General features: G+C 36.1%; 3 protein-coding genes across 6 annotated transcripts in view; 2 read left to right on the top strand and 1 right to left on the bottom strand.

The window, feature by feature from the left end:
• The first annotated feature begins 16,853 nt into the window (after positions 1-16,853).
• On the top strand, positions 16,854-42,535 carry FCHO2 (F-BAR domain only protein 2). Of its 2 annotated transcripts, XM_051208975.1 has the most exons (10): positions 16,854-17,461; positions 18,275-18,496; positions 22,628-22,958; positions 24,798-25,196; positions 26,785-26,981; positions 29,500-29,962; positions 35,091-35,458; positions 37,268-37,749; positions 38,902-39,336; positions 40,827-42,535. In XM_051208975.1, exons 1-10 carry the CDS (start codon positions 17,072-17,074, stop codon positions 41,425-41,427), a joined length of 3,888 nt encoding a protein of 1,295 aa, XP_051074388.1. In that variant the 5' UTR covers positions 16,854-17,071; the 3' UTR covers positions 41,428-42,535. The 2 variants fall into 2 exon arrangements, with proteins under 2 accessions (XP_051074388.1, XP_051074389.1); XM_051208976.1 differs by lacking the exons at positions 16,854-17,461; positions 18,275-18,496; positions 35,091-35,458; ... (1 more) ...; positions 38,902-39,336; positions 40,827-42,535 and adding an exon at positions 34,615-34,912 and having other exon boundaries at positions 22,241-25,196.
• Positions 42,536-44,510: 1,975 nt separating this feature from the next.
• Positions 44,511-89,907, bottom strand: OFD1 (oxidative DNA demethylase). Its single transcript, XM_051218515.1, has 22 exons — positions 89,743-89,907; positions 89,515-89,703; positions 89,406-89,474; positions 89,242-89,365; positions 86,197-86,339; positions 84,841-84,930; positions 83,615-83,805; positions 82,321-82,440; positions 78,744-78,817; positions 78,595-78,686; positions 77,782-77,849; positions 76,410-76,453; positions 74,684-74,823; positions 72,334-72,505; positions 68,474-68,835; positions 67,350-67,433; positions 61,090-61,181; positions 59,858-59,979; positions 54,548-54,979; positions 48,446-48,708; positions 47,421-47,527; positions 44,511-44,886 (listed from the first exon to the last, which is right to left on the bottom strand). Exons 1-22 carry the CDS (start codon positions 89,821-89,823, stop codon positions 44,850-44,852), a joined length of 3,096 nt encoding a protein of 1,031 aa, XP_051074387.1. The 5' UTR covers positions 89,824-89,907; the 3' UTR covers positions 44,511-44,849.
• Positions 89,908-123,047: 33,140 nt separating this feature from the next.
• Positions 123,048-133,158, top strand: part of MS3_00001502 (uncharacterized protein) — a 15,923-nt gene continuing 5,812 nt past the window's right edge. The window contains exons 1-7 of one of the 3 annotated variants that reach the window (XM_051208972.1): positions 123,048-123,362; positions 123,398-123,525; positions 123,556-123,699; positions 123,748-123,818; positions 123,872-124,008; positions 130,007-130,179; positions 130,517-130,585. In XM_051208972.1, the coding sequence (XP_051074384.1) occupies positions 123,257-123,362; positions 123,398-123,525; positions 123,556-123,699; positions 123,748-123,818; positions 123,872-124,008; positions 130,007-130,179; positions 130,517-130,585 (828 nt within the window). In that variant the 5' untranslated portion in view covers positions 123,048-123,256. Of the gene's footprint in view, positions 123,363-123,397; positions 123,700-123,747; positions 123,819-123,871; positions 124,009-130,006; positions 130,180-130,516; positions 130,586-133,158 lie in introns of all 3 variants that reach the window. The other 2 variants (XM_051208973.1, XM_051208974.1) reach the window with 2 other exon arrangements.

Here is a 133,158-nt window from a genome sequence, read left to right as displayed (position 1 = left end):
CTTGTTCATCGATGATGCTTTCCAGGTATGTGAAGGACTCTACCTCTTCCAGAGTTTCGCCATCAAGAGCGATTGGATTGCTGTTCTCCGCTTTGAATTTGAGGACCTTAGTTTTCCCTTTGTGTATGCTGAGGCCTACTGATGCAGAGACTGCTGCTACACTGGCTGTCTTCATCTGCATCTGTTCGTGTGTACGTGATAGGAGGGCTAGGTCATCTGCGAAGTCCAAATCGTCTAATTGATTTTGAGCTGTCCATTGTATTCCGTGTTTTCCTTCAGATGTTGAGGTCCTCATAATCCAGTCGACCACCAGAAGAAAGAGGAAGGGAGAGAGTAAACAGCCTTGTCTGACTCCGGTCCTTATTTGGAATGCATCTGTCAGCTGTCCTCCATGCACTACTTTGCACTGTAGTCCGTCATATGAGTTCCGGATAATATTGACAATCTTCTCAGGAACTCCGTAGTGTCGAAGAAGTTTCCATAACGTCCTCCTATCTACACTGTCGAATGCCTTTTCATAATCAATGAAGTTGATGTATAGTGACGAGTTCCACTCAACTGATTGTTCGACGATGATGCGTAGTGTTGCAATTTGGTCTGTGCACGACCGATCCTTACGGAATCCAGCTTGTTGATCTCGAAGTTGGGCGTCTACTGCATCCTTCATCCGGTTCAGCAACACTCTGTTGAAGACTTTCCCTGGTATCAAGGTAGCTTGTGTGGTATGGAGGGATTTTGGGGGCCGGTGTAAGATCCATTTTGAAGGTTTTGTGTGTTGGTGAAAATCCCTCCATGTATATACTTGTACTTTGTTCCTATTGATCCCCTTAGTTGTACATTGTTGTATTTTGATTACATTTGAATTGTTAATACTTGTATTTTTTATTATAGTTTTTGTTTTTCTTACGCATTCACTAAGCTTATGTTTCTTCCTGAACTGCATCTGTGTTGTTTTACTTGACACTTGTTCTTGGCGGTAGCCATATTGATTTGCTCCTCCTTTTGTGTGTGTTCTATCCAGTCAGGATAGAATAACGTTCATTTGTTGTGACTGGTAATTTTCCCTCATCTTCTATCAACTTCTTTATTTATTGTAATTTAGATTTGATTGATTGAACAATTATTGGTTGAATAGCCGGGTGGTAATATTTGTTTAGGTAACGATTTACATTTAAATTTATGATGAATTATAGAACCGCTATTTACCCGATTACTTGTTTTGATTTCGACGGAAAAGGGCGCGTGTCTAAAGTCCCCGGTCGGCTATTCTTCTATCCAAACTGTAGTTTGGATTCTACAATATTTAGGTAAATTTAACCGGTTAGAGAATGAAAAAAGATAGTTTACTAAATGATCAGATTTTGGAAAAATGTAAACAACAAAAATGTGATTATTAATCCCCCCTATTCACATCCCAAGCTAATGGAGTAAAGGGTCAGCTTTCTGCAAAGTGATTCTAGACGTCTGCTGCGTTCTGAAATTTTTACTGGTGCGTTTTGGAAGGATAGTGGAAGTTTCACTACCAAACTGTCCACCGTAGAGTGTAAGAAATGTCAACCATATTGTTCTACTTCCAGCTTAATAGTCTAGGAAATACTAAAAAATAGTTCGATGTCACTGTTTCAATGTGGCTTGCCCCTGACATATCAAAAAGAGCAATGTATAGTAAATGTCATTCTGCCAAGAATTTTATATTTTTATTTGATCTTAAAATATAGGCAATGAACTAAATAATACAGGGATGCAATAATAATCATCCTTAATGAAAGAAGTTTTGTCGGATAGAGTACTAATGATCAGCTGAAAAACTGACCACATGTGAACTTTATTAACAATGAAAAAATTGGGTGTAAAAATGGATGTTGACAGTATGGAACGAGACTGAAAATTCATACTGAAGTACCTGTAGCGGTAAATAAATCCACAATATAAATAGCTCTGTTAGTTTTTGAGATTGGATGCTGACCACATTAGATTTAATAGAATCACCCAGCTGAAGGCGCTCGGTCATGCATCCGCACCAGATCACGAGTGGGAACGCCGTGCTCAACATCTACCGCAATTAGATGGTGGTTGGAGGTAGTCAACAGGAAACCCTGGACCCGGGTTTCGTGCTACTTGGCACTCGTCAGCAAGGTGTACCTGTAATCTTGAGGGAACTGGTGCTCCCTGGCGGATTCGATCTCGTGTCACTCAGCCTCACAGTCAGAGACGTTACCACTGAGCTATCCGAGCCGTGACTAACCTCCTGTAGGACTGAGATGTAATCACAATTGATTGATCACTGGGTGGTGATCAATCACCACCCAGCCCTCGTTTCAACTGATGCCCTTCTGACAAGACAACATCGAAGCCTGGTTCTGCTACGCAGAAGCCGGCTTTTCCGAGCACGGCGTGATCGACACACGTGCACAATTCCTCACAGTAGTCAAGGCACTACCGCGCGAATTCAACGGGTACGTAACACCTAGTATTTTACTAGTGATGTTTCTGAACCTTACGAAACCTTAAAACGTTCGATTCTTAAACGAGGAGACCTAACCGATCGACAAAGGTTAGATCAACTCTTTAATAACGTAGACCTGCAACACGGTTCTGCGACGGACATGTTGCAAAGGATGAGAGAGGTTATAGGCCCAAGAACTTTCGACGAAGGTCTAAACTTCCCCAACAGGTGCAAGCGGTTCTGGTCTCGTTTCAGAACAACGCCTTAGACGAGCTGGCTACATCGGCCGACCGCACCTTAGAAATCACGAAATCTTCAGTCAAAGAAAAGCTTCAAACAACCCAGAATGGCATTGCAGAGTTAAGTCATACACTTACGCATTATCTTAATTTTCGTAACGACTATAAACGGCCACACAACCCACGTAGAAGCACTTCACGTAAGCGATCTGTCTCTAAACCACGAGAGATGGATAACCCCGACTGGTGCTGGTATCATAACCAGTATGGAAAGTCTTCCAGAAAATGCATAAAACCCTGCAATTTTCCCAAATCAAAATCGACTGGCTCGAAAAACAATTCGGGAAACTTCCAAGCCGCCACGCATTAATGGCAACCGTAGCCGGCGAACATAGCCGTCTGTTATACGTCACAGATGTGACAACGAGAGTTTGCTACCTACCTACCTATCGCTACGTATGACAAAAGGTACGTTTACCTTAACATGAGCTTACGCAAACCCATTCACTGGACCTTCGTTGTTGCAGATGTTTCTATGCTAATCATTGGTATGGACCTTGTACAACGCCATAACCTAGTCATCGATACTCACAAACGGAGGCTAGTAGACGGAGACACTAATTTATCCGTTTGCGTAACTTCTTTTACTGGTTGCAGATTATCCCCAGTCACCATTAGGCATACGATAGACCCAGTTTATCAACTACTACTCGATATGTATCCTTGGATATACCAAGGGCAACCGAGATTACCGTGTGTAACCAGCAACGTTACACATCATATCACGACTACAGGACCACCTGTATTCTCTTAAGCACGCTGACTGGCCGCCCAAAAGTCAAGGTTGACGAAAAACGAATTCGACCACATGATAGACTTAGGAATCATACGACTGTCAAATAGCCCATATGCGTCTCCGTTGCACATGGTAACTAAAAAGGACTGCAACGATTGGCGTCCAACTGGCGACTATCGGCGATTGAATGCAAAAACCATTCCCGATCGTTACCCGTTGCCTCACATTCACGATTTGAAAGCTACCTTGAAAGGTAAAACTGTCTTTTCGAAAATCGGCTTGGTTAAAGCGTATAACCAAATCCATATGGCTACAGACGATATACCGAAAACAGCTATCATAACTCCCTTCAGAATCTACGAATTTTCGCGAATGCCTTTCCGTCTAAGAAACGCTGCACAAACTTTCCAAAGGTTCATAGACGACGGTTTTCGGGTTTTCAACTTCGTACATGCGTATGTCGATGACTGCCTAATAGCAAGTTCGGACAGAGAAACACATCTCTAGCATCTGGATCTTGTTCCCGAATGACTACAAAAACATGGCATTACTGTAAACATTCAGAAATGCCAAATCGGACCGACTCACTAGACTCTCTAGGACGCACTATAGGTGCTCAAGGCATTCGACCCCTTAGGACCAAAGTGGCGGCAATTCTAGATTACCCAGAACGACTACGATCAAGCAACTTCGAACGTTTAACGGCCTTGTAAGTTTCTATAGACGATTCGTACCTAAATGCGCTTTACTCATGAAACCACTAACCGACCAACTTCGTGGAAATGCGAAATCCATTAATTTGGACGACAACGCACGAAAAGCATTCTCCACAATTAAGGAACTCATTGCTAAAGCAACAATGCTTGCACATCAGGACACTCAAGCACCCATTAGTATCTCAGTAAACGCATCCGACTCAGCAATCGGAGGAGTCTTACAACAATGGGTTAACAACTCCTGGAAACCTTTGGCATTTTTCTCTAGACGGTTGCTAGACACCGAATCGAGGCACAGCACATTCGGTAAAGAACTCCTAGCCATGTATTATGCTGCACGGCATTTTCAACACTATATATAAGGCCATGAATTCACCCTTTTTACTGGCCATAAACCTCTTACTTTCTCGTTAGGCTCCTCTTCAGACAAGTACTCACCTCGTGGGTCCCGACAACTGGACTACATTTCGTAGTTTACTTCAGACATCCAACACATTTCTGGAGCAAACGATGTAGTCGCAGACGCCTTGTCTCAAATAAATTCCTTGAACATTTTCCAAGGTATCGACCTTCTGAAACGCGCTCAGCTTCAAAAAGAAGATACTGATCTTCCTGGCCTGGTATGAATAAAGACGTGAGGGAGTGGGCACGCTTCTGTATAAGCTGTCAGAAATCTGAGGTTATCAGACACAATAAATGTCCTTTAGGCTCATTTAAAACTCCCGATGCTCGTTTCGACCATGTTCATCTGGATTTGGTAGGACCTTTACCAGATTCAAATGGATACTCTTATCTCTTAACCTGCGTAGACCGTTTCACTCGATGGCCAGAAGCAGTGCCTATCAAGGACATCACTGCTGAAACAGTGGCCCGCACATTCGTCGAACGATGGGTAGCAAACTTCGGCTGCCCTTCAACCATCACTACAGATCGCGGACGTCAGTTTGAATCTGATCTTTTCCGTCGTCTGACCACACTTTTAGGAATCACTCGATTCCGAACGACCGCCTACCATCCACAAGCAAACGGGTTGGTAGAACGTTTTCACCGACAACTGAAAGCTTCACTATCAGCTGCAAACGTTTCACAGTGGACCGACGCTCTTCCACTTGTCTTACTGGGTATTCGCAATGCAGTGAAAGCTGACAATGGATACACTGCGGCTCAACTCGTTTATGGAACGACACTTCGACTTCCAGGAGAATTCGTGGATCCTTCATCCTCTTCAATGAACATGGATCTAACCTCCTACACGAACAGCCTTACAAACGCAATGCGTTCAGTTAAACCTGTCTCCACTCGACCTCAATCAACTGAAGTTTTCGTTCAACCTGACATACGATATAGAACACATGTCTTCGTACGTCGAGACTCGCATTGACAGCCCTTCAAATCAGCATACGAAGGACCTTTCAAAGTTTTTCAACGCAAACCTAGGTACTATATAATCGATAAGAACAGAACCAACGATAGCATCAGCATCGATCGCCTCAAAGCAGCGTATTTAGAAGTAAATCCTATCTACGTCGATTTTCCTTCGGTACAATCAAACGACACGACTCCCACACTTATAATAACTCATCCGACAACCAACACGCACGATAATACTTCGACAGTATCTGAAAACAACGCGTTCTGGAAGAAGGGTAAGATTTTCGGAACATTTAAATGACTAATGCACGTAAGACACTAGTTAACATTTTGTTTCATCTCGATTTTCCATGGTATAATATAATATTAAAAAATCAATTTTTATATGCCTGCATTTATATATATTTATTACTTAGCTAATATGTATATTATAAAAACTTTTTTTAAAAAAACAAAACGAAAAAACATTTTGTAAAAATAGCTTTCACGTTATTAACCTTTTTTCGATAGAACAATGAGAAGACGGAGTTGATCTGAAAAATGTGATGTATTAGCGCTATACATTTCGAACAATGTTTTTTCGCCCGTTTTGTGTCTTAAAGCGCGTACGAGTTTATTTTGACATACACTTATATATTCTTTTTTTCTTTTCCAGAACGGCTGGAAAAGACGATGAAATGAACGATGAGGTTTACGAGGAATCAAAAATTTTCATTGTACATCATTCCTTTTTTACTATATTGTACTTCATAGTCCCTTGTAGTTAGGAAAGACGACCAGACGCTGCTAAACCTAGCAAGCTATCAGAAGAGTGTTTACCAACGACAAACTCGTTGGGTTTAAACTTCTGACTGGCCACGTCTTGGCGTCATCACTACCCCACTAGGGGGGAGTGATCTGTAGCGGTAAATAAATCCACAATATAAATAGCTCTGTTAGTTTTTGAGATTGGATGCTGACCACATTAGATTTAATAGAATCACCCAGCTGAAGGCGCTCGGTCATGCAACCGCACCAGATCACGAGTGGGAACGCCGTGCTCAACATCTACCGCAATCGCTAGCCAGATTAGATCAGACGACTCTCGATATATTGATAGTCATCAAATATATCTTCCAATCTCCTTGATTCTGTCTTTTGATTTCTCTTGGTGGGTACGAGTTATATTAGAAGGCGTTACTGGCTAAAGCGTTGTCAAATACTGAATACTTGTGGCACCTTAAATAAGATCTAGCTCTAAAGACTATTCATTCCGAATCATGAATAATCTGTTTGCTATTTATTAACACTGCGAATTCAAATGCTGGATTATGGGGACACGTCATATAAGTTATCGTCAGATGTTTTCGTGACTTTTTGATATTGTCGTGATATTTATAGAAATCGTCAATAATAAGCACTTTGTCTTATATGGACATCGAAACTTTTGTTTTTGCAACAGAGGTGGCTATTTAAAGCTTTCCAGTAGTAAACCGTAGCACCAAAACGGTAAAATGACGATACTATTGTATATATGATTTCTTGATGAATATTTGCGGGAATCGAATTCTTTCCAACTGTATGATCTTTGACATACCAGCTACCGTTGTGAAAGAACACATACGTCATGAAAAACTTTATTTCAATTCATGAAGCACTACCACTGGCCATAGTTAGGACAAAAAACGCAAGCATCTTAGTTGTATGCAGAATCTGAAACACTATATGACAATCAAAGTGATTCACAAATTAAAAGTGTTCTTCCAAAATATCCAGGACACTCAAATTCACACATACTAGAGGAGCCAGAGAGACCACAAACAGGCCAACCAACTCATACGATTCAAATGAAAGTTCTCGCCGTCACTTCGGCTGCTCAAGGCAGTTTCAACAAAAGAGAGGACTGGAGAACGTACACACGATAAGACATTTATAATATTTCACTCTTAATAGCAGATGCTACCTATCGATCTGGATTCTAAATTATTCATGTACGAGCTAACCCTTGGGTTAAGCGTACGAAAACTGATGTACCCTGGTTTTTAATTACTAATAGGAAAGCATGCACTGAAGTTTATCCAGATCTTTCTGTGTTATGCGACTGATATTCAGACCTGGACGTGAGTGGATTGCTTATATCGCTTCAAGGTGGGCAGCAAACAAAAAGATTTTGCCTCTTTGGAAATGAATCCATGTTGCCAAAATATAATAATTTAGTGCCCATTTAGATGATAGCCAATATTATTTTGGTGGCAGTTTTATCCGTAGTTCCAGATGAGATAGAAGCGTATTTAATTAGACGATAGTTATCTACGTCCAATCTGGATCCCTTTTTAGGGTAAGGGATAATGTACTTACTTTTCCATCGCTTAGTGAAAATGCCAGAATCGAAGGATAGATTAAAAATCCTATTGGGCAGGACGGAAATGTTAGAACCCACGTAATCAATTAAGTTTGCATGTACTCCATCATAACCACTTTTGAGAGAAGGTTTTAATGAGCTTATGGCACCTCTCACAATACTCTGCGTCAATTCTATATCTGTCTATATATATGCGTTGAAGCTGCAGGTTATGCGTTCATTATGACTATATCTAGTGAATCTCTGTGTAAATGTGTTGTTAAGCAGCTGACATAGTTCTGCTAGGTCTCTTATGAGTTTATTATAGACTTTTACAGAGGGAGGAAATATTAGATTGGATGGAATGTTTTTTCTTTAGATCAGCTTTTAAAAGTTCATACTTATTTTGTAAGCTGGAGAATTGTCGTTCAGCTTCTAATTCCTTTATTTTAATATTTTAATATTACTGATTGAATGTTGGGAATAAATGGGTAATCGTGTTGAAAAAAACTTCCTTAGTTAAGATTTGAATTTGTTAGGAATATAACCACAATAAGTAACGTATGAATTTTTTGTTATAATTAGAGCGACTAAGTTCAGACAGGACTTAAGTTTGAAATAAAATTTCAGTGTAGCATTACACTCACTAGAAGAAAAAGACACATCCCAAATAAGACCGCGTAGTAGAATTTGGGGGTTGGACCAGTTGATGCTTGCAAAGTTTCAGAATACGACGAGAGAGTAGTCCACGTTAGATCTGTTCAATCTAATCCATCATCATTTTCTATCATTTCATTTCGCATTCTGCATTTTGCATTTTTCAGCCACTCGTTACATTACATTCAGGGCCACTTTTTCATAGTCACTAACGGTATCAAGAAAGTAAGCGGAGACAAATAATAAATATTTCCAGTCTTGGCTTTGCTGGTAGACAACCATGAGAACAAATCCTTGATCGTATTCAAAGTCCCAGTATCGAAGGCACTTTAATTGGAAAGTAGGTCAGCGTTTGACAGATAATAATAGCAAAAATACTGTACAATCCTGGGATAAGGCATCACTTCATTTAGGCTATGCCACCTGTATAAGGGCCGAGACATGACAAAAGGAAACCCCCTACACTAAGGTTGATGGCACAAGGTCTAACTTAACACACCTTGGCGTCAGTTAGCCTTGATTTCCAACCCACCTTACAGAACACAAAGACCAAGGTCTCAATGTTGGAACACACTATGCAGACAAAAAGCCTTCAGTGGCGAGCTCGCTCGGAACTGGCCAGCCCACCATAAACAACAATCTGTTTAAAAGCCAGATTACAGACTGCTGTAGATGAGCGTCAGATATTGAGACAAGCAACTAAGTGCCTCTGCAGCAACGTAGGGGGACTGTAGGGAGCAATTTCCTACAGGTTTAATTCTGAGCTATTCTCTAGACCGTCGAATACAGAGTCTTGGTTTGGCCAAAGTCAGAACAAGCAAGCTATTTGGCTAGATAAACTTTATCTGTTTCTAAAACATAAATTAACATCGTTAGTGCACAAACAAACTGTACAGTCTATTAATACAGGAAAAAACAGACAAATAACATACCGAACAGTAACCAGAGAATGGGAAAAATGAGTCAACAAGCAAATATTGTTTTACAATGAACATCAAACTGTGATTGGTTAATAAAGAGATACACTAGTACAAGGTCAAAGGGAGTTAATGTGGTGATGGGCGTTTCCCTTTATTATTGGTGAGTTCGCCTATCGATTACACTTTACACTCCCCCCGAAACGCGTACCACGTCCATCGTCCAGGGTCGTCGTCGCCGTCAGATAACCGGCTTCTTCTAGCAGGCATCGGCTAGGCACATCTCTGACGATTTCTTCTTTTGAAGTTCTCAACTTTGCCGTGCGGACTCGTCCGTCCGGGCCATAGCTTACTTGCTCGACAATAGCCTTAGGCCATAGACCTCTATTCATTTCGACGTTACTAACAAGGACTAAGTCACCTGGTTGTAAGTTCCTGTGTACGTCCAACTATCTGTCTCTTGTTTGGAGAGTCGGTAAATATTCTTTTATCCATCTATTCCAGAATGCGGTGGTTAATTTTTGAGCTTCTTTCCATCTTTTGTTGTATAATAACGTCTTATCCACCGAAGCATCATCGAATGATAATTTTTTATAAATCAGTAACAACTTGTTCGGAGTAAGAACTTCTAGGGTACCAGGGTCATTTTAACCAGAGGTCTGTCATTCAGTATTCGTTCCGCCTCAGTTAAGAAGGTTTGCAGGGTTTCATCGGTCAACACGTTTTGGAATAAAAGCACTCTTAAGATTCTTCTAATAAATCTTATGATTCGTTCCCACACACCACCTCGATGACTTGCCCTATGTGGGTTGAAACACCACTCACATTCTCGTCCTTCAAGGTGGTTTTCTATTTTACTTGTATTCCAGGAACGTATAATCTGTCTCAAACTAGCGTCTGCACCTCGGAAGTTTGTGCCGTTATCACTAAAAATACGCTTTGGGAATCCTCTTCTGGCAATAAATCTTGATAATGCGCATAGAAATGAATCTGTACCTAAAGAGTAAGCCATTTCGATGTGAACAGCTCTAATAGATAAGCAGGTGAATAAACAGCCGTAACGTTTCTCGACAACTCTACCTCGTTTGGCATAGAACGGTCCCAAGTAATCCACACCTACTTGACTAAAGGGTGGTGAATGAATCTCTACTCGGTATTCCGGTAACGGTGCCATTAATTGGGAGCATGGCATAGAGTAAAGTCTTCTACATAGGTAGCATCGTTTTAGAACCTTCCGAACAGTAGAATATCCTCTAACAATCCAATACTCTTCACGAATACTACTCAGAGTTTGAGTAACTCCGACGTGTGCGTTAATCGAATGATGATGCATTATAATCATATCTGTAACAAAGTGATTATTAGTGAGAATAATCGGATATTTAGTTTCAAAGGGTAAACATGCTAGCTACAAACGTCCTCCCACGCGGATTTTGCCTTCTAACATAAAGGGGTTGAGTTTTCTTATAGAACTTTGACGGATTAAATTTTTCCTCCTGACCATCTCATTCATTGTTTCCTGACTTTCTTGTTGTCTCGAAGCGTTATCTCCGAGAATTAACGGTGAACTACTCAGGATTCTTTTCTCGTCCGGGAACGCGATACTTTGGACTAGTATAACTATGTCGCTCTTCGAATTTTCGATATCCTCAGCACTTAGTGCACCTAAGGGTAGATGACTTCCATTCATCTTGCTTAACATATTATTGACAAACCGTCTGCAGTATGAAAATACCCTTAGAAGCCTAGACCACGACTTACACGTACGAAATCGATCTAGAAACTATTGGAGGTTCGAAATTTTCTGTCAGTACATGGGCTACAGTGTTCTCAACCTTTTCTACGCTAGGCCATTTGCCTTCTTCCTCCCACAAGAATCCTGGCCCTTGTAACCACTCCCTTAACTTAGCCTTATCATTTAGTGACGATCCACGTGACGCTTGATCCGCAGGATTCAGTTTGCTTTTCACATATCTCCACTGGTTCGGCATAGATAACTCCTGTATAGTTTCTAACCTGTTACTCACAAACCTTTCAAACCTTTTAGTCGTATTTTTTATACAGTGAAGCACAACTGTCGAATCGGTCAAATAAATGACGGACGAAATGGGGATGCTCAACTGTCCACTTACGTGCCTTTCAATCTTGGCACACAGAACGTAGGCCGTTAATTCCATTCTGGGTTTGGTAACAAGTTTTAGAGGAGCAACCCTAGACTTAGCTAGCAGGAACGAACGATGTATCTGACCAGAAACACCTTCATAACGAATATAGGCAACAACACCATACGCAAGCTCTGAGGCGTCGGCTAAACAATGAATTTGCGCAGATGATGGTTCAAACCCCGGCTTCAAACACCTTGGTATTCTTAAGTAGTCTAACCCTTTTATATGTCTACACCAAATATTCCACTTTGCTTGACAATCTATGGGTAACTCGGCATCCCAGTCTAGTTTCTGACGACAAGTATCTTGTAAGACCACTTTAGCTGGTAATATTATTGGGGCTGCAAACCCAATTGTATCAAAGAAAGATGCTACGTACGATAAAATATTTCTTCTGGTTGGGTTTCCGTGAAATTCATGAACTCCGAAACATAACTCGTCTGTTCGGACGTTCCACTCTATTCCCAGAGTTCGTTTACTTGTCTCATTGGATTCGCAAACAATAATGTTTCCTTCAACACGGTCTTCTTCTGGAATGAACTCCAGCACTTCAGCGCTATTACTAGTCCATTTAGTTAAGTTAAATCCTCCCAAACTTAGGAGTCTTTTAAAGTGTGAATATGTCAGTTTGGCTTCTTCTATAGTATCCACACTTATCAACAAATCGTCCACACAGAATTACTCTTTAGCTGCTCGCGTGACTGCCTTGGAAAATTTATCTTGATTATCCGAAATCGTTTTCTGCAGGGCTAACATGGCGATGAAGTTGCCCCGAACAGATAAACTTTCATTCTATAGATCTCGGGTTCCTTTTCTAAGTCTCCACCTGGCCACCACAAATATCTAAGAACATCTCGATCATGCGGAGGAACTATTATTTGATGGAACATGGCTTCAATGTCGGCCGTAAGACCTACTGGTCGTTGCCGGAACCTGGTGAAAACATCTACTAGGTTATTGACTAAATCAGGCCCAGAATAAAGGTTCTTGTTTCAAGACGTTCCAGCATACTGAGCTGCGCAATCGAACACTATTCTTAACTTGTTAGGCTTCTTGGGGTGGAAGACTGGGTGATGAGGAAGATACCAAATTCGTCCATCAGAGTGGTTATCATTTACCTTTTCAGCGTAATCTTGTTCTATGTACCGAGTCATGGAGTCCACATAGTCTTTGAACAATTTCTTATCCCGAATAAGTCGGCGTTTTAAGCAGCTAAGTCTACGTTCTGCTAATTTCCAGTTACTAGGTAACTTGTGTTTGTGTTTCCAAGTCAAAGCTATTTGATAATGCCCGTTCAACCTTTGCACTGAATCTGATATAACACTGAGTGCTACACGATCTTCTTCAAACATCGATATCGGACGACTAAACGGATCTTTGAATTCAGTTGAGTACAACTGTTCAAACTTATCCTCTAATTCCTCTTCAGCTGAGAGGTGATTGACTACACGATTGTTTTTACAGGGTTCCCCATAGGAACCGAACAGCGTCCAACCTAACAGAGTCCTCACAGCGGATGGTTTATCCGACTTACCAGTTCTTATCTCTTTCGTCTCGTGTACACTCGGTGTGTTGCACCCGATCAACAGGCTGACGTTCTCATCTTCTACTCTCGGAAAGTTTATGTCCTTTAAGTGAGTACAGGATGCCAACTAGGATGCCGTTGGTACCGTCCTACGCAACACAGGTAATCTCTCTACTGTCCATACATTTGGGATTCTAAGTGATGACGACGAATCTAAGGGGGAAATTTCCACTTGAACCTCTTTACATTGAAATGTGGACTGGTTATCCAGTGTTTTCAATAAAATCGTCTCAGACTCTCCTTCTAAACCCAGTCTTCTGGCTAGATCTTCTGTAATAAGTGAAGCCTCCGACCCACTATCTAAGAAGGCACAAGTCTGTACTGACTTTTCTCCATTTTTTATCAATATAGGCACTATTGCAAATGCTACTTGCTTCTGTACACACTCAACGCTTTTCTCCGTACATAGTTGGGTATTAATGTGTGCACTATTATTATTATCTCTTTGCTCTTCCCACTTCTTATGTAACAACGTATGATGTCTCCAACCCACCCTTCGACGGCACATGATCTCGGCACTCGACAGTTTCTTGCTATATGGTTCGCCTTTAGACAGACATTACACAATTTCTTCTTTGATACAAATTCTATCCTTTCATTAACACTCTTGTCTCTAAACCCTCCACATTGATCTAATGGGTGATTTCCCGTACATAATAAACATGACAATCCAAGGGTCTTTCGTCTTACGGGTGGTGTAACATCAAACTCATTCGTGTTAGCGAATGACACTCTCGCTTTATATGCTGAATCAAGATGTCCTTTAGTATTAGTAACAGATTGCTTTTGGTTGCGATTAGAAGGATCGCCGGTGACAAGTAACCCGTATCTAGTATTAACAACGTCTGACTGCTCTTTCACAAATTCGCAAAGGTCCTTGAATGAAGGTTCTCCACCTGTCTTAAGAATTCTACATGCAACGTTAACCCATTCTCTTTGCAGGTGTAACGAGAGTTTTAAAAACATGAATTCGATAGTCTTTGTAGAATTAAGATCAGATACATAGTTCATCTGCGTGAATGTTAGCTCACAAATATGCATCTCACGAGACAATCTTCTTAAATTATATGGATTGGTCCCTTTAATGGCAGGGATGTTCAGCATGTTATCAATAAATGCATGGGCTACTTTATGCTTCTGATCAAATGCTTCCTCGAGAAGTTCTAGTGCTTTACGATTTCCTTCTTCTGGCTCGAGCAATGCGCATTGAACAATAGTGTTTTTAGCTTCACCATCACAGTACTGGATCAAATAGTTTAACCTAGATCGGAACCCAATGCTCTCGTCAAAACAGTCCTCAAAATTCCGTATGAAGCTCCAATAGTTCATAGTTCATAGCTCCAGACATCATTGTTACCCAGTCTTTTCTGGGAGAAACATTAACGACATGTGAGACAGATGTAGACTCATACGCCATCGTCTTGTCAGCCATAACTTGATTATAATGTTCTCCTCGTTTTTGGCGTAACTGTTCTAGATCGATTTCTTTTGCTGTCTGAGCTAAACGTACTTTAGCTAATTCTAACTCTAACAAGGGATCCATTCGGTAGGTATTTCCTCCGAGCTGGCCATCACTATGGGTTTCTGAATAATGAGGAGACAATTCAGGAATATGATCAGTTTTATGACTCTCCATAGACATCTAAAGGTACCCAATGTACGAAACTTTGGTGAGATAATGTTCGAAACTTTGTAGGGAGCGATTTCCTACAGGTTTAATTCTGAGCTATTCTCTAGACCGTCGAATACAGAGTCTTGGTTTGGCCAAAGTCAGAACAAGCAAGCTATTTGGCTAGATAAACTTTATCTGTTTCTAAAACATAAATTAACATCGTTAGTGCACAAACAAACTGTACAGTCTATTAATACAGGAAAAAACAGACAAATAACATACCGAACAGTAACCAGAGAATGGGAAAAATGAGTCAACAAGCAAATATTGTTTTACAATGAACATCAAACTGTGATTGGTTAATAAAGAGATACACTAGTACAAGGTCAAAGGGAGTTAATGTGGTGATGGGCGTTTCCCTTTATTATTGGTGAGTTCGTCTATCGATCACATTTTACAGGGACTATGGGGTAAACTAGCAAAAGTTAGAAACATGTACATCCATTTAGATCAGAAGATCATAGTCTTCACTGAAATATGGCTATCGCCCTGATGAAAAGTGTGCTTATAATACACGATCTTTTTCCAATGCAACAGAGTACACAAAATAGGAGGTGAGGTTAGAATATTTATCAATAGGCACTTCAAACCGAAACGCCACAGAGTACTGAGTTAATCGATGTGGCAGAATCATGCTGGTGTTGTTTCAATATTAACGGCATGAAGTACTTGAATAATGAAATACACAAACCACTTACTTTTTCAAGAACCCAAAAACATGAAATAATGCAGGATATAGTGAAATCACCACACCTCAGTTTTGACCAAATACAACTAGCCGAAAACTTCTGCACTCCATGTGATCGCAAACGAAATACTTCGCCAGGACGAGAATGTTCCCTGCCTTAATTACACTAGAGTGAATCACACCACTATGTGGATTACCCCTTTGTCATATCCAGGTACTATGGCTGCTTTAATGACCGTACAACACAAAATATGTTGTTATGGAAATATTTTGGCAAGAGTTGGCACAAGGGACAGCGTGCGATCACCACAGTATGGGCTAGTCCATGGCATGCGATTAAACGATGCTGATTGGTTGTCATTAATCTTGGCAAGGACAAGTGAACTGTTTGACATTCAGTGGAACGACTGAGAACGATTTCGGAAGGGATTTGACAATTCAATGACCCTACAGAATTAATAACAATAGAAGACCAAGCAGTCGATTTTGGGTCAAAACTCAACCCGTCGAGATGCCATGAACATTCTGTTTAATTTATCACTAGGCGTTAATACTTCCCATGGAACGTCACTCCCGATTATAACAGACAGCGATCTCATGCTTCTAACTACGCAGAGGTTAGACACAGGCTAAACTACACGGAGAATCCGGTCAACGCAACGCTCCCACTTTCCCCATTTCGAATTGCACCCATTTGGAATACTTTCTTGGCCAAAGTAACTGTAGTCAACCCAGTGCATAGCTTTAGGAGGATACTTGACAAACACGTACTCACCCGTGAATTGCCTTCTCAGTCTTGGACCAGCTGCTTGACGAATGCCTCATAATTACCACGGTTATCACTACCACATGATTAGTGACTACTTCCTACCTCTAATATTACCATCTTCTTACTACTGATATTTTTTTCACTACCATCTTCTTACACATTTTCAATTACATAAATTATGTATATATTCTCGAATCAGTCATTTATTAGCACTGAAATTATCACTTTATTATTCTTCCATTGCAACCAACCAACATCCCGCCTAATAGTGCGATAGCTGCTGACATTCAGAAACGCTACTGCCCTGAGACAAACTCACTTATTCACCTACAGGATGTATAAATTCACAAAAGATTACTGCAGTTACTGAAATTACAGCAAACGAGTGGCTAGAATGTCACACATTGAACATAACTAAATACTTGGAACCGTAGAGAAACAATAAGAAACGAATGCAAATAAGTCAATTGGCTTATACACGCTCATGATGCAAATATTGGATATTGGATGAGGTTTTCTAGGGCCGTTTTGAAAGTGTTGTTACTAATCCCGTCTGCTGTTTCCTAGCTTCAGTTAGGTTCCCCAATAACTTGTAGATGGTTGCTGCACTGTGATTGAATCTAATTCAAATAAATTATGATGCGTCTTAACGATGAATATGTTAGACTCTGTCGCGGAATTTAAAATGATGTTCCAGCTACAACTACTCTAAGGAAATAGCTTTAACAGGATGAGTGCATGTTTATTTTCTCAGCACTTTTGGGGAGAAAAACATTCAGGGTTTGATGCTATGTATCAAAATTTCAAATTATGTTATCGCACTTCGTCTGAATTTGCCGAATTTCTCCGTGAAAGTTATACAGCAGAAGACAATTATTACAAAACACTAGTTAAACTATCTAAACAAGCAGGATCATACAACAACACTAGTAGTTTCAAACCATGTTGGTCTCTCCTCAAGCAGTTTATTGACCAAATCTCCCAGGTCCACTTAACTATTGCACAAGAACGACAGAATCTATCAAGAGATGTACAAAAGTATCTGGAGGAGCAACACAAGAGACAAAAGCTGATCAAAGATACAGAAGCTTCAACGCAGGAAGTTGTACATGCTTTTCAGGTAGTCCTTTCTTATCTTTTTATGTCTTATCACCGGTTGGTAGCGTTTATCCATTACAATATAAATTGCTTAATTCCCATGTATTATGTTCTCAATAATTGCTATTATCAATTACTTCATGGTTTATTATGTTATGTAATTAGATCGTTGCATTTTGCTGAGGCACTGAGTAGTTTTTAATTCTCTGAACTGCTGAAAGTCAGTAACATCATCCTGAGTATTGTGTTGTTGTTCATCAACATTTCCTTTCCCTCGTAAGGTTTACTTTAGTGTCCTTAGTTACGTTTTTTCTCTTTATTCGCTCCGTAGGGTGTGAAATCAGGATCCACACTATTGAAAAAATCTTCGTTGTATTTGTCTGTATGCCAAGCATCCAAGGGATTTAGGATGTCATCTTGTTATCCAAAAATTTCGTAAATCTCGTGATTCGACGGTCTAAAAGTTTTTGAGAAATAGGTTCGGGTTATGTTATTCTCAACAGCTCATCGGAAAAAACAACACTTCCAGTTTCTTAAAGAACATTATTCATCGCTATGCTTTCATTAGTCAGTATCCTATAAGTTCGGGTGGAAAAGCCTTAGTGCACCATTTATATATATGAAAGGGTAATCTTTAAGGTGATAGATTTTATTAGTTATTTTAGTTTATAATCTAATAAAACTTATTTCATGAGCTAAAACTCGAAAAACTATCTCTTCATAATTTTCGGTCGTTTTTTGGAGCTATGGAAGTAATGCATTTATGTTTCATAAATAGTATCCGGTTTTTATATAGAGCTACCTTCTTCCATTCAATTACTATTTCGCTGCTCAGGTAACTTCCGTTCAACTTCAGAAGGCGAAGGAGGCATATCATTCACGTTATAATGAATATGAGCGTGCTATGCGCTTGGAGTCTGGTTCTAATCGAGATCAAGAAAAACTGGAGGTCAAGCTTAAGAAAGCTCAGGATGAGTACAAATATTCGGTTGAAAAGTATAATAACCTACGCAACCAGTTCGTAAGCAAAATGCACATCTCTTGTGCCCAGTTTGAGGTAACCTAGACTCTCAGTATTATGCTATACTATTGAGTTTTTTTGGACTGTTTCCAGAAAATAGGCTCTAGTTTTGGATTTAACTATTATTACTCGTCAAAATATTTCAGGTGCTTTTGTTGATTGCGGTGAATGTGTCATGCGTCCAAGACTCCATAGCAATAGCAACCATGATATTGCATGGGATTGAACCAAGTTCTTTTAGGTTTTATAACAAGCAGTTTCCTTGGAAAAATAACATGCTCATTTCATTCTAAGGATAATTTACTGCTTTGTTTGACCTCAATAGTGCCGAAGACTTAAACACGAGTACGTTTAATCACAAAACACTCAGTTAAAATGAAACATGTGTTCTGAATTGTCTGATAGCTTACCACTTCCAATTGCTTACTATAAAGTTTCAATTAAATGTCTTTTCTCCGATATTGAGATTGATCTGTTGCTCTGCTAATTCAAACTACACTCATTCAAAAAAAAAATTCCAGTCGTATATTCAACTAGCGACATTTATATGACAGTGTCTAATCTGCAAAATGGTTTGACTTTTAGATATTTTGTCATTTTAGTCCTACAATATTTAACATATATCTATAATTGGTCTGATTTATTACAAAAATCTAGATCGTTTATCGGATACTGTTTATGTATATTAAGCTTACCAGTAAATCATTACAATCTAATAGTGAACTGATGTCATATATTTCCCGAGAATAATAAATGGACTACTACCAGTGTCAAAGCACGTACCAAGGAAAGTGCACGTGTAGCTTCTGAAAAAAAGGATCGTGATATATTTTCAGAAGTTTGAAACCAACATTTTACATGAAATCCAATAAGCGTGAGCATATTCGCAGGTTATATTGTATCAACTGCTATTAATCAATACCAATGATCATCCTAAATGCTGCAAGTCTGAAAACTTATTTTACGCTTAAAAGAAAATCGGTAAAACGAGTTGCATAAATAAGTATTTATGTGTTATTAACTTTGACTGAATAAAATCAGTTAGTGGTTCATGTGAATGCCCCTTATTTAACTCATTTCTTTAATATCCTTTTCTTTATTAATGATGCTATCTTAATTGAGAGGAATTGCCGGCTTGTGAAAAACGTGTCCTGGATATTTTAAGGACAACTTTTTAATCCGATTAAGTATTTTAAGTCAAGTAACTCTGATGTGCGCACAATGCAGACAACTAAGTTTATGGTGATAATAGCTTGTGGTATAGTTAGAGCCCGACCGTTGTTGCTACCTTGACGTGGTGATCGGGCTTGCCTATCGTGATGAAGCAACCGAGCTATACTGGCTGGAACAACCGTTCCTCAAGGTCCTACCATGTCAGACAGGTCGGTTGAAGAGCGGTAAGACTAAAAGCAACAAACCCAAGGTCCGAAGGCGAAGTCGTACTGCTGACTGTACAGAGGTGTGACAGCAGTAAGGTGTTTCCTTCAGACAACCAGCATGACAGCGATGCTGCCTTCCCATAAGGAGGGGTGGGGTTAGAAAAGGTCGACCCTAAAAATGCACACCTCACCTTACCTCACGGATTTCCGTCTCCGGCGGTAAGGCCCTTTGAAGAACGGAGCTAACACGTCAAAAACCTCCCACAAAAAGGCCGTGCGCGACCGGCCTCAAGCAGTTGTCCCTTGGGCACTGCGGTCACGCTCTCAGGTCACTGAGACCGCCTCTAATCCAATTTCCTTTTCAGGTACCTCCAGAAGAACCCTTCCACGGTGTGGGCAACCGGGAAGTGATAACCGCCCTCATACCCCTAACAGCACCCAAGACCACTGTATTCATGATCAACCTTCCTCTTCAATTCCTATTATTCCTCCTACATCGACTTTCAACCCTAAACTTCCTCCTTCGGCTTCCTCCTCAAATGTCACCATAGCCAACGATTCTAGTGCTCAAAACTCTGTCCCAGGTCTACTGAAACCTCGCTCCAAACTACACATTGGAGCTTTCAACGTACGCACTCTATGTCAAATCGGTCAGCAGGCTTCCTTGGCTAAAACCCTAGAGTCTCTTTCCATTGATGTATGCTGTGTCTCCGAAACACGCATACAGGATTCCAGTGTGGTCATTCACTTGACCTCACCTCGGCAAAACGGAGAGCCAACGAGATACACCCTACGTGTATCTGGTGACCCGATGGCCAGTTCTCGTGGACTGGCAGGTGTAGGCATAGCACTAAGCATGAGGGCTATAGTTAATCTGAAACGAGGAAGGGCAGCTGGTCCAGATGGATTGGCTCCAGAGGTCTTTAAGGATGGTGGTCCAATTTTAGCGATTAGGTTGACTAATATTTTAGCTAAGATCTGGGAGTTAGACGTTATTCCATCTAACTGGTCACAATCACTTATCGTCCCAATATATAAGAAAGGGTCAAAATCATCCTGTGACAACCACAGAGGGATTAGTTTAACTAATATAATATCTAAAATACTAGCCTCGATAATTATCAGACGCCTAACTAAGACTCGTGAACTGCAAACACGAGAGAACCAAGCTGGCTTTAGACCTGGTCGTGGCTGCATCGACCACATATTCACCATTCGTCAGATTCTAGAACACAGGCATACTTATCGGCGTCCGACAATGGTGGTCTTTCTCGACTTAAAAGCAGCATTTGACTCGGTAGACCGCGAGATTCTGTGGCAGTGTCTGTCATTGAAAGGCGTACCTCAGAAGTACATAAACCTTGTAAAGGCTCTTTACTCGAACACTACTAGTCGAGTCAGAGCTTATGGCGAACTGTCATCTACTTTTGCAACCTCAAGTGGTGTCCGTCAAGGCTGTCCACTTTCCCCATTTTTGTTTAACTTCATCATAGACTTATTGATGGAAATAACATTCTCGTCTACTGAATTTTCGGGCATTGATCTCCTACCAGAGGGTCCACTTATCGACTTAGAATACGCAAATGGCATAGTCCTACTTGTTGAAGACGCTGATAAAATGCAGAGTCTTTTGGTAGCACTGAGCAACAATGCCAGAATGTTTGGAATGCGCTTCTCTCCCTCTAAATGCAAGTTGTTGCTTCAGGACTGGTCTGCGTCAACACCTGAACTAAGGATAGGGAGTGAAGTAGTCGAACGCGTTGACAACTTCACTTATCTTGGAAGTCTGATCAGCCCTAATGGGTTGGTGTCTGATGAAATCTCAGCACGGGTTCAAATGCGCATTTGGCTTTTGCCAACTTATGTCACGTGTGGCGAAGGCGAGATATCCGTCTATCAATAAAGGGACGAGTATCCTGCCCGGCAGTCCGTTCTGTTTTAATTTACGGCAGCGAAACATGGCCATTAAGAGTAGAAGACACTCGTAAGCTATTAGTATTTGACCACAGATGCCTTAGAAATATTGCTGGCGTCTGCTGGGATCACCGGGTAAGTAATAGTGCGGTTAGACGCAGGGTATTAGGAAATGATGGTAAATCAGTTGATGAGGTTATGAATCTTCATCGACTGAGATGGTTAGGTCACGTGTTACGTATGCCTGAATACCGATTACCACGACGTGCAATGCTATCCGGTATTAGAGATGGTTGGAAGAAAGTTAGGGGCGGCCAAACCAAAACGTGGCATCAGTGCTTGAAGTCACTAACTTCTAGTCTGAGCCATGTTGGTAGATGCAGACTACTTGGTTGGGGTCCACGTGACTATCGTAACCAATGGTTGGAGACTCTTGGTGACATGGCTCAGAATCGATCACAATGGCGTCGGTGTATACACTCCCTGTCTTCCCTTAAACTAAGAGATTAAAATCGCTTCATATCTTTCTTTCTACGAACCAATTCTTTCTTCTTGTACTATATCTCTATATGCAATCTTTCTCTTACATATTACTACCTTTGACCTAACCACTGCTATGAATCCGGTGTTCACCTTGTTGTGCTGATGCGGTATGGCAACGTGGACCGATGCACATATGTGCCTGGTCCTACGTTGTAGCTGACTGACTGACTGACTGGTATAGTTAGAGAAGTGGCATTTTGACTAACGTTCTGTTTTGAATTTTAAAATGATATTTTATACTGTGTTCACTGTTTGGCCTGTTTATTTTCCAACCTTTGACTCAAATAACTCTAATTCCCATCATCGTTCCTTTACTTTTGTCTTATAAAAGGAAATCGAAGTTGCGCATCTGGAACAGATGAAAGAATTTCTACATCGGTATGCATCTGTCTGGTCCATCACGGGTGATGCTTTGGGCAAATTACACAGTCAGTTTGATCGTGATTTAACTGAGTTGACTACAGACAGATTATTGAATATTCTTGTAACCGAAAGAGGCACTGGGACTTTGGAACCACAAGGTGTGCAGTTTGAAGATGCAGAGGTTGCTGCCGCGTTTTCATCAAATGTAACTGAACGTGCCAACGGAATAACAACCAATGGTGTTCGTGTTCTAGAGGCATTTTTCGCTCGCGAAGCTAGAGCTGCCTCTGCACTTGCAAGTAATTTACAGCATGAAGCTTGTCTAAGAAATCAAAATATTCTGCTCAAAAAGTTTTAATGTTATGGTTAGATAAAAACTTATGTATATGCTTATTAGACACAATACTCATTTGTTTGCTTTGCAAATCAAAGCGTATGATAAATTAAAACGAATCCATTTTGTGAACGTTTGCGCTTCTAGTTTGAAATATTTCAGAAAATTACTTCCAAGGACTGAAATTGAAGGTATAGAAACCCGTCCTTAATGCTACCCACAATTAAAACTTGTGATCAACATAAATGTTCTGAATGATCTCTCCTGAAGTAAATAATTGTACATGTAACGGATCTGTATAAAGCAGTAAAATGTTTAAAATGAAAATGAAAATAAAAAATAATTAGCTATAAGTTATTAGTTAAATTTCAATTATTTAGATAAAACAGTGACTCAATGTGGTACAGATGCCTAAATAATTTTATCTTTCTTGTCATGAACAGTTTATTTGTTGATCATCCTCAATAATTGTGACTAACCAGGTTGTACGACGTCTATTTTTATTATTTGTTTAGTTCTCACCGTTTCACTTCACTAGTATAGAAGTTAATACTCCTTTTAAATCTGAACTTGTAAAATTTGTTAGCTCAATACAACATGATTTTTAGCCAATGTCTGTTGTTTGTGTTCATAATCAACTATTCGATTATTTATTTACTCTAAAGAAGTGGCTTACATTAAGTCACGAAAAGTTGAAAATACAACTTCTCTACCCCTTGGGATATAACAAAAATATATTTATTATTAGCTTTCTACCCCATGGACAGTTGACAGACGCATTCCTAGTTAAAAACGTGATCAGACAAGGCCGCTTATTCTCTCCCTAACTCTTTATTCTGATGATCGACTGGATTATGAAGATCTCCACATCTGAGGAGAAGCACGGAATACAATGGACGGCTTACATGCAACTAGACGATTTGGACTTCGCAGATGACCTGACCCTTCTATCCCACACACACGAACAAATTCAGGGGAGGACAACTAGTGTAGCAGCATCCTTAGCATCAGTAGGCCTCAACATACACAAGGGAAAAAACAAGGTCCTCAAATACAACAAGGAGAACACGAACCCAATCACACTTGATGGAGAAACTGTGAGAGGTGTGGAAAGTTTCACGTACCTGGACAGCATCATCGATGAACAAGGAGGATCAGATGCAGATGTAAAAGCGAGGTTTGGCAAAGCAAGGGCCTCATTCCTGCAATTGAAGAACATATGGAACTCAATACAACTTTCAACTAATATCAAAGTGAGAATCTTCAATACGGACGTCAAGACAGTTCTACTGTACGGAGCTGAAACTTGGAGAACTACTACAACCATCATCAAGAAGGTACGAGTATTTATAAATAGTGTTTTATACAAGATATTCAACATCCATTGGTCGGATACCATCAGCAACAGCCTTCTCTGGGAGGGAACAAACCAGCTTTCAGTTGAAGAGGAAATTGGGAAAAGACGCTGGAAGTGGATAGAACATGCATTACAGAAATCATTAGACTGTGTCACGAAGCAGACCCTAACTTGCAATGCTGAAGGGGAATGGAATAGAGGAAGGTCGAAAAAGGATTTTTCAGGAAAACGTTTGATGGAGGATGCTGGTGAGCGGCCTATGCTTCTGTACGGGGAGGGACAACAGGCGTAAGTAAGTTCTACTAAATGCTCAGTTTATATGAAACTATCAAGTCCAACCTTGGCATCGATACTTATATGATTGACTACGTTTTTGTGTTAGAGTGTATGGTGTTTTCACAATATGTGGTTTTGTGCTATCTTTAATTGAAACATTTTTCCGTGTAGTTGTAGGTTCTGGTACCAAAGATAATGGTGAATCAAGTCTCAACAGCTTAACAGATGTTAGATCAGATGCAATCTCTGTGACTAGCATTTCCGTAGGTGTTGTGCCGTCGGTAACAAATGTATCAATTTCTGGCAGTGGAACTGCAAGACGCCGAGAAGGATTTTTTCGTCGACGCCGTAATTCCTTGTCACAGGATCCCGCTCCTGCTGTCGGTGACAATGATGCATCAGGATCGTCCACCTCAGTCGGTGCGGCCATTGGGACAAACACCAATATTCATGCTAGTGGTAGTATTAGTCTCAGTGCTTTCACCGTCGTTGCCAAACGTGGGATTCGCCGACTAGGCACTCCTTATTCGAATGGTAAAGATAAACCAATAAAGCAAATGGACAAGTCAGGTAGATTTGCTTGGCAATACAGAATTTAAGTAGTTTCTATTGATGTTTAGCAAAGCTTCGCTTTTTAATAAATAGCTTATGTGTTAAGTGGAGTCTCTAAATTGAATTTTGTGTTGCAGTTAGCCTGTGAACGTAAAATTTCATTTTTAGTAAACATCTTAGTATTTGACAAATATCAGAGGTGTTTAAAGTATATGATCCTGATGATTGTACTCAAATCTAAATTGACTTATTCGCTAAGTGCTTGGGTACGAGACGCAGTCTAGGTATGGGGTTCAATTATACTACTCAGTTCTCCAAACCGAAGTAGGTGTAGCAGGATTTCAACCTGTGACCTAGTGGCTGAAAGTCAAACCCATTAGCCACAGGACAAATATACAGAAAATTGAGGCTTCCTTTGCTGTTTTTCGGACTATTATTATTTGTATCTTCATTGCATTTTGTAGATAACTTTATTGTTACATTTCTATACCTTCTTTATCGTAAGCTTCCATTGGACCTATTGATTATTGTTGTGCATTTTAATATTCCTTCATTATTGCTAATTGCTTATGTACTGTCTGCTCAGCACTCTACCACCTATGTTACTATCGCGCTTGATGTTTGCTTTCTTTTATGGCGTTTGCAGTACATTATTGCATCAGTTTTCTAGTCATTATCAAATTGAATACAATAAAGAACTAATTCGCCTCCTATCATCGTCTTCTGATCGACCATTGAGTCAGAAAGGGACTCGAGGACTAGTAGGCGTTAAGGCCGTGTTGGTCACTTATCGGTCAGTGTTTAAATTCGTGAAATTTCACGGGTCCGTTTGGGGATATGATACGCAATATCAATTCGGAATTCTCAAGTCTTCACAAATCTGTACCAATTTTTCCCGGGATACAACACCACTAAGGCACGATTACACGGCTAATGCATCCTTAAGTCTGAGTATACTGATTGGGTTACCTCCAACCAGTCAGCCCCTTAAGATGAATCACGATACTGATACCTTGAGTAAATTTTGCAAAAACATATGTTCCTATTACTTTACCTTCTGTTATTCGAGTTCATTAGGATTTATCTTGTGCCAACTCGTTCTCGTTTTAGTTGTTTTCGAGTAGAGTGAATAGTATTTGTCAAGATATATTAAACAAAAGAATGTAACGGTGTCAGATATTAGCACTCAGTAATCACTTGCATGTATATTTAGTGAAATATTGGCTACTCTGTAATTAATTTTTGATCTACCAGCACATGATATTCTATTCCCAATAAAACTTCACTTATTACCACTGGCTATTTATATTCTCTATCAAATACATTTACTCTTTATTTGGCTATTTTTTCTTAAATTAGACGAAAAAAAACTTTTTCGGACTCTTGTAGATATTGGCAAAGTTCTGATCATGGGTATGATAAATTGAGATTACTCATACAATAAAGTGTTTCTGATTGATGGTTAGTGAAATCGAAGAAACGATAAGTGAACCTAATTAAATCAGTGACACATAAAGTATCTCAGTTTGTCTTTATTTTAATCTTTACGATACTTTTGCTATATTCTTCGAATGATATCTTCAGTGTCAGTTACTTATTTTTGCAGATACCATTACTTCAAAAAGTGATGATTGGCGGACTACTACACCCGTAGAATTACCGAAAGACGAAGACGGTTATAACATTAGACCACCTGATCCATGGGGTGAAAACTCTTCAAATTTCAATCATTCTGAGGCTGATGACTCAGGTTCCGAAGAAGACCTAGAAAACAAAGCGAACAAAACATTTCATGGCCTAAAAGTAGGTATTTATCTTTCCTTAGAGTTGTATAATAGGGTGTCACGGTTTAAGTTCATTTCTTGTTGTACTGTATTTGAAAGTTTCGATATGATATATTGATTCACTGTGAAGATCAATCTAGATAACTAGAATCTCAGGTGAACAAATCATCTCTGTGCAACTTGGTTGACTTAGGATATTGCGAGTACACTAAAATGTTGTGTGGACTGAAACAATAGGATAGTGATCTTTTTAAACTGATATAAAATTCAATCCAGCAGTGAAGATTAATACTTCCGATTGAGACTCTTAATAATGTTGGACGCATTTAGTACTTCTGTATGATTTTGTTTGTTTGAATAATACTAACAGCTTATGACTCAAAATGTTTTTGTGTTTTCGAGTGCAGAAGTAGGATGGAAGAAAGTTAGGGGCGACGAAAACAATATATAGCGCCAGTCCATGAGGTCACTGACACTTAGACTTATCCATATAAATAGGTATAGACTATCTGGTTGGGGTTTGCGTGGTTATCACAACCAATGGTTAGGAACTTTTAATGACATGACTCATACTCGTTTTTAATGGCGGGTATGTATCCTCAAACTCTGAGATTCTAAATTCCCCGTAACTTTTGTTGTTTTTATTTCACTAGTTTATATTTTCTTCTCGAATCGTATCTTCAAGCCTAAGTTTTCCTACTATTACTGATACCGTTACTATCTCCTCCATTCTGGGATTTGGCTTAACAACTTCATTCTCTGTGCTAATCGGTACGGAAACTCTAACCGATGTACATACGTACCATGTTCCATGTTGTGACTGACTGACTGAAAACCTAACTTTACATACGACGGATTTGCGCGTTTGATCAACTTTTTATTGAAAAGTCTTTACTAAACCTTGTAATTGTTAAATTTTGAGTTTAGCAACAAAAGCTTGGTACAGGAAATCGTTTCCCTATATGTACATACCTCCAATTCAGCTTGATTACATTAAATATGAATTCTAGATATCAGATGAGATGATATAGATTTGTTGTTTGTTCTGACGTTTTCTATTTTATGAAACTACGTAAAGATGTGTTCCCGTTTATTTTAACACGTAGATGTGACAGTTACACAATAATTGATTATTTGGTAGTAACCTCTTGTAATAGCCTAAAACGTTATCACTAACATAATAGGACTTCGACTGATGCTTAGTCGGATTGTTCTGTTTACACCAACCGGTCTTTTAGTATTAATCAGTATCATGTTAGGTTTGAATGATAATCAAATTATGTAGGTTGTTACAATACGATCAGTATACCAAATAATTCAACGTTATGGCACACTTTGTTTCGACATTAGGTGGTCATAGGAATTTGACAGCAAATCCCTGATCAAGATTTTGCTCCAGTTATCATGCGTCAATAGGGTATACATGGTGTTTTGATGGAACTGATGCGCTTTGTGGGATTCGAACCCATGTCACTCAAACCACAGTCAGAGACTACTCCTAAGCCTCTCGAATTGACTAATTTTATTTTATTGGTCATCACGAGATATTGCACTTACCAGTGATGAAATACTGTGGCAATAGTTTTTGAGAATTAAAATAATTAGCTGTGTTGATTATTTTCTATCAAAATAATATTTAAATCTGTCGTGATAATAACGCCACTAGTTTAAACCCTTGCAAATGCATTATACTCCAGCGTCAGCATCATCCACATAGTTGGCATTGAAAAGATCCTCTTTTTAAAACTAAGTGTAAATTAAACTTTCTAACACAACCACTCAGTTTAGCCTTCATTGAAAACACAAAAAGTGCTAACAAATTTTGAAACCGTTAGTATGGTTTCATTGAAATGATCAATAGTAAATCTACAAATTGAAGAAGTTGCTAATGTCATTGTTCTTTGAGAACTTACGATACATGGGTTAGAAGAGTGTTTCATCTGGCGAATGTTTACATCATATACCACAACAACTCTAATGTGTTTCTGGAAGATAGATTGCTACAGTTGATCAGTTCTTTGTTCAAACAATATGTAACTTGCTCCTATAAGTTCAGATCCATGTTTTACCATTGATATCCCATCATTATCAATGCTCGTTCGAGGCCACTTTCTTCATAAATGGTATGTCCTGCGATTGAATGCTCTCGACCACTACTCCTTGTTCAACTTTTAAATTTGCTTCATGTCAAGGTAAATTTAGGTGCACAAACCAAAGATTATCTATTTGCTTAAAAAAACTATTTCATATTCCTAGAAATGTATTGAAAGCAAGTGCAAACATTGATAATGACTTGTCAATCCGACTAATCAGATCAGGAGTAAATATTGGTGCATAAATTTCTGTAATTCGCTACTGATGCTTATTGGCTGGAAAGTATTCTGGGAGTTTAATTCACTTTTGCGGCTATTTTCAAGGATAATTTTCGCCATCTAACAACTATAGGTCTTGAAAATGTTATTTAAAAAAACTCATTCATGTATTTATATATGCATTTAACAATGCGAAACGTCGATTATATCTTACCTTTCATCTAGGTTAATATCCGTCCAGTTGGAGAGTTTGCTCCAGGAGTAGCGCTTAAATATAATGGGGATAAATTGGAATCTCGTCCAAAGCCTTTAGAAACAATAAGAAGTCCTAAAAGCACTGGGAATTCACAAGTCCCTTTACTTATTGATCATCGTATCGGATCAACACTTCGATCACCACGTTCAAGCATATCTTCATATCAAAATATTCCTATCACTGCAGGATCGGATGGCGTATCAAATCATGATTTGATTAATGCGTTACCTCTCCCACCATTGTTACCGCCACCTCCTCAACCGCCATCGTCATCATTGTCATCATCTACCACTGAATCTTTTGCTGCTATCGGTGCTGGTGGTTCAATGCGTGCTCGGAATGTCGGTTTGTCATCGTTTAATACACTCAGTAAGGGTCATTCAATATCAGCGATACGTCCACGTGGATACAGTTGCAATACATGGACTAAAAGTAATTGCTTTTTTATTTCTAAATAAGTCGATTGTTGGCGATTTTTCTTAGATTCATGTTGACGATAGTGTTTACGCACACCTACCATGATAATATTGTTGTTACGAAGATAGAAAACAGGAAAATATGAAACTTAGGTAGCTATTACTTGGCGTATGTGTTTATGTATTTCTAATAAATATTCATTAAACAGTTGTTTTGTTTTATTTTTATGTAGTCCTAACTGTGTACAAAAATATGTTAATAAGCTTTGTATCAAAAATATTCTAGTTATGAGCACTTACTAGTGCTTTGTATATATATATATATATATATATATATATATATATATATATCCGGAGCAGTGGTAGCTAGGTGATATCACTACCTACCATGTACAATGAACTATAGCTCAATCTGCGTATATAAGCCTGTATTTGGTTAATAAGACATAAGGAATAAATATATCAGTAGAATAGGTACTAGCTGTTTACAAATGTCATTTTCAAATTCCAAAACCTATTAATAATAGTACACACTCATGATCCTTTTCAGGGGATGGGAATCAATCCAAACACTATTGAGTGTGTTTGTCTCAAAACCACTTTATTTGATTAACGATCTTCACTGTATATTATGAATAATGAAGTAAATTTTAATAAGATTTCCTGCACTATTTTGTTGACATTGTTTTTTCATCCTGACAGTGTAAACGATAAGGTTTTAAGATGATTATATTCTCAGTGAATTTTTCCAAGTGAGTGACTTGAAATTCATCTTTAGCACAGACTGACGGTTTCTACTGGTCACAGTTGTTTTGATTTCAAGTAGGATATTGGACTGGCATTAATACACATGCTACTAAAAGAATTTGCAACCAATGTCTTAGGAATCCCATTTGCTGGATGTAAATCGAATAGTTTTAAGGCTAATGGGATCACTGAAAAACGTTTCTCATGGCTTTTATCGCACGACAAGTAATGTCCACATATTGTTGATGCATCTTGGAGTAAAATATGAAACTTGATCATAACACCTTGATTAATCATAATTCGAATTCTTTTGGAATCATTCGTAATTTTTATCCTCAGTAATCTATTGTCTTACTGATTTAGAAGTCTCGTAATCACAACTAATATACTGCTTTATATCAATGTTCGGTTAAATTAAAAAACACCAGGCTGTCATGATTACTTACTTAAGTCTGTTACCACTCTTGGGGCATAGACTGGCGATCAGGGATCTCCAACTGATTCTTTGTTGGATTCCTTTCCAGTTGTTGCCTTAAATGCCTGTCTCTGATTCCCGACTGCATGTGTTTCTTTGTCTGCTTTTTTTCCTTTTGGCCTGAGCATTCCAAGTTAGGGCTTGCTTCGTGATGCAGTTTGATAATATCCGTTAAGTATGGTCTATTGAATTTCAGTATATTTTCCTAATTTCCTCGTTAGCTTGATGCTGGTTTGTTTAGTGCTATAGAAATTTGTTGTTGACGGCATTTGGTCAACAGATCTGGAATATCTTGCATAAACATTTGTTTACAGATACATGTACATTTTTGATGATGGTTGCTCCAGATCCATATAATAAAACCTTAACGTTTGTATTGAAAGTTCTATCTTGTGTTGGCTGACAGTTCTTTTGCGTTCAAGATATTCTCCAACTGTAGGGATATTACCCTTGCTTTCCCAATCCATCCCTTCACATATGCGTCAAATCCCCCTTGCTTATCAATGATTTAAGTGTGGTATATACACTCGTTTTGTTGCTCTTGGACCTCAGTGATTGTTTTCTCTTCTTTTTTGATTGATTGCTCTGGTTTATTATGTTTGCGTGCTAGCCTCTTTGTTGTCATATATTTCTCACATATTCCCTTCTCTTACAGTTTGTTTTACTGTTGTTCCCAGATCTTCGACACATTTCCGCTTGTCTGTCCTGACACTTTTCTCCACTCGTTTGTTTAATACTCTCTGTTCGGTATGTGCTCTGAATTTTTCTCCTCTCTTTCGACTTTTTTGTCTGCTGTCCTGTTGTTTTTCTCATCTTGAATCTTGCTTAAGGTTTCACTAGAGATCCACTCTTAATGTTAGTGCTTCTTGGAGCCCAGCACCACCTAGCATGTTGAAGCAATTGGTTCTTTAATTTCTTTCCACTTATCCTCCATAGTGGCTTCCTCTTCTCTGAGTAGGTCTTGTAAGGCTTAGAACTTATTGTTGAGAGCTACCGCACATTGACTAAGTTTGTCAACATCTCTGTGGGAAGCTGTATTAAGCCTTCATAGCGCTACTTGCTCAATTGTGTAATGCTTTCTTAAATTCAGTTTCAGCTTGACATCCACCAGGTGGTGAACTGAAGCTATATCGTCTTATCTCTTTGTTCTTACGTTTTCCATAGACCTCAATTAAGTCTTTTCTTAGGAAGTTCACTACGACGAACTACAGCCTCTCATAAAACTGATCTTTATCCTCTCTGCTGTTATCATTACTGAGCACGTAGCACTGGATGACAATTAATGTAAAACCTACCTAATATGTTTTGAAGGATCCTTTGATGATCCTGGAGGTGTGAATTTCCCACTCTATGACCGTTTTCCGGGCTTCTCTAGTGAGTATCTGTACAACTCCTTGTGTATGTATGTGGTGGGGGTCATTGTCTTCTTAATGACCAGAATGAAACAGAATCTTCACCGAATCTAGTCGTTTCTGTCCAGCTTTTGTCCAATGGGTTTTACTTATTCCAAGCAGAGCGAAGTTGTATCTTCTATCCTCCAGTATCTTATTTCGTCAGAACATTCCATGTACATATATTATTCGTTGCTCTGGTCGTCAGGAAGGGCTTCGCTTTCGTAACTCCCAAAGAACCTCAACTCACCATGAGGTATCACAACTCTTCTATATAAAGATCCTTCAACTCCCTGGATAGATTTTAGATGGTCTAAATCATTTTTTTTATTTGCATCTTTCCAAAAATGTTCTTTTTCACAGAATAGAGTTGCTAACCCTATATCCAACATGAGCTTGGGACTCTAAGCGAGTTATTTTGTGATCACTTTCAAAGAAGTAGTTTTGATTAATGTAGAACTTGTACTGAATAGTATGACATAAGGATATGACTTAAAGTATGTGAAGGAGTTAGAGCGGTTCTTAGATTACCCTGAGAATGTTGAATTATAATCTAGCCAACCAGAAGACAGGTTATAAAAATGATTGGTTTCTAATGAAAATAATGATAGAAAAAGAAAAATTAAAGTGTATTTGTACTTTAATATAACTTATGGATCGTTCAAAGCTATTATCAGTTTCTCAGATTCGAAGTCAAAGAAACCGCTACATAAATATGCTAGAATACAGTCTCCCACGGGTTTCTTTATGTTGGCGAGAGATGCGTTTCAATTGTTTTTATAGACTAACTCTAACTAGCTTCATTTCCTCACTGGAATCACGCAAAATTGTCTCACGATGTCTCTTTCCTATTAAGTACATTATTGTTACATTTTTATGAGAATTAACAAGTACACGAATTATGATCAGCTTGCTTATTCAGATTATGCGTTGTGACCTTAAAACATCATTTTGGTACCTGATTGTCTCTTTCTCATACTTTGACCGGACCACAAGAAGCTTCTGGTGGTGATATCAAAATAAATTTTTGGATTCAGATTATATAAACGAAATATTTGCCAGCACTTTCTGTTTCACTCATTCATATAAACAACTCCGTATACATTGAACTATGTAAATAGTGTCCAGAATATCTATTCTGTTGAGATCTAGACAATCAAATATTGTTGGTAAATTCCACATTGAAATATGTTGTAAATTTCACATGTTGTGAAGTAGGATATATATATATATGACTGCAAGACTCAAAGTCAGTAACTTACATTGTACATAGAGTTTGCAGCACTGTGTCGTATATTTATCACTCCGAACTCTTTAAGTTTAAATTTCTCTGTTTACTGTCACGCACATATATTTATATTCCATCACCATAATCATTTATTATGTTATCTAGGCAAATTATCCACTCTTCCACGAAGATATCGCAGTAAAGTTTACACAAATAAAAGTATTTTACACGGAGCTTTTGTCACTTCTCAAATTAGTATGTGTAAATTTTATCATCGATGAGTCTATTTGAAATGAGGTATCACAGAACTTCATGTCTTTGTAATCATCATTATAAATTGCACTATAAAATAATGATGATGATAATCATTCTTATATATGTTGCATTTCATATCAACACTAGGTTTCCGCACTGCTTCAGGCACATTTAGTATAAACTGTTTTCTTTGCTCATTTGCTGCTGGTATTAAATGTCATCTTATGTTTTATATGAATGTGTATAGTTTATGTGTGTGCGTACGTATGTATGTATGTGTGTACGTGTATAATGTGGTAGTATTATCATGATCTAATATAGCTTATATAATTCATCCAGTATCGTCATTATAAGCCTATATAATTCGAAATCGAGTTAGTCTGTATTTTTTTGATACTTGCATATTCTAATTACTGTTACAATAGGTAATTAAAATGTTTGCTTATTAAGTTTCCTTGTTTGTTGTTGTTAATCTCATGAATATGGACCTATGATAATTCATGGATTGAACTTATTTGAAATGAAAAAATTGTATACTAATAGTGTCATATTATGTTTCATAATATATATAGTGATGGGATCGAAATAATGATGAATTATGTAAAGGACAACTGAAGAAAGATATGCGAATGATGCATTTAATGCATGATTTTAACATTTTACAAATCTACTGTTTGATTTTGCGTAAAACAGTAAATGGTTTATTGTACCTGATTTTTCATTCACTACACTACTGATTATAAATATTTCAGTAAGTCCCCCGTATATATCTAATTATATACTTTGAAATGAAGTACATTTTCACTGAACTGATAAAAGTCGATTACTGTCGATAAAGAAGTCTTAGTTTGATAACCACTTACAACTCACATTCATCAAATTATTTTTGTATGTACATTTATTTAATAAAATTTATTTATCATTAAATGATTTAAATTTACGTTTGTACAGACTTTTAAATACTTTTTTGGAAAATAAATGTACCTACATATTATTAGAGATAATCTTTTTCATATTTTGGTTTATCTGTGGTTTATTTTAATTTTAGAAGGAAATTCAAGTCAAGTAAATTCTGCAAGATCATTGGAATCAAAAGATGAAACTAACAGTGCAACTTTCAATTTGTCGTCTTTTGATACCCTATTCACAGTACAAGAAACCAATACAAAAGATATTCCTTCAAATAATAGTAAAGATTCTGTTCAGAAGGACTACTCTTCAGATTTGAAATTTGGTTTTAAAGATTCTGTTAGTTGTAATAGTTTAGTAGATACTTTACAAAGAAGTTCATCATCTGTAATGGGTGTTAATCTATCACCTGTAAAGAACGATGATGGTGGTGGTAGCTTAGTTCGACGATGTTCTAGTACAGCACCTACTTCAACAGATAATGAATCATTTGATCAGTCTAATTGGGTATGTGTACATTACTTGCTTAGATTATTTACTTTATTGTTCATCATTTATAATCACTCAGCTGTTCTCATTTTAATTTAATCATTAGTTTTTCCTCGCTGTATGCCTAATTTCAAACTTATTAACTTTTTATGCTCTGTCCACTAAATACTCTAGCAGTAACTCAACAAATCCAAAGTTATGGGATGAGTTAAGAGAAATATCAAGGATTCATCGTGGAGATTATACATGAAAGGAAACAGCTCTTTTTGTGTGGAGCAAGCGCTTCAGTCAAAGGTATATGAAGTTTATCAAATCAACATTAGTAGTTCCAGTGTTTTAGGCTAGTTGGTTGTTCATAAGTTGGAGCTTCACTTACCCACTAATGTCTGAGTACTTAGATAGTTTTATCATCTGTAATTTGATATGTCTTATAATCTAGTAGTTATTGTAAATATCCATCCAATTGTGTATTACAATCAAACAACTTTCATTTGACCGGGATCCAGGTGTCAGTAGGTACATGATTTAACGTCCTTAGCAAACGTTCGCTCGACCTTTTCAGAATGTGAAATAGCCTTTTGATGTGAAGAAATTGTTTCGCATTGGTAGAATCGATCATACTTGGTGAATTTGTCCATCAGAATCTATTCACCTAATTAAGGTCGACTAAACGTGTGTTTAGCTCTAGTTAACAATATTCAAAAATGTGTGATATACATCTAAAAAGCACGTTTTCCAACAAGTAATTCTTTTTTGCCAAATTCGTGAGATGGAAAGTATTTACTAAATACAATCTGAGAATTCAAACTAATTTAGGATAACTTTACTTAGACTGTATACTTGTGTATTGAGAAATCTATCTGAAGTTTTAAAAATTCAACATCTTTGATGTGTGGGTGAGAATGAGAATGATTGGTTGTCTGCTTAGTCAGACATATAGACAGTCTGACAGGTGTCAGATGAATTATATATTCTCTTATCCTTATTATTATTAGGACGGACTTATTATTGATTGTTCATTGTTGTTGGATTGTGTCGGTTTTTGGTGTGGAAATATATTTACGTTGTGATCAGGCTAATCACGTGTTCTTGATCTGAGTTGTGTTGAAGTCCTGTAGAATAGACACTGGGAGGGAATCGAGTGTAGATATTCGTCTAAGGTAAATTAACGTCCCATACTTGTGAAAGTGGAAACCCAACGTTATAACATTAGACGAAGTAAAACCGAGCGTTATAACATTATGATTACATAAATATGTGTTCGATTAGTCACTGTGAATATATTTTATGTCATTTACTCAGTTAAACTTTCATTTAGAAATGCTAAATGAATTACTAATTATTGTCATGCTAATATAATGACCGTATTGTCTATGTGCAAACGTTCCGTTCAGAAGTCCACTGCAACAACCAATGGTTAGAGACCCTGAATGACATGGCTCAAAATCGTTTGCAATGGCGCAAGTGCATCCACTCTTTGTGTTCTCCCAAATTCTAATCTTCTGAATTCTTCATGTCCCTTGTTTTCTTTCCAAACTTATTTCACTGTATTATATTCCTTGAATAACATCTCCAAGCCCTAATGTTTCCGATTACTGCTTATACTCTTACTACCTTTACCACTACGGAATTTGAGTCGACAACTGCATCTCTGTGCTAATGTGGTGTGGCAACTCGAACTGATGTACGTACGTACGAAGTTCTACGTTGTTACTGACTGACTGACCACTGCAACAAATGTATTTTAATGAGTAAAGGTTGTACATTCGAAATCTAAAGATACACGTTAATAACCCTATAACCCACACTTGAATTTCACAATCGTAGATGGCGTTTGAAACAAATTCAACTGAAACAAGCAAATCCTTCAGTACTTGTGTACCTTGGCCATCTTTTAACGCTAATATACATGGTACTGTAGTTGGTAAAGAAGCTCGACCTATTCCTGAACCTCCAACACGCCTTCATAATCATCCGAATAATAGTTCTACTATTGAACCAAGTATTACACCTTCTCCTTCTACCCATTCAGTTAATTTGCCAAATAATTCAATTTGCTTAGCTGCTGCATTTACAGAGACTTGGCATGCCCGGTTTTTTAATGGTGGTGGCAGCTCTTTTTCAACCGCAGCCTCTACTGGTCAACCTCCTATTCAAGCAATCTATGGTAGTTTAACACTTGCATTTCCACGTGCGGATATGGAACAAAGACTATTCAATAAATCACTTATTCCCCCTCTTGTGTTTAGAATTACAAATGCCGAAAGATTAAAAGATCTACAACCTAAACTTTCTGGCTCATCAATCAGGTAAATCATATTACTCATTTATTTCAGATTATTTTGAAATATTACAATTATTATGTTTCTATTTTCCGAGCTCTTTATGAAGCTTAATTTTCTCAGGTAACTTGCAACTGATGAAGCATGTAAACTTGTTTATTAATGAATAGATTGTTGTGATAAAACAGTAAAATGCAATGTCTAATCTAACTACTTTTTGTCTTCGAAGCGTCTTTGAAGAGCTTCCTTAATTCCAGTTTTTCGTTTAATAGATTTACTAAGGTGGTTTGTGATCTGAAAATACTATTGCGGTGCATGCTACTTACACTGACAGATATCAGTAGTACTTAGCACCAATCGGAGGTGGAATGCCCGACAAAGGAAGATTGAATTGAAAGGAACGGGAAGAAGGACAGAGAGCAATCAGAGGAAGAACAGAATCGAAAGAATCATGAAGTATGTAAAGGAAAACTGATGGAAGACGTGCAAATGATGTATTTAATGTATAGTTTTCATACTTTACGAAGGCACTCTAATTGGTTTTCCCCATCTGTGTTCCGATTCACCACACTATTTTGAAAATAACTTTCATCACTAGCTACTCATATCAGCTGATGAATTAGCGAGAATCAAAATGTCATGGTTTTCAGTTTAATTCCGCGTCGGATTTTTTATTTACATTACCAAAGAGCTCTGAATTAGGATGAAAAAGCCTTTCTTGACTCTTAATGATTATTCGATTGATCCCACCATTTTATGATAATAATTACCTTCAATGTATTTACTGGATATTTGATAATAATGCTTCAATAACACGCATAATGTAGGAGATTTTACTAAGCTTTTTATTTCCCAATTTTTGTCTATAGTTACCTACAATCCAATTACTGTTAATATATTTCAATTAGTTAGTAGCTAATAGTTAAATTAATAAAATGTCTCAAGCAAATTGGTTATGGATTTGGATTTAATTACCATAAGACAAATGTTTATAGTCCAAGATTATTAGATTAATTAGTACAAATCATTTAAGAGATATCAAGTGTCATTAAGAATAATATTACTACCTATCAGTTAATTGATGTATTCATTTATTTCTCAAGTATCATATCAAGATCCTTTTTTGTATTTTTAATTCAGTTACATAATTTCATTGGTATGTTTTTGTTTTTCTGTTAGTTTATTTTCTGAAAGTACAACTCCTACTACTGATACACCTCAACCAATTTTACTCGAAGATTTGACAGATAACAATGCAACACAAATAATCAATAGTGGTAATAATATTAGTTCAGATTATATGCTTACTATTCCTGGTGATGTTCTTTCACGTTATCTTGCTCCATTGATAATTGCTTATTCAGATGAAAACTCATTTTCTTGTAGTGATACATCTGATAAATTAAATTCTTCTTTTACATCTTCTAATGCACCTACATATGTTAAATTAGATGTATTAACTTATACAGTTGATGCAAATGCCGATGTTAAAGGTTACTATTCTAGTCTTACACCTCCAATACATTTATGTACTTACTGGCGTTGTGAAGCATTAACCACAGATTTTCGTTTGGATTATACAGCACAATGGCCTACACCAACTGCTGCTAAGGAGTACGTTCTTTTTTATTGTTTTTGCGTAATTCAATGGTATTTTTGATGGTTTGTTTTACACATAATTGATCCCGCTAATTATACGTTGAGTTATTTCTGACTTTTGTTCCTTCAGTGATGAGGTGTGGCAACTTGGACCAATGCTTGTATGTGCCTGGTCCTACTTTGTAACTGGCTGACTGACCTTCATTGATGAAGACTGACCATTCTGCTTTCTGTTTTCAACTCAAGCTAATCCGAAAATCAAATCTTATTTGTAAGATTTATTGAAAACACTAAAGAAGATAAATATGTGTACAATGTCTTTGAATAAAGTCCAAAAGGTTATTATATTTAAAAAAGTGAAGATACTGGTTTCATGGCCACATCAAAAGTGAAAGAAGTCTTCTGTGAAAATTTGGCAGACCAAATCAAAAGTTCAATTTTTTTCAAAATGTCGAGCATCAAAATCGAATTTTATGCGCCTAATAACCCCTAACAATAAACAATCAAAGTACTAACCTCCAAAATAATCTGGATGCAGACTATCTCACAGAGAACATTTAAAATCCAACAACAATTAAGTTTTTTTTTCACGTCCAGAAAAAGCTCTTCCTATTCCTTAAGTTAGCCCGCAGATTATCTAAAATCATAACTTTGTCAGAGACTTATCGTTTTCGAAATTTTATTGATGGCAGGTCTTTTCATAAACATATATATTACAACTCGAAAATTCCAGAATTAGTAGTAATTCCTAACTGTAGACAGAACTAGGCCAGTGAGATAAAACTTAATTCCATATAGTTTTTGGTCAAATGTAATGTGTCATTCTACTGTCTAGTGTATCCTGACTTCGTTACTATACTAAACACTCTCCGGATTCGAAAAATAACTAGAGGCGAACACCACTTGTTCCAACAACTCGAGTATTGAACATACAGTAGTAAGAATATTGGAGTTTATATAAGATTTACATAAATTCTTAGCATCTCGGTCCGTTCACCAGAGCTGATTGATTGAAAATGAACTAATTAGGGTGTTCCAATTCTAGCCTAATCAGTTCATTCAATAGTCAGAACTTTATTCTACACCAACAGAAAGGATATCCAGTTGGAAAAAAATGTAACAAGGTACTTCCTTGTAAAATGTTTTACTTGCATACTCACCCACTTTACTTATTTTCAATAATAACTCATTAACTTGTTTCTACGATAAATTCAATTTGTTTGAATCATGCATTATATTATGAATGAACAGATTCATTGTGATTCTGTTTTCATGTTCATGGCTAAATTGCATTTCATTAAATCAAGTATAAACATTTATTGTTTTTATGGGAATATAATCATTTAATATAAAATTTATTAGATGTTGACTTATTGATGTTATCCGCCTGAAACACTAATACTGTTATTGCAGTACTATTCATTATAATCAAAAATTATATTCTGTCTACAGATATTTCACTTGATATAATCTTAATTAATTAATAATAATAATTTCCTTATTAGATCTGTGAAAAATACTGGAGATTTGCGAATAAATCTCATGATTGATGGAACTGTTAGTCATATGCAAAGTCTTCCAGTTGGTACGTGGCTCCCGGAAGTTAATCATGCTACATGGCGTATCCCACTTCACAATGCTAATATTGATCGTGACTTATCAAGGGATAATACTAGTAATAATGCACATCGATCCGAATTCACTTCGAAATTTGATGCAACTGGTACTGTTCGAGCGAAATTCACATTAACAAATGGTCCAGGAAAGCCACAACCTGTTAGTTTACAATTCTATCGTGAAGGCTCCTTAGCTAGTGGTGTACAATTATTTGTTATTTCATCTGATTATCATATGAATTTATGTAAATATCGTTTGATTGGTGATCGGTATATATGTGATCCACCAACAAATGTGAATCGTTTTCACTCAAATTCAACGATTCAATTAGAACAAAGTAACAATAATATAAAAGAAAAAATTGGTTCTCTAGTTGTTACTGAAAACAAGAGTGTTAAAAATAAGAATGATAGTATAAATGAGCATAAAATAAATTCAACTAATTTATCTGCAATATCTGATACGATTAAATTTAGTCATTTACAGTAAAAGTGATTTTTGATTTTTTGTGCCTTCAATGCGATTAAACAAATCATCTAGGTTTAGTATTATTGTTATTTTTTGAATCCATCAATTAAATATGCATAATTTCCTTTGAAAATTAGTTATAATTTGATTCAATGAACTCTTGTGCCAACTGATTCTCTTGTTATTATTGTCACATTAACTAACTGCTATTGCAAATACACCACATATATCATTTTACACCTGATTAACTAGTTATATATATATATATATATATATATATATATATATATATATATATATATATAAATTCTTCCTTCTCTTTCTGTTTGCATTCATTTACTTATTCTAAGTGATTATAATTATTTTGAGAATATTTAAAGCAAATATGTAAATTTCGGTAATTACTCGTCGAGTTTTACAATTACAAAATAAAAATATTTGATTTCGATTGTACTGAATCGAATTCTGTGTGAAACATGTACTTCTGTTTTATTCTCATTATTCTCAGCTGTGTTTTACACACACACATATATATACTTGTTCATATTATTAATAATTCATTCATTCTATTATTCTTTTACAAAAGTTTTACCAAACTAGATTTGAATAAAACTTACATGACTTTCTTATATTGGCTATCTGTTAGGTAGTCGGAAAAATAGACCAATAATTATGATGTTAAGTCCAATGGTGTCCTTGGACTTTAAATGGACATTTCCTATTGGTCGATATCTGTTCACTCGTTGAATATTGTACAAAATGTTGTTTTCTATTTTATGGTACGATGTGGTATGCTTGATTGGTATATAAACAAAGTATGTTTGAAATATAATGATTCATAACTCCGAGGCTGTGACTTGTGTTCTTGACTCAACTGGCTGGGACAGACAGCGAAGCAGGGCCAATCAGGGCACTAGGTCGTCCTTACGTGTTTTCCGTGTCACTGTCTCAGAAGCGATCGATAAATACGCTGCGTATCGAAAACCTGCAGTCACACCCGTTACAACACTATCACCACACTGTATCGAATACTTTGATGAATAAATATTTTTATTTTTGTAAATTGTTTAATGAGAAATCACTGAGATTTATATATCTGCTCAAATGATTTTGTCAATTTATAATGATGGGGATCGCTTAGCATTATTACGTCATTAATAAAAAAACTAATCAGTTGTCAATCTATCTATACTGACCACCTAATAATATGTATTGATTATTCCAGTGTATATTGAATCCCCCTAGTATGTTCTCGCTTAAATTTTCACTACAATAATTCTTTTAATCAGAATAATTATCTTTCTTAGGGGGAGCCAGAGAGGTGGAAATCGATACTTTTCGTCTTTTACTGCTTATGTCATCTTTCGTATGGAATGCTTTCTCTTGTATATGTCCAAATGATACCTAATACCTACCTGTTTATGAATAATTTCTTATGTCTGTCAGTATTAGTTAGTCATGTGTACTGATAATCGTTGAGATATTGATTGTTTATTTCGTTAACACCAACATACAGATAATTGGATTCTGCATTGTACCTTTTCATATACCTGTTTTTATCACCTACTATCCTTCCAACAAAATGTAAATTTAATACTGACTTCTCTTTCATTTCAATTATTATTATTATCATTATTAATAATCTTAACAATTTGTGCTGAGAAAGTATGGATTAGTAATTAAGTTCGGTTCATTTATTCTTTGCCCATTTTCATTGAATTTTTCTGCCTTTCCTCTTGCACTGAAATGAGTAGCCATATAGTCACTTAATTCGCATGTTAAAAAATTCTCTGTCTGTCTTTAAATATTTTACTTCGAATAATGTATATTATTGATTCTTAGTCGTGTTGTCAACTCTGGTAGTCAGATTTTAATGATGATGACTATCATTATCATCAAATTAATAAATTGTTAATTGATGAGTAGACTGTAATGTTATGCCTTTATTACTGCAAATAGTGATTACTTACTGTATGCGTGTCGATAACTTAGTATAAGCTTGTGTATATTTAGCTTTTCTGGCCATCAGCGACTATCTTGCTACGTACCCAAACCGAAATTTCCAGAGCTAGATTCATATTTGTGATCCAAGCATACTAAATGTCAAATTTTCTAACCAATTAACTATTGATATTTCTATAACTGGAACATACAGTCAACATTTTACTAAAAGTGGTCATCAGTTATTTAAAACGAATTTACCAACTTACTATCAAACATTATGAAAGCAAACATAAGATATAAATCTAACTCAAAGAGTAGAGATAACAGGTATAGTGATGATGGTCTAGTCCTTCTCAAAGTTTGATTGTCAGTCTTTAGCATTACAATCGGTATTTTTATCTTACAATTTATGCTTTCCAAGTAAGCATAACAGTGATACTATCACACTAGTTCACATTGTAACTTAATTTTATATTGATAATCCTACTTACCATACAAACGTTCATGTAATCAACTTTGAACCGCACTGTTTGAAGGTTAGTGATATTGCCCCGGCTTCCTAGACCAAAAAAGGTACAAAAACCTTCAACCACTAAAACACTGCTTAACATCTGTGTACGCATTCTGATGTTCACAAAATAATATTTGTTGGTCTTTTATTATTCAATACAAATATGCATTTAGTTATACCTACATGAATATAATTTGTTTTTCTAACTAAAGAAAAAAAGTTATTTGTTATAAAGAGACAACGGCATTTCAAACTGTTACGTATAACAAAAACCCACTTTACATGCGGCAATATTCTACTCTAATATGTTTTCTATCCATTTATATAATTCCAATCTACTTCTTGAATTTATTGAAGTCTATCTTCTTTTTTTATATCTATCTACCTTTTTATTATTTTCTCTATCAGTTGTGATTTATTTTCAATGTTTCTGCTATTTTATTCAAACCACAATTAATATGTTCATTTTAAAAAGTAGAACATCAATTGATTTGCTTTTTCAAATACATCGGGCGTTTTTAGCAACATAGTTCTGTCAATTATATTAGTAATTACCTTTTTTCTTTTTTTTCCATATTTTTAGTTTAAACAAAGTATGTGGTAAGATTCATTTAAATAAAAATGAATTACAGTAAGACAATCATTTTTTCATCTGAAATTTTGTATTTTCAAAATGATTATTATTTACTACATAAAATAACATAAACTGATAAGAACTAAGTATTCAACTTTAAAATTCCGTTCTGTTATTGTATAACTTTATAATTAGGCTTCATTACAAAATGATAATTTACAAAAGATTTTTGTTTGAATTTATTTCTCACAAATTAAAAATATCTCAATAAACTAAAATAACCGGCACATTTTATAAGATAAAATAATAACAAGGATTTAGTGTTTTAAGAGAATGATGCATACATAGATAAAGTAAAATTCAATCATTTGAATAAAATTATTAATAGAATGGAAAACAAAATCAAAGGCGTTCCTACCAAATGTAATCTGAACCACTGTCGATATCAACGCTACAAGATAAAAATGAAACGGATAAAAGTGTCTTGATTAAATGTTGGCATAAAGTTAATATTTATTAAAACTTAAGTGTCAGATTTCTATATTTTATGTGGTATATATATATATATAATAGTGAAACGCTAACTGATTTCACCTGTGGAGCGATAGATTATTTGACAAAACACTCGACCTTCAACTACTAGGTCACGAGTTCGAGCCCCGCTTAATGTAGTTCGAACCAGGCGGTTGAGTAGTATCACCGGTAGTTACACAAAGCATATTTCGAAGCTGAGTATACGAACCCGCGCTTGACAAAATAGGCACATAAACTAGATTTATGATATTCAACTTATGAAATTTTTATTATCTTTCCAGTAACTTGTACTAAATTTTCATTCTGCGCCTATTTAAATTCATGAGGAATTATATTTCAACTAAGTCTAGGATAGAGTGAAATGAGCCAAGTGAATAATTCTAATTGTTTGTTTAGTGGTAACTTATCATTGAGATAATTTTTAATGAAAGTCCAATTTAAGATTATGAATACAATGGTCTTGAATGCTGTTAGAGGTATGAGGGTGGTTATCACTTCCCGGTTGCCCACACCGTGGAAGGGTTGTTCTGAAAACATCAAGGGTCAGTGTAGAAATATGAATTGAGAAATTGTTAACGCAGACTACCCTATATATTTGAACTATCATTTATCAAAAATAAGAGAATGAGGTAATTTACGGCCATCGTAATACAATGTGAATCATTAGGATGTGATGCAGTAGTCTAACGATGATACACTTGCCTTTGAGATCTGGGTAAAGTCCTATTCACTATTAGACTGAAGTAAAATAACCGTCCGGTTATCCGAAATTATAATTTTTCTTAAACTGATGGGAAGTTCGTACGATACCTATTGTCAAATCAGTTTACAAAGGAAACCGAAAGACAATGGTACGTGCACATATAAAATATTTTCAAAAAATGGTAATCATGAAAAGCGATAGCTATCAGAGTAAACACACCATAAAATTAACTATTGAGTCAAGCAAAACAAAATGGTCTTATTAATAAAAAAGGTTAGTACACCAATTATGTCACTTGGCTTAAACAGAAATAAAGACTTACCTGGTATCTTGAAAGGACATGAATAGGATTTTTGTTTATCAATTAAATAACTATTCCTAGTACCTATTGATTTCCAGTATAATGCTTGCCAAATATATTTACTTTTCCCATAATAGTTTGTATATAAGGAAAACTAACAATATGTACTGTGTCATAGTTAAGAGTATGGGAAAATCAATACTGATGCCAAAAAGTAGTATGAAAAAAGAACAAAATGTTGTTTTCTTTCCAAATCCCAAATGTTTCAAATGTATATTTGTATATATATCAAAATCTTGTTTAGGAAAACAACTGTATAACAGGCCCTAGCATACTGTATTGTCAGTATGGGTGATACATGAAACAGTCATTATTACTACATCCATACCTTAAGTATCACATAATGTAGATTGTATAATAAATAATGTTTACAAGAAACCATTGTCAAATTATTACACAATCGAAATTCGTCAAAAAGATTAATTGTATTATATACAATATAACTGTTACTTATGTAGATGTTAAACGGGTTACCTATCAAGTGTTTTTTTCATAAAGTAGACGTGTTTTCAATATTCTAGGGAAATTTGGAGGTAAAAGCATTTAAAATACTGAGACGATTTTCTGCCCGATGAATGACACGATGTACGAAACATGTTCAAAACTCTTGTTTTATTGTTCTTTAGTATCTAAGACCAAGTATGGTGTACTTTGTTGAAATGTCATTATGATAAACCTCATAGGTTTAGTTAAGTAGGCATTGAGGATAAAATTATACACGTAAAAGTAACTTGCTACACAATGACTAACTAAAACTCCATTGTGTACAGAACACACATTAGTGTATCCAGAATGATACTCTTAGAAAGCAAACTCAAGTTTATTCTACATTAAAAATTGACATAAAAAGCATTGTAAGTGTATGGGAACTAGAGAATTCCTCCACTTTAGTTTGGAACTCTGCAATAAAGGGCACTCATGATACCGAACCGGTTCGAACTCAGGACCTTCAACTTTCCTGCAACCAGTACATTTTTGGATCACTTTTGAAAATAGACTGCGATCGTGCAGTGATAAATCTACTTAAATAAAAGATCCAAACGATCACCATAAGACCCACAAGTCTAGGATTTCATCCCAAAGTTTATCATAAGTTTGTATTGCTGGGAAATTACATACCAAGGTAAAGCTATTTTCCAGTACTGATGTCAGTTCAGGGTGAAAACAGTAATAGTTCAATAAATTGTAAATTGTTGTATGTCATAGAAATACACCAAATAAAACTGGAAACGTTTACATAATCATAGAAATGATCAAGTTGCTGAGGCTTAGATTATTGATTAGTTACTTTGATATTTTGATCTACAATCGTAATGGTAATAATCAAACGTTTTGAATTATGATTTATTATCATTTCACATGAAATATGATATATTTTTTCGCTTACTCATTTGGAATTAATTCATCTTTGTTGAAATTTCCTGGTGTAAAATGACACCTAGTTTTACCATTATTCAAACTGATAATCTCTGATTCACTAGAACTAAAATGATGCTTTAAAATGGAGAATAATAAAAAAAAGATAACAATTCAACATAATTGATAGATAATCACAGTTATTATGCAGTAATTAATCAATAAAACAAATATGATTTATTCAATTTGGTTACAATTAACAATGTACAGTTGAACTGTTTTCGAGACATAAAAATGGTTTATATTTCAAACAGACAAAATACACAATTATTGAATGAATTAAAATTATGGTGTCTGTACGAAAGTCAATAAAATTTTTGCCATAAAAACTAAAAAGGATTTAATGATGTGCAGATTAAAATGAATTGTCGACGATATCCAACTTAAAATCCTAAGTCACCTATTTTCCAACTATGCAAATATTTCAATATGTATTTATGCTTTCAACTTGTCTTAATTGACTAATCATATAGGTTAACTGTGTAATCAAGTGGAACAATCACAATATTTGGTATATTTTTCGCTTTACATATTCTATGGAGAAACGAGAGGTAATCATCATTAAATATAGAAATCAACAAATTATACTAAGATTTATGTTTAAAATGTATTTTTACTGATTTCCACCTTATTTAATAGTGTCTTAAAGCTATCCTAATTTGAAAGAAGTAATCCGATGAGGGTTGGGAAGCAGTGTCCTGAACTAACAACTTGGAACTTGAATAAATATCTTCATGAATTTTTCAGGTCTATTGAATATTTAAACACCAACACTGCACCCACTATGTGTTAGCTTTGTGATATATGCTCGTGAAAATTATGGCACGAAAACTATTTTGATTTGTCTCGATGCCCAATGCTAACTGGATATGTAAGTGTGAAGTTTTTACATCATTATCGTTCGTGCTTTACTTTTGATAAAGATATGTTATTAAAAGATCAATTGTCAAAACCAATATCTGGTAAAAATAAGAGAAAAGGACCATTTCCACTCACTCCATTCTCGAACCATAAGGGTTTTTCTTTTGAACTAGGTGAATGATATCCATTTGTTATCTTAGTTCCGTTCACTGCTTGATTACATGTATAAGACACCGGTGATTTAGAACTAGTATTTAAACTAAGCTTTAAATATTTTTCCATTAAACCATTACAATCAGTTTGTTTTGTTATTGTATGGCGTGATGTTGGTGAGGTATTCTCATTGGATATAGGTTTGTTCTGATCATCGTTACCCAGTGAACACTGTTTCGGTGAACCTATTGAAGTCAGAAAACAGAGAATATTTTTTTTCATTAAGCGTATAAAATCAAAGTGACATTCAAAAAACAATTGAGTATGATTTGTACGTTGCTATTTCAATAGATACACAAGATTGGTAATATTTTTGTAACATTAACAACTGAATAGTAACCCAAGTTATGTCTACCCAGCTGCTTAGTTTTGATTTGATTTTATCGGTCAGGTTCCACTGTTTTCAATAGCTCAAACATCATAGCATCCCGTGCACTATGTTCTGTTTGGTATTTCCTTCTTTGGCAAAATTTATGTAAATCTAGAACTGATGAGGCAATGAACTGTTCCGATGAAGTTACACTAAATGAAATTGAAAGCAACATCTGTATGTATACTGAAACAACGCTACACAATATTTTAATAATTAGGTCAAACAAGAATATGATTATAAATAAGTGTTTCAAAATTCAGTTTAGTATTCTGTGTTAAACTGATAAATTTGAAACCGATTGTCATTACAGAACTGATATCGTTCGAAGAAGAATAAAAATATAACTAAGATCGATTCATGAATTCAACTATTAAAATTGCTACAATCTTCAAAATCCCCGTTCTGATATTAATCATGTGCTCAGTAGTGACAAGATTCAAGATGGATTTCTTAGAGTTTCAATGAGAAGCTGGGATTAGTGCAGTCCAATCCGTCTCGTGTGGAGACAGTTATCCACCTCAGACGATGGATGAACGGTTGAGAAAGATCATGGACCGATTGAAGTTAGACACTAACACTGTTGGGTGCCGGCTCAGTAGTCTAGATGTTAAACGTTTGCGAGCAAGACCGAAGCTCCCGGGCTCGAATCCCGCGTGTGAAACCATAAGTGCACACTGTCGATTAATCCCATACTCCGGCGAAACGGTTGTCTAGTGCTCCCAGGTTTTCAATGGTGGTCTAGCTTAGATAATCTCACGAATTCAACTGTCGAAATATAGGTATCATTAACAAGGTTTGATTTTATAATTTCGAATAAATTGAGCATTGGGTAGATTGTTATAAATAAATAAATAATATATTATTTGTTTATTTATATTAAAATATAGTTTACTTGTATAATTACTCAAGTATTATTCAAAAGACAAGATTTGGATGTCTACTGATGACATATGAAGTATAATACAAATGAATTTAAATCAAAAGTAAGGAAATGTTGTATTCCAAGTAAGTGACCGAACGATAGTGATGACAAAACACGTTATCAGATCAATACTGTAAGTTTTTCGGTTTTTAAACAGATATATTACTATATACTTAACATTGTAAAGAAGATAATCATAAAATATATGATGTTCCTTTTTTCAATGAAAAATCTTATGATAATCAATTTTAAACCCGTGATATAATTTCCTAATAAATATTACAATAAATAGTATAAATAAATACACATTGAAATATTGAACAATTATTGGATGATAATTAAATAGTAAACTAGATTCCATTCAATTTAAAAACAACTTAATCAAAATGTACAAGTACAAGTACAATACTTTTGCGTTTTATTTAAAAAAGAAAACAAATAGAATTTTAGATTAATTTAGTTCTCCATCATAAGTACCTAATAATTAATTGATTGTAGAGTTTATGTCAATGATTGGTTTAAAAAGAAAAATAATTCCATCATTATGATGAACTTCTTTATTTGCTTTAGAATAAAGATGTAATTAAATGATAATGACAAACCAATCAGATTTAAGATAGAGTGTTTCACTGATGCCAATCAGTGATAAAACTCCGAACCGTAATTTCTTATCCTAACTTCTTATTCAAACTCCTAATCTTAATTCATAACACTATTTATTTCATTACCCTAGTTTGAGTCGAAGTGGTTGAGATTTTGTAAGGTCATTTCTAGAAGTGCTCAAGGTCGTCCCTATACTTTAGTTCCACCAAAATGAAAGAAAACACAGATGAAAGAATACCAAGAAAAACAAATATTGAACATGTGAATAGCCACAATACTTAAAATGGCCTGAATAGCTAATTTAAACTGTGTTGTAAAATAATTCACAGACAATTTGACTTATCGATCAATAAAATAATCGGATATGAATTTCTTTCTCTAAATCAATAAATACAAACAAGTCAACAAAAGTCAATCATGACATCGGTTATTTAATGTATATTAAACAAGTTTAACTTGTCATATTTTACAGTCTAATATGACGTTAAATGGAAAACAAAGCTACTGGGAATCACTGATATTTAAGAAATGTCTTAAAGAAGTGCTTATAACTATATTATTATTATTATTATTATTATTATTATTATTATTATTATTATTATTATTATTATTATTATTATTATTATTATTATGTCTCACAATTCTAACAATCCACATCATTCACCCTGATTAAGTCGTTTGCTTCTTTTGTTTGGAAGCTGCTATACATTATGTTATTTTACTAACCAATTCATGTCTCCTAATGTTTTCTTGCTTAGAATTAGTAAGTTATAGAATAATCAGTCAATGCTTTTTTCTACAGAATTCAAATAGAAATAAACATAAAGAAAATCTTAACAAAAATTCAGAAAAAAATTCAACAACAAAACTCTTCAAAAATGAAGACTTTTAGTCACAAGGGACACTGGCTACATCATTCCTACTGTATTTTAAAACTGACCTCACTCCATTACTAATACTGTGCCTACTTTCTTACTTACGCCTGTTATCCCCTTCCCGTGTAGGAGCATAGGCCGCTCACCAGTATTCTCCATTAAACTCTGTCCTGAGAATTCCTTTCCAGCTCTTTCCAGTTGATATTCATCCTTTTCATGTTTACTTTCAATTACCGACGCAACGTGTTACTTGATCTTCCACTTTTTCTTTTTCTTTCGGGATTCCAAGTTAGATCCTGTTTCGTGATGCAATTTGATGATGCCTACAATGTATGTCCCATCCACTTTCGGTATCGTTTCCTCATTTTTTCCCAGATGGAAGCTGGTTTGTTCTCTGCCTGAACAGGCTGTTGCTGACGGTATCCGGCTAACGGAAATTTGTTCATAAATAGTTGTACCTTTTTCATGATAATTGTGGTAGTTTTCTAAGTTTCTGCTCCGTACAGTAGAACTGTCTTGACTCTGAATTGGATGTTGCCTTGCATACAGTTGTTTTGAGTTCGAAATGTTCTTTAATTCCGCCTGCAGCTCTTTTATGGTTAACGTTGGTTTCAAGCACGTGTAAAAGAGGAGTGTTAGACATGGGGTTATCAACCCTATCCCACAGAAAACAACCTTGCTAAATAATCGTTAGCCAGGATAAACATATTAAACCATTTAAACCCAGCCTTCCGAGTTGAATGATCTTCATTGAGAAGAATTATGACGCCACATAGTGAGAGCCGAGATTCTTCGGAAGTCACGAGACAAATGCACTATCTAACAATCAGAGCAACCATCAATACAGAGAAATGGAATAATACTATGCTAAACAATAGAAAATCAACCGAAGTGTGTGCTTATTCATTTTTTCAAAAATAATTAAGTTTAAAAACCAATTCTTATAATTATTTGATATGTGAATAACTTTTGTTTATTAATTGACAGTAGTAGAACAACGTGTGTGTGTGACAAAGCACAATTTGTTTGCTGTTTTATTTTTGTGAGTAGACAACAACAACAAAAAGTTGAACAAAACCTTATTTCTTTTTCTTAATTAATTTGTCATCATAACTTGACATTATAATGCTTTACAACTCATAATAAGATCGTTACTATTTAGGTTAACATGAGTTGTGTGATGGGTTATTTTAAATTATTTAAAAAATAGACTGTTAGCTAACTGAACTTTATACTTGAATGCTATTGATTTTATGAATAAATTTTGAAAACAAAACCTGCACATTAATGTGGAGTTGATGATAGTGATTACGATAACTGCATAAAGGTCATTAACTGTTAGTTTGAGTTATATTGATAGTATGAGATATAGTGTTTAGGTTTCATGCAATAACCGGGATCAGTAGGTTTGAGATGTTGAATAACATAAGTCAGTTGCACTTACCCTTTATCTTACTCTAAATCTTGAATCCCGATGTCCATTCATACAAGCCTTCTCATTCTGTTCTTTTAAAACTATATGCTGAATATCTATTTAATTTTTCATTGTCGTTACTACTACGTTATTTCGACACCATTACTATTCATCTTGGTTAATTTCATCTCGTAATGTTAATATGATATGGTAACTTAAACTAATTGACATTTTTAATATCTCAACAATTGAAATTACTAAAATCTCCACAAAACCCCCATCTGATATCGATTATGTTGAACATAACTGACTGATGACAGAAGTAATGATGAACGTTAACTGAAATAAAATATCCGCTGGTTAACTGTTTGTTTGTTCGTTTTACATCAATGTTTCAATGGGAATTCTAAGTTGCTTATTATTTCAATAACAATGTCACTATTATTATGTAAATTACACATTCATTGGTAACCTATATAATCTATATTTTTCAAAGATAAATTTAAAGCACTAATGTACTTTGATGGTTTTGCATTGTTTATTTACTTTCGTAGTCATACATCTATACTAGATCATAGATATATTGTTGCAAAGAGACGACAAACGAAAATGTCAATATTTGTTCTCTAGTTGATTTGTTATAACTTGTCATTTGAATGCTGATTGTCTTGCCTCTTTTAATGCAACTTTATATCTGGTCGTCGGTGATTGTTATGTCGGAAACGCTTATCACTTATACTCAAAACGAGGGACCTCTGCAATTCCCACGATGCGAAAGTATGAACACGAAAACTGAAGATTTATTGACCCCCCAAAACACGACGACGACGCTAGTCAAAAATACACCCACTTATATATTGATTGTATACACACTTTGATTAATAATTAGGATGAAATCACACATATGAAAAATACTTAGATTTATAACAAATCATATGCTGAGCATAGGTCTTGTCAACAATGTCGTATGTTATGCAAAATAAAATATCACATTGGAAAACAAAACCGAATGCTACACTGAATAATGGTCACATTCAAACAAAAACCGAAGTAATGTTGAATAAAACTCATAATGAGTAAATCAATCTAATTTTGACTTCTCTTCGCATCATATCATGATTAATTTTAACATCGATGATTTAATGGATTATACCTGATTTGATTGTTTTCTTAGGTCACAGATAACGATCCGGTTATATCAAGAAGCAATTGAAGTTAGGGTTTGAAACTAATTGATTCAATGGTGTAAGTCTTTTTTTTGAAAAACCTAAAAATTTGGAAATTCAATTGCTCGATTTTTATCCGTTCGGAAACTAACATCAGAACACAATCATAACACGTCGATATTACTCATTTTGACTTGAGAACAAGGTGAAATTAAGTGCTGTTAGAGGTATATGGGTAGTTGTTAGTTCCCGACTGACTAAACTGGAAGCATGACCACTGAATAGAAGGAACATTTGTTTGTGTCCTGTCAAAACGGTCACGTTTTCGTTTTCAAATATTGAAAAAAAATGTTCTTTCACTTCATGCATTCATTAAACTGTTCAAAAACTCATTCAACAATAAACAATAATGATGATATCACTCATATTTTGGTGAAGTTTCATTCTCTGGAATTATGACTGTCTAGAAGCATAACAAAAATTTCACGATTAAACCATGCACCTCATATCACGAAACTTCACTAAAATCACACACTCAAATTGAATAGTTTCTCGATTTCATTTTTCAAATGAAACAAAACAACTTGTTATACGAGCAACATAAAAACAGTAACAAGTAGAAAATAAATTTCTTTTTAATAACAAACGTTTAATCAAATTTCTATGTTTACCTTCATAACGTGAGGTTTCCAGAAGTAACGGAAACCCATTTTCAATAGTATCATTATTATGATTATTATTTGCAATTTCATCATTGAGATTAGCCTGATTTGAATTAAGGAATTCTCTTTGTTCTTCGTTTTCATTATTATCTTGTTCACTACACACAGATTTATTTTCATTATCATTCTTGTTAAATTGACATGAAATAGTATGGTTCGACATTTCGTTGGCTAATGAATTAGTTTGAGAATTTCTTGAAGTTTTGGACTCAGCGGATTCTGCTTGAGATATTGATTCTGTAGAGAGTACACTTTTTGATCTATAACTTGAAAGGTGATCAATTGATGACTTCTTAAAACTATGATGAGTAACAGTTGAAGATGATTTTATAGGCTTATGAGAACTTATACTTAATGTTTCATTGGAGGATTTTTTTAACTCTATAAAATATAATAAAGTATTACGATTTTGTAAAACAAAAATAAATACTTTGAAAAAACTGACGACAATATAACAGTACAGAAAGAAACATTTAAACCATGGATTTTTTTAATCATAGTCTAATATATAAACAACACAGATTAAAGTGTCAGTAACACACATTAAGTCGTCTTAGTAAATGGGATTAGTTAATTTAAAAAGTGATTTAAAAACTGAAAGGATTCTTTAAACTGATACTCATATTCTAATGACATATATAATAATACTGAATTCCTCGTGCTTCACACTGACTGACTGGATTCGAAAATAAAAATCATCATAGCTCAACTCACTGGTTTTAAGTTTAATCGATCATCACATGTACTGAATCGCCTTAGTTCGATACCTGGCAAAATCATGTATGGATATTGTTGAAGACTCCCATAACAAAACAAAACACTAATTCAATTTCTTTCTAGTTTTTATTCGTTACCTAGCTAATATCAGCTTATGTTCCAACCAATCTTCAAATCAAACAACCCCCACAAATCACCTGTACCATGAGTTACCATATATTTATGCTTATAACTATCTTCGAGAAAAATTCCTAAACTTCTGGTGAGAAGCAATGGCTACTGAAATTCAATCATTTCAGGTACGAGATAGAATATAACGGATGATAGCAAGTAATGGTCGCTTAATATTGCTAATATTTTTCGATAAATAAAATAGTCTAATTTCAACGAAAATCAATACCAACATAGTTACTGATCATTAGTATGTAAATAAAGTCATTCATTAATAGAACAACCACATAAATAACAATGACGTTATTTATAGAACACCCATCATTATTATTACAGAAATAATTTTTAAAAATCTATTAGTCTGTATCTGTCAAAAACATCTTAGTGACTATATATAATTCACCACGAAATGTACACATAATTAGACATGATAAACTCATTCACTAAAAGTTTATAAATATGTTTTATGCTTTAGTCTTTGGGTTTTTAACTGAAACAAGAAAATAATTAATACTTTTATACTAATTTATTACAAGATTGACACATAATACACTCCAATTTCGTATAACTTAAGTACCGTACCGTGAAACTTTATTGATCAAGTACAATGATAATTTCAGAACAATTTTATCTACTATTGAACAACAACCAATTAGTATGATATTATATTTGATCACACAAAAATAGATTCATCACGAAATATGTATAATCCACAGGTTGTGATAATTAAAAAGAACGATTTCAACTATAATCCAGTACTTGATCATATAATGCAATGATCTTACCCTACTGTTTGACTAAACCAGCATGTTATCAGTTAAGAAAAACGACAAGATACTAAATTTTAAACGAGTTAAATGTTACTTTTTTCTATTCACCAGTATTATGACAGTTTTTTTCTAGTTCTGATGTAAATTCTAAATAAAAAACTGCACGTTTACTCATAACAATATAAACAGACTTTTGTTTTTATACAAGAACTAAAGTTGAAGTGGATCTTCTGTCGAGCTACTGTTAATTTATTTGTTTGACCTGATAGTAGCGACTTAGAATCTGTTTGGGATTTCATGGGCTCAGGGCTCAAACATAACAGATTCAATAAATATCATTGTGTAAAGTCAGTGTTCCTTTTAAAATTTCCTGCAACATTGTCTTTCATTTTAATCGGTAAATCTATTTCTCCTGTATTCATTGAATTGATGTGAAACATGTGGCGGACCACATATATTTATCAAACTAACAACATGTTCGTAGCCGTCTAGATCCAACATGTTATTGACCAAAAATAAAAAGAACAATAAAAGATGGATATATCTAATAGGCAGACCAGTTTGTGGAAAAATAACAGAAAAATAACCTTATGTTCTTTAATAGTTTTTGTCTGAAAATCGATGTATCAGCTTACATTAATCGATAACTGATTCTTATTCAGTGTCATATTTATGAATTCTATTGGTGAATTTTAAATTGAAGCCATCAGTTCACGTTATAGGAAGTCACAATGTTATTTGGTGTTAGGTATTTGAGAGTGATTGACAGGAAGACCTGTAACTAACTTTGCAACTCGACTACATGAACCAAAAAAGGTGTATCTCAAATCATAAAAAGTTCATTTTCCGAAAGAATATGTAAAATAATGTGATGCAGTTTCAGAATCAGAGACATTCTCACAGCTTCGTAAAACCACTGAAATATGACTTCAGTTGGAATGAAGTTTAGATCCATTTATATCTAGTTTTTACTTTGGTTATGATATATATATATTGAGAGAGAGAGATATTATTTGTTGATTATAAGTAAAGTTTTCATCCAGTTAATTTTCGTATATCATTTAGTATGAATTTGGTTAATTTGACTTCCAGTATATTTTATTGTATTAATTAAATATGGAATTCGCGTTCAATGAAGTTATTTGGTTTGATAATTCCTGTATCGAATAATCAGTGTCATCGGTCCACAATCGGACTGGAGTGTAATCTGAAGTTCTTCGTTTCAAGAATTGTTTGGAAGTAGTTAAGGTTGAGTTGGCGTATCCTCGTTGTCGTCAGAGTAAACACTTTTACAACGGACCTCAACAGCTAATACATACCTTAGTTTATTGTGAATAACTTTAGTCAGTTAGTCGTATAGAACGTAAAACCTGACACATATGCGTCGGTCCAACTTACTACATCAGATTAGGATAGCGAGTTAAAAAAATATCAAGATAAATCTCATGATAGAAGTTGTAGCAATATCTGTACTAGCATAAATGACTAGGTGTAGAAAGAAAAATATGAGTATATTTCAGAAATCAGGAACTAAGGTAAGATAAAGAGTGGATTCATTTTATCCAAAGTCTCCAACCATTGGTTACAATTATCATGCGCAACCCAACCATTTAATCTTCATACACCGACATGGTTCAGTACAACAGTCAATGACTTCATGTGTAGCGTGAACCACACATGGACTGATGTTGAGCCTTGGTTTGTCCTCTCATGGCTTTCTTCTGAAATACTCCTACACCAGACAACATCGCGCGCCGAGGTAGACAGTGATTAGTATATATAACACTTCTCAACCATCCCAGCCGACAAACAATTACTGCCTCTGTAGTGGAGGCTACTCACAAGGGTGTTTGTAAGTAGTGTGTAGTGGAACATGGCACTGAAGTTGCAACAATTGTTAAACGGAGTGAAGGGTCAGTGCATCGAAAGCATGGTGTTGAATGAACACTTGAAGACCAGACAAGAAGACAGTTCAGACAGCAGAACACACCGAAAGATGCAAATCGACGATTGATAGCTATGTATATGTATTATGTAAATACTTGTTACTTCTCTGAAAAAATATCCATTCCTTCTTCCCATTGTCGTATTTTACACCTCATCGATCGACTCTCCATCTTTACCTAGTACTCTGTCCCTAACTTGAAGACTGCCCACTCCATGGTCCATAAATGTACGAATGACCCTTCAAATACATTTATGATCGAATACTGGTAGCCCCAAAATGTCATCTATTCTTAATGCTCATCTTTCACACCTATAAAGTAAAACGTAGTGCACTGCTGTGCAATAAACTCGTCCTTTGGTTGGCAAACAGACATTTCTCCTACAGCACATGTGACACGAGTTGACCAAGACCAGCTGATCTTTGTGAATCCGTAACGAGATTTTGTCGGACACCAACCCATTAGGGCTGACGAGACCTACAAGTCAAGTGAAGTGGTCAAAACACTGAAATACTTCACTCCCTATCATTAGTTGAGGCATTGATACAGTCCTGAAGCAACATTTTAGGTTCGAAGGGAGAGAATCTCATCCAAAACATGTTTGTATTGTTATCAAATGCAATCAGAAGACTTTTGTTAGCCTCATCATCAGAATGGACTGTTATCTGTATATCCTAAGTCAACAAATGAATTCTCTAGTACGAAATCAATCCCTGAAAAATTAAACGATGAGAGAATGTCTCTAAAAGAATGTCTGTGATGAATGTAAATAAGGACAGTGGATTGATTTATATCAATAAATATAATGTTTTACAAGTTTAATTTTTGAGTATAACATCCATATAGCGATTTAGTCCATCAACAAAGAATGTTTGTCTTTAGTCTCAATATTCAGGCACATGGAGTATTTGCACGATAATTTTCAAGTGTTATACGAGCGATAAGTGGTTAATAAAACAAACCTAGTTTTGTTTATATCTGTATGCAGATTAAAATTACGTATATACGTGATTATCAGTTTAAATGTCGGTCATATGAAAACAAATTTGTTATTAACAGTTAACACGTAGTCCTTTTACAAATTCAAATAAATAAATAGTCCATAGTTTCGGATCAAGTTTACCTGCCAAAATCAATTTCAAAAGAATCCAGTTCAAATTTAGGTTAATAACATGCATTTAACCAGTTTGTAATGAGTTGGAAGTTCCATATAAAATGAAGTAATATCAGTACAGATTCTAATATATATAAACAAATAGTATCCAATGTTTTTTGCCTCCGTTATTTCGAGTGAAATTGAGTTATTTACATTTTTTTAATGAAAATTAATAACTGTAACTTAAAATCTAAGCAGAAGCTCAATATATGGCACTCATACTGAAAATTTCCTCCCTTTATACCAATATGTGTGTAAACCTGAGAAGACACACATTTATTCCAAATCCTCTACGGTTCACCATTAAGTTAAAGTAAGAAGTATAAGATATATCAGTCACAGTTATAAAATAAAAAAAGGTATTTTGGTTGAGATCTTCAAATAATGTGAAATTGCACAGTTAACCAACATTAAATTCATTTAATTGGTAATAATTATTTAATTATTGAAATAAATAATGAAATTTTATGAAAATTTCAATACAATCATTTCAATCTACCTAATTTCTTTGATTTTGGTGTGTCTATGCTGGATGAACTGGCTGAAAAATCAGGTATAATTCTTGCACTGGAATGAATTTGTGCATTTTGATTATTCTGTTCAAATCCTATCTTCACATTCCTTGAATACGTGGAACAGATACATTATAATAATAGTTTAAATAATAATAAGCCGAATACGTAACATTGTAGTTAATACGTAGATAAATATCAAAAAATTCTGAAACATAAGTGTTAGTTACAAATAACGAAGCTCAAAAGAACTTAATTTTCATTAGGAATAAGACTTAACTCCTCAAATGTTTTATCAATTATAAATATTCATTTCGAAAATCAGCCAGAACTGTGTGTGTAAAACATGTATACATAGATTGTGGTACATTTTTAAAGAAACTACATCGAAATGAAGTATTTCATTTTATCTGATCGTTCAAGTAATTGTCGACTACGTTTGATGTTTCTGTAGCTTAGCTACAAACCACGTTATTAGTGATACACCTTAACAGACTGGTGAATATAAAGAACTTTTAACTTTTTATAACAATCAAATGTCTATGAATAGCATTTGAATCTTCATGCAGCCTTATGGATTATTTGATGAACAATTAGATTCAAGACACTGACTCCTCACACATCACGGAGGTCAGATAGACAACCATAAATAACAAATAAGATGGTTAAAGGAAGACACAACTGTAGCTTATAGATGAACAGTGACCCCTTATTGTAAGGGACAGCATTAATCTAGAACCAATAACTCACTGTTGACTATATGAATGGTTCTCCTTTTTACACTGGCATCTATCTTGGTGATTGAGGTTCTCACTAAGTGGAGTAATGTATTTCGAGGAAACTAAATGAATTCGGTTATCCATTTAGGAGTAAACATTTAGTGCTGATTATATCATGCAGCGGTAGTTTATTAGAAAGATTGACAAAGGTAATCAGATCATTTTTATCAGGTGTCTGTTTGTTTAAAAGAATCATTTAACTTTATGTTATAAAACAGTTTATTAATGAAAATTTACATTTTTGATAATGCTGTACACACTCATGATGATATTTTCGCTTGAGTTATACTAACGGCTAGTAGGTTTACAAAATTGCGTGACAAATCAAAACATCTCTAGTAGAAATTATCTCAGCTAAAAATATACAAACAGATACTGAGTGATAAAAATTACCACAAGAAATCTTTACAAAGTCGATTCTTAAGAAAAAAAGTACCTACTTTGATTCTGAGTTAGCTTTAGTATATGAGGCTAGATATTCATTCTCATGACATGGATTCATTTCAACTTGTTGATCAAGAGGATTATGATGCTATATTTGCACAAAATGAGGAAAAAAACGTCATTACAATAACAAAACATTATAAAGGATATCTAACAAAAGTGAACATACGAATGTACATACAGTACATTTTATAAAGAATTCAATAATGTCGAAGGGAATATCATCGTATCTCAAAATGAATAATCTTATTCACTTATTAACAAAAACTCAAATCATTTATGCAATTTAAACAGATGATTAATGGAAATTTATTCATTTCAGAGGATTTTATCGTAGACTAACATAAGTTAGATAACTACTGTAAATCAAGAGGGGGTGATACTGATTTATTGTTTCATTTCATAATGAAATCTAACAGAAGTATACACTCACACATAAATCATCAAAGGCTATGGTGAATAAGATCTGTAATTTGCAATTCATTTTCATATATTTAGTTATATTTCAAATGATAAATAAATTCATTTGGTAATCAAATTTAAAGTTATTCACATTTGATTATTTTGACTTCGATCAACTTCCAAAACATTTAATTCCTTTCTTCATTATAAAAACGTGTTGAAATACAACAAACGTAATCGAATTGTTTACTAAATATGTTTTTATTAGGTTGATGTAAGATAGTTAAGATTATTTATTTCATTTGATAAATTTAAAGAAATTTTTTCAAACTTAGAACTCAATTTTTTATTGAACCTTACCGACATTTTCATAAAAAGCATATGCAACATCTAATACCATGTTATAGAACTCAGAATAACTAAATGTAAGTCAATATCAAAGTCGGAATCTTCAATACGAACGCCAAAACAGTCCTACTGTATGGAGCTGAAACGTGGAGAACTATTACAACCATCATCAAAAAGGTACAAGTATTTATAAATAGTTGTCTACGCATAATGCTCAGTATCCATTGTCCGGATATCGTCAGCAACAGCCTTCTGTCGGAGAGGACAAACCAGCCACCAATCGAAGAGGAGATTAGGAAAAGTCGTTGGAAGTGGATGGGATATATATTGCAGAAATCACTAAACTGCATCACGAGGCAAGCCCTAACTTGGGATCTTAAGGAAACATAAAAGAGGAAGGCCGAAGAACATACTACGTTGGGAAATGGAAGCAACTAGAAAGGATTGCCCAGGACAGGGTTGGATGGAGAGTGCTGGTGGGAGGCCTATACTTCTCCACGAGGGGTAACAGGAGTAAGCAAGTAAGTAATACTAGGTATATATGAAGAAAAATAAACAAAACGTACTGGTTAGAATTCATTCCTAACCAAATTTGTTATCGTTATCATTGTTTTTGCTAGAATTTCAAACTAATCGTGAGAATGGTTCATATGTGGAAACTTTAAATACTCTACTCATTCAATCTAGTTTGAGTGTTATTTAATGGAGTAATGAAAAATTCTGCCCTAAATGAAGTGTATCAACCTTTATTCCAAAAGTGCCTATGATTCAGATTACTATACAAATATAACTTAAAAATAATCTGCATAGTTTACATAAGCCATTTGGGTTCAAGTTATCAATCACTGTGAACAAGTTCAGAGTTTTTATTTAATATTTGTTATTATTTCACATTTTGTTCTTATTTATTAGGTGAATGTTTACCGTACACGATAACATGGTAATCATATCCAGTACATAAATCGAGTTGTTCTTGGTGTCAGTATTTGAATAAACTAATGAAACAAAAGCGCTTTTTTCCTTACTTTGAATTAAGATCTACTCAATGGAGAAGGAACTACTGTGGAGAGCAACTGGAAGGGGATCAAAGAGGCAATCACTTCAACATGTCATGAGGTTCTGGGCCACAAGAAGCACCACCACAAGGAATGGATCACTGTTGATACACTGGATAAGATATTCAAGAAGTGAAGAACAAGAAAGCAGCAATCAATACCAGTCAAACAAGAGCAGAAAAAGCCAAGGCACAAGCTGAATACACAGAAGTAAACAAACAAGTGAAGAGGAGCATCAGAACCGACAAACGTAAATATGTGGAAGATTTAGCAACGACGGCGGAAAAGGCTGCAAGAGAAGGAAACATGAGACAACTCTATGACACGACAAAGAAACTCTCTGGAAATCGCTGCAAACCAGAACGACCAGTGAAAAGCAAGGAAGGCGAGGTAATCACCAACACTGAAAAACAGCGAAACAGGTGGGTAGAACACTTCAAAGAACTCTTGAATCGACCAGCTCCACTGAACCCACCCAACATCGAAGCAGCACCCACGGACCTCCCAATCAATGTTGGCCCACCAACAATTGAAGAGATAAGCATGGCCATCAGACAAATCAAGAGAGGCAAAGCAGCAGGACCAGACAACATTCAAGCAGAGGCACTAAAAGCAGACGTAGCAGTAACTGCAAGGATACTCCACATTCTCTTCAATAAGATTTGGGATGAGGAAGAAGTACCAACAGACTGGAAAGAAGGACTCCTGATCAAAATACCGAAGAAAGGCGATCTCAGCAAGTGTGATAACTACAAAGGCATCACTCTTCTCTCAATACCGGGAAAAGTCTTCAACAGGGTATTGTTAAACAGGATGAAGGACTGCGTAGACGCCCAACTTCGTGACCAACAGGCAGGATTCCGTAAGGATAGATCGTGTACAGACCAAATCGCAACTCTACGGATCATTGTGGAACAATCAATTGAATGGAATTCATCACCCTACATCAACTTCATTGACTACGAAAAGGCATTTGATAGCGTGGACAGAACAACACTATGGAAACCTCTTCGACACTATGACGTGCCTCAGAAGATAGTCAATATCATACAGAGTTCATATGATGGATTACACTGCAAAATCGTGCATGGAGGACAGTTGACAAACTCGTTCCAAGTAAAGACCGGTGTCAGGCAAGGTTGCTTACTCTCACCCTTTCTCTTTCACCTGATGATCGACTGGATCATGAAGACGTCAACATCTGAATTGAAGCACGGGATACAATGGACATCTAGGATGCAGTTGGACGATCTAGACTTCGCAGGTGATCTGGCTCTTCTATCCCAAACGCAACAACAAATGCAGGAGAAGACGAACAGTGTAGCAGCAGCCTCAGCAGCAGTAGGTCTCATTATACACAAAGGGAAAAGCAAGATTCACCGACACAACACAGCATGCACCAATCCAATCAAAATTGACGGAGAAGATTTGGAAGATGTAAAAACCTTTACATATTTGGACAGCATCATTGATGAACGTGGTGGATCTGATGCAGATGTGAAGGCGCGGATCGGCAGAGCAAGAGCAGCATATTTACAATTGAAGAACATCTGGAACTCAAAGCAACTGTCAACCAACACCAAGGTCAGGATTTTCAATACAAATGTCAAGACAGTTCTACTGTATGGGGCAGAAACCTGGAGAACTACAAAAGCCATCATCCAGAAAATACAGGTGTTTATTAACAATTGTCTACGCAAAATACTTCAGATCCATTGGCCGGACACTATTAGCAACAACGTACTGTGGGAGAGAACAAACCAGATCCCAGTGGAGGAAGAAATCAGGAAGAAGCGCTGGAAGTGGATAGGACACACATTGAGGAAAGCACCCAACTGCGTCACAAGACAAGCCCTCACATGGAATCCTGAAGGTCAAAGGAAAAGAGGAAGACCAAAGAACACATTACGCCGAGAAATGGAGATAGACATGATAAAAATGAACAAGAATTGGATGAAACTAGAAAAGAAGGCCCAGGACAGAGTGGGTTGGAGAATGCTGGTCAGCGGCCTATGCTCCATTGGGAATAACAGGCGTAAATAAGTAAGTAACAAAGACGTATTTCTAATAGATCTCAAATGAATATTGCAGCCAAAGAACTTGAATGTTAACTGTATCTACCAATAAAATAAAAGCCAGAATAAGTACGCTCCATCGATAGACATACGGTGCATTCAGTGATTTTTACAGTCTTCACAAAAAGTACTTAGCAGTGAATATCTATAATTTACTTTAAATTACTTCAATTATCGCGCAAACAACCAGCAAACTTTATGATTGATTCAGCCGGTAATTAATCAAATCTTGTGCTGTCCTATAGTATCAATGGGATGTCAAACTTCTATTTAACGCACTTGAAATCATTATCTTTGATTTGGAAATTATATAAGTTGTTTAAATATTATATTCCGGACAATAGTGATAACATTTTAATGTCACATACAGTTTAATTAAATAAATGTTTGCTAGTATAATAATAAAAGTAGATGCATATAGCCTTTTTACATTAATTCAGAAATTCTCAAGGCTTATGATTGACATTTTCTTTTCAACAAGAGGATTTTAGGTAGAAAACTCACCCATATGATTTCTGAACAGTCATCATTCGGAACAATCTAGTAAGTTAAGAAGTCTAAGAAACACTTCACATAACCGCCATGAATTTTTTGTGCAACATGGATTAATTTTGATGTGGTTATTTATTTATTCTCTGAATAAGTGGCTTACACTAAGTCACGAGACGTCAGAAAATCTAATTTTTCTACTCATTAGGATATTACAAATATATTATTTATTTATTTGTAACTTGCTAGAATGTTTATCAAACGGCTCTAGATATGTGGGAATCCTGATCTGTTTTTAATGATACCATTAACGTGATTTGCTAAACAGTTTACATTAGACAAACCAAATGACAACGAATTCTCAATGATTTACGTTGTCTAACACAATTGCTGACATACAGAATAAATATTTAGTGTCATTTTGCATTGACAATCTTTTTTATTCCGGGAATGCACAAAAAACTTTTTCCTGACAATTTTAGAATCGTAAAGAACTAACTGGGAAGTGATTTTCAGCGTTGCCTCGTTCTATACCTAATTATATTGGAATTTCTTTGTGAATTTGCTGTAAAGTTTGCTGTCCTGATTCTGATTAACTCAATAACAACAACACGGTTTTACCTATCAGTTATTAAAGTTGACAAGTGTCAAATTATGTTACGTAAAATGGTTCTGAAACAAGATTAGTATTTTAAAAGTGCAAACCAATAATCGGAAATCAATTATACTTTTACAGATTCATAAACTTCTTCAGCTTTTCTTACATAAGCTCATTGCATAGTATTAATTCGTTTACTCTTAATCCAGATTTTCTATATATAAAGTGGTATTACCAACTGGTTGTGATTAATATGTTATTCTGAATTACATTATTCTTATCAGAAATTTCTACACCACTGTAAGTCTACTTAAGTATTTTATGATGTTGTGTAAGATAGAGTTAGCTTCCGTCTCAGGTTTATATCAACTGAACGACCATTGAAATTCAGAGAACCCTGAACCTCAGGTGGAAAGGTAAACCCTTATAAATGAATCCGGTATTCTTTGGATACGTAAATGGTTAAATTGAATAATTGGCTTGGTGCATAGCGCGTTGGTTTTTAAAATGATGGTTGGTAGGTCTCAGTATCAATGCGAAAATCAACAATTGGATGTAGGCATTCCCATCAGATGAATCCCAAACAGTACGAAACACATGTCCTGGATTTTACGACTAATCAAGAAACAGTTTTATTCAAAAAATGTTTGATTTTAATAGTAGGCTTTTCGGCAATCCACATGCACGACTTCACATACAGGATCGAACTTGGAGTCATCAGGTCTACTCTAAAGTTCTAGTACTTTTGGACAACTATGTTGAAACACTATGGTCTAAAAATCCAATTTCAGTCAATTTGTTATACACCACAATCGTTGTCCAACTTTATAAACTAGTAAATTTTGGAGTAATTTGAGGAACGAAAGCAAGCTTTCGGAAAATACAAAAAGAATTCAGACAAAAGAAGCGATATTTTGGAGGAATACGTGAGACGTTTGGGGAAACGTTGATGGACTTTGGGAAAGATAAAAATTTTACCCAATGGTGAGTAAAGGAGATAAAACATTGCGCTTTTGCCTGCTTTACCAAACATTACACAATACATTCTCCACACAGTTAGTCTATGTACCCCCAAAGTTGATTACTTGATAAACTTTGAATAACATGTCCTATTTTTCTAACCTAAATAAATCTATCACAAATGTTTTTTCTATTCTATCGACAGTTTTTCAAGGAGCAGATACAAACTTTCAAATTGTGGAACGTCGATGTTTTATTAAAACATAACACCATTCTTTAAAATATCAACAATAATTTGATCACATCACTTTATGTTGATGTTAACTTACGATTGGGGGTGTAGAAACTGGATTATAATTGTGGTCATTGTCAAGTTTCAGGGAGAAAGATGTGTTACAATTAACAGGTTGTTCCTTTGTAAAACAAAAGAAAATAGTTTTTATATTTGGTTAAAATGTACGAAAAATGAAAAATGTCATCGTACGAAACACTTCTTAACTGTTTGTCATTCGTCGTTAGTTTATGATAAGCGTAGACCAAGGGTTGCTCTTTAGAAAGAATTTTTCAAATTTAAGGGAATAATATTGTTGAGAATTGTTTAATCTAATTTCCATTGATTAGTTTGTCATAGGTTGTGACTGTTTTTTTTTAAAGTGTCTTTTACAAATTAGGTGTGAAATTACAGTGAGTAGAACAGTAGTTTATTGATTGAAATGAGTCGTTTTTAACCATTATGATCCAGATTTTGATTCTGCTCCACCTAATTCGGTTCAAGGAGCTGCTTAGTATTACTAGACTTCCCACATAAAGTTTGACTGGAAGTCATGTACATAAATCTAAACATGCTACTGACTTATATTGAAAATCAATAAAGTCGGACTAGGTTTTTCAATAATTAACTCAAATCCGTGCATTAAACTTATTCAGTGAGTTATATTTCTACTGAACTGGATGGTAAGTCAATTAACTCGACTATAGGTTTTCATTAAGTCAAAAGACTGTAGATTGTCGAGAAGCTCTTTAACACAATTATGCAAATTGATTAACAAATTTAATAACAACAAACGACTAAAATAATCATGTTTACTACATCACTAAAAATTAATGAAAATAATATAAACCTGTAAACGTTTATAACGATCCTAAATAATTATTTTGAAAGCTTTGGCATGTTGTGCAAGAAAATATCAGCTTTCAATCTAGGAGGAAATGGATATTTTGTGCGTATGCCTTGTAGTAGAATGTTTAAAAGTTGTTAAAGCGGAGATGTGAACCTCCAATCGGTTCTGTATAAAAATCTATTCGAAAAAATGTTTTCTTAATCATTACACTCACAACTGAAAGAAATTTCTGACGATTGATGATAGCGTGAGTACGTTTGGGTTGTAAATATTTCTGAACGTACATTTCAATCATTTTTTCAAATCTATAAAGCATCGAAAAATAAACTTACCTTCACGGGATCGGATTTAGTATCTTCATTTATCATGACTATTTGGTCAGATAAGTTGTCTTCTTTCAATTTAATTGGTTGATTTAATTCATGAGCATTTAGGAAACTCGGTAAATCACTATGAATTTTCGATAAAAATTCTTTTAAATCAACTGATTTCCATTCTTCATAAATTGAATCAAACTCCTCATTAACTAATTGTAATTGTGTCATACGCCGACGTGATAATTCTAAACGCTTTGACCAATGATCAAATTTGGAATCGGTTGACAACTGAATAGGTACAGTGAATGACTTTCCAGACTTCTTAGTATCAATCAAACTTTCATGACTTAGGTCACTCGAAATAGAAAGATTGCATTCTTCAACAGTATCATCGAAAAATAGAAAATATTGCAAGACACAATAGTTTATGCAGTCAGAAAGTGATTATATCTTCGAATTTATTCGATTTTACTTCAAAGCACATCAAGGCAATCAGAAAATACTTCAGTCAAATCATCTCATTACAATAATGTACGCTAAGCTAGGATTGCTAAAGCCAAATATTATACAAAGGGATTATATTTACTGATATATTTGCCGCCATTTATTTTCAAGTTTCAATGTACCTAATCTTATATTCGAGCGAATATTAAATCACGAGTAACTTCTGAGACATATTAATTGACTAATATTATCTATATATTCTTATGGTATAATTATTCAATAATTAAATTATGTATATTTATATTCCTCCTATTATAAGCTTCATTTTGACCTATAATTTATCATTGTACAACTTACTGTCCCTAAATTATGCTCAGTTTATTACCTACTGCCTCCCACGTTCACAGCCACTTTTTGGCTTTATTGTGTACAAATGTTATTTCCTATTTTATGGTGCGTTGCGATCTGTTTGGTTGATATATAAGCCCAATATGTCTGAAATAAATTATTCGATTCGCATATTGGAAGCTGGTATTGTTGTTCTGGACTCAAGTAGACGGGCTAAGCGGACATAGGACCAATAAGGACGCTAGATTGCCCATATCGGTCGAACGTCGATTGGTTTGGCACAGTGCTAAGATTGTATAAGTCATTGTCTAAAGTCAAAACACCTAATGACAAATTGTCTACATTGAATCTGTAGCATTAAGTAAATCCCCAAAATTAAATGTTCTATAAGTTTTGGACAGTGATGTTGATCTCATTAGTTTAACAAGAAAGATCCTAGCTGAAGGCCTGCGGTCACTCATCCGCACCAGATCAACATCGGGTACGTCATGTTACGTGCCCCTCAAAACAACTATCCAGCTTGGATCAAACACTTCTTAACATATTGAATACCTTCCAAATATATCTTCGAACCCGTTCATTCCTGAATTCTGGTTCGACTAGCTTGAGATCTTTGGATTATAAAATCGTTACGGACAAAAGCGCTGTCAAACCTTGAATATCCTTGATATCTTCAGATCTAATATTAACAATCACATTTTATAAATTAATTTGGTATTATATTATTGAAGGTAGTCGAAAAAAATCTCTGAAATAGTTCCCACTCTACTTAAGATTTTGTACATGTGAGACTTTTATGGTATTATTAATTATCGTGACAACAACTTTCCCCCATTTCATATTGAGAGAATAATAATAACTTTATCAAATTTGCGGGGTTATCATTTTAATACATTCTCTAAAACTACTCTTCACTGCAATAATATAATCTTTAAATATCCATTCTGAAATTCTGAATGAAAATGAGTATCAAACAGTAACTGGAATCCAGTGAATTAATCATATACTAAATCCATTTATTTGTCGTATATTTTGTGATCATTTCAATGGGTTGCATATGTATCATCTTACCATAATTTTCTATTCGTATTAAATGTTTCGAGGGTTTCATAATTTTTTGTACTTAATTTAAGTTGTTTTATCACAAGTGCAGTTATATGCAACTAACTGATCTTTTTTTTTCTAGCATGTACTTGCAAACATTTATGCACGAAAACATGGACTAAAGTGGATTTAGATGATGGATAACAGTGGAATCTAGGACGCGCGTTTCCCCAGAGTTGGGACTCATAAGCTGGACGTACCTGCATCCTATAGTTCATTCGACTCCTGTACTTTACGCTCCATCAGCCAAACTTTGATTCACTTAGCTACTGAGTTCAGACAGCCACTGCCTTGTGCAGTGGGGTGAATTTTAATGCATTTGCATTGATTGTTTGAATCTCTCCACTGATGTTCAAAATTATAATGGCAATACCGAGGTAAGCCGCACAGGATACACATATGCCAAAAGAGACTGATCAATTGTAGTCCCAAACAATGGGAAAATCCAAACAACCATTACAAAAGACTAAACCAGTTTGACTTAATCACGTGGAACGTCGAAAAGGGTTTGAGAGCATAACAATCTTTGAAACGTTATCAAGCAGCCATATATATAGTTTCTTCAGGGATTCTAGATTTTAACTAATTCGCCTTCATGTCATTCCATAAATTTCGTTCTCCGACTTCATCTATCTTTTTGTAATTACATATCTAAAATTGAGTTTAACACTACAGTTAATTTCTTTTTTGACGATTATCACTCGACATGCTTGAATCAATATACATTCATGTCGGGTCATACGTTGGCTATGAGTAACCGACTGATATTATTGTGCTCAAACATAAATTCATCTACGTTTACCTGAACAATTCATATCACTAAATAAAGATTTGTCAACAATCACTTGTTCAGATGACTTTGCTCGTTTATTTTACTACTTAAAAAGACAGAGGATTATTTATCAAATTAATTTTATTTTAATAGCATCCCTGGGCATGTTGCTTGTATAAACAGTTGAGGACTGTGCATTTATTGAATGCAGCTCGAAAAGAATAGTTTCTTGAGGCATAATTCTCAATATACTATGACATCTATTGATTGCAAAAAACGCATATCATTATCGAATGTTAATTAGGTGAACACCGATAAACAGCGAATTCGCTATTGACAACAGTCATTATGTCAACCCATGAAATTTATTTACTACTATGCGTGTGTGTGTGTGTGTGTGTGATCTTTATATATGTGAGGATCACTGTTTACTTGTTTCAGTTAATTTGACTTCATTTTATTATTGATTTATGCTTTGCAATCTATTTCTGATAGTAAAAGTGTTGATTTTCTATATAAATTTTGTGTCAGTTATGTTAGGAAGTGATAAGTGAAAAAATATGCAGTTAGAATAATTATTCTTTAAGTGAAGAGTATTTGTCAGAAGATTAATTATTGCAGAACACAATATAAATTCAGTAATCACCAGATGATAAAAAAGTGTTCAGTTGACATTTCGGATTATTGACAAAATTCTAAGTAGCACATTCCTATATTGTATCACTACCTATGCTTGAAACTGTTCTGAAAAACATTTTTCAGTATAGTTAACATCACAGATATCAACCAAAAGATTATTTAGAACCAGAGTGAACTGGAAACAAGTTTCATCCTATTTTGGGGCTTGCTAATGTAGCACAATTACCTTTTATAAAGGAGTTGAACTTATGATATTCACAGTGAAAACAGCTGTCCAGAGCTAACTAGTTATCAGCTGTCTTCTGGGACTACTGTCAATCAACATAGAAAACTATCTTGAATTCAACATGTCTCCATAATTCAGCTAAATAAATATTTCGGAGGTTCCGACAGAATATCTAGGCATCTAGAATGTGATCAGTGTCTTACTATAACAAATCCCAATAGATTTAAACACGAGTCGTTAAAAACTATGAACTAAGAAAACACCATGACAACTGAAAAAATTAAAATACCGCTGAAGATGAGTAAAAATTGAGCATTAAAATAAAACAAAATTTTAGATTACCTTCATAAATTGAACGACGTTCAGCTTCAGTTAGTATTTGCGGATTGTTTAGATTCTGATTTACTGTAGACCAATGACCCACAGAGGAAACTTCAGTAGTTTGTGCATGATTCTGTTTATTTCCACCTTCATATGAACTAAGACGTTCCATTAGTTCGTATATTTCATTTTTCTAATTTGTTTTTAGAAAAAAAAGTGCTTTTGAGAAATTAGTTGTTTACATTTTATAACTGATGGTAATTTATAAACTAATGATAACTGTAAAACCAAAATAAAGAAATAATCTCCAGAGGATTGCATAATTGATGTGCTCTTTTCACATGTTGTTCATTTGAAGTTTTCGATCATTCCCATTTGTATTTACTTAAAAAGAGGGGAATCAAATTCTAATCACAACTTATTATGTATTTCAATAAAGATGTAGTTTATTTAAAAGCTTACAATCCTATATACACATATACGTGCAACTGTATAGTTATGGAAATAAACTTGTTCCGTACGATTCTTATGTTGAATTAATCAGTTGATGAATAATAATAAAGCACATGTAGAATTATTGACTATGGTCGACGAGGTAATCCTCATCTACATTTGAAGAATTTCGGTAGCATGGCATAAAAATAATTCCAATAGAGCGGAATTATCCTTTTTTGTCTTCTTTTTGAAATTTTGAGCTTTTTTTAAATATTATTTTATACATTGAATTGTTTAATTCTATTTGTTTCTTTTGAAATAAATTCAATATTTCGAGTTCTACCACCGTGAATGATATTCATTATTATTACAGTTCTTTTTTAATTATAGTATTAGAGTAGCCTGATGAAATTTCTGGGCCGCTGTTTTCCCAAATATGGATCTATCATCAGAAACGTTTACTTGTTTTGAATTTGGTTTAACCAAATAATTATATTTGCTAAGCCCGTGTACTTTATGCCCCTGTATAAAAAACCTTACAACTTATCATACATCTGATTTTTAAGAGATTTAACAGTCACCACAATGACAGTTTGTTCTCCTTCATTTTTTGGAAAAACAAGATACAGTCACTGTTGAATTTATAGATTCAATACATTTAGTGATATCATTGGTGAAATGTCGATCGTAAAAATTTACGAATAAATATGAACTACGGCTGGTCGCTGCTTAAAAGCTACTCGTGTAGGTTTTTTGAATATTCACAAGTTGAATGCATACTAAACAAGAATTTTGTTGCATTTCTACATAATTCTTGCTGTGAACACTTAACCGAAATCAAATATATGACGTAAAATAAAGCTAATACTATCATTACTGTGACGATATGAAATATTACAACACATTTAGCTCGATTAACATTTATGCTGTTTGCCACGTTGTTTATGATTGTCCACCTGAACAACTTTACCATCCTCCAACTGAAACTAAATGAAACTGAAAACAGAATTCATATGAATATCCGTTGTGTGTTAGTCCAGACCAGGTCTGTACAATAAATGTTATACAAAACAAATTGACCTTCGACTATAATCCTGTCCTACAGCGGACAATATAAAACATAATTTTCATGGTAATATGTAATCTATTAAATGTCGTTAGTGAGATAAACATGATCTTAATGATTTATTCAATTGATCAATACATGAATCAGAAGGGGTTTTGTGGATATTATAGTAATTTTAATAGTTGAGATCATGAGTCAATTGAAGCTAGATCACCATGGAAAACCTCGAAGCACTGGACGGCCGTTTCTTCCTATTGTGGGACTCCTCAGCAGTGCCCATCCACGACCTCGACTCCCGAGATTCGAACCCAGGACCTATCAGTTTCGCGCGCGAGCGCTTAACCACTAAACCACTGAGCCGGCAACCAACGGTATTAATGTCTAACTTCAACCAATTCACGAAATTGAGCGACACATCCATCACTGTCATCAGTGAGTTACTATCTCACAATCGACCTGGTTGAGCTCCACTAGTCACTGCTTCTCACTAGAACTCCAGGAAATACCTCTTGGAGCCAGTCAATAGTGAGTATATGTTGATTGATATCAGAAAGGGTTTTGTGGATATTATAGTAATTTTAATAGTTGAGATCATGAGTCGATTGAATCCCTAATAATACACGATAACGGGAATTAAATTAGTATATGTGTGAACTCTTCTTTGATATTCATATGATGTTTCATTTTAAAATTGGAACGAACTTCAAATTAAGCAAAGACAATAATGATATTACGAGCTTCGTAACAGCTAACCTTTTCAAAATTTGTAATATTTAAATAAAATAATTATCCAACTAAATAATAACTTTTCATAACCGAAACTTTAACATGTTAAATATGTAATTAAATAATGAAATGAAATAAACAAACTTGTTCATTTAATTTCTTTTGTAATGTAAATTTTTCTTGAATGATTACAGTATGATCATTATTCAACGTGTTCATTAGTTTTTCAGTCTCTTGTTTAACAACTTTGAGTACACTTAATTCTGTTGTTGCCGACGCAGCAACTATGTAGGTAAAGTGTGGAAAAAAAGTTTAATTGAATTTTATTAATTCGTTTGGAAAATTTGAGTAGTTTCTAGAGTTAAATATATTATTAATTATTGTCAAAATAAATTTTCGCAATACAAAAATAAAGTAGTTTGATTCGCTTATTAAGTATAGGCCAGATATTCTGCCGTCTCACAGTTTTAGTCAAAAAGCTTATGATAGTGCTTACTGACCTTAAACAAAGTAGACAAAATGATGTTCTAAAAAGAGACCCAGGAACAAGAATTAAATTTAATCAAAAAGGAACCGGAGTCACATCAACTGATTTTAATAGTCAGGAAATTTTAGAATCTTACATTATAGTATGGAGCTCCAAGATGTAGTAATTAGCAAAAAGAGATAGGCATACTAAAAGTGAAACTTTCAAAAGTACCATAATATGACGTTCACAATGTAGAAGTTAGGTGATAAAGAATACACACTTGTCATCATTATTCATTTTATGCATTATTACTAATGATCTCGAACCACTTACTCCAATTGCTTCAAGCAACTCAACTGACAATCCTACATATTCCTAAACCAAAATAGTTAAATGCTTTAATAAAATGTCATATTTTCTTGTAATCACACCTTAGTTTATCAGAATCTCGTACTCTGATCTATTTAGCATATGCAATACAAGGTTCTGTTAGCCCACCCATTAGAGGTTCGCGATCTCACAGATTGTTTGTCCAGAACTCTAAACAAAACCTTGAAATCGTTTATTTAGTACCGCTAAAATAAGCAAACTATGCCTTGACAATACTTGCAGACGAAAAACGCTAATCATTGAAGGTAGTTAGCAGAGCACGTACGACTGATAAACAGTTTGCTTCACTTTTAACTAATCATTCAAACAGTTGTTGAACCCCAATAATAGAGTAGCTGTGTATGTCTTAGATTGACTTTGTGTATGCGCAGAGGTACTTTGTCAACTATCAACGTAACACGGATGATTCCACCCCCTAGACAAAATGTTGATGTACAAGAGTTTCAAAGCGATTTCTTCAGTTTAACAGGTGCAAAATATTTGCCAATCATTTATGAACAAAGCATTCAAAGTCCTAGGAATATTTAAAAGAAACATGATTTTCTCCATATTGTAGAGAAACTTTGTTGATCAGTATTAACAAAGAAAAATCTAAGCCAGACCACCATTGAAAACCTGAAAGCACTGGGCGGCAGTTCCGTCCTCAGCAGTGCGCGTTCACGATCCCACACGAAGGACCCCAACACAGGATCTTCGACATCGCTCGCGAACGATTAACTTTTACACCACCGAGCCAACATCTAACGGTGTTAATGTCCAACTTCGACCGACTTGTGAATTCAAATGTTGAAAATATTGCAATCTCCATAATATCCCTTGCTTGTAAAGAAAAATCTCTCCATATAAATTATTGATAATTGCCCTCAAATATTTTTTACATAGATACTCTTTACAATAGGTGAAAAAAACATACTTTTAACTTTCACAATTCGCACATCACTAAGTACAAGCACGATTTCGATCAATAGACATTATGAAAAAGTAATCATATTATAAGGATTTTTGACCTACTTTGTTTTTGTTCTTCTAGTTCAGTTAAAGAGTTTTTCAATTGTCTAAAACAATAAAATAAAATGAGTCAAAGGGTTTTCTATTTTATTCATATTGATTATGTGCCCATCAGACGCCTTAAAGTAACGAGTATTTTGTGAATAGTCTGTAGCATAACATATAGTGTAATACAATAGGTGGGGATGAAATATGATAATTTAATAGAAAAATTAACTTCATTTTTTGCCAGTGTAACCGAAAAAACAAACATATGATCCATACACGTTAATTGTTCAATTCTAGGAAATGTTGTTTAGATAATTGGATTACTTCACTATATGTGAGATTTATTTTGAAAAATGCCAAATTAACTAATACTATTCACATTCAACAGTTATTTCTCAAAGTATATGATTGAATATAATATATTATTGTAGAGTAGAATACATAATCTTTGATAGGCAAGTGTACATATGGCACAGGACTTATAGCAAAAGCATAAGTGAATAAAGCTAACTGGCTGTTAGCTTACCATCGAAGCAATAAACTACTAATTCAATTGTAATGAAGATAAAATCTATAAACTTAGTTAAGGTATGTTTGCTTACTTATAATGTCCTCATAATCAGTACCGAGTTTGGGATGAAAGTTTAGTAATTCCGGTGGTATTTTTCTACTTTTGTTCATTCTACGTGTCACAATTTTAGTTCAAGTCAAAATATAAAACAATTAGTCTTTAAGATAAATTTCAATAATGCAATGAGAAGACAAAGGTTATCAAAATTATGTGATATATTTGCGCAATACATTCTTGAAATACAGGTCATTTTAACCTGATACTTTAAAATTTCAAAGCTTTTCATGGAAATTTAGATTTTTCTCCATGAATTTCATATGCTTACCAACTAAGTCAAGCACAAGTTCACACTAAATGACTCCGTAAAACACATATTCATTTTAATATTCAAATAGTCTCGAGTTGAGTGGCTAAATGTATTATTCAATGTTATTTCTTTCATGGTTTGTACTTACTTTTTAGTAGCTGGGGCAAGGAGTTATATGTGTTAGTAAATGATTAACAAGAAAGTGCTGAAATAAGGCAGATAATTGGGTATTGAATGGTACAAGCGGTCATACAGCAGTAATATTTAGTTAACTACTATATTATGTATACAATTTCAATATGATCTAACTAAAAGTGAAACCATCCAAATCGAGGGAGCAACAACAGATGGATTAATTTTTAAATCAACATGATAGTACCATAAAAATAGATTGATTTTAGAATATTGCTTTTCTTTCTCTATTCATTCAAACAATTCAGTATTATCTTCCAATATAAAATACAGTTTTATAAGCATAGAATATTACATAAAACATCGTTATAAATTACTTTTGTAAATTCGAGATTTCAGCTTTGAACACTTCATTCTGTGTTTTAATAGTATCATAACCTACAATCTAAAATAGAACATTTCAGAAATAATAGTAATAATATTTTTGATTCTATCATGAAATTTAATAAGTTTTATACGTAATAAAATTGAAACGTTCCAAAAGATGGAAAAAAAGTAAGAGTAACAGATTTGAGATTTATTGTTAGACATCAAACACTTTTAATACTACAGTTACGTAATCCAAGCTGTGCACGTTAACTGGAAGTACAGTAGTGTCATCACTGTCATTTCTGATAAAAAATTTACTGACGGGAGAGTGTCATAACAATGTCTTTAACTGAAAACCTTCAGAAATTAATCGACGTCATACAATCAAGTTTTAACAGTTTTAAAGATACTTGATTTTTTCAGTCAGCCATACAATAATCGAATTTCATATTCGTATAGAATTATGTACAATTATAATTTCATTTGTCTCAAGATTAGTTGACAGACTGATCCGATGTTCATGTGACCTTTTTTGAAAACTACGATGGGTAACAAGTTCTAATCACTCTTTACTATTTATTCTCATACATATAGGAGATTTACAAATTGAAACTAACATAAAACTTATGAAATTCAATTACACATGATGTATCTTTTGAATTACAGGACTAAATTGGTTCATTGAATTAACTTGCTCGCTATTTTTCAGTTTTAATTCAACTGACAAATTATTATATCAGTGACAGATATCTATTTCTTACCAACTTCAAGGCAAATATCAATTAATTAGGAGAGAGAGAGAGTGAAGGGGCAATGCTTACCTCCATTTCTGTGAATTTGTTTTGCTGTTTTAACAATTCCTGTTTAAGTTGTTCAATTGTTTTCAATTTATCTTCAAGCATTTTCTGATTTTCTATTAACAAAACAGTTTGAATAAAATAATTTTTTCTTGTTTATTATTTTTATTTACCTGAGAGTTGAATAGACTGTAATTCTAATTCTTTACGTTGTTTCATTAGTTTAATTTCATCTTCCATACGAATTCTGTTAAAAAATATGGTTCAAAATTCATTGGTTATGTTAATAAAAACAAGTTTGACCTTGGAACCGATTATGAAATTATCTGTTGTTATACATGCTTAATATATTAACTTCAGATTATCTACAATTAAACACACGTATATGTTCTGAAAAAAGTGAGAAATATTGAAATTGGATAGTCAGATTTCTGATTTATGAAACTACCTCGACATAATTACAGACCTATAAGAAGTGAACAAAATAAATATTATCATTTAAGGCCATTAATCAGTAAGATTGGAGTTTTAACTACTACGAAATTTGATTCACATTGATTATTACATGACCAATAGACAATCTTATTGCATATTTTATTCTGAAAATATCAGAATAAATAGCTCAAATTCTTTCCCAGTATATTTTAATGCCGGTTACAAATGTATATAAAGGGACTTTTGCCGTTTTAAAATACGTAATTATTAAATGAGTTTATTGTGAAGATCATTCAAATGTTGAGATTACTATTAAGAGATGATTGTCAGCATAAACTAACAACAGATTCTAAGTCATTTTAAATTAGAGATCAGGACTCAGCTATATTGTCTTAGTTTCGAACTTTTTAATAATGTCTAACCAAAGGTCAATAACCATAGAGTCAATCAGGTCAGCAATGAAATATTAACTTACTGATAAATGGATGACGACAGCATAGTATCAAGGTTGACAATCTAAACCAGTAGATTTCCAATATAATAGCTCAAAGATATTTGAATCGTGATGAGACTTGAAACTGCTTAGCTTAATCCTGTTTAAAGTCATGTATTTACACCATCTCTAATATGGTATGGTAACTTCAGCTATTCCACATTTGTGCTAAGCACTACACTGATTACAACTGACTGAATCATAAAATATAGTACAAGAAATTGATAACTCTTCCTTGTACAACAGATTACTATCCAAAAGTTGAAGTTTCAGGTATTTTTGTCTGTTCAAATAAACTTCAATATGTTTTACATTGTGACTTGATACCAATTGGAAAACTAATGAAACTCGTTGACTAACAAAGAGATAATTAACTGTGCTCGTAGGCTTCCTAGCAGTATATTCCTTCGAACACTCTAGGAATCGAATAAATACATTATCACCCAGAAATCAGAGAGTATTACCCCAAACCATAAGACGACTTATGTTAATTTGCACTACAACCAAACCAATAATGATCATCTTATTGTGAAGCTCGTAGTTTAAGTGACCGATCTTGAAAACCAACACAACTGCGTGTAGCGAATAGGCCTCACTTTTAGACTGAGTCGTACGGACTTTTTTCTAGTGTTCCTGTTCTTATCATTTATTAGGAGCGAAAATCACCGATAGCCAGGGTGAAATCTTTTTGTATTATAGGTGAAACTATACCATATTGACACCTTAGCGCGACCAATCAGATTGAAGATACCGAATGTTAAATATTAACGCAAGCCTAAAACGCCATCGAGGATAGCTTTTTGTTGGAATTCGTGATTTTGACTAGATTTCGTATTTTGAATGGATCGAGCGATCATTTTCTTGTGAAATGAAATATTTGCGTTGGGAGTTAGGTTACAGGAACGTTAGAGTTGGGAGTTAAGGTTTAGGAGTGTTAATGTACCATAATTTTCACCTTTAATGACCTACATTTAGCCCTAATAAGTTTATTAATGGTGTCGAAATTCTAGATCCACTCCAGACCATTTTTTGTAATACCGTACCCCTCCACAAAAACTGCGTTCTTATTTGTTAACTTATGACCACCTAATCTCTCGGTCACTTTTAAAACGTCTTAAGGTCACCAGCATAGTTTTACCGTATTAAGATTGATCAATTATACCTGCAAATTGAAATATCACTTTTTTCACAACTGGGAAAACGAGGATTTTGATAACAATTCGCATGAGGAAAAAGGTGAGTAGGATTTAGTTGACGAGAGGACAAAGGACAACGTTTTCCAGAAGTAAAAATACATTTGTTTAATGCCTTATTCATAGTCAGAAATAAGATAAGGTGAATGGGTCAAACTGAGAGATTCGAGGTCATTCAAATAAATGAGACATGTTAGAAAAGGCAGGAGTAAAACATTATTGAGACCAAAAATAGTTTATGAAAAACGTAAAATTGAAAGTTTAAAAGAATGAAATAAGATTATTCATGAATAGATATAATTAAGATTAAGACATGAATATTTTGTATGAGACAAAAATTTAAACATAGGTTTTATGAATAGTGGTCATTATCAGCAAGACTAACTGGCTAATTTCAAAAGTTTCAGATATTAAAATCAATCTTTGTAACTCTCAGACGTAATGCTTGCAAGTTATCATTAATGATATGGCTTATAAATTTCCAATATTTATGGTATATAGCCTAAGCTTTAACTCAATTTACATTTAATAACGACGTGAAAACAGGTAACCATTTTAAGCATGTTTTAAAAAACCATAAATTTTTTTTCAAAATTTACTTGAAACCAAACCTTCGAATAGTTTCTGTTTATTTTATTAAATTCAAAGTAAATGCTACTAGGAACATGTCCACTTCATACTAAGTTATATTTACAGAGAACTAATTCGAAATTGTAATAATTATGGCAAATTCATAATAAGGATGTGTTTTCCTCAAAAAGAAACTATTTTAAAGTTGATTGTTTAATTCTATGAAATCATCAAAGTTTAATAAAATATTGTAGTTTCCTATAGAATGAATGAGAAACTAAATTAACTATGACAGTATGTCATTATTTGATCTCAGATCAATTTATCATCAAACACTCTATATTATGGGAAGCTAACGACATGGAGTAAAAGATTGTCGCGTCTAGTTCTAAATTTCCTACAGGTGGTAATTACTTCTTGTAAATAATATTCACAGTACTGAACAGTCAATCAACGAGGAATGTTTCTTAAATACCAAGTAAATTTTAAGCGGCTGGTAAATCAGTAGTAATATTGCTTAGAATTAATATCTATTACATAGAATCCGCATGAAACTGATATCCCTAGTACATAAAGTTATGATTGTTGACTTTTTCACAACTTTCCAATACATTACAAATCTTTTATACTTGAGACTCATATTGAAAATAAAAGACATAAAGTATAAAAAGTAGCTTTTCTTCCAAGATCAGCCTCAGTATCGCAAACAAAGATATTAATATGTTTATGTGAGACCTTGATATTCCAGAAGATTCAATGATAAAATCTTTGGTTATCCAATTTGGGCATAACAAATAATCCATCGTTTTTTTTCTAGAACTCTCTTAAAAGCTCCTACCGAACGTTGATTAGACGAAATTTTTCCAGCTTTCTCCTAGTTCACAAAAATTTTTCCAAGAAATTTTCAAGCTCACTTAAAAGAAACTAACAGAAAAAAATAATAATAAGTGAGTGATGTATCGTGTCGTTTAGCGTTATTAACCTAATCATTTTAGTTGGTCCAATCAAAAACGTTTTTTTTATTCACAACCGTTCATTGGAATGTACAATTCAACTTACTGGTTTACATGTTCATGAATTTCACTTTCTAATGTTTTTTCTCTTATTTCTAAAAGATTTTCACGCTTTTTAAATTCTAATTCATTTTTCTCATAATCTTTATGTAACTGTAATTTATCACTAATAATTAGAAATAAATAAATAAAATTCAATTATCAAATTAATGTACAATCACTAATTTGTTTTATTGAATTTATGAATAGAATGTATTTCTCAATGGTCAAATACAACTAATACCAAGATTCAGATTTACGACTTACTAATTACAGAACAAAGAAAACGAATGACAACTTATGTATATGCTAAGAGAAGTATTTTATTCCAGGATAACAAACGCTTTCTGAAAGTGAAGGGCATATGTTATTAGTCGACATAACGATGTGTAATCAAAAGTATATTGTGCAAGTTTTTAGTCACTTAAAAATCTAATCATGCATATTTCAATATTTGGATTTCAGAAATAGGAGTATGTCACTTTTCTTTTCAATTCTTGAAAAATATTAAAGAGCAAAACGTTAATTAATTTAATTTCAGTTCGAACTCTCAAAGAAAATTACTCAATGTAATATGCAGTATGGTTACAAACTCCCTGAATATCTAATAATCGTCAAATCGTATCAAAACTTCGTTGTGTAATCAGAAATGAAATGTTTGGTATACTGTAAATAAATTATGTCAAACTGATAGGAATATGTTGCAAAAACCTAATTTATAGTAATCGTGAATTTATGTATTATTTAATGTCTAGTAACATTAACCAAGATAGAGAAGCAATCATATCATTTGTCTAACTCGTTTACATTGCCACTAAACATCATAAAATTGTGAGTCCCAAGAAAATACTTTGATATGTTTATTGAAAAGCAGCTTTCTTAAATCACGATATCTTTAGAGAATTTAGAAATACAGCTCTACTTATGATTTTCTATTTTTTTTTTAGAAAAAATTTAGTCACATAGCTGGACATTAGTTATGAGGTTTGGTGTTTACCAGTTACTAATCCTACAAATAAATGCTAAACAAGAGTTCATGGAATACATCAATATCTTCTGTCTTGTCGTTACTCAAAAAGATTTATTAGTACACGTTTTTTGAATTCTTTTACTTTATACGAAATGACTATACTTCTTTCTCTTTTTGAGTTTCTTTTCAAATAACTTCAATCATTGTAAATTTTCTAAAAAAATACCTAACAATATAGAAGGACTATTGATTATAGTCAATAATTACAGCTGAAAAAATTCAGCTACAAAGTTACCGTTGCCATGTAAATTATTTTTTTTAATTAACTAACTTATCTATTTGGATTTTTTCTTGATCTAATTGTGTCTTCACCAACTGGATAGCGTCTAATTCAGCTTGCAAGGCTTGACGTCTAACAAATGCTTCACGCTCCTCTTTTTGTTGAAATAGACTGTACTTCTCTCTAAGCAGCACCTCTTGTTCATTGAGGGACTGACAGCGAAGTTCAAATTCTTCTTGCAACTGAAATAAAAAAACCAATTGCTTTTACAAAGTTTGTTCATATTTCTATCTATTTTATGGTTTACTACTCACGAGTAGGTAAACTGTGGTTTAAAATATTTTCGAATTTTTACTAGACTAAAGTCAAGTATATTGCAGAAGAGTGACCATATATGTTAGCTGAACATTCAGATAGCAGTTTACAATTTCTAGATATGTCTCTAAACGTCAGGATATTTTAGCTGATATGTAACTGATATTATGTTATCTGTTGATCGTGTTTGACAAAACTCGGTCAGTCAATAGTTGTAGTGCTCCTTATTGAATATTGTTTATTTAATGACACTCGAAAGGTAATCCTTGTCCGGTTATTTTTAACAATTTATCAGCAAGGAACCTTTGTACCCTTTAGAAAGTTAATAAATCTTCGTAAATCCCAGTTTAGGTTACTCAACACCACAACCATATACGCTACGACCGGTCTATCTAGTATAAATTATCCAGTGCCAAACCTAACAATGTGTTTTAGAATCCCACAGTATTTCACCATTCATTTAAATTAATCTGTCACAAATCTAGAATGACTATCATATCACTGGATCTCAGCTAAATGATGACCCAATCATAGTTTTTAAAAAATGCAACGAACTTATATGATTCAAACAGTTTTTTGTGGTTGCCCTGGATCTCTACAGGAATAGGTGGTGTTTTTAACCAACTTACTTCTCGACAGTAATTATGTTTGAAAAATAAAAATTTTAGGGGATTTTATACTATTCAGCCAAATAATTGGCACCATTATGCTTTAACCACAAAAATATGAGAACATATTTAGGTACAATGCATCACATTATTACACTTTTATTTGTAATTAAACATTTTTATTCTTCTCACTCAAAAAGCTCGCCAAGCTATGTAACATCTTATATCCAAGCTAATAATACACCTAATTTGAATACCTTAGTCAATTTATTCCCTAATAAAGTGGTCATAACGAATGTTCCTTTTATCATATAAATAGATATTCATTTTTACCACAGTAATAAGGTATCTTACTCGCTGTGTATTTTGAAGTAGACGTTTTTGAAATTCTTCTTCCAATTCCGATTTTAACGAGTTCAATTCATTTTGACGAAACTCTGATATCTAAATCAGTAAACATTTTTGGCAATTCATCGTATTAGGGCGAATCACATAGGTTGAAATCTAAAAAAGCTTTGTTGCCGTATACTATTAGCATGAAATTTCAAAGGTTCCTTGCAACTAAAAAACTTGATGTGTAAGGAACATTTAACTAACTAGACTATACACTGTGAAAAATTTATACTTCATGTTAATTTACTTCGCTTGAAACAGCTATAACATCTGACTGGCTACTTTCCAAGTAAAAGAATAATTCAAGTTCCATTCTTTGTCTAAAGTTCGCGTTAAGGGTTTCGTTGCGGACGATAATCAGTACTCGATAATAAAATTGTACAACTCAAAAATATATAAAATCGTACTTCCATGAATTCTAGTTTAACTATAATCCCTGTTTAACATAAATAACTAAATTAATAAATTAGAAAGACAGATACACAAAGGAATAGTTGACAACATTTGGCAATTGCTTGTGAAATAATTTATAGTAGTCTTTTTATTACTTTACCGACTAGTCTGTTATCGTTTAATTTGATTTAACACGTATTACATGTGAATTTTAAGGTGAAAAGTAAACAGCATATAATTATGTATTTCACTGCATACTATCAAATCTACTACATGGTTTATCAATTCGTCTTTTACACACTACCGAAGCTATCGTAATCCACAAACTGTAAACCAGAATATTTCTGTATTGATTGTTGAAATATATAAGTAAGACTAACTATATAAGGAGTATCAATATGATTAAAATCAGAGATGGATGGTTGCTAGTAGTAGAATCTACGATGCATGTTTCGTCCACTTGGGATTCGTCAGCTGGATTCACCTTTATCTCAGATCAACATAATTATTTTCACGACAGATGATCGCAAAGAAAACTCGAATACGTACTAAAACGAATTCCTATTTTCTTGAAGTTTTTTGATAAAGGGTGACCGCTGTTAAGATTAACATACTCGGTATACAGAGAGTTCAATTATCAGTCTACTTAGTAAAGTAATAATGTCATCCTATGTCAAATTACAAACTATCTGACCTCAAAAATGTGAGTCAACAGTCCCGAATTCAGCCTTGAAACGAGTTGTGAATGAGCACTGATAGCTATAAACTGTTCGAAAACCTCAGAGAGTATGGCCTGGTTTTCAACAAAGCTCTTAGTAACCGTAGTATATTACAAATACATTCTCTAAAAAAACTAACAAAAATACAACAAGGTTGTGAAAAAGCCGATGATTTACTCGAGCAAATGATAGAAATTAATCTTGCCTGTTTCTCTATTTCTACTTGACTTCGCTCATTTATTTCACTCTTATATTGTTCCAAACGATCATCAAATGACTGTTTTGCATACAAAATCTCTAATGACTTCATTGCTTCATATTCTTTATTAATATTGTTTAACCTGTGATCTTTGTGAACAAAATGAAAACAAAGCATATCTTTAGTTTGTGTGTACTTGCCCAATAATTATTATAAAACTATAGTTATGTTATGACTAAGCAAGAATGAAACCTGATAATTAAGCATTAGTTCCATACCAGAGTAAATGATTTACAGTCAGTATTTACTGAATGACTATTAGTCGTTTCTAATTGTGTTTATAATTTTTTTAACAAATGTTATTTCGTAAGAAAAAACAGTCTTTTGCCGGGTATCTGCCTTTTCTTCTGATATCTTTTCATTTCAGCTTACGTCAATAGTTTGATCTCCTGATTATTCATTATTTAATTATATTGCATGACTCGATAATACGATTTATAACCATAGTACTGATCATTCTGACAAATTACAGGTGCCTCTTTATAACAAATCATAAAATTCTACCATATATCAAATTAGTAACTTTTTACATATAATTCTATATACCTCCTAATATCAGTATGTCACTTGAGAATTTTCATCTTTCCTGTTACATAGAATAGAACTATCCTTGTTTGATATTCACAAACCTAACTGTATATTTGACATGCGCTCTTTACATCATGGTGACTATCCGTTTAAATGGCCTGTAATTTGTTTATTCAATGAAGTAACATGCACCCAAAAAAGAAAGATATTTTTCTCCTATTATTTGGAGTAGTGCTAAACTTTCATGATGGCAATCACAAAATCACTAACAATGATTTTGTCAAACGATTGGGATACATATACCTAAAAAGTGATAAGAATATGTCATAAGGGAGTGAGGGTCCTCGTATGCATTGCAAATATTCACATACATTCCTTTCTGTGCGAGTCTCGTGAAAATAGGACTTATGAATTTGCTAGCTGTCAACTTACTTTTGAACATTTTACATTTACGCTAGGTATAACTTTTCGTATTCCAATCTTCCAAGTTGATGATTTCATTTGAGAACACATTAAGCTCTTGAGTGAAGCTAAAAGGTTAATGGTACTAGACTTCGATGTACCTGATATATATTGTAAAGTACAGCATATATCCTAACCCATATGTTTTAGTTCAAACCAAGGATCTTCCTTGTTGGATTCAGTAATCACCGATGAAGCTGAAGATATTACCTGTCTAAACACTCTTCCACCCTTACAAAATGGTAATGATGTAGTTTTATCGTTCAAGTTTGGAGATTGTGGAATAATCTATGGTCAGGCTCTATCTTGTCCAAGTGTGTGGCAGACAAACATTTCAGCCACCAACGAGTTTACTGCAGCTACAGACTGGTCGGTTAATACTAGATTATCAATTAAGGAGGCATGGTCCATACGTAAGGGTTCAGTTACCCTAGTTACATCTGCTTTTATATCACGCTCATAACAAAGTAGGCCCAATAACTCTCTACTGTGTACAACAAAAGAGATAAAGAAACTCCTTAAACGCAGGAGAATACTAAATATGTTCACTTCTACAGACTTTGGACATTTCAGCTCTAATTACTTTAACGCTGAGAATCCATGTAAAGTGTTTGCAAATAAAACTAAATTATTCCGTGAGAAACGACTAGTCCTGAATCTCCAGAACAATAATACTAATAATTTCTGGCATTCCAGACCCAGAAATATCTTTTTTCATTGGGACATGAAAAAATCAATAAAGTTGAAACCTTGTCAAAATATTGCGATATTATTTTCTACTAATAGTAAAAAAACAGCCATTAGTTCTTAAAATCGCGCATTGTTGATTGGTTCGGTATTTATAGAGAAGAGAGTTGTTCTGTGACTACTCCAACATCTAAAATCATATAAGTCGAGTAACTCTGTTGGTATGCATCCTCAAAACGGGAGAGTTCTGACTGCTGTGCCTGCAGAACCACTAGTAATTCTGATTACTATACCTCTGAATCTATCGAAAACACCAACAGGCTACAACGATGCAATAATTAGCCTGGTCTTCAAAACAGATTGTAAATATTCAGTCAATAACTCACCCAATTGGTCAGCATAACTAGTACAAATGTTAAACTATTAAAAATAATTGTTTTGGCTACTATTCCACGCCACATGGAAAGGGGTATTCTTTTAGCACGAGAAAAACAGTTTTAGGGAATATCTTCCATGTTTAGCCAGTTTCCTTGTAGCAATAGAAGATTGGACTGTAACGAAGTACAGGAATATTCTGATCATTGTGCTCTTCATAAATCTAAGCAAAGCCTTTGACAAGGTCTTCCACCTAGGTCTCAGATAAGGAGAATTGTGAAACTCTAAAAGCCAAAATCAAAGCGTTTGCGTCTAAAGTTTTGTTTTCCCTATCGAGTGGTGAACTACTAGAGTTTTTCACCATAACATATAATACCTGACCTTCTTTCTTCACTACTGAAGACTAAACCCAATCAACTTCCCCATTATTTTAGTTTGACACTTTTAGTTTGAACTGAGTCTGAGCCAAAGGTTCAAGAAACGCATTCAAGCAAATTAAAGATCGGTTACCATATTTCCGAGGAGCTCTCACTACTTTTTTTCGCACTTCCATATCTTTGTTAGCTATGATATTGCACTAATAAAGTTGCTTCTTTTATGTATTCGCCAAACCCATGCTTTTGTGCCTGAATAAGAATTTCTTTTCCACAAAAATTACGCATAAATGTGTGTGCTTAGTGGAGTAAGTAAGCTAAAATTACTCATATGCCGAGTATGAAAATTTATTTCCTAATGTTAAACTAACATTCCTAATCGAGCACCTATTCTGGGTTTTTGAGACTTCCGTTCACTTGTAAAATACTAACGGTTAACAACTGCGATACCCCTTTTATTCTGAGTACGACGTTTGATATATCAATTCTCACACAGGTAATAATAAAACAATAGGGTTCAATTTTTGGAGGGGCAGTAAATACTAAACATCATTCATAACGTTACCTAAGTCAGAACCATCTATTTCAACTGTCTGGATAGCTTTATGTTCTTTTGAAAGGCTAGAGATATCTTCATAGGCTTTCAGAATCGACACTAATAATGAATAGGACTCTTTGTAAAAACTCGTCTAAAATAGAACAAGTTGGGTGAAATATATACCGTAATACCAGTCTTTCACGACCTTCAAAACAACTATAAAGCCTGAGATGCGAAATATCTTTAATGAACTCTTCTAACTGAAAGTGATTATAAATCTAGCTTTTTGTTAAAACATACCTCGAAATTAGTTAGCCCAATTTCAGGCAGAAAAACACTCAGAGAGTAATCATACCCGTGAATCTTCAGATGATCTGCAACTAGGCAATTTGCCATCCTGATATTTCGATCAGTGGTTTCAGTGTCAAACTTTGTTTTTGAATTATCCAAAGATCCAAACCCCAGTATCAGCTTCGACCTGATTTGAGACTGTTCATATTTTTGTCCTAATCATCAAAAATAATTTACTTTTATCTTGTCTATATCTCCTTTTTCTTTCAGTAATCTGTACACATGTCGCACGTTTTCATACTTGCCTGATCTACTCATTCTGTATATTGCGCTGTAACGATAACAAACTGCAGTCAAGTCTAACCTTAAATTTACTACTGAAAAACAAACACATTTTAAAGGGAAGGGGAACGAACCACCATTGTAAAACATGAAGTAAGTACGTATGAAAACTCGCCGACTTTTCTAGAAACTTTAACTCATACGGCAGATACTACAAATGATAATATAAGTCAACTGATTTATTTTCCCCCAATTCATAGTGTTCAGGCAAAGTTACAGGTGCTCGACAGCGTTCACTGCATGTATGGTTGTATTTGCCCCAAAGCAGTGAGGCTGATGGAACTAAAAGCTGTCACGTCTCAATGCAGTCAGTTAATTAGCTGTCATATGATATATTTTAGGGAGATAATGAAAATGAGTGATGAGGGAAAATTTTCCAGGCAGAACAAAGATTAGGCAAATAAAAATGGATGAATTTATAAAGGCAGCAAACAAATGGTGGTGATAAGGTATAAAGTATGGTTGGTGAAACTAATAATGATAATAATATGCAATAGCATTAATAATATTGACAATATTGATGAACGAATGATAAAGTGAAAATAGTAAACGTAAGTAGTGATTGATTCGTTGTTGTACTTGATTATTCAGTAAAGGTGAGATAAGCCATGAGTATCCGCTTCTCCTCTCCTTAAAGTTATCTCCAGAGATGACTGTGATGACTTCGATTGGAAGACCTGCATTGAGAAAAAGTGGTACCACACCTTGTTATACACTCGTAAGTTTGAAATTTCTTGAGGATTACATATAAGATTGAGGTACTATACTTTAAAAGAATTTTTGCTGTCGAAAATTAACTATTTTCACATTTTGCGATCAAGTTATCTTTGATCCTCCCAAAGCCTAGAGAGAGGAGTCTAAGATGATGAGGCGGATTTTCTTGGCACAATTGACCCATTTCGTACTCTGCCTGTAGCTCTTCTAGAGCTACCACCAGTCTCAAGCCCGGGTAAAAAAGGAATGCTAGGAATGAGGTAAGCAACCACGTTCCATAAAAACTAATCTTCCTAAAAATTGTTAGGCAGAATAAATGAATTAAACCATTTAAACCCTGCACTCCGAGTTGAACGACCTTCGTTCAGAATTATAACGTCACATGGTGAAAGCTGATATCCTTTAGAAGTAACTAGTTCGAGACCTCTGCTAGAAACAACAGCAACGGTCATTTTAGATACATAGAATGCTAGGAAATTGTGAGACACTGGAAGGATCAATCAAATAGCTACACAAATGAGACATGTCGGTTCTCGAAATCGGTGAAACCCACTGAACTCAAGCTGGACAGAAAAAGATAGAATCGAGAAAGATGTTCTTGTACTCTGGTCACGAAGATGAAAATTCGATGCACGCGCAGTGAGTTGCAATAAATAACCAAACCTTCTTTGAAACAGAGAAGGGATCACAATGAATGTTATCCAGTGTTATTCAACCACCAATCATAGCAATAAAGACTATTACGACGAGTTTTAATAAAGGCTGCAATCGATCGTAGAGAATTGTCCAGGTAAGGACTTGACCATCCTGATGGGAGACCTTAACGCCAAGGTCCAAATGGATAATACTAAGTAGGAAAATATCATGAGACAACATGAACTGATTAAGAGAAAGGGATGAGAATGGAGAGGGATTTTAAAATCTATGTGGCTTCAACAAAACGGTTGAAGGTGACACAGTATTCCCACACAGATTCATACACAAAGTTACATGGGTCTCACTATATCACACTACAGAGAATCAGATCGATCATATTTGCATCACTAAAACATCCAGAAGATAAATGGAAGAACCAGGAAAAAAAGCTGACACCTTCAAATCACCACCACCTGGTTGTGACCAACAAGGAACTGAAGCTAAAGAAACACTGGATAACTGGAGACTCAGCATTAAACAAATTCTGTATAGCCTTTCTTCCATATACTGACAAACTCAACGAATTCAAGATAGCTCTCAGAAACGGGTTTCAAGCCTTACATGATCCACTAAAAGAAGAGGGAACTACTATGGAGAACAACTGGAAGAGGATCAGAGAAGCACTAACTTCAACGTGTTAGGAGATTATAAGCCGTAAGAAGCAATTAACAACGGTTGAACAAGAGCAGAGGGAACCATGCCACAGACCGAGTACACAGAAATAAACATGAGGGTAAAGAGGGGCACTACGATCAACAAGCAGAAATATGTAGAACATTTAGCAATGACAGTGTGAAAACCTGCAAGTGAAATAAATATCAAACAACTATATGAGACAAGGAAGAAACTAACATGGAAATATTGTAAAACAGGGCTATCAGTCAGGGACAATGAAAGCAAGCCAATCACCGAGATTCAACAAAAGAGGAACAGGGATAACACGGAATAAAGTTGACGTCTCACATGTAACTAGATAATTTACACTTCATAAATGACCTGACCCTTCTATCACATACACGCCAACAAATGCAGGTGAAGACAAACAGTGTAGTGTCCGCCTCTACAACAGTAAATCTCAACATACACAAGGGAAAGAGAAAGATCCTCAAATACAACAAGGAGAACACCAACGCAATCGCACTTGATGCAGAAAATCTGGAAGGTATGCAAGTCTTCACGTACCTGGACACCATCAGATGCAGATGTAATTGCAAGAATTGGTAAAGTAAGGACAGCATTTCTACAATTGAATAACATATGGAACGCAAAACGACTGAATACAAGCCAATATCGAATTCAGAATTCCCAATACGAACGTCGAGAGAGTTCTACTGTACGGAGTTGAAACTTTGAAAACTACTACAACCATCATCAAGAAGCACAACTATTCATACACATTTGTCTACACAAGATACTCAATGTCCGTTGACCGAATACCACCAGCAACAATCCACTGTGGCAGAGAACAAACCAGCTTCCAGTTGAAGAGGAAATTAGGAAAAGACGATGGAGGTGGATAGGACACATTGTAAGAGTCATTAAACTGTGTCACTTAGCAATTGCTAACTTGGAATCGTGGAGGGAAACAGAAAAGAGGAAGATCAAGAAACATATTGCGTCGAGAATTGGGAGCAGACACCAAAAGGATGAATGGCGACTGAAAAGGACTTCCCAAAACAGAGTTGGATGGAGAATAATTATGGGCGACCTATGCTCCTCCACATGGTGAAGGTAATAGGCGTAAATAATTCTCAAGCTTTATACAGTTTGTTGTTGTAACATATTTGGATTTCTTTCGACTCCAACAATATCAGAATTTTTAGGGTAGATGGTGTGCCAACATTTTAAAATTTGTTATGTACAATCATGTATGGAGTGATCCCATAATGTGGGGTATATCCCACTTAATTTTCTATATTTCCGCGACCTTGACACTACGTGCTCACCATTCTGCATTTTTCATAGATAAACTCTTCTTCTAGTTCGCATGTCGCTCTTAATTTCATGTTGTTACGACTAAGTCAATTGTATCATCTAATCAAGCATAGTAATATAAAGTTTTCTAGTCTGAAGGCATAATGGGTATCATCAGCGTGAATCAGGGTACCTTTTACAATTGTTTTCCAAGAAATCACTTCAAGTAGTGAGAAAGAAAGGTCCTGAAAGTACACACAGTAGAAATCTGGGCGTTACCTGAAGACTATTAGTTCTTCACTTCAAATGTAATGTTCTCTTTCCTGGTCGTTTCATCGGTAAACTAACATATTTCGAAGTAGTTCCACATACGATTCCATTCACAGTTCCTCACCGATCATATGCTAATGCATTTCATCGCTTTAGTTGCTACAGAGAGTATGGATGTTATTCTCTGATGGTCATGTAGTTTACCAAGCTATAGCAAATTTATGCGGTGGTTTCACCTTGTCGAGGCACTTTACTAGTGGCCACACCATATATGACAGCGTGAAAACCAATACCAGAAGATATTTGAACGTATTTATTATTTATTTATCTATTTTAACACATGGATATTGGTACAAGGAGACACCAAATACATATGCGCCACACAGATCTCATTTGATATATGTGAGGGCTGTGATGCTGCCCTGGTGCCCAAATCGAAGCAGGTTCGGGCACCCGGATGGCTAGCAGTTGATCATTACCAGTCTGAGAATGCAGTCCTGATGGCTTTCCATTTTTCCCTCATCCTATCCTCTTACCTATGATCAAACATCTCTCTGCTTCTAGTGGATGTAGTAATTTGTTTATCAAGCTAGGTGCCTCTAGTCTGTCGTTGACACCCTCATATATCTTTCTGATCAAATCTCAGGCGTAATTTCATCGACTGTACTTGCATTGTCTGTTTTTTGTTCGTCACGTTACATCTATAAACATAGGTTGGCGTTTATAAGCTTCTCTCTGCTACTAGGTTAACAAACCAGATAAACCTAACAACTTATATTCCACTTACTCAAACAAATCTACTTTTCACACTTATTTTTATTTTTGACACGTAAGTATGATCCCTACTTTATAACAACTATAAATTCACTAAGTTGGGAAGCATGCTCTGAGCCAACAAATGTAATTTGTAGATCATGCCTGTAAAAATGTCGTGTACCTGCTCATGAAGAAATATATTATTATTAAATTGTTATTCGAGTTTTTTACCCTTCCATTCATACCTTCGTCGAGTTATTTAAAACTTTCATATCATATGAGCCTATTATACTGTCATATGTTATTTTATATCGTACTACACTAATTTGCATATTTCATTTGAACACGTGAATTTATTATTTCTTTGAGATAATAACTTTTTTAGAATTTGATATCCAGTTGTTTCTTGATTATTTTCTGCCACAATGTCTACTCAGAATGTGCTTCGTTTACGTTCTAGGTTTAAGTATGTAGGAACCCTTTACTCCAAACACATTCTTACTACCATTTACATAACACCCAATAATGTATTACGTTGAATTCCATGTTGTATAAAAACTTTGTATTTACATTAATACTTATTGTTCCACTATCACAGTTATAAAGGCGTCAAAGCAATATTATCCCAAACCTTACAAAACCTATTACAATATCGTGAATATTAATTATGCATTTCTGAATCTCTTGTGCACAATTGCATTTGTGATGAAACCTGAAATAGCTTCCTCACAACATTTATATATACGTGGGTTTTTAGTGATTTGACAACAGTAATATTGTTGACTGATCATAATGTGAACACCTAATCTATGTGATCTTAACCCAAGGTTACATAATTTTCTATCTTAACTCCATCGTGCCGTACGGAGATACCGCTACATAAGAACCTTAGAAGAAGAAACACAATCTTGCTCACAGACAAATAAAGGTTTGAGACGTGAAAGAGGTACATAAGGCTACCATGTCTGCTTGGCCGAAACACGTAGTCTCAAATGTCTTCGCAGTAGCCTCTTGATCTCCACTGTTTTAATGCACCATTGGATGTTCAAAAGTAAAACCTTCGAGTTGTGATGTATTTAACTTAGAGGACCACTTGTCTGTGTAGCATTGTTGCTCCACTGTTATTGCAGTCGCTTGAGTAGAGGAAGATATATTTCTCCTGTCAGGTGTCTGGTGACCTCTGCACTGAACGGAAAGCAGTAGAGGTGTTAATAGGCATTTCGGCCTTCAAGAAGCCTACGACGTAAATGATAACTGAACATCCTCTTATGTTTTCTATCACGCCTGAGCAATATCATGCCATTCACACTTGCTTGGTTGACATTGCTACTATAAAAGAGTCAAGTTTCCATTTGCATTACTACCCTTGGATCTATGTAACCATAAAAATCACGAAATTTTGATGTTTGCTCATTAAGTTCCCTTATAACACAATGAAGGCCTTTGGATACCTTGTCATGCGTGACCAGCTGTAGCGATGCAACCAAACGGAAGTTTATTGCTCTTTTTTGCAGAAACTAAGTAGAACAACTTTATTCTCTTGGCACAACGTCAGAGACGTGCTATTTGTCACTTGTGTCCTTGACTGGTTTTCGATGTGCAAGAGTTATGGAGACAGTCATGATTGCTACAAACCTCGTCTATTTTATATTAGTCTAGGCCGACTTTCATAATATCATGCATGATTACTCATATTAATTATTTACTTATGTCAAATTGGTGTAAGCATTTTAAGTCTTCTACGTTGCTTAATTTAACAACCACAGTATTTAGCGTCCGTTTGTCGCCAAGTGAGCAGGACGAGATTTTTGAAGTACTAGTATAGGGGTTGTGGAGATTATTAAGTTTTTGATTGACATCATGAACCGATTAATGTTAGACCATCACAATTGAAAACCTGGAAGCACTGGACGGCCGTTTCGTCCTATTGTGGGACTCTTCAGCAGTGCGCATCCACGATCCCGATAGCGGGATTCGAACCCAAGGCCTTCGGTCTCGCGCGCGAACGCTTAACCAACTGGACCACTGAGCCGGCATCCAATGGTGACAGTTTCTAACATCAACCAATCCGGCTCAGTGGTCCAGTTGGTTAAGCGTTCGCGCGCGAGACCGAAGGCCCTGGGTTCGAATCCCGCTAGCGGGATCGTGGATACGCACTGCTGAAGAGTCCCACAATAGGACGAAACGGCCGTCCAGTGCTTCCAGGTTTTCAATTGTGATGGTCTAACATTTTTGAAGTAGTTATCATTTGAAATATTACCTAACAATCCTAGTACACCATGAAATACAATACTAGTGAATTCTTCAGTATTTTTCGTTGACTTCTGATCAGCGTCTGACACCGACCACTACTGACCAGGTTTAATCTCACTATCAGAAGACAGCTGGTTTCTAAAACATCAATAAATCTTTTCTCTCACCCTTCATTGTATCCGACATGACTCCTAGTGAGAGAGACTCGCTCTTTATGATATTATACTTCGAAATGCATGGCGAGATTTAGATGTGCTTTTATTAATTCCGAAGTGAGTACTTTAGACATACTTTTCACACCTTCTAAATAAATACTCTCTAGACGCTGAGACACCTAAAGGTATCTCAGAATTTTGTCGATTGTCTTATGTTTGACGTATTGGTCGTGAGGTGATAAGTGTGGTTCCCAACAGCCACCCACATTTTTCTCATTTATTCTAATGCTGTTGGATAAACAGTTGAGACTCTTGGTAGGTGTCAGTGAGTAGCAATTAATTGGTGAAGTTATAGTGAAACTCAAGTGAATTTCGAACGATGTTCCGCGCATAGTTTTGGCAGTTACATATCTCCCGTCACTCATACTTCAAGTATGTATTGTTTTGTGAAGTGCGAAATCTGACAGCTTGTATGTAACATGTGAAATATTGTCGTTGACTTGATTCATAGATTAGCTATACACTTTGGTTTATTTACCAGAAACATGCAGTTAAGCAGCGCATTGTGAATCCGTATTATTGCTTGGTTATCTCGACAATCACGAATGACTTCCGTTCTAGATTACTCAAAGAAACTGTAATTTGTAGAGGACCTTAGAACGACGCAAAAATTACCTTGGAAATGTCTACCCACTACCTAGAGCAGGACGAACATTATAAAGTAGTGTGAGGAATGAGAATCATGAATTATAGTCGACAGTTAGGTTAAGAAACTGAATCTAGGGTGTTCATCACCAACTAATATCGGCTAAAACACCAAAACGCAACTTAGCTAAATATATGAATGAATTTTTCACCAAAATTCACAACCTATCTTAAGTGTGATTAGTTGGTCCATAACTTATAGTCTCGCCTATTAGTCTGGTACTATTGTTATACTAAATCACTAGTGCCGACGTGTGAAGAACAATATGTAGTCTCCATCGTTGTATCCCACCCCTTCAATATACGGTTTCTTTGATGGTTGTATCAAAAAAACCTCATTTATTTTGGATTTCTCTTTCTTCCTAATCGTGCTAGAAGGATAAAGCCTGGCCGAAAAGAGGATCATCTTTCCAACAACCGAGTTAAAGTAACACTCTAGAAGAGCGCTTGCTAGAAGACGACTTTTAAAACATTTTAGGGTTAAGTATCGTATGCGTTTTCTGTCCTCATTTTATCTTCATCAACCAGTTTTTGCGTGTTTTCAAATACTACTCATAAATATTCAGCGAACGGCTGTATTCCCACCAAACTCCAAGCGTCTGCTGATCGATTTCGACTTTAATATATGATATAGGCATAGTGGTTATCTTGGGAGCCAGACTAAGAAGGCTATCGTACCTATGTGTACAACTAGTTAGCCATCTATAATTCAAGCCATTTTGTGGTCGATGTAAGTGTAACATATTCTAAACGACTATTTGTAGCGCTTGTTTTGTTTTAGTACCTTGGTAGTTTGATGAGAATCAAGTGTTATTGGGTATATTCCCGGTAATTTCCAACGTTCGATTTGGTCAACGTTTAGTACACAGTCGATCACATAATTTTGCCACCGATTTAGTCGTTGATCGCTTCACAATTCCTGCAAGTGAGTGCTCTACTTGCGAAAGCTTTAGCCGTACTGAGTTATTGGCTGCACAATTGTTTATTTCAGGTCCAAGTCAACATTTGTAGAAGAGAAAACCTCATTTACATCAAGGTCACTTTCTTTTGGGTTCTGGATTTATGAAAATTTGGGCAGTTTTATCAATGTTGGGATATTTGTAAAGTCAGAGATTCTTGCTGAGTCTGGCTTAACCTAATGATCTTCATTGTTTAAATACTTCCGGCACCTTGATAATAATGACACGTAACTTGTTCTTGCTGACCTCTGTTGTCACGGTGTTCTATCTGGTAAAATCTCAATATCCCTGAAAATATAATAGTCCAACTGCATTCGAAAAGTCAGGAACTCACCTGTTTCTATAGATGGGTAAAATTTGAACAATATTGTTGAACGTATATTTAGGCACCATTTTTAGTCTTCTTTACACAAACGGTTTGCGTGTCACCATACTGGCTTTAAATAGATTAGACTTGAAAAAGTTTAGCGCATGTGTGTCAGGTATATTAGACATGATTGTATTGCTCAATAGCTTTAAGCTTTCAAAAGCCTCTGTGGTAAATGATGTATACGTTTTTCGTGCCTTAAGGTAACCCTCGTGCTATTGATAGAAGAAACCAGAGAAGTAGTGAATAGGTCTTTATTTCGATCTTCGCGCAGTCACAGTGGAGCGTGGGATTATCTGTTCAGACAAACAAAGGCTCTCAACATTCAATATAAGATAATAGGGAATATAACGCTTACAAAAAGTAAGGAAGTGAATGAATACTTGAACAATACTGTTTTAGCATATGCTTGGTTGTTTGGGGTCAACTCTAAACCAACCAACCTAAGCTGTTACATTAGCTTCCCCCTAGAATCGACTTCCGTAGGAACGTCGGTTCGATTAACCTATCTATCGAAAACACCTTAGTTCTATTTCTCATCCCAAGGGAAAATTATCAACTCGCTCACTATTTGACTTACAATCAGTTACGACTAACGCTTTTGTAGCGGTAAATAAATCCCCAAAATAAATAGCTCTGTAAGTTTTCAATATTGGATGCTGACCATATGTTTTAGTGGACTCATCTAGCTGAAGGCGCTCGGTCATGCATCCGCACCAGATCACGTGTGGTAATGCCGTGCTCAACATCAACCGCAATCGCTAGCCAGATTAGATCAGAGAATTCCGATATATTGGTCATCGCCAAATATACTCTTCCGATCTCCTCGACTCTGTCTTTTGATTTCTCTAAATGGGAACGAAATACATTAGAAGGTGTTACTGGTAGAAGCGTTGTCAAACACTGAATACCTGTGACATCATCATTGGTGAGACTGACGTGATCTGGTACACCCAATCGCAACTGTGAGTCTGTTCCTTTTTGGGATTTTTATATATCATTGCCTTATTTTTTTATTTTTTTTAAACATTGTGATTTTTGTCGCATTTTCTTCTTGGATATATATATTTTCCCCTCGTTAATTATCATAATTCATCATGACTGAACAGACACCTAAAGTACTCAAGCTTAAGACTTTGTCCCCACCTTCGTTTCAACTGATGCCTTTCTGGCCCGACAACATTGAAGCCTGGTTTTGCTACGCAGAAGCCGACTTCTCCGAGCACGGCGTGATCGACATATGTGCACAATTCCTCGCAGTCGTCAAGGCACTACCGCGCGAATTCAACAGGTACGTAACACCTAGTATGTTTACTAGGGAAACTTCCAAGCTGGCACGCGTTAACGGCAACCGTAGCCGGCGAACAAAGCCGTCTGTTATTCATCACGGATGTGACAACGAGAGTTCGCTACCTCGTCGACACTGGCGCAGAAGTTAGCGTTCTCCCAGCAAATCCTAACGACCGACTACACGAATCGACCCTAAACTTACAGGCGGCAAACGGAAAACCGATCGCTTCGTATGGCAAAAGGTACGTTTACCTTAACGTGGGTTTACGCAAACCCATCCACTGGATTTTCGTTATTGCAGATGTTTCTATGCCAATCATTGGTATGGATCTTCTACAACACCATAATCTGATCATCGACACGCGCAAACGGAGGCTAGTAGACGGAAACACTAATTTGTCCGTTTGCGTAACTTCTTTTACTGGTTGTAGAGTATCCCCAGTCACAGTTAAACATATGATAGACCCACTCTATCAACCACTACTCGATAAGTACCCTGGGATACAACAAACTCAACCGAAACTACCGTGTGTAACCAGCAATGTTACACATCACATCACGACTACAGGACCACCTGTTTTCTCTAAAGCACGACGACTAGCTCCTGAAAAGCTAAGGTTAGCGAAAAATGAATTCGATCACATGATGGACTTAGGAATCATACGACCGTCAAGTAGCCCATATGCATCTCCATTGCACATGGTCCCTAAAAAGGACAGCAACGATTGGCGTCCACCTGGTAACTATCGGCGATTGAACGCGAAAACCATTCCCGATCGTTACCCGTTGCCTCACATTCACGATTTGACAGCTACCTTGAAAGGTACAACTGTCTTTTCGAAAATCGACTTGGTTAAAGCGTATAACCAAATCCCTATGGCTACTGACGACATACCGAAAACAGCTATTATAACTCCCTTCGGACTCTATGAATTTTTGCGAATGCCTTTCGGTCTAAGGAATGCTGCTCAAACATTCCAAAGATTCATAGACGACGTTTTTCGAGGTCTCAACTTCGTACACGCGTATGTTGATGACTGTCTAATCGCAAGTCCGGACAGAGAAACACATCTCAAGCATCTGGATCTTGTTTTCGAACGACTTCAAAAACATGGCATTACTGTAAACGTTCAGAAATGCCAATTCGGAACCGACTCGTTAGACTTTCTGGGACACGATCGATGCTCAAGGCATTCGACCTCTTAGGACCAAAGTGGCGGCCATTCTGGATTACCCAGAACCGACTACCGTCAAGCAACTACGCACGTTTAACGGTCTCGTAAGTTTTTATAGACGTTTCATACCGAAATGCGCATTACTGATGAAACCTCTGACCGACCAACTTCGTGGAAATGCGAAATCCATTAATTTGGACGACACCACACGAAAAGCATTCTCCACAGTTAAGGAACTGATTGCCAAAGCAACAATGCACGCACATCAGGACACCGAAACACCCATTAGTATCGCAGTAGACGCATCCGACTCGGCAATCGGAGGAGTCTTACAACAATGGGTTAACAACTCCTGGCAACCCTTGGTATTTTTCTCTAGAAGGTTGCTAGACACCGAATCGAGGTACATCACATTCGGTAGGGAACTCCTAGCTATGTATTGTGCTAAACGGCATTTCCAACACTACATCGAAGGTCGTGAATTCACTCTTTTCACGGACCATAAACCGCTCACTTTCTCGTTAAGCTCTCCTTCTGACAAGTACTCTCCCCGTGAGTATCGACAACTGGACTACATTTCGCAGTTTACTTCAGACATTCAACACATCTCTGGAGCAAACAATGTAGTTGCAGACGCTTTATCTCGTATAACTTCCTTGAACAGTTTCCAAGGAATCGACCTTCTTAAACTCGCCGAGCTTCAAAAAGAAGACACTGATCTTCAGCACGAGTTATCGTCTACAACACTTAAACTACGCATCAAACAGATGGGAACAGGTAAGGAAACCTTACTTTGTGACACATCTACAGGTAGGGATCGCCCAATCGTGCCGAAACATTATCGACGCAATGTCTTCAACACATTGCACAAACTTTCTAATCCAGGTGTTCGTGCAACCATCAAGCTTATAGCAGAACGGTTTTGCTGGCCTGGAATGAATAAAGACGTGGGGGAGTGGGCACGCTCCTGTGTAAGCTGCCAAAAATCTAAGGTTATCAGACACAATAAATGTCCTTTAGGCTCATTTAAAACTCCCGATGCTCGTTTCGACCATGTTCATCTGGATTTGGTAGGACCTTTACCAGATTCAAATGGATACTCTTATCTCTTAACTTGCGTTGACCGTTTCACTCGATGGCCAGAAGCAGTACCTATTAAGGACATCACTGCTGAAACAGTGGCCCGCACATTCGTCGAACGATGGGTAGCAAACTTCGGCTGCCCTTCAACCATCACTACAGATCGCGGACGTCAGTTTGAATCCGATCTTTTCCGTCGTCTGACCACACTTTTAGGAATCACTCGATTCCGAACGACCGCCTACCATCCACAAGCAAACGGGTTGGTAGAACGTTTTCACCGACAACTAAAAGCTTCACTATCAGCTGCAAACGTTTCACAGTGGACCGACGCTCTTCCACTTGTCTTACTAGGTATTCGCAATGCAGTGAAAGCTGACATTGGATACACTGCGTCTCAACTCGTTTATGGAACGACACTCCGACTTCCAGGAGAATTCGTGGATCCTTCATCCTCTTCAATGAACATGGATCTAACCTCCTACACGAACAGGCTTACAAACGCAATGCGTTCAGTTAAACCTGCTTTCACTCGACCTCAATCAACTGATGTTTTCGTTCAACCTGACTTACGATATAGTACACACGTTTTCATTCGTCGAGACTCGCATCGACGACCATTCGAATCAGCATACGAAGGACCCTTCAAAGTTCTTCAACGTGAATCTAAGTACTATATAGTCGATAAGAACGGAACCAACGATAGCATCAGCATCGATCGCTTAAAAGCAGCGTATTTAGAAGAAAATCCTATCCACGTCGATTTTCCTTCGGTACAATCGAACGACACGACTCCGACACTTATAATACCTCATCCGACAACCAACACACACGAAGACACTTCGACAGTATCCGAAAATAAACTTAAAACGACGCGTTCTGGAAGAAGGGTGAGATCTCCAGAACATTTAAACGACTATTGCACGTAAGGCACTTCTCGACATTGTATATTATTTTTTTTAAAAAAAAACAATTTTAATATGCTTATATATTTTTATTTCTATTTAAAAAAACAAAACAAAAAAAACAATTTTTTTAACGCTATTACGTGTTCATGAGTTTATTTTCCATTTTTTTCTCTGACATTGTGCTTTTACACACATACGAGTGTATTTCGACATGCACTTACATTTTCTTTTCCAGGACGGCTGGAAAAGGACGATGACGTTTATGAGGGTCTGAAATTTTCATTGTACATTTTCTTTTTTTACTATGTTCTACCTCCGTCCCATATAGTAAGGAAAGACGACCAGACGCTGCTAAATTTAGTAAGCTATCAGAAGAGTGTTTACCAACGACAAACTCGTTGGGTTTAAACTTCTGGCTGGCCACGTCTTAGGGTCATCACTGCTCCACTAGGGGGGGAGTGATCTGTAGCGGTAAATAAATCCCCAAAATAAATAGCTCTGTAAGTTTTCAATATTGGATGCTGACCATATGTTTTAGTGGACTCATCTAGCTGAAGGCGCTCGGTCATGCATCCGCACCAGATCACGTGTGGTAACGCCGTGCTCAACATCAACCGCAATCGCTAGCCAGATTAGATCAGAGAATTCCGATATATTGGTCATCGCCAAATATACTCTTCCGATCTCCTCGACTCTGTCTTTTGATTTCTCTGGGTGGGAACGAAATACATTAGAAGGTGTTACTGGTAGAAGCGTTGTCAAACACTGAATACCTGTGACATCACTTTCAACGATAGTCCGTGGATGTCTCTTCATTTACTAGCTTGTCATCTTATTTTGTAGCGTGTGATCTTTTCTACAACTATCGCCGACGGTTTGCTGCGTGCTTTCAAGAGAAAGTGTGAGGATGTGGAATAAGAATATCTGAGGAAGTGCCGCGAGCGGGCTACCCAACACCATGTCGGTGAGGCACGATTTTTCCATGCTCAGACCGGCTATCAGGTGTTTACTCACCTGCCTCTTGAGTCGCCCTCAAGTAAAAAGTAAAGAAGAGTCTACTTCAAAGGTAATGGTGAAAATCAAGCAAACCTGAAGAACTGCTCCACTGCCTGCATAAAATAATAAGATACAAAATGGAAATACATAAATGCAATTGATAATTGTTCGGTTCATGTAAGTGCTTGGCCTCCAGAACGGATTGGTATTCTGGAAGGAAATAGACATAGTGTAGATATCTTGTACACGAAGAACCATGAAAACAAAAAAATACTCTTTTGTAATGCATATATGTAAAAGGGTGAAGTTGCTAGAAGTTGGACTCTGACAAAATTGATCAAACGCATGACCTTGAGCCAGTGATGACCGCCTTTTACAACTAGGTGCGTAACCAAGAGTGCATCAGAGTAATCCACAGAACGGAAACGAATATACGGTTAAGAAGCAAAAAAATGTGTAGAGTATGCGGATCAAGTACAGTTGTGTCAAATACCCTTTTCTGGTTTGATTTAGGTATGCATGATATATTGAAGCAATATATCGTCAATTCATCCAAGTAACGAATTGGTTTGCACCTCAGAAGTGTGTAAGTCCTATTACTCATTAGTATTATGAATGATAAGTTGATAAAAGGAAAAATTGCAGTCATTCACCCATGGTTTGATGTGGTCTAATGGCTAGGCACACGGTCCAGCATTCAGGAGGGCAGAGGTTCGAGTGCGTGGGGCCTGCATTTTTGTTCACCAAAACCCCCTTCAATACGACGTTTGTTGGCCATAAGTTGCTCAGATATGAGAGAAAGATAACAAGAGGACGGATTGATATGTCAAAGTGCCATATTGGAACAGTACAAGTTCTTTGTTTGTATTAATAATAATACTATAGAAAAAAACTACAAGTTCGGTAGATTTCCATTTTACGTTATAATTAAACCAACGAGAAAAAAAGCATATATATAAGCTATTGACATAACATGTCTTTTTTATAACGTTAGTGTTAAGTTCCAGGGTTTTGTATGGGCCACTAATAATAATTGGTTTAACGTTAACATAGCCACGATAGTCATATCGTCAGTTCGATGTTATGATTACTTAACAGTTCCTTTTTAATTTGTGTTTAAAATTAGGTATGTGGAATCAACGCGGCTAAGATAGTAACCTTACAGTAACGCACTGTACTATATCTTCACGGTTATTGATTCTTAAATGTCAGAAATTCAAAAAAAATCTGAATATTGCCAATAAAGATGGGTTATATGATCACACTAAAAAGCATGCTGCAGGAAAACTGGTTAAGTCATTACATAAGTTTCCTAAACATGAAAAAAAATGATGAGAACTTTAATAAGTACTTGACCATGGTTTAATCCAAAATGTTTTGTCTAAAAAAACACTTATTAATAGTAGTATTAATCGTATCAAGCTACTAAACATATCTTCGACCGAAAACTTTTATAATTAGTTCATATGGTATATATGTATAGCCAGTCTACGTGAAAAATGTATACAGATATATAAGAAGTACAACCAACATAGTTAATTAACCAGAAAAAGAAATTATAAAACTCGCCTGGGTTGCTTTTTGAATTCGTTGTATTTGCCAGTGTTAGTTGTATGAGTTTGATTAAAATCCTCAGCCGTCGTTTCGGAATACCTAGCTTATGTGTCCAGTATTTAAAAAAATATTTAACATAACACTTATATATCAAAGGTAAAAGGTCTGGGGAGTTGTATGTGAGGCGGAATGAGGGAAAAAAATTATTTTTAAGTAGATGCAGGGTCTGATTAGCTACGTGGTTAGATTTTATCCTGCAGCCGAAACTGTCAACATCCTTGACTGACTAATCGGATGTGCCCAGCGAACCGTTTTAGTCATTTGTAAAGATTTATCATCTTTATATTTCGATTCCGTAATGGATTTGTCAGTTAAACGATCTAACAACACGTATGGTGGTTCATGATCTAGATAAGCCGGCTTTAGCCTATCAATACTTACTGTGTCGATGTTTCCATGTTTTTCTATCACGAAATATTTAGATTTTCTTGAGACGACTTTGAAAGGACCTTCAAATGGAGGACTGAGTGGTGCTTTTATTTTGTCACATCTTATCCAGACGTGCGTGCAATTGCTTAGGTCTTTAGGTATATATACGGCGCGCGATTGTTCACGAGTATTAATCGGTTTAATTTTAGACATGTGGTCCCGTAGTTGATCTACATAATTTTCTAAATTAAGTTTTTGACTGTTAGTATTAGGGTTAATAAATTCACCTGGTAGTCTCAGAGTTGTTCCGAAAACCAGTTCCGCAGCTGAACGCTGTGCGTCAGTTTTGACAGATGTTCGTATTCCCAACATAACTAATGGTAGGAATTCTGTCCACTGATTGGGGTTTGAGTGAGATATAAGGGCGGTTTTTAGCTGACGGTGAAAACGTTCTACCATCCCATTAGCCTGAGGATGATATGCAGTGCAGCGTATCCTATTGGAGCCTAGAAGTTTAGCCAAGTTATTAAATAGTTCGGATTCGAATTGCGCTCCTCTATCCGTCGTTATTGTTATGGGTGTACCAAAAATGGTTACCCAGTTCTGCATGAAAACTTTGGCTACTGTTTCCGCTGTGATGTCCGCTATCGGGATGGCTATAGGGAATCTGGTAAATCGATCTATGCATGTAAAAAGATAATTAAAACCGTTTGAACGTGGTAAAGGACCTACCAAGTCGATATGCACATGGGCAAAACGTGCATCTGGTTGCGAGAAAACACCTATGGGTGAATTTGTGTGACGATTTATCTTTGATTGTTGACATGTTGAACACTCTCTAACCCATTTGTGTACATCCTTCTGTAAATTCGGCCATATATATCTGGCATTGATTAGTTTTGTTGAAGCTTTTGCGCCAGGATGAGACAAAGAATGAAAGTTATTATATATCAACTTTCGCATACTTTCGGGAACGAAAGGTCGCGGCATTGCCTTGGTCGTGTCACAGTAGATTAGAATACCATCGACAGGTGATGGGAACTGTTTTAAATTAAGACTTGAATTGTTTGTTTTAAGCAGGTTTTGTAATTCTAGATCCTGCTCTTGTTCGTTTCTCAACGTCTCGAAGTTTACTGTAGACTGCTGTAGCACGTTCATTTCTAGTCTGGATAAAGCATCTGCCGCCTGATTGTCCTGACCTTTGACATGTCGGATATCGCTCGTGAACTGTGATATATAGTCAAGGTGTCGGACTTCTCGAGGTGAGTATTTATCAGCTCTCGCTTTTAGTGCACTCGTTAGTGGTTTGTGATCCGTAAAAACTATAAATTCCCTACCTTCTAACATGTGTCGGAAGTGTTTAATAGTTAGGTAGATTGCAAGAAGTTCTCGCCCGAAGGTAGAATACCTTGTCTCTGCTGGAGCGAATCTTTTTGAGAAGAAAGCAATTGGTTTCCAGGCGTTTTTAACCAGTTGGTTAAGGGTACCGCCTACTGCTTTGTCTGAAGCATCCACCATCAAAGCAAGTGGGGAAAGAGAATTCGGATACATCAACGTAGTTGCTTGAGCTAATTTATCTTTAAGCTGTTTAATAGCTTCGACAGCGTCAGAAGACTGTTTGAATTCTTTTGGTTTTCCTTTAAGTGAATCTGTCAAAGGTTGCATTAATTGTGCACAACCTGGTATGAATCTGCGATAAAAGTTAATTAGACCTAGAAAACTTCTCAGTTGTGTTAGAGAACTAGGTATGGGATATTGTTTGATGGTATCCACTTCTTTTTTGATAGGTTTACTCCCTTCTGGGCTTATTGTGTGACCGAGAAATTCTAAAGTTTGAACACCGAAAACACACTTACTTTGATGTATGTTTATTCCATGTTCATCCAGTCTTTTCAACACTGTTTTTACATGCTGTTCGTGTGATTGCAAATCGGGGCTGGCAATTAACAAGTCGTCTATATACCCCTGCGCAAATGGCATATCTCGAAGTAGGTTGTCTATGAATCTTTGAAATGTCTGTGCCGCATTTCTCAGGCCGAATGGCATGCGTACAAACTCGAATAAGCCAAAGGGTGTTGTAATAGCTGTCTTGGGGATATCTTCATCAGCCACTGGGATATTGTGATATGCCCTGACTAAGTCAATTTTAGTGAATATGTTCATACCCTGTAAACCGTTTGTGAAATCTTGGATATGCGGTATTGGGTACCTATCTGGTACGGTTTGACGGTTGAGGGCTCTGTAATCCCCGCACGGTCGCCAGTCACCTTCATTCTTCTTTGGGACCATATGCAAAGGGGATGCCCATTGACTATCAGAAGAACGGATAATACCCAATTGTAGCATATAATCAAACTCGGCCCTAGCGATTTTGAGCTTATCTGGTGCTAGTCTCCTGGGTTTTGCAAACACCGGTGCACCTTCGGTTTTGATAGTGTGACTTACTTTTAGTTTGTCTTTAGAAGGCTGTGGGTTTGGTTTAGTTAAGTTTGGAAATTCCGCGAGTATATCTTGGAATTTCGCTGTTGTTACTGGAGGAGTTTGAATCAAGTTAAGAGAGCTGATGTGACTTTCTTTGCCTTTTGTGTAATACGAAGTTTCTTTTAGTGTTAATCGCCGTTTCTTGGTGTCAACTAGAAATTCGTATCTCTCTAGAAAGTCCATCCCCAGTATTGCCACATCTAAGTCGGCTACCGTGAAAACCCAAGGGAATTTCCTCCTGAACCCCAAATCTAGGGTTAAGTTTTTCTGCCCAAATGTCGCAATTTTAGTTTTATTTGCAGCTTGAAGTGTAATTGATGATGTTTCTCGACTAATCTCAGTTTTATTTTGAGGGATGATGCTAAGAGCAGCGCCAGTATCCACCAAGAAATTCAAGCCAGAGTTTCTGTCTCTAACATAAAACAAGCGACTGTTTGGGCGCCCCTCCTCAGTCGTCGCGACCTGGGGAGGGGTTACTCGTTTCCCGCTGTCTTAGAATTATGCCTAGGCCAGGCGCATGGTTGCATGCACTTGGTTGAGTTGACACCAAACTTCCAGTGGTACCAACAAAACTGCCCAGATTGTCTGGACATTTGTGACCTGTTTTGTGACTTGGATCGTGGTCGTTGTGGTGACCTGCTCCTGTTTCTATGACCCATTTGCATTCTGGTGACAGTCTCAGTGAGACTCTTAACACTCGCAATGAGTCCTTCTATGACGGGGTCTTTTGCTGATTCTACTTTTTGTGTGTGATTTATTGTGCCTGATCCAGTTGGAGGACCTCTCTCCATTATTCTATCGGCTATACGCGCTAAATGAGATAATGAGGTTTCAGGATCTTGTGCATCCAAACAGTGTTGGACGTAGCATGGGAGAGCTTGTATCCATCCTTGTTTTAGGACTGCTTCACCCACTGTGTTATCACCCACTAACATTTGGAGGTGACGCAAAAACTGTGACGGCGACCGATCACCTAGTGTTTCACCTTGAAAAAGTCTTTGGATTCTTTGACTATCTGATAATGATAAACGGTTCATTATCTCTCGTCTTAAGATGGTGTATGGTTGTGGTGATGGTGGATCTAAAATCAAGTCACGGACTTCTTTGGCGACTGAAGGAGGAAGGATAGAACACAAGTCTCTATAGCGAATCCCTTCAGATTTGATATTGTGTCTCGTGAAATAATGCTCTAGTTGAGCAAACCACAACTCAGGATCACTACGATCAAATTCTGGAAGTCGGGATTTCATAGTCATAACAGTGTCTATCTCCACTGGTGACAAATCCTCCAGATTATGGGTTTCTATTGAGTCTGACATGAGGTATGTGACAAATATAGCAATAAAGTTAGCACGAAAAATGGTTACTATAACACGAATAACTTAAGATAATACGGAGTAAACTAGTTATATACTCAACTTAGTTTACGGATAATCAGGTCTACTTTTACGATTAAGTAAAAAAAATTAATAACAGAAATGAGGTTAAATTTGTGTTCAAAAAGGGCTCACCACTTTCGTGCCTTAAGGTAACCCTCGTGCTATTGATAGAAGAAACCAGAGAAGTAGTGAACAGGTCTTTATTTCGATCTTCGCGCAGTCACAGTGGAGCGTGGGATTATCTGTTCAGACAAACAAAGGCTCTCAACATTCAATATAAGATAATAGGGAATATAACGCTTACAAAAAGTAAAGAAGTGAATGAATACTTGAACAATACTGTTTTAGCATATGCTTGGTTGTTTGGGGTCAACTCTAAACCAACCAACCTAAGCTGTTACACGTTTACTGTACACACAAATATTTTATGTTGTGTTTCAACCCATCGTAAATACATCGTACAAGTTCATACTGAGTGCTTTGAATTTTAGTCCTCGATTATGTTTCGTCGAAGTTCTGGACTTATTGAGATTAATAACATTTCGTTATATTTTTTCAACTTTAGGAAACTGTAAACATTCTTATCATCTTGCGACTGCCATATGTCATCATTATGCTTGCAGTGATCATTTTCATAACTGTTTACTAAGAGGGTATTGAAAGTGTATGAAACGGCTGCAATTGGTATAAGCACGTTTGCTTCTTGATGAAATTAAACCTGTAGATGGTGTAGATGGCAGAGCTAGATCGTATCCTTTACCTACGTTAGGCTGAACGCTTAAAGGCAGGAGCTTTCAAAGTTCTCTGAGACATGGTTGAAAAGTGGCTAGTAGCAGATCGACCTTAGAAAACGCTTTGAAATTAAGGCAAAGGTACAAATGTCAAAGTAGAGGACTGAAGATGGTTGGAAGACAAGGACCTATATTTTTAAAAAATGCGAGGATATAAGGAGCATCAATAAAGGTGGCAAATGCAAGAGGTGAAATGGTCAGATAAAGGTGACAGAGATATAGTTTGAAAATATTTGCTTAGATGTGAAATAGAACGAGACTATGCAATCTTGCTCTTTAAGGTCCCCATCATGTCAAGGAGGGGATGTAAGAGCGTTTTCTGATGTAATTTCCGCAACACATCGTCGATAATCATTGTTAATGCGTCAACCATTACTACTTAAGTGAAATAATGTGGAAAGCGGCAATCTGTTGATTATCTGAGAGTTTGTGATTGGAGTCAATTTTGGCCATTCTTGGCCATTTATGAGGTGGTCTTAATTCTCTCCCATAGTTGCGAAGTGACTCATAACACTACTTGTTATACATGGTAGCTTCAATGATTCTTTTTGAATGCGGGATGGGTATTTAATACTGACTGAAAGTTCGAGTCAACTGTTTGTTTAACCAGGTTGAGATATAAACGACATTCACAAAATCCTATGCCTCAAACCTACAGCCTAATGTTTACACCGACTAATTTTGACCGGGTTGATCAGTCAATCGTAATAAGTTCAGATTTTCTAGAATGCAAAAAAGCGTTGCATAAATTTTATATCTTGTCCGTAATTCTAGAACCGAACACCGATAATTCGAAAACCAGAGGCTTGGTTGCAAATATGACAATTTATACGCGTAAAAATGTATTTAATATTTGCAAGTTACCCAGACAACTGACTAGTTTCGAAACAAAACTTATGCAGTTCAATCTGGACCCAAAGGAACTGATACAATAAAGTAGTCGAAAAATATAACAATCTTCCAGGAAAAGAACGACGTTTTAAACGTCACAATATCCAAAATGAGATTTTCATTCTCTTGAGATAGTTAAATGAGTCGATCACTAGCAGTTTAGAATAAAGTCACCTAACATGGAAGCCACCGACGTATTATGATAGCCGAAAACGAAATCAAGGGAGTTGTTGATAAACTATAAGATACAGAGGATAGGATAAAAACCTGAAACTATAAATAACAACTATGATTTTGATTTCACTTAGGCCAAAATATATGGTGAATATTCAAATAGATACACGGAAAATCCCAAGTTTGTATTTAAGGTAAGATGACCAATTATCGTCATATGAAGTTTCTCAAATGCTTCAACCTGAAAACATAGGTTACTTTTTCTATTCTCATTAAGTGGGACAGGAGATGACTGGATATTCGTAATTGCAGGAGACATGTGGACTATACACAACTAGATGTTTCCTTTAGAATACAAGATCTGACAGACCATGTAACTGTCAGCTAGTCAAATTCACAGAAGTCTGAAGTAATCCAGGATTTGCCTGATTCCGAAACAATTGCCGAGATATGACTATTCAATCTATAAGATCTTACATGGAAGTCACATCACTATCCATACTGACTCGTCGTAACGTTACAGTCAGTGGTTTCTGCCAATGACTTCTGAGGAATAAATTTGGGATGGGTAAAGAAAAGTGCATTTAATGTGAAGGGCACGATGTTACATTCGGCGACCACATATTGATAGCCAAGCCATCCTATACCAATTAGGTTTCCCGCGCTCCTAAATCCTCCTTCGCAAAGTATGAAATACTGAGTGCAAATCTTCGCAATTATTATACGTTCAATTCCATGATCTTGTGGTTGAAAACTAGTGCCAACACACATTCACACAGCGATTCGTTTCATGTGCTATTCAAAGAGGGTGATGGTATTTCTCCTCGATGAGTACATCTTCTAGTTTTGATAGTGTCCTAAAGTGTATAAGCTTCTGTCATACTTAGGTAAGCTCACATTAAAAGTTAAAGTATTTTGTGTCTAGCGCTTTTCACTTCCACAGTTCTCGAAACACCGTTATTCCTGAAATCGTTTCTTCCGTCCTTTTTGCTTTTTCCATGTTGAAAGATTTCTTGCGTGTTCCTCCCTGTCAGCTTACCTAACGATTTTACTTGGTGTAAACATAACATCTCGTGTTGGACTCACATGTTTCTTTCCGGTTGAAGAAGGAATGTAGTGTGACAACTGAAGTAAGTTGTATCACATAATGTGCACCGAATTCACACTTCTACATCTAAGAAGTGTTGCAAGCCACTATCACGTTGGCCGTAAAAAAACACTGTTCCACAAAATCCCTTTTGATTCTTGGAACAGTTGAGCTGCTAATTACAGCCAAAAAGCTACCTTCAGATAAGCAAACCAGCAGTACACGTGTAGCTGTCAAATCTCAAGGAAGCAATGAGCTTGATCATGAGTCCATCTTTAGATCTGAATGAAACCGAAACAGTGGAATCTCATGATGTAGTGAACTGCGAAGGCATGGATGTAGGCAAGGTTACAAGTAAATTGAAAACGCACACATAGAAGGAACAAACTACAGGGAGCTCTAAAATATGTTACACTTACAAAACTCCCTATAGATCCATATAACAATGTAATATGGACTGTGCAGGAGAAGTCAATCTATTTAGGTGCAACACAAGTTTTTGTTTGAATTATACACTTCTGAATATTAGGAATAATACTTATTTAGAAGGGAAAAGAGAGAGAAAAGAAATGAATGCCTAGTGACATGGTTCAACTATATAATAAAAGTGTAATGAATATCGACCTCTGAAGTAAAACATTCATTTTTTAAATCTTCCAGTGCACTTGGGTGAATATATGGTAATCCATATGATAGGATTCAGAGTAAAACATGATATAAGCATAAACTTGCAGCTTTTCAGATAATTAAAATAACCCATAGTGTCATTGAATAAGAAAAAGAGGATTCAGCGAAGAAAATTTTCTTTTCGACGAAATCATTTACTTAAGCTGTACATTCATATATATATATATAGTTATATGGAAAATGTATGTCTATAGAAGGATAGAATGGATTGTATCACAAAAATGGATTCGACAATAAATAACAAATGAGGTTAACGTACTAATCAAGGGTAAGGAACAACAAAATTTAGGGGTCAGATAATAGTCAATTGACAGATATGAAGAAAAACGACAAAACAACAAAGGTCATAATAATAGACTGAATAATAATCAAGAAAACTTGTAAAAGGTAATAATAATAAATGATTAGAGTCTAAAGTGCAAAATATTAATAATAATAAACTCTAATCATTTATTATTATTACCTTTTACAAGTTTTCTTGATTATTATTCAGTCTATTATTATGACCTTTGTTGTTTTGTCGTTTTTCTTCATATCTGTCAATTGGACTATTATCTGACCCCTAAATTTTGTTGTTCCTTACCCCTTGATTAGTACGTTAACCTCATTTGTTATTTATTGTCGAATCCATTTTTGTGATACAATCCATTCTATCCTTCTATAGACATACATTTTCCATATAACTATATATATATATATGAATGTACAGCTTAAGTAAATGATTTCGTCGAAAAGAAAATTTTCTTCGCTGAATTCTCTTTTTCATAAGCATAAACGTTTGCGCAGTGATAATCTAGAACGGTGCTATGAAAGTCACAATTAATTGAAAGGATAATCAAATATCAACTTCTATGCGCTATATATATGTATGGTGAACATAAAACGAATCTGAAAAGATAATTTATTTAAATGTAACGCATGATAATTTGCTTTTAGTTATAAATTTTGGATGTTCAGGAATAAAGTGTTTTTAGAATGAAAAGAAGGGACAGAAAGAATATCTAATGTGTCGGGGGATCAATCATGATAATAATGACAATAATAATCATAAATACAAGCATAAGCAGATTTCACCTATTAAGATGAACAGAAAGAAAACAAAGCAAAATAAACGCGAAGTTTCAAAGGTTATTTCGTGCCTTAAGATAACCCTCGTGCTATTGATAGAAGAAACCAGACAATTAGTGAACAGGTCTTTATTTAGATCTTCGCGCAGTCACAGTGGAGCGTGTGGTTATTTAATTAGACAAACAAAGCCTCTCAACATTCAATATAAGGTAATAGGAAATATAACTCTTATACAAAATAAGGAAGTGAATAAATATTTGAACTACATTGTTTTGGCATATGCTTGGTTGTTTGAGGTCAACTCTTAACCAACCAGCTTAAGCTGTTACAGTTATACTTTACGTTTCAGTAAATTGGATTAATGACGGACCTTATTTGTATAAATCACTGTTAAACACTCTGATATTGAATAAGTGACACAATCCATTTTCGGAAAGAAGAACATCAATGAGACTTCTTAACCGGGTTATAGTTTCACGGCAACGGAGGTTCGCTGGTAGTCTGTTCTGCATGAATGAGTAGCGAACAACGAAAAAATCCTGGCGTAAGCTTGTGCAAGTTCTCGGGACCGCGTAGGTTATGGGATGACATTAAAGAGTACGAAGGAGTGGATGCCGAAGAATAGGAAATACCATTTATAAGCCGATATATGGAGACAAGGTTTAATTTGATACGTCTGATCCATAGACGCTGTAACTTGAGTTCTTGACATCTTTGCTGATAATGCTTGTTGTCGGTACAACCCAAAACAGCCTTAGTGAACCTTTTTTGAACATCTTCAATTTTAACCTGGTTATTATGCCTTTGTGGAGATAGGCCTGACAGCCTTATTTTGTAAATGGTTTTCAATGTTATTTGTATTTATTTTGTCAATTTCTCACCGCATGTACATTTATCATTAAATGATTGTACCTGTTGTTTTAGTAAATGACCTTGAAGACTTTTTCCGTTGTGATACTAGCATAGCGTGACACGCTTTTGGTTGTTCGCAAATACACTACTACACACACGCTCCTTGTTCTGTTCTCACGCGTTATCGAGCTAATCGCATTCTAAATCGGATATTATCCACATTTTAGACAGCTGTACCATTTCTATTACATCGTACGTCAAAGAAACTTACTGGAGTCATATTTACCTCATTGGAGTTATTACTCATAAATAATTGTGGATTTTTGGGAACAAAACTCAACGGAATACGCAACAACCAGCTGATTTAAGTAACGTCCCTGAACTTTTATTTTGTGTTACTAATTTATAAATTGTTATTGTTACATTAACTTTTGGACGTAATAACTTTACCGCTAATTTTTGGTTATTATACTTTTGGTCCACCACACCTTCAATTACTACAAACTAAAAATATATAAGATGCATTTCTGTATAGTAACAATCTTGATCCGATATTATTCAAGTTCATTATTATGAATCCGATGACCTTTCCAGCTTTTGATACTTGGGATGCAATGTGCTCAGAAAAGTTCAAACTGCTGTTATATCTCAAACTCAAGTTACAGACAGTGTTGAAAGCTTTCAGTGTATGTTTGTGTTTAGACGGATTTAGGTTAAGGCGGCGGCCAATGTGAATAAATCCACTTATGTCAACATTCGGTGTTAGATTACACGAAACAGTCCATTGGTACAACTTGTTTATTTCTTCTTGGATTACCGCAGAACTTAGATTTCTTTGGCGGAAGAAAAGAATGAATAAACCACTCTTAGGTCATCGGCAAAAAGGAAAGGTATACTCAGTTAAAAGAGTGAACACACGTCACTGATAAACAGAGGAAGTTAAATGGGCCAATCACACTTGTGTAACACAACCGGTTACATTCACAAGCTTAGAGTAGCAAAATCCGAAGCGAACGACTTGGTTACGTTTTGCTAAAAGGGATTTGAGCCGAACCAAATGAAGAAAGTTTTAGGACACGAAGTTTGTGTGAAAAACTGTCGAAGACCTCACTAAAAGCAAAGTACAGAATTGTCACTTACTAACCAACATCTCTTCTCTGGATGGTTTGATCGCCTAATTCAAGATGCGATATGAAGGATGAGCGTTTAGTCATAAATTCGCATTGATATGGGCTGATCAGGTTGGCCGAAAGTAAAGATGACAATACCTGTTTGTGGATGAATTTTCCATGGTTCTTGATAGCACAGATGTCAAGTTAGTGGATCTATAGTTAGTGATATCACTACGTGATCCCGTTTTGAATCCAAAGGTGTTAAGAGATGTTTCACATACAGATGCATAGGCGCCATAGTTCATAGAGAGGTTGAACAGATTTAAAGGCAATAATGAGAATCCTCTACTACCATATTCCACAAACGATGAAGGAATTCCGTCAGGTCCGCCGTCGTAGAAATTCTTCAGTACATCTTTTGTCTGCTTGATGTTGGTTGATATGAAATCAATTGTGGGTAGGTGCATAGAACTTAACGTTGGAAACGCAGTGATAGCGATTTACATCTCAGTGTTGTAGCATTGCGAGAACTGCAGGCTGAATTATTTACAAATAGTATCAGGGTCGTTAACGATGCTTCCATTAACTATGAAGAATCTAGTTGTGTCATGATGCTTGTGCTAGCGGTGTTTCAAATTTTCAATTCTCTTAAAGGTTTCGAAAGTATTCTGGCCCCTATCAACGTTTTAAAGCACATGGCCAATATTTGAAGCAGTGCAGGCAAGGCAATATATCAGGTTGTGGTAAGCTCAGTGTCTATTATTTGTGGTAAAATAAGGTTCCCATGGTAAACAACGAATAAGAGTTTCAGTCCGTTTCCAGGTTTTTCGATCAAACTGCCTGCTCTGGTACATTATTGTAGCATTAAAGTTCAGTTGCATAGTGTTTAGAGAGTGAATATGACTCAAAACAACTTTATCATCATTCATATAAAACTCAAGACTGATGTCCACTGTGATAGTCTATGTTGATTGTTAGTAATTTATCAAGTATATTATTCCTTCTAGTCGGTTTTTGGACTTATTGGACCCATCCACAAAGTCTTGTTATATCGACCTGGTGTTGAAGTCAAACTCCATGTAATATTCGGCCGATTGAAATCACCTCCGATGATTTTAAACATATGCTCTTGGTGAGAAGCAGTGAAAAATATGTCTGTTAGCAATTTGTCAAAATTAGTATCTGCATGAAGTGGTCTGTATATTCATTTCACAAGCATGTAATTTTGGGATCCATAATTTGCCGTAACCCAAGTGGACTCATCTATAGCATCAAGACATTCATGCTCAGATTTACACGCCTGACTGCTCAAAAGGACATAGATAATTGTACCGCCTTCTATTCCATGGCGTCTATTGGTTCAAAGGAAGATGTAGTTATCTGCATGTAAGGGGTAATTGAAAGTAGGTGATCTGCACCACGTTCCCGTAATAAGTACGGAGGTTGGATTTACGATGAATAAAAGGGTTTTCAGATGAATATTTTCATTAGACAGAGGGCGGGCATTGAACGAAAGAATAGGAAACTGAGAGGTAGCATGATGAAGCAGGTTATAGTATAGATCGCATGTGGTAGCTCCATGAGGACTCGTGTGATTGGTTAGGGTAAGAATTCGTTTTGAGCAAGGAAGTAGATTCAACAATTTTGTCACCATATGCAATATATTTACCACTGCCGGCAAAAAGCCGGTGAAATTACTAAGAAAGTATCATGATTATTACTGATTATAACATGTGATAAAGGCATAGTGTACACCTTGGGAGCCGAACCAAAAATGCTACAGGTCTGTGAGCGCTACCAAGTGGCCGTTCATAGTTGGAATTAATTTTTATGTATGGTGTATGTCTAACATGTTCCAGACGTTTACTCCAAAGGTTTGTTGTTTTGGCTCCTTCGTAAGTTTTGGCGGATCGAGTGTTGTTAAACACACTTGTTATGATTTGCAAGGTTCAAATATGTCGACGTTCAGTCCATGGTCAGTCATATAAACGTTATGATTATTTTTTTCTGTTAGCCGTTGCATAGTTACTGTTGCTGGGTGTTGCACTGACAGGGATTTGAACTGTACTGTCTGATTTGTTATCAATACAACTACTTAGAGTTAAACCTAAGTCAACATTTTAGGGGAGTACACCACCGACATTAGAGTTATTTTCTTCTAGGTTCTGAACCTTAAGAGATTTAGGAGAGTTCATTAGTAGCGGCATATTCGTAAAGTCAGAGGTTCTCTTAGAATCGGACTTAATATTATAACATTTAGGATTATGATGCGTTTGTGAATTTGAAGCTAGTGGTCTGTAACTAGGTCTTCCTGTTTTTCGCTGATATGTTGTTCCATCTGGAAGAATCTTAATATCCTTGAAAGTCCTTTTGTCTCATCGTCCTGGAGAAAGTTAGGAAATCACTGGGGTCTACAAATGAGTTTACTTTGAACAGGATCATTGAGTGCAGATCAGGGTGGCTATTAACTCTAAGCAGATCAGACTAGAGATTTTTAAGGACATATGTGCTTGGCATATTAAACACAACTGTATGGCTAGATTGTCTTATTCTTCCAAACACCTCTGAAGTAACACGATCTAGGGAATTATGTGTCATTCATCTGATCTGGAATCTCTGTGATGTTGGGGTTGATGAGATACCTAAGCGGATTGAGAATGTATGTGTAAAATGTCAACCTTTTTATGTCATCCATATGGTTGTAGTTGCAACTGTCATCATTGTTTACCAATAGAGTCTTTAACATGTCTCGAATGGCGAGAACTAGCACAAGCTTATCTGCCTCTGGATGAGCGGAGTAGCTCGTTTCGTTGAAACTGCCTGAAACCGTATCGCCAGTGATGTTAGATCATATCGTTTTACCACGTTTGACTGGATGCCTGGAGCGGGGTATTTCAATTATTTTCGAGGCATGATAAGAAAGGGATGAGTAGCATGCGGACTGAACAAAGTGTTAAAAATAGAAACAGGTGCAAAAATCAAGGCCGAGGGCTCAAGATAGTTTGGAAATCAAAAACCTTTGTTTGAAACAATAATGAATATATCGTGGATATTACTGAAGGTGTCAAATACAAGACAGAAAAATGGCAGGAAGATTGTAGTAGATATGTAACAGTAGAGGTAAAATAGGACATAAATGCTCATATTCGGTAAATTTTAACATGAAGATTACACCGAAAGATAGCCCCAGATAACAAAGCAACCTAGAACTGTCGACAATTAGTATCATACAATCGAAGTATATACGGTGTACCGTACATATATGAACTAAAAGCCTGTATTGGTTAAAATTTAGGATGCAGAGATATGCAGTTTTAAAGATTAACACCATCTAGAATTATTATGATCCTTTAGGACTGAAATATAAGAAACAAATTTTGGATTAAAAAAACACTGACCAAAAACCAAGACGGACTTTTAGTGGCATTGGGCCCTAACCACACAATCCTCAAAGCTGAACACGAGACTTTTTGGAAAATAGATATGAAACATTTAACGCGGAGAAAACTCAATGGTGAAGAAGGCGGGAGCAATGAGTTCGATTAATTCAAATTGATCGGATTTCATGACTAGGCCTTGCAGGCGTGGTCTTACATTACTTTTATCCATAGCAAATATATTGTTCTATATCTAGCCTAAGCCTGTTCTCCAGCATGTATGGATTATTGTTACAATGCGATGAATCATGGTAGGCAATGATATGACTTCCATGTAAGATCTTATAGATTAGGTAGTTACATCATAGTAAATCTACAATTTTAGGATTAAGTCTATTATTAGAGCAGTACTTATATCGAAATAGACCATAATTCTACAGACCTGTCAAATCGAACAGGTAGTTTCGGAAATTAAGTAAGTTATAGCATCTAAACACTATAGTATATGAAATCTTATGTAACTTTCAGGATATAGTGCTTCATCATATGTGATCATATATTTCTTAAAGTTAGATATAGGTTTGAATAGGGCATGTAAACACATGAATTATGTAAGTTATAGCATCCAAACACGGTATAAGGAATAGTATGTAAATATGGAACGCAACTCTTCGTCAAGTATTTGGTTTGAAAGTGACAAAATATTGTTCTGTCGGATAGTCATAATAAATAAGTAACTACATGAATACGAATTTTTTACATGACCATAATTGTCTATACCATGAATATGTGAAACTGAGATCTTATCGAAATTTACAGTTTAACTGTTGATAATTCAGAATGGAGTTATGTTTCGTATTTTCAAGAGGTCGTCATTCAAAAAATCCTTTGAGAAACAATTGTTAGAAATCACAGTTGCCTTGGCTTTATTTCGGCACACTAGAAATTCCACCATATATGTCTGTCTTAGACTTAATCTTCACACATGGCGATGATGTCAACGAAATGGGGTTCCTCCCACATACAGGGAGAACTGACCATTAGATCATCTTATTCGAGCTCAGGGTTGTTATGGTCTATCAAGCGGTTACGCCGGCGCGTCTTAATATGTGGAAGGCACGTGTGAAGGCTGTTGACTCTGCAGCCTCGACAAAAAGTCGAAAAATAGACTCCGGCACATCAGTGAGAGAAGCATAGACCATTTGTTGCAGTTATACAATCATGTAACCCAACCATTGCTACCCTGCATAATCCAAAAAAGAAGAAGCATGGGCATTCCGGAATAAACTGAGAGATCCAATTCTTACTAAGGCAGAATTAGAAAATGACGAAACGCTTCCAACTATATTGGCACAGGAAGTACGATGGAACGCTATAAAATGTTCCGAAAAAGGTGTATAAATATAGTTCGTGAAGTTCAGCGGAAATACAAAAGCATTTGACACAATCTATAATCAAGCAACCGAAGAGATTGTTTGAGTACATTAATTACAAAACAGAGACTCGCCATAAGATTCCCAACCTGACTATGGAAGGGCATGCATCTAAAATGATAGAGGAAGATCAGAACAAAGCAGAATGCATGGTAGGTTATTTTATGACAGCTTTTAGTCAGGAGCCTCTTTTAGACGAAAGACTAGAACCAAATACAAGGTCATCAGACCGACCACTCATTAGAGACTTTGGTTGGGACGACTAAACAAAGGTTATTTGAGCTTTGGACACGGAAAAGCCGATGGGACTAGATGAAATGCACCCTCAAGTTATGAGACAAATTGCTCAATGTACTGCTGTCCTACTGAATACGATATTCAATATGTCACTTAGTCAGAGTGTGTTACCTACGGACTTCGACTCATAAAACGGGATCAAGACAACTTCCAAAAACTACAGAACTGCCAGCCTGATTAATGTCATAGTTAAAAAACTGGGAGGGAAAATCAAAACGGACATAATGATATTTGTGGAAACCAACAACTTGTTAAACAGTGAACAAGATGGTTTCACAAAAGGTTCTTATAGAATAACAAACCTCGTTATAGCAAGGGAGCAATGGATAGAGGTACTAGACAATGGAAAATCAGTGGATGTTATCGACGTAGACTTCAGCAAAGCTTTTGATAAGGTGCGAAAAAACAGACTACTCTGCCGAACCTCTCCTTAAATGAGACAATGGTTTCTTGGTGTTTCGTATTGAGAAAATGAGAAAAAATTTCAAATACTCCTAAAAACTAGTACTTAATAGATTACAGTGAGGCTCTGTCCTAGGTCCTTACTTTTAATGCTGAATGTAAATGGACTTTGGAATAACCGTGTGTCACGATTGTAAGACGGCGCTTTACCGTTGAGCGGTCATAACTGAGCGGTACTGAACCATTTGGATTTTAACTTAGACATTTACCAAGTTAAATACTAATGTGATCACTGCAGTATACACAATCTTAGCAAGATCTCAAATTGAAAACTGCGTTCAGGCTGCGTGCCCCTGTTTAGAAATTGACTCGAAAATTCAGGGGGCAGCTACCCGTGCAATGCTAGGACTCCATGGTTTACCACAGAGAGGCATGAAAAGCTTGATCTCATCACACTATTCCACTGTAGACTAGGAGTTATTCTGGTTTTGATGTTTAGTATGCGGAACAATGATAGTTCCTCTTTCTCTCCTTACCAGATCAGGACAAATCAGAGAACATAGCAGGCGAGTCTCAAAAGACAAGAGTTAACAAAATACCCGTAGCATACAGGTTTTCTACACCGAATAATCAAACCTTGGAAAATTTTACCCGAAGATGTGGTGTCCCCATTTTTAACTGACTTACCCAAAAGTAAACTAGACACTCGCAGAGGCTTGCCAGAAAGGGGCTAACAGTGAACTTAGGTCTTCTGTCATCAGTGCACAAACCTATATATCTGAATTCGAATCCCGTGATTTTAGCCGGATGCAATCTGCTGAACAACTAGCTCACCATGTGACAGCTAATGTGGCTATCAGTATCGCGTTACTGCTGGACAAGTCACATAAACAATAAAAAGGAACCAAAACAAATCAGTTAGTTTATACTAGCTTGTCGTAGATAAACAAAATTGTACATTATTACCATATTTCAACTGCAAAATGGCCGGCTATAGAAGCTCAACAACCTTAGTGTTAAGTACAATGAATTATTATGATGAATTTTTTTACAAATACGGTCATTCTAAAGGTTAAACTTCAATTACTTAAAAATTGAATGTCCAAGTTGGGAATCAACAGCACAGAGGCGCCAGACACAGTTTATTGAGCATCGTTATGGATTCAAACGAGGAATTTGTTGTTGTTAACGAAGAAAATGATAATCGTCGTGATGCTGTGGCCCGCCTCGATGTTCTGGTTGATTTATTTAAGCAGACAATACGTAAACCACATAATTTATCCAGTTATTTTTGTCAGGCACTCTCAATCAATCGAGTATCCTGCTGAAGGATGAATTACAAACTGCCATCACTGTAACCCTGCAAAGTAGTACACCAGATCATTCATCGACTGTTGAACACTTAGTAAAGCAGCTAGATGATATTGTAAGACTGTGCCTACATCATATTTTCTAGTCGGTAAGCCCCGAGGAAGTGCGGAAGACCTACGTGAGGCAGCTGTGTTCACGACTAGTTGCCGTCAATGAAGAGAAGCAAGTCGTTATGACAGAGCTAGTGGAATTAAATAATCAGCTTCGTAAAGCAGAAGCAGAGACTCGCGTATGTCACCAGCTCCTAGAGCTTCACTTCTAACGGACTTTCTTTTAGAAATGGAAGAAAATCATCGAGCCGATTTTGAAGATTGAAACAGAGATCAAAAAGTTTGACTCAACGCTCTCGTAAGTCTTCTCATTTTAGTATTAAGTACAAATCATCTCAAAATTAATTCTAGTTCTAAAGAAGAATCTGTTTTGGACGAGACTGGATCACTTCTTAGCGACGACAGTACGGTCGATGATGTGTGCAACTTCCTTAATTCTATGCATAACAGAATTCAGACCTTGCACACTGAGGCAGCTGCAATGAAAAGTAGGTCTAGCACTTTTAAAGTTGATGTGACAATGTGAGGTCACGAAGTGTCATCCATTTTTTTGTCCGTTATTGTTTTTCTTCGTTCGTTTTAGCCATTCATTTGCATTTCCGTCAATTTGGTGGGATCGCAACTTGAACTGCTACTTGTACCAACTTTTTAATTCAGTTGGCCACATGGCCGCATAATTATATGTTATAATTACCTGCCCGTGGCTGCTAAGTTGGTGTTCCGCTCAGGCAACCATCATGTGCAGTGATGTTACTTCCTCACGATGGAAGGAAGGAACTATGAAAGGTCGACCCTAAAAGTATCACACCTTCGGCGGTAAGGCCTTTCCAAGTGCGGAGCCTTGCGTGACCGGTCGCAAGCAGTCATTCCTTGGGGTCTGCGGTCACGTTCACAGGTCGGTAAAACTAGTAATTCAGCTCCTTTTTCAGGCTCTTTAAACTTAATGCTATATTCACGGCATTAAGTCTACAAAACTGGCCGTCAAGATCAAGGGCCATAATATACGGAAGGCAAATCACACCTGTTTTCAATACTGACTACGTAACATCGTGTGCGTTGCCACTTTAATCCTTTACGCACATTTCAAAGACGCAGTATATATCAATTACATTGGATTCTGAAGTCATATCTAAGGTATCTTGTTGCCCTCCATGACATAAAGTCCGAACACCAAAAGGTTCAGCATGTAGTTTAGAACGCAGTTTTGAGTTGGCCAGGAACAATTTTTGCTCTATGTTGTTTAATTGCTAACCCAATCCTAGTATTTGTAGCGCAACAATTATCGTCTTTTTTTCAACCACACAACTAGAGTAAAAACCAGTTTATTATATGAAGCGTTTAGATGCCTCAGTATCCAACTGAATATAATACAATATCCACAAATCCCTGTACTGATAAAAATCATGTGCTCACTAGTGACTAGCTTCTAGAAAGATCCCCTGGACTCCTAGTGAGGAGCCGTGACCAGTGGAGTCCAATATGTATCGGGTGTGACACAGTTATCCACCTCAAACTATGGTTAGGGGTTGCGCATGATCATGGTTCCCCAGTATACTCGATACATATATATTAAGTTTGTCGATTATATATCAGTAAAAAATGATCTGGATATTTAGACTGAGTGTTTGAATTAAAATATTATTTATTTATTTATTTGGACATAAATATTAGTACAAGAGGGCACCAAATATATGTGCGCCATACAAAACAATGAGAATTCGGAGAGAGAAAAGGTAAGGGACGTAAAAAAGAGCGGTAACGAACAGATTAGTGTAAGGTAGTGTAACAATAATAAATAAATAATGATGGAGGTAACGGAAAGGTACAATCAGAAGAAACCTCTCAGTTAGGTAAGAAACAACCATTTTTATAAAGAGAGTAAAATAAGGTTACAGCAGGATCGCCACTGGCTTCTATTCTGAGCCATATCTGATAACGTCTCTAGCCACTGTGTTGCGCTATCTCTCGGACCCCAGCCAGGGAGTCGTGAAGGTCCGACAGAAGCCAGTCCTTTGCAGCTTTCCTTCATACCACGACACCATGTCATACGCTGACCACCTCCGCTTTTTCCAACCAGTCCCAGAGTCGGTAAATAATGCACGACGTGGAATCCTCTGGGACGACATTTGTAGAACATGTCCAGGCCACCGAAGTCGGTGTTTCAAGATGGTGACACCAATTGTATTATCGTCTCTGTGCCCGAACACACGATGCCGAACCTCTGCATTACTGACATGGTGTTGCCACTGAATGTCAGCAATCCTTCGGAGACAGCGATGATCGAACACAGAGAGTCGTCTAACGTCCTCAACTCGGAGAGACCAGGTTTCACAAGCATGAGGCGAAACTGCTCTCACCGACGCGCTGTAGATCCGAACTTTTACAGCCAGACTAACATCACGAAGGCGCCAAAGATGGCCCAGATTAGCATAAGCCGCTCTGGCTTTCACTATACATGCAATGACCTCATCACTCACGCCACCACCAGCACTTATGCAGCTACCCAGATACACGAACTTCTCGACTACTTCTATCTGCTCACCATCCAGGGTGAATACAGGATTAGAATCCTGCCAGTCTTGTAGAAGTACTTTGCACTTCGAAGGTGCAAAGCACATACCATACCTATGGACACTGATTGCCAACTGATTAAGTGCGGATTGCATGGCTTGGGCATTATCGCACAGTAAGACAATATCATCCGCATATTGAAGGCCGAGAAGTCTTTCTCTAGACAACAGATCCACACCGGTATTACTTACATCCATCAGAGCTGTTCCCAGAATGTCGTCGATGGCAAAGTTGAAGAGGAATGGTGAGATTGGGCAACTCTGCCTAACCCCACTGCTCGAATGGAACAATGGAGAGAGGTGGTTGTATGCCCTCACTCTGCCTGAGGTGTTTGTATATAGTGGTTTTAGGATGTTAATAAACTTCTCAAGTACACCCTACTTTAATAGACAATCCCAGAGAACAGTCCTGTCCAACGAATCGAAGGCAGCCCTGATGTCAAGAAACACTACGATTGTTGGCCTTTGATAAGTATGACGGTGTTCTAACATTTGGCGGAGGGTGAAGATATGATCAATACATCCTCGGCCGGAACGAAACCCAGCCTGCTCTTCGCGAGTCAATCTTTCTCGGGTTTTGAACAACCTACGAAGTATGACGGAAGCCAATAGCTTGGACGCAATCGGAAGTAGACTTATCCCCCGATAGTTGTTACAGGAACAACGTGAACCCTTTTTTGAAGATAGGGACAACTATCGACTCATTCCATGACGTTGGTACACTCTCTAGCTCCCAAACCTTTGTAAACAACGTCAATTCCTTAGTCAATAAGTCACCACCACCTTTAAAAAGAGCCGGAGGTAAGTCATCTGGGCCAGGTGATTTGTAACGCTTCAAGAGTTGGAGTTCCTTGCGGACTTCCTCCTCGTTTGGTTGATCAGTCGTCACCGGCCATGAGGGCAGGACAGTCTGACCGATGTTGCCGAAGCAGCAGGCCAGTTGAACTGCCCTTCGGAAAATTCTGCCCATCGTCCAAGACGTCGATGGATGTTAGTGATTGGCACCCCGTCATCCTCACAGATTGTTTCGCTCACACCAGACTTCTTGCTGCCAGTGGCTTGGATGAGTTGGAAGAGCTTCCTGTAATTACCAGATGCAGCTGCTGCTTCCAGCTCATTAGCACGCTCCGACCATCAGGCTTCTCGGTCCGTACGCAAGCTTTGCCCACTTTCATTGAGTAACAGTCGTCTTTTGTGGTCAAACTCACGGTCACTCGGAGTAGACTGACGGGCTTCAATGAGTTGTAAGGAGCCTGAAGAAACCCAGTGCTTATAAGCGGGACGTTTCTCGGACCCACAACTGACTGTACCCGTCATTTTGATGGGGTCGTGCAATTGCAACCAATGCTCATCTATACTTTTCGGTGGAATGGTAGCTAGCCTAGAAGCTAGCTCGATTCGATACTTACTTGCAACAGAAGTTACAACCAGCTTGCTAACATTAATCCGTTGGTGGCGGTCACTTCGTTGGCCACTGAAAAGTAAGGTAAGATTGGCGCAGACCAAGGCATGGTCAGAGTCCACATAGGTACTCCGAAAGGAGCGGCAATCTTGTACACAACCACGCCAACGGTAGCTGATCGCGATGTGATGAATCTGAGTCCAGGATTGAGATGTAGAGGGAGGACGCCAGGTGGCACATCGGCGATGACTGTGCCGAAAGTTAGTGCTAGCCAGAAACAGGTTGTGGTCTGTGCACAGTTGCAGTAGACGGTCCCCGTTATCTGTCCTGCGACCAACAAGTCCCCATCGGCCACCTAAACGACTATCTTCTGTGCCTAGATGCCCGACCTGAGCATTCAAGTCTCCGGCTAGTACTACAATATCTGTCGAACGCACTTTCTGGAGAAGAACAGTTAACTGGTGATAGAATTCATCCTTGATTGCATCCGGGCTGCAATCTGTCGGGGCATAGGGGGAGATGACGAAGAGACATCGTTTCTCACACCGATTTCTTCTCACTATGATGGAACTTTCTAATCTAATAACACATAACCGACTGTTAATGGGGATCCAATCGATTAGTGCTGCCTCAGCTCTAGCGCTTAGTGCGGCACCAAGGCGAGCAAGACCAGACGAAGATGCCACAGTGTCCACGGAAAAACACACGTAAAACAAGCTTTTTGAAGCGACAGATGGAGAGCGAATTTGTAGTACTTCATCAGAGTCTTGAATACGGGTCTCGGATAGAGAACAAACATCGATATTAAGGCTTTCCAAAGACATAGCCAGCCCTATCTGTTGTCCGACCTGCATAAGTGTACGAACGTTGAAGGCAGCCAGTTCGAATGGTGCACGTGGTTTCAGAAAAACTGCTTCAGTATTCGTATTTGGTGTTAGCATACAATTTTCAGCCAGACAGTGATTCGATAACGTCAAAATAGAACCGAGTTTCCACCATAGGTGAGCTGCTGTAATTCGAAAAATAAGGATATATAAAGTGGGAATAAAAGAGTAAATGACGTAGTAAATAATAATAATTTTTTGACTGTAAATCGAAGCGAGAATATAGTTTTCAGTAAATACCATCACTTTCATTATATTTGTGTGTGGGCTGTAATACTGCCCGGGTGTCCAGACCGAAGCAGCTGGTTTTCTTAGGGGGCCACACCCCGAGCCTCTGACCCACAAGGCAGTGGATCATCGTGAGATGCAGTCCCATGGTAGCCAGTGACCAACGATTGGTTCATACGCCACTTGTTCCCTCAAGATACTGAGGCCCTATGTGCACCATTGGTTTGGGATCCGGTTAAAGCGCCAGACATTCGCTTTTCGTCCTCTCATTTTCGTAAACAACAGTAATGCCACGAGAAGGGAGTGAGTAGGGCTTCCCTGGCAGAGGCTGTATACGCGTGGCCGTGTGAGAGCATTTCGAGAGGGAGGGCGGGCCCGCTCCCGACCATACGGGTTATTAAAGTCCTAATAGTATTGTTCACACTGAGTAATTTGCTGTAACGGAATTTCAGCGTAATAGTTACTGGTTCGCTTGTCGTAAGTTGTAGCTTAAGATTGCACAACCGCAGCAACATTTGGTGAACCTGATTCGTTAACATTGGTGGTTCATGGACTTAAAGTCGTGGGAGAAGGGTCAATCATGGAAACATTTATTTTATTTAAACACAAGCATTAGTACTAGGAGTCACCAACTATACATGTGCCACACTTCCTCATTCGGTTGGTGTGAGGGCTAGAATACTACCAGGGCTCCCAAACTGCGACAGGATCATGGGAGCAGTAGAAATATCGGGAAGTGACAAAGGAATTTGATCACGAACAAGATCTCGGACGTTGTTAGAGGTATAAGGCCGGCCATTACTTTTTGAATGCCCATAGAGCAGAAGGATACTTGATGTACCTGTAGAGGAAACTTTATTAATTTTGGCCTTAGTCTAGAAGAGTAACTGCATAGCCCAATGAGCAACCTCCTTAAACCGACCACACACGGCCTTTTTTGAAGGTTTCCTACTGCTTTATCTCTTTACTTTAAAAATGCCTTCCGGAGACGAAAATACGTGTAGTAAGATGAGGTATTATGCTTTTAGGGTTCATTTTTCCTAGCCTCTTCTATCGTTGGGTAACACCACTACAGAAGCTAGCTGTCTGAGGGGAACATCTTACTGGTGTCGCACCCCTATGCAGTCAGCGGTGTGGCTTCGACCTCAAAACTTATAGGTTAACAATTCTCCAACCGCCCTATCTGCCATACCAGGACTTAGTAGGACCTAAAAGAACAATTTCCCTAACTAATATAACTCGATTTAATCATCACGATTGTCAGTCCCGACCACCACATCAACTTAGCAGCTATGGTATAGAAATGGATTATGTAAACATAATGAGTGTCAAATATATCCATTTTGTGATTGAACTTTGTCGATTGGATTTAGATGTGTGACTTTTTTCTGTTAACTTTCAGAAACCGATAAAAGCACTTCGGAGACATACACTCAAGTTTATTTGGCGAACAAGCTACAAAATTCCCCTGATAAACACTGCATGAACAATATGAACTCTAATGGTATTCAGGTGGATAGTCACACATTAAAGTTTGTTACTTGTTTACCAGATGAGATCCCGTTGCCATCTATGGTAAGTTCTTCAAATAGTCTGGAAATATTGTACACTTTTGGTTGTAAAAGGTGTATCAGCTACCTCGTACATTCTTCTGCACAGTATCAATGCAAATATGTTGAGCTTCAATTATATTTCTATAATTCACAATAGAACGTATCACTCCCTTTCAATTTAAGGGTCCAAGTATATAGATTTACTTAGAATACGGATTTCTGAATTTGTGTTCTTGTCGTAAAATTATTTCTGTCTTTTCGATGGGAAGTATACATAAAGTAAATATTTATCTTTTATCATTGTTATTTTGATGAGTTCCCAATTTTTACCACTCAAACCAATTTCTCTCTAAATTCAGGTTTTTTCTAATGCCCCAAACCACGAAACTCCAGCCTATACTAACCTTGCAAAAGAGGCGATTGATCAGGTATGATATATTTTATATATAATAAAACAATTTATCCAGCAAGGTTATCTTTTATGAGTTTATTCTGAAGCTGCGCAATCCCAATTACATGTAACAAATTTTAGGTCAGTGAAGAACCTTATTAGCGCGTCCAGAGAAAAGAACAGAAATAGTGCTACTGGATCGGGTAAACTACATAGATAAAACCAAAAAAATTATTATCTGATGATAGTAATCTTTCGAAGTTAGATAAAGAAAATAAAACAATCCAGAGGCAGCTTACAGATATTCTCAAGCGTTTGAGCAAAATATCCTTTAATAACATCTGACCAATTCAGAATAATAAAACCAGGTCCTATCATACCCCAGACTATATAATTTACCTAAGGTACATACCCTTTCGTCTTATTCTCTACATAACTGGATCATTGTACCATTATGTTGCAAAGTAAATAACTCATGTTCTTGAACTAATTCGAAGAGTTGTTTGCAAGTATTCTCTGAACGATACGTTTAAGATTGTCAATTTTGTAAGTAGTGTAAACGTTTCGAATAGGATTTTGATTTCATTTGACATTAATTCATTATTTACGGACGCACTGTTGATGGAAACCGTATGTTTCATCTGTATGTTAAAGATCTTATTCTGATGTACACCTTAAATTTACATTTCACCTTGTAAACCTCCACTTTAGGGTAGATATTGCCGTATTTATACTAAAAAGCTGTCTAAAACTATTAGGAAAACGTATATATATAGTTATTATTGATAACCTTTTGTCATTCCGATTCTTTTCATTCACCCATGTCAATTGTTTCACATCACATCTTACCTCAATGTCGAATTTTACTACATAGTTGGTTATAAGCAGCTGATGAGAAACCACGAAATATACTTACTTACGCCTGTTACTCACAATGGAGCATAGGCCGCTGACCAGCATTCTCCAACCCACTCTATCCTGGGTCTTCCCTTCCAGTTCTATCCAGTTTCGTCCACTTTTCTCATGTCTGCCTCCATTTCCCAAAGTAATGTGTTCTTTGGTCTCCCTCTTTTCCTTTGGCCTTGAAGATTCCATGTGAAGGCTTGCCTTGTGATGTAGTTGGGTGTTTTACTCAATGTGATTCCTATCGGCTTCCTAATTTCTTCCTCCTCTGGCATCTGGTTTGTTTTCTCCCACAGTAAGTTGTTGTTGATAGTATCTGGCCAACGGATCCGAAGTATTTTGCGTAGACAACTGTTAATAAACACCTGTATCTTTTGGATGATGGCTTTTGTAGTTCTCAAAGTTTCCACCCCATACAGTAGAACTGTGTTGAAAATTCTGACTTTGATGTTGGTTAACAGTTGTTTTGAGTTCCAGATGTTCTTCAATTGTAGATATGCTGCTCTTGCTGCCCGGAGTCTATGGTTGAGGGTTATTCTGAATTTGTTGAGTTCGTCAGTATCCCGAAAAATAGCTGTATTAAACTTTCGTGATGTTGTCCGCCCCATTGTCCGGGGCTTCGTGGGTTTCAATTTCATCTTGGCGACCAACAGATGGTCTGATACTATATCAGCTCCTCTCTTGGTTCTTACATCATCCATTGTCCTCCTGAAATTTTTTATGATGCAGTTATGGTCGATTTGGTTCCGCGTGGTGTGATCCGTTGAGGTCCATGTGGCTTTGTGTATGCGTTTATGTGGGAATATGGTGCCCTCTATGACCAGTTTGTTAAAGGCACACAGGTTCGCAAATCTCTCACCATTTTCGTTCCTTTCTCCCATTCCATGTGGTCCCATGATGTCTTCATATCCGATGTTGTTCATTCCAACCTCGGCATTTAGGTCTCTCATCAGAATGGTCAAGTCCTTTGTTGGGCACTTCTCGACGATTGACTGCAGCCTATCGTAGAATTGATCTTTAACGTCTTCATTGTAGTCGTTGTTAGGCGTATAGTATTGGATGACGTTCATTGTAATGCCCTCTTTCTTTGTTTTGAAGGAGGCTTTGGTGGCCCTTGGTCCATGAGATTCCCATCCTATAAGTGTATTTTGTGCTTGTTTGGTTGGCATGAATGCAATTCCTTGTGTATATGGGGCATTTTCTTCTTGATGGCTGGAGTATAACCGAAACTCCCCTGAAACTAGTGTTTGCTGTCCAACCTGCATCCAATGTGTTTCACTGATTCCGAGAAACTCCATGTTGTATCGGCTAATTTCTGCAGCAATTTGGAATACTCTCCCGGTCTCCCACATTGTACGAACATTCCGTAGACCTATCCATATTTTAAAAGCTTAGTTGTGCGTGCCATGATCATAGTTTGTAGTTTGATTTTGCTTAATTGATTGTTCCCTTTCTTTGTTCCTACCCCTAAGTTTACAAAATGATTCTACTTTAAATAGAGCAAGAACAAAGATTGATGCAGAATAATATGAATTCATTTTATTTCGTTAGGTTCTCATCAGCTGCTTATAACCTAAATTATTTGAAATTCAAATTATTACAGATATTGACATGCAATAAATCTGCTAGAGTTTTTCATCGAACCACATCCGAATATCCATGAAAAAGAAAACAAGTTCCATTTTCTCGATATCGCGATGAAAAGAA

The sequence above is a fragment of the Schistosoma haematobium genome, chromosome 1 (assembly GCF_000699445.3).
Source record: "Schistosoma haematobium chromosome 1, whole genome shotgun sequence".
NCBI classification, from domain to species: domain Eukaryota; kingdom Metazoa; phylum Platyhelminthes; class Trematoda; order Strigeidida; family Schistosomatidae; genus Schistosoma; species Schistosoma haematobium.
Note: the sequence above shows the minus strand (reverse complement) of the source record. Positions and strands in the feature narration are given on the sequence as shown.

Excerpts from the sequence above, each read along its gene's own strand:
- OFD1 (XM_051218515.1), bottom strand. The coding sequence starts at position 89,823 with ATGAGTAGATCAGGCAAGTATGAAAACGTGCGACATGTGTACAGATTA. Across the intron at positions 89,366-89,405 it reads TTGAAGGTCGTGAAAGACTG|ACGAGTTTTTACAAAGAGTC; the intron begins GTATTACGGTAT and ends GTTCTATTTTAG. Across the intron at positions 68,836-72,333 it reads ACGTCGTTCAATTTATGAAG|AATGCAATCTTTCTATTTCG; the intron begins GTAATCTAAAAT and ends ATACTGTTGAAG.
- FCHO2 (XM_051208975.1), top strand. The coding sequence starts at position 17,072 with ATGAGTGCATGTTTATTTTCTCAGCACTTTTGGGGAGAAAAACATTCA. Across the intron at positions 22,959-24,797 it reads AGCTGCCTCTGCACTTGCAA|TTGTAGGTTCTGGTACCAAA; the intron begins GTAATTTACAGC and ends TTTTCCGTGTAG. Across the intron at positions 35,459-37,267 it reads CATTTGATCAGTCTAATTGG|ATGGCGTTTGAAACAAATTC; the intron begins GTATGTGTACAT and ends TCACAATCGTAG.